General features: G+C 40.6%; 1 protein-coding gene across 1 annotated transcript; it reads right to left on the bottom strand.

Moving 5' to 3' along the window:
• Positions 1 to 74454: 74454 nt before the first annotated feature.
• Positions 74455 to 124560, bottom strand: Zdhhc21 (zDHHC palmitoyltransferase 21). Its single transcript, XM_034503478.2, has 9 exons — positions 124421 to 124560; positions 119406 to 119551; positions 112902 to 113099; positions 108733 to 108831; positions 104757 to 104868; positions 101888 to 102026; positions 88972 to 89088; positions 79379 to 79422; positions 74455 to 78834 (listed from the first exon to the last, which is right to left on the bottom strand). Exons 3-9 carry the CDS (start codon positions 113053 to 113055, stop codon positions 78702 to 78704), a joined length of 798 nt encoding a protein of 265 aa, XP_034359369.1. The 5' UTR covers positions 113056 to 113099; positions 119406 to 119551; positions 124421 to 124560; the 3' UTR covers positions 74455 to 78701.
• Between the last annotated feature and the right edge of the window lie 19619 nt (positions 124561 to 144179).

Here is a 144179-nt window from a genome sequence, read left to right as displayed (position 1 = left end):
TTAGAATAAAAAGACCCCCCCCTTTGTATGTATGGGGGGGGCAGAGGGGAACACATTGGGAAGCAGGTGTAGGCTACTTGCTGGTGCTTGGAATTCTCACCAAGTAGCCTACACCTGCTTCCCAGCTTCCCCAGGTAGCCTCGGCCTCGGCCTTCCCAGCTCCAGGAACATGCCATCACGCCTGGATTAGTATGTGCATTCTGAGACTCTAACTCAAGTCTTGCACTTGTACTTAATAGGCACAAGACAACTCCTGGATATTCTCCCTAGCTCAGAAGAAAAATCTTATTAGGTCAACTCTATTTCAGCAAAAATAAGAAGCTAAAAACCCCACACTAATTCTATAGCCGTTTGCCTGGTCATGTTAGAACACATTAGGCTCTCCCAAAAAATGAGATGTCCCAGTCGTCATGAAGATGGTGGTGTGAGAACATGGGAGTGAGGTGTGCTCTTGGCATGATCTGCCCATCTTCAACCTTCCTCAGCGATGTGTCTCCTAAGTGGACGCGGAATTGGCTGCTTTTGCTTCTGGGTGTCTGCCTGCTCTTTCCTTCAGTTTTCAAACTCATAATTTCATCATAACCCCAGCATACTTCTAACACATGTAGGTTTCACTGTGAGTAGGCCACCTGGGTGGTCTCAGGCTACAGCCTGGCAGCCCATCATAATCCATCAGCTCAGACACTGAGGGCTCAGCAGGACCCTACCAGCAAAGGAGGTGATAACTGTCTTGATGAAACCTAGCCATGATTTATTAGGAACCCTGCGTGTGCAATACTGTTTAGCCTGTTACAGAATTCCTGGTCCCTACCTATTCGCTTAGGATTTCTAAGTTTGTGTCTACACCTAAGCAACCAAACAAGACAAATCTTAACACAGAACCAATGTCGTATATTAATATGTGGCCATTCACATGGAACAATCATACATGCATGTCACTTACAACATAGAAACACACTAATTGTGCTAGTCTTTCATCTCAAATAGTTGCTGGCGATGTTTTTGTTTCTAACGATCCTAAAATTAGTCCAGAGAGCTGTCTTAGATCAGGTTCTCACCCTGTGGGTCCCAACCCCTCTAGCAATCATCTATCTCCAAAAATATTTACATCATGATTCGTAACAGCGGCAAAATTACAGTGATGAAGTAGCAACAAAATAATTTTATGGTCAGGGAATCACCACAACTGTATTAAGAGTCACACAGAATTAGGACGGTTGAGAACCACTGGCTTAGAGGTTAAGGACTAGCTGATCTTGGAGAGGGCCTGGATTCAGTTTTCCGCATCCATATGGCAGCTTACAGACAGCCATAACTCCAGTTCCAGGAGGTTCAATGCCTTCTTTTAATCTCCCTGGACACTAGGCATTCACATTCTACTCAGACATACATGTAGGCAAAAAAAAAAAAAAAAAAAAAAAAAAAAAAAAAAAGAAAAAAAATCTCATGCACATAAAATCTTGGAAAAATTATTTACAGTATCAAGTGCCATCTACTTTGTAACAGGCCAAACCCCCCTGTGTTCATGCACAGGAAGCACAAGCTGGAATAGGAACTGCTGACAAATGATGGCGCTTTTAAGAGTAAAGCTATTCATAGTGATGCCAATGAGTGCAAGGTTGCATTCTGGGAATTTTTTTTCTTTTACTTCCTCCTGTCCTATTAAGCATACAAAAGGCGGCATGGGCCCTGCGATTTCACAGGGTGTTGGTGATTTAGCCTTGTGGTCTGAAAAACTAATGTTTTGAATTCTGGTCACAGAATCTGCAAAGGATGACACGTGATGCTTTAGACACCAAAAGTTTTTCCGTTGTCTGGTGAAAATTTACCCTTCTATACACTCCAGAATATGGGCAAAAGCCTGAGAGCGTCCTACGTGGGTGGAGCAGCAGCAGCCGGCAGGGTGTGTACATTGGGTTTCCTTTTCCTTGAAGCTTTTAGCCTGTTTACTTAGCATTACCTCACAGCAGCTACCCCAGATCGAGCGCTGTGAGGTACAAGTGCTGCAAGGTGCGCATAGAGACCAAATGTAAAAAGCACAAACACTTCACTTGCCAGTGGACTTCCAGAAATTTCCTCCAGATGGCTCGTGACTATAGCGAACCTAATTGTCTCGAGGGAAGATGAATGGGCTCACATTTCCAATGAATTCCTCCACCTCCCTGTCCACAGGCCTACAGTTCTCAGAGGCAAGCTCCCGAGCAAGTGAGCATGCTGACCCACTCCGCTCAACACAAGGAGGAGCGGCGCCTCAAAAAGAGGCTAGAAGTGAAGTTGGAGCTGGCCGAATAAACGCCAGACAACAGCCAAATGCCTCATCATGTTCGCAGACAAAGAGATGGAACCCAGGTCACACAGATGAAGTAACCCTAGACCAGGTTGGGGGCGGGGGCTGCGTGGGGGAAACAAGCTCAGAGCTTTGGGTTTTTAAACCGTGTCTCAGTCCCTCCTCCCTTGGGGTGGAGTGCTCTCTACCAAGTTGCTAAGACTCCGAGTGGAGTGGAGTGGCCTCATCTGTAGCGTAGGGCTGGTAATGCCTGTTTTATTGTGGTGTGCTGAAGTCTGAATGAGATGATTTATATTAATTGCCTCCCCAAGTACCTGGCAGACACCTGGCAAATAAGAGGCCCTCAAAAATCATTGCCTTTTTTTTTTTTTAGCCTTAAAAATCATAGCAGTCAATGTTTAAAATTAAAATTAAGCTAATATATAACATTAGCCAACAGATGATGTTAAGTATTCAAAGAGCCTTTGGGAGGCAGTGCTTTTAAGAAATCTGCAACTATCTGAAATGGAAAATGGTAAATTTTTATAGCTCATTGAATGTAATACAATTTACACAGACACACACCCCAAAAATGTTTATGTAAACTCAAAAAAAAAAAAAAAAAAAAAAAACAAACCCAAAAAACCCCACCATGATTCTAAAAGCCACCTTGAAAATGTTACAGTTCCATTAACTAACCTATCCTGTGAGCACCTACTAAGTGCTTGGACCTGAGCCTGAATAAATAGAGCGTGTGTTAGCCCCCTTGGGTGTGTGAACCTTGCATTCACCAGGTGCCTAGCTGGCTCTGTCTCATTCATCCTCACGACAGGTTGGAGAGACAAGTAATGAGAATGATTATCTGCACTTTACAGCTGGCTCTAGCAGCCGCGGGATGAGCAAATTCATTTGCCAGAGGTCACAGAATCTACATTTCCCAGGATTCAGCCCCGTGCTCATAAACATATCCATTATGTACAAACTTGGAATGGGAACACTCTGTGTGAGAAAAAACAGCCACTCGCCGAACAAAGTCATTTTACGGAGAAGTACAATGTTAAGATTTATTTTAGAACGGTGTGAAGCGAAAAACGGTTATTAAAGCTGCCCCGTACGTGTCCTGTGGCATGTCGGACTCAGTGTCAGTTGACATAATAATAATGACCATAACCACACTCACAGAGCCTTTCTAGTCTTCTGACTCTGCCAAGCACTGCAATTTAAACAACTTACAGGTGACGAAGCACACAGTATAGCTGTGTCCGCCCCTTAGCTCAGCTCCTTGTTTTTACAGTTACAGTTTCTCTGGCTATTTTACACACTGAAATTCGACAAGGGACTACTGTTCTTTCTTCCTGCTCTGGTGTACTTTCCTGTAGCTGAGTCCGAGAGCTCTGCCCTTTAAGAGACTATATATTACAATATCGCAAGATTTTTGGGAAATAGAAAAATGCCTTTTGTGATTGACACCACTCAGCCATGTTAGTGAAATATGCCACCGTCTCAGTGACACTGAAGCATCAGATAGCTGTCGGTTGACCAGCCCCTAAACTGGAAAATCAACACCAGCTTTCCCATAGATGGAAGCGATAGCACCCTTGAGATCACAACACTTTGCTTCCAGAAAAAAAAGAAAAATAAAAGGAGAAAGCTGGAGAGAATAGGCCCTTGTGTTTCCTTACCCTCTGATTAAATTAATAACCATCTAATCATTGCTTATTAAGATAGGATCCAAAGTTTATGTGTAGCAGTGGTCTTGCAAGTGTGTAAGTGAAAACAAGCCATGGAGAACGGCTCAGAAGTGGTTCCCTTATGAGAGGGTGTCTTAGAATATCTACTGACATGCTTCCCCACAGCCCTGCTACCTAAAGATGGTTCCACATATGGAAAACTATTATAAATGACACTATGTCACTAAAGAATAAAGGGATGGAAGATGTAAAGAAAAGGCATATGCCACATGTGGTGGCCTTGAGATATTTAAAAAGCAGTGCATTATTTACAGTGTGAAGCCGTGTTCCTGCAGACACAGTCATCCTCAGTACTTCGGTGGCTTTCAGAACAATTAGAACTGACCATTCCTCTTCACCCAGGCCTCTAACTGAACAGAACATGACTTAGAGGTGACGGCCATGTTAACATTCACCCATGAGTCTAGGGAAGAATATCAGAAAGATCTGTGGCTAGCCTTGTGGGGTGGCAAGACTAGGTCTACGACTCTCCTGTGTCACCCAACATTCGGGGAAAGAGAATCCCTCCAGACGCACATTAATAGGACAGATATCCTCCTTTAACACTGTGATGTGGGTTTGATTCCAGGGAAGGCAGGTAGGCTTGCTGTGCCTGCATCTGGAATAGAGCCTGGCATATAGTGTGGGCCTGACAACGTTGAACACAACAAAGACTTCATGGCTGGGAGCCCTATAACAGTCTGTCCACAGACGCAGTGTCTTGTGGAAACTACTTGGTGAGGTCACTATTTGTATGAAGTCTGCTAATTTCTGCTATACTTCTAGAGATCAAATAGAATTTGACATGAAATAAAGACTGCATTTTGGTTTCCCAGACGCATGTCTGCAGGGCCAGCAGACCACCACAGCAGGCCACACTAGGTCAGCAGTCAGTGGGTCTTGGCCACTCTTATAGCTGGGAATGAGCTTTACTCTCATAAGGTTTTTAACGTATTTATTAAATGGTTTAGAAATTCTTTTGCTGGTATTAAAAGAAATTAAATTTCTAAAAAGCTATTAGTTTTAGAACTGCCAGTGAAAATTAGACAATTATAAACCTAAATGTATTTACCCCTACTTCTCAAGGAGTTTAGAAAGATAGTTTTCTTTGAAGATAGTCTTCTCAATGCAATTATCTGTACACTGACATTTGTTGTCAAACTATAGAGTTGAAATTGACATTGAGAACAGAGTTAAGACCATAAACCAAAAAGTGAATCCTTTAGCAACATTGTTATTTTGCTATCATTGCCTTAAATCAATTAATAAAGTTGTGTAAAGGCACTTGGTTCAACTTCCTAAAACATAGACAAATTATTTTCTTTCAACAAAAATTAAAATTATATTAGAGTTAAGCAGGTTGACATTCAACAAAAATGACTTTGCCAATAGGAGGTCTACTTCAGGTTTTGTAGTTATATATCCTTTTACCGTTTACCTTCATTAATATTTAAAGAATTTCAAGTTGCATAGATAAGTAGTTTGTTTTTTCAAATTAATTTTGTGGATTAATATTTAAATAATTACCCTTAACAATTAAAGTAAACTTGCTAACATTCTGTCCTGGTTCTGATGGGATCTAAGGATTAGACTTAGAAAATTTAGAGGGAAGAAAATTATGTCTGGTGCAGATCTTCCTCCTTGAAGTTCCAAACAGCTACCAAAGAAGTTTTAATAAATCTCTCTCTCAGAGAGCTTTAAATAAACAACGCAGAAAACAATGGGAATTCTGGAAATTGCTCTTGTCAGTTTTCTTTATCAGTGGATTAAAAGAAAACATACAGCATTTTTAATAACCAGTTGTGAAATAGTGCTATTTACAAGATAGATCTTTACTACAGTCTGAGTGGTATTTTCAGCTAGTGGGAAAGGTCACCAACAGAACTCTAAATATAGCTGGCCAACTGTCATTGAGACTGTTCTCGGACTTACTCCCTTGGCACGAGGGAGATCACATAGGAAACCACCTAGAGAAGGAAACCATGAAGTTTATTATTTCAAAAAGTGCACTATGTACATACATTTAATACACACAACACACGTTAGAGTAACTCATACATGGCTGAGTGTTTAAAAGCCTTACTCATGCACATGAGAGTTAACTCAGCCATATACATTCACGAGAGTAAAACATACAAGATTTTAAAACCCCACACATAATAGCTAACACACACTACACACACCCATAAGAAGTAAAACATGCAGGATTCATCGTGCAAGAACTGCACACATGTAGATGACAGCTAACACACACACACACCACACACTCACAAGAGTTTACTCTCCCTACACTTGTTTATTGAGCTGTCTCAATAAGATGTTTTTTCCTCCCTCTGTTTTACCAAAACATGCCTATCTAGGAAGGGAAACAGATGTAGAATTGGACAACCACGTCTTGTTGGGCTTTCCCCCCTGTCAAGTGGAATTTATGATCATTGTCACACAAAAAGAGAACGTAAGTGGGACAGACAATGAGTCAGGAAGCAACTGTCGGGTACGCTGACACTGCGACTCTGGAATTTAGGCTTTGGTTACTAAAATTTCATTTGATTAAACCGAACCAGGATACAATATCCTCTCTTATACAAAACTCTGAAGTAATTATAAAAATGAAAGAATCGGTTTCATGGTAAGAGGAGAGTCATGGTAAAAAGAGATTGTAAGAACTTTAAAGCACCATTAAAAATATTTCTAAGACCTTACAAAAACAAAGCACTGACACTCCGCCAGGCCTGATGCGCTTCCTGTTTCTTCAAGAGCTTTACTAAACATAAACTATAACAGAACTTGATTAATCAGGTGTCCTACAAAGCACCTGTCACCCCAAGTTTCGGATGACATATTAAATAATAATCTCTTAAACACTTTGTTCCCAAATTAACCGAGTCCATTAAAACCGAACACCTTTACACACCATTCATGCGACATAATTAAGTCTAAGTATAAAAATGACTTGTGCGAATATTTTCAACTTGCTCTTTTATCTCCAAACACGTCCTTGTCCATCACCTGCATCTTCTCAGGCAACACAATAACATAATTAAAAAGTAAATGAACAACCACCTGTGCAAGTGTTTAAATCAAGTATTCACAATGTACTTCTTGTGGGACGCGGACTCTGTGGAGCAAGATGACGAAACTTAAGGGCAAATTATCCACTAGATTGCTACGCTCACACCAATACATTTTCCAGTAAAATTTCTTAGCACAAACTTTGACTTTCCCCACCCTCCCATAGTAAATGTTTTGCTTAGTGAAAGTAACAGTTTTAAAGCCCAGTTCTTAGGTTATGTTAATCTGAGTTTCAGGAGACAGGGTCACTAATAAATGTCACTTCAAAGCCTTGGTGTAGGCATGTCTGACAGGTCTTCTACACAGTACTTTGCAACACTGGAGAAGAGTTAGATCAGTTGTAAAGATGAACTTTAATGAGAACAAAAGGCGTGAGAGGGAGAGAGAAGGGGCATATGGAAACAGAGATCATCTTTTCTTTTGACACAGAGAATGCAAAACAGCAACAAGTAGCAGTAGCAGTGGAGTTCAAGTAGCAGCAGTAGCAGCGGGGCTCTGGGCTCCCACCTTTCACAGAGAAAGCTCACAGAGAAGGAAGGCAGCAGGCAGCAAAGTCTCTGCACAGGGACCCTCAGGAGGAGCCCACAAGGCAACGGCATTGTACCCACCGTCTAGAAACTTAAACACATTAGTTAGAACCCCTCTTGCCTAGCAATGCCAGAGCCAGGACTCCTTGGGAAGAGCTGCCTTCTGTCCTAGGACTGCAGATGGACTGACCACCAGGGCAGCCATATCCCTCCTCACCTAGAGAAAATGCCCACGGTCTCCCGGTGCACTAATTGTGAAAATAGGCTTGCAATAAGCGCAATAATTGTGGAAGCAGTTGAGCCGAGGCTATCTAGGCACAATTCGAGGGTCAAAATTGACGGAGGGCAAAAGAAAAAAGGTGACAAAAGAAAAAAAAATTGCTCAGATAAATCAGCCAGTGACAAACTTGATAGTCGCATTAACTGCTGGCTGGGGAAGATTTCCTCATTCATGTCACGGCTACAGCATACAAGAGACCATTGTCCACACACAGGACCCAGCATATTGAAAGTTATCATGTAGCGGCTCTATAGTGGAAAAAGGTTTTCTTTCCCCAAACTCCTCTGGTCCCAGCGACCTGACTGAAGAAGGCTAAAACTTGTCTGTTCCCGGTACTACTTTTAAAGCTGATTTCAGAGTTCATTCATGCTCCGCGCTTATTTTCTCTCCTCCCTACATTTGCAGCTGGACAAATATGAAAGGGGGGAACAGCAACAACAAACCCACACACATTTGCCTGAGCAAAGAAAAATAATGAACTGAATATGCATATCCTCATTAACTAAATTTAATTACGCTGAGTGGCATAGTAATCAGTGGTCGCTCCGGTTACAGTATTCATTGAAAGGGAGGTGGATTCCAAATTAAGGCAAAGCATGGGGGACAGTCGCATACTGATGAGGGAGCTGCACACAACATGCCACAATACACCATCTAAATCAGTATTCGAGACGCCGAAGAAAGAAGTACATTGCTCTGTTTTAAGACCAATGCAAGAACAATTAGGCAGGACGGCTCCAGTCCCCTACAGCCTGACTGCCTGCCCCGCCTCCATAAAGTTCACAGCAGCCAGCCTGTCTGTGGTCCACCAGAATGTTCGCGTTTTTTTTTTTTTTTCTTTTTCTTTTTCTTTCCTAAAAGTGAACGAAAACTCACCCTGCCTTTTCAAAGAGAAGGCCTATGCCCCTGGCCACAGTAGTGGGAAATCCTATCTAGCACACTGGTGTGCAGAGAGCTCCAAGTTCCCACAACTTGAGCTTGAACTTTCAGCGGGCAGCAAACTTTCTAACACGTGCACGGAACAACAAAGGAGGCGCTCAGAGGAAAGAAGGGAGGGGGACATTAGGAGGGAGGGTGGGAAAGGTTTGTCACGCCAAACTTACCATCCACCAGGTCCTGGCTGACATGTCATAGCAAAGCTGCCATTTGATGGAGCTGTCGGATGTTTTCCCGGCCATCCTGTTGTCAGCGACCTTCATCAGAGGCAGCTCAATGGAAGATAAGAGACCTAATCGAGAAAACATCAGCGGTGGCTTGCTGGACTACATGTAGGCCAATCCTTATCACACTGCATCATGGGAAAAGCTCCTTCATTAGCAGGAGGAACTGCAACCTCACAGATAGAAGGACAAGGATCAGTTCTTTTGCCTCTTTTTTTTTTTTCTCCCTCCTGGTCTAAAGGGATTGGTGAAAGTAGCTAGCGTTCTTTGTGTATCATGTGTACAAGAGTTAAGTATCTTGCAAGTGGGCGGCTAACTGCCTTGCTGGGCGATGCAGACTAAAGTTTATTTGCATTCTTCTCTGTTGTATATTGTTTGACATGGTCCATGGTCCTTGCTGAGCAGATGAAGAGAGGGGAGGGGTAGGAGGGAGGGGAGAATGGAAAAGGAGCTGTAATTGCTCAGAATTAATATCTCCCCCAACAAAGACATAACAGTTTCATTGACATAGTTGGAACACGGTTCATATGTCACTGCACACAAGCATGAAGCATGTGGGTGTGCGTGTGAGAACACACACACACACACACACACACACACACACAGTGGAACACACAGGTAGCAGCTGCAGTTGGATTCAGCTAAGGTTGCCGAAGGCTACAAACTCCGTTCTCATGCTGGACATATGGAAACAGTTTAACTCTTTGAAATCACTGTTCAAGAAGAGCCAGGCAGTTTTACAAAGATAAATCAGCTTTGAGAACTGGCTTCCAATCAGGAAGGTACTGAACCTGGTGTTTACTTCCTTCCAAAGGTGACCCAGAAACAGGAAGACCTGATTTAAAAAAAAACAACCAACCAACAAACAGGAGGAAGATGAGGGTCAGGTTTGTGCATGGTCTGACTTTAGATCCAGCTTCTGCTTTAGGTCTTCTCTGGCTCACCCTTCAAAGGGGTCCCTTCTGCCTCTTTCTGGGCTTGGCATTGATTTCCTGGGGTGCACATACAGGGAGTGGGGACTAATTACTAATAAAAGCACTTGCTTCCAATATCTTGCCCTCCTTCCCTGCCTCCCTCCCTCCCTCCCTCCTTCCCTCCCTCTCTCCCTCTCTTCCTTCCCTTCCCTCTATCCTCCCTCCTTCTCCAAGTTCCCCAAAAATTAAAAAAAAAAATAATCTGAATAATTCAGAGAAAATCTTAGAGAATTAGGACACTACAATTAAAAAAACAAGTCAGGACAAGCTGACATAACTCTTTCTTTTGCTAAAATACAGACAAGTAGATCTCTGCAAAGTGGCTGCCACAGAACTCCAGGCCCCTATAGCACCCTACAGCAAGGCCCAGCAAGCTCTCTGTGTTGATGTTTTATCACCCAGCCTCTCACATGCCCTGCCCGTATCTCTGTCAACCCTTTAGGCTTAGGGTTCATGTAGGCTGCACACAGTTTAAAGGGCCAACCTTCTGTTTGATTCGAGCAGAGGGACCAGGGAAGTCACTGCATTACCCGAGTCTTCTGTTCTCTCCATTCAGCGAGTGAGATGCTGTTAAATCAACTTGTTTCAGCTTGGAGTTTCAAGAATGAGAAGCAACTGCTTCCAGGCTGAAGCTCTGTCCCTTGGGTATTTTTATATTCACCTAGAGAGACATATCAGCCACACTCTGGGAGCTTAAGCTGGCCTGACTAGGGCTGTCAGCAGAAGGCCCTGCCTTTTACAGAACCAGCTCGTCCTCAACCTCCAGGGCACAGGGGGCATCTGTGGCTCTCTCCTCCACTAACGTTTCTATTTATTTGTTTTTTAATTAATCATTTTATTTGTTTACATTTCAAATGTTATCCCCCTTCCCGGTCTCCCCTCCATGAACCCTCCTACCCCCTCTCCCTCCCCTCTGTCCCTCCCACCTAGTCCCCCTCTAGCATCCCCTTTCTCTGGGGCATCAGGTCTCCACAGGACCAAGCACCACCCTCTCACTGATGCCAGATAAGTAGGCCTCTGCTACATATGTAGCTGGAGCAGTCCCATGGATACTCTTTGCTTAGTGGTTTCCTCCCTGGGAGCTCTGAGGGAAGAACAACAGTATCAACTAACTGGACTAGAGTTTTTAAATCTCTGGCAAGAGAGGTGTCTGGAGACCTGGATAACCCACTCAAGCTTCTGCCTTTGAAGTACCCCATGATCCTGATGTCTCCTCCCTCTCTCTCCTCTATCCCTTCTTTCTCTCTTCAAGACTTCTTTGTAGATTTTCTTTGAGTAGTGCTTTGGTAATAAGGTCACTAACGGTAACCATAGAGAGTTGTTTTAAATTTCATGGACCCTAGCAACGATGTCCAATGCTTACTATGTACCAAGTGTTGCAGTGGCCACTTGGAGGCTGAGAAGCTAGAGAAATACATTCAGAGTCTCATGCAGCTTCCAGTTGTGTGTACTCAATGGCCTGCTAGCTAGGAGGAGGTGTAGCTGGTTAGCATTGCCCAGAAGGAGAGAGATGTCCAGACAGGGATGTTCTTATTCTGTGCCAGGCCGGCAGCAGCTTGGATCTAGGACCTGACTTGGGTATTTTCAGAGCTCCCTATAGGGATAAATATGTGGCCTGCAGTTGATGGTAGGCATCTTGGCTCCTCCCCTCCAGTCAGCTCTGACATGCCTTCCTCTCTCGGTGTATTCTGAGTGGAAGGCCAACTCCTCCATGCCATCTCTGCCATGCTTCCTTTGAAGGGTTCTTCAGGAGTAGGAACAACAGAGTTGGGCAACAGCTTGAAAGCATTCACCTCTCCGTGGCTTACACACCACCCAGAATCCTTTGATGATCATGGCGTGCTGGGTGGCCATCTGCTGAGAGGGTCCCTTCTCACTGGCTCCTTTAATTAGTTGGTGACATGTGGGAAATGGCGAGATGACAAGAGAAGCCAGGAGAAGGAGAGGCAGCAGGAGAGAGACTGTAGGCACTTACAGATGAATGTGTGAGCTGGGGTGGGGGATCAAAGATGGGGCATGCACAAGAGAACCATGCATCTTTTGCATGTCTTGGGATACAGGAGAACAGGAGATGTGCACTGACTGGAAGAACTCAGACACAGCAAACTTATCATTGGGGCTAGAATCAAGCAGAGCTGTATCCATGGTGGCCATTCTTCATCAGGGTCCTGTGGTGCCTTCCAGGGTCTGGGTTCTCAGGCAGAAGGAAGTTGTGAGTGACTTCTACTTGGACCGCTCATCTGGTGCAGGCCTGAAGGCTGACAGGAAAGTTAAAAACACATTTAAACTCTGAAGGCAGGAGTGAGGAAGGGAACTTCTGGACCACCGGTGTTCCAGAACATGGCAGAATACAGCCTCGGTCGGGCATGCTGCTCCTTCTGCCCAAATCCTGCACTGGTTGTAGCTGAGTTACCTCCTGAAAGTGCCTTGATGCCAGGCGGTGGTGGCGGTGGTGGCGCTGGTGGCGCTGGTGGCGCACGCCTTTAATCCCAGCACTTGGGAGGCAGAGGCAGGTAAGTTCTGAGAGATCTCTGAGTTCGAGGCCAGCCTGGTCTACAGATTGAGTTCCAGGACAGCCAGGGCTACACAGAGAAACCCTGTCTCGAAAAACCAAGGGAAAAAAAAAAAAAAAAAAAAAAAGAAAGTACCTTGATTTCTGTTACTGGAAAACAAAGTAGGGGGTCAGTCTGGAGCCGCATTTAAGGAGATTGAGGCTTTCAGAGAGCCCCTCAACACCCATGTCTACAATACCCTAACTACTACAGCCTCTTGTCTTCTAACAGCTGGGAGTGTGGTGACCAATCATGGACATGGGACCAGGGTCACCGTCCCAGAGTTGTCACACCCTATTGCCCACTGGTTATATAAGGCCTGTCACAGGTTCCTTAATCTCAGCTTCCCCTATCAATAGGGGATAATCATATAGGTGAATGTTCTCAAATCATATAGGTGATAATAAAAATAGGTAAGAATGAAAGGAAGTTAGGGGGAAAATTCCCCTTCATCTACACAAAAGAGTGGGAGATAAGTTACATGCATGCACACACGTTCACATGCATGCCCACACACACACACACACACACACACACACACACACACACGAGTGAGGGGGAGGGAGAAGGGGGAAAAAAGGATGGGGGGGAGTCAGAGGGAGGGAGAGAGCACAGAAACAAGAGAATTGAGATCTGAGAAAACTAATTGAGAAAGGCAGACACTGAGAGAGTGAGAAAGCAATGTCTGCATAGCTCTTTCGGGGGACCCCAAGCTGCTTCTGAGCCCAGGCTTCTGCTGGCTGGCGGCTCGCTCCACTCCGCATACTTTTCTGGTATAGATACCGAAGGCCAGAAGCTCCTTTTATACTCATCAGGTTCGACAAACAAAACCGCCTTTGCTCAGTAACTGGACCCCCGGGGACCACAAGTTTAGATGCTACTTGAAAATCCAGTCAATTAAACTACTTAGCTTATTTGGGGCTTTTAAACCCCCGGTGTCCGTTCTATGTAACTGTACTCAGGAGCCCTAACACATGAATGCAGCAGTAGACTATGACGGAGTGGATGGATAAGTGTTCCTCTTTGGACAGCAGTTCTGGGTTCCTGTTAGTCACTTACTACCTGTGTAAGTTTGAACAATCTACTCAAACTCTGTGAATGAACCTCCAGTTCTCTACCTGTGAAGGAGGGCTGAAGGCAACATCCTGCATCGAGTGTTTGTGAGGATGTCACTGGATCACCGGTGGGTCTGTCTATGGCCTTGGCGGCAGTGATGGATGAATACTAACTCCCAAGCTCATCGTGATATCCAGCTTTTCTTGCCCTCGGGACTCAGGATAGGACATAGGACGTGCAGCTATCCTATGAGTTACTTCCCCTCACCCTCTAAGCTCAGACTGAGCTATTCCCTGAGGCAGAGTCCTCAGGGGTCAGAGCTTAGCAGGGATCTAACATAAAACCTTGCCTTGTCTCAAGTACCTGAGCCCATTGCTTACTATCTCCTTCCAGTGATGCTAGCTGCAGAGGGCAGCGGCTAGGGTCTGGTGCTTTGGAATGAAAGCCTGTCCTGGTCAATGAAAACTGTGGGTAGTGGCTACTCACAGGGGAGGACTCAGCCTCCCACTCCTCCAACAACTGTCTCAGCATTCTTCCTACTGCCTTCCGGAAGGCTTTGTCTTAAACCATTTGCCCTGTCCCTAAGAGCTCCCTTGAGTTTGGTCTCCACAGACTGAACAAAAGGACATTTTGGAGACAAGTAGCAGACTTCTTTTTTTTTTTTTCTTTTACATTCCCAAACAAGATTAAGCGTGCTTGCAGGCATGGAAACAGCTCATTATGCAAGTGGGTTCCTACAGTGATGGTGGGAGCCACCCCTGGTTTCTCCTGGAGGAAGGTGTTTGTTTCCAGAAAGGAATAATTTTAGTAAAAACCAGGAACAGAGGCCTGGCCTGGAATCAAAGAGTGTTCACCCGAGAGCATACCAACTTTTCTCTACTGACTTTCAAAATCAAACGCATGTTTCCTGGAAAATATGTGTTTGAAACATTTTCTCTCTCTATGGCTGCCTATAGAAATGTGTGGTGACTGGAGTAACTGGCACAGGGGATTTTCTCTTTGAGAGTGGGTTAAAATGGTTGACAGGTAGCATGATTCTGTGTGTGTGTGTGTGTGTGTGTGTGTGTGTGTGTGTGTGTATGTGTGTGTGTGTTTGAGACAGGGCTTCTCTATATAGTCATGGCTCTCCTGGAGCTCACTGTGTAGACCAGGCTGGCCTCAGACTCAGAGATCCAAAGTATGTGCCACAAAACCTGGCCCACATGATTCCATTTTGATCAATAGGCCAGGCAGCTCTGTGCATTCATTTATGGTTGAAAATGTCTTAGAAGGAAACAGACTTAATTATAAATAGTTTTTTGTTGTTGTTGTTGTTTCTTTGTTTGCTTTGAGACAGGGACTCACACTGTACCCCTGATTGGCCTAGACCTTCATAGTAGACCAGCCTGGTCTTCATTCTATGGTGATCCTTCTGACTGTGCCTTCCAAGGGCTGGGATTGTAAGCACGCATCACTGCAAGTGATTATAAGTACATTTGTGTTCTTTCTTAAGTATTCTAATGTCCATGCATTGAATTGATAAGCAAAAGCAAACAGTCACATAAAAGGTCCCTGGCCCCAATGCATTTTGCTATGCTCTGTCAATCTATGGTTACAGATGGCCCTTAACAATGGTTGTTTGGATGCTTAGCTTCTCAAGATGGCAGAAGCAATACTCGATTAGTGGAAGCTGCCTCAGTTTTGACATTTGATATTCTTTTATGAGCTACTAAGACATGGTCAATATTTTCAATATAGATGCCACTGAATCAGGAGGGTGACCAACTGGCACCACAGAGCGCCTTACTGCTTTGAAGTTCAGTGGGGAAGCTGTACTCATTCTAACTCATGGTTGACCTTGAGTTTATTAAGATACAACCCCATCAAAAGTTAAGGAGCATCTGTATTCCCAAGCAAAAAGTTGTGTAACATAAATAATCACATTCCCACCTAACGTTTTAGACTTCTGAGCAGTAAAGCCAATAACACACACTACAGGTCTGCCTACAGGACTCTCTAGAGAATCAGGCATTCCCAGGCTGAGAGGCCACAATCCATTTCTCCTGAAAATGTCCATGCTGGGACACAGAAGCAAATGACTGCCATACACAAGACTTCCGGGCCCTGGAGAGAAAACGTAGTAAAGGCAGCTGCAGGCTCCTTGAAGACCATGTAACAGCCAATGATGGAGTTATCTCTCAGGCTATCATTAGGAGTCACATCTCCCCAGCTGCCTAAAAACTCTCCTTATAGCATCCTTTCTCCAGTCTTTCCCTCGTACAGTATAAGACAAGTCAAATTTGATACTAATGAACTCAGGGCACAGACAACGGGAGAAAGGACACACTCAGAGGTAGCCTGGGAGTGGGAAAGGGTAGAACTGAGGAGGGAGGGAAGACTCCACTGAAGTTTACTGCTTCACTTGCCTTCACCAAAGTAAGAGAGGGCTTGATCACAGAACAAATCCCAGCTCATCAACCTGTCATCTTTGCTAGCAAACATTCGTTATATATTTATAGGATACCAGGTGTTATACTAGGTGCTGGTGAGCACTGAGTAAGAAATCTCATGGTCCTTGTCCTGAAGGAACTTAGTCTTTAGCACAGGAAAGAGGCAAAAAAAACCCCGACATTAACTACCTATTCATGCAAGTAAGAACAAGACATCCATGGTGTCTGCTTTAAAAGAACAGTGCCTTGGGCGGTGGTAGCACACGCCCTTAATCCCAGCACTTGGGAGGCAGAGGCGGGCAGATTTCTGAGTTCAAGGCAAGCCTAGTCTACAGAGTGAGTTCCAGGACAGCCAGGGCTACACAGAGAAACCCTGTCTCGAAAAACAAAAAACAAAACAAACAAACAAAAAACAAAACAAAACAAAAAACAAAAACTCAAAAAGAACAGTGTCATGAGAAGGTTGACAAGTTAGAAAAATTGGGGAAAGCTTCATAGAAGAGGCAGGTAAGTGGGGGTTGGGCAGGACTCCACATAGAGCCCTCAAGGCAATTGATTAACTTCCTTTTGCAATTAAGCAATTTACCTCTGAATGAGAACTAGAGCTTGAAATGGAAACCAGAGCTGTCATTTTCTAAACCCCAACGTCTTTCAGGGTACTGACCGTGTTCACCTTAGAAACTAATCATATACCCTGCATCCGATTCTCTTTGGCCAACAACCAGGTAACTGTATTCTACACTGGAAGGCATGGGATGAACACACACCCTCCATTTGCTGGCTCTGCTGCACAGTCTGCCTTAAGGAACCGAGAGACAGGACTGGAAGAAAGTTTTGCTGCAGGTCTTTCACCAAGGCACCCAGAGACAAGTCCGGAAGATGGCACCCTGCTCCGGTTTGTTAGAGTTCACCAAAGGCAGGTTGAAATGTAAGTTACACAGCTATGTAAGTAATGAGATTTTAACAAATGCATATACCTGTCTAACCTATCCCCTGTGAAGACAGAGCAACCTGGATGCTCTGGAAAAATTCCTGTTCTCTCAGGGTATCTGAACCCAACTTTAATCACTATCATATTACTATCATATTCTGTACATTTTTCTAGAAACTCATGTTGGTATAGAGTACTTATTTGTGTCTGAATCTTTGACTCGACATACATTTTTGAGATGTAGCAGCAATACCATAAGTTGTTTATCATGTGCATACGAGTTGCAGATTTCTCCATCATCTCTTGGCACAGCCAGGCTTCTCCAGCTAGCGCTTCGGTGGGTGTGTAAAGGACCTGACTTTCCTCTGCTGTCTCTGGGGATGATGAACCTTCTATGCTACAACTATTTCATTCCTTTTGCCAAAAACTTAGTCAAATGTCCAACTTGATGTTCTTCTTTTGTAATTAAAGTATAAATGTTTTAAAATAAATTCTAGACATGTTATTTTTTGTTTAATTTTTAATTCTGTGTGTATGTGTGTGGCAGAGTGTGGATTTATGCCAAGGGGTGCCGTGCCCACAAAAGCCAGAATAGACTGGAGCCAAAGGTAAAGACCGCCTGCTGTGAGCTCTGGGACCTCAGCACCAGCCTTCTGAAAGAGCACTAGTTTTTAACCAGTGGATCTCTCTGTCTGCTTAGACATAGGTTCGTCATTTCACATCTGTGTTATAGAATTATTTTCACAGCCCATACTTTATGAGTTTTCTCAGTACTGTTTTAACTTTGGGTAGACTCCAGCTTCCTATTGTTTTATGACTTCTATCCTACTGGTGTTTCCCTGCAGATGCTTTGGGACCTCGGTTTTGTTTGTGTCTGTGACCCATTACACATTCATTTTTGTGTAGGATGAAAATTAGGCATTGGTGCTTTCATCTTTTTAGTTTGGGTAATTGTTCCAGAACCATTTGTTGGAAAGAATTTACATTTCTCCTTGCATAGCTTTGGTCCATCTGCAAAAAGTCACTTGGCTGTACACATGCGCATGGCCAGCTCTGGCCTCTACTTGCATATATATATATATATATATATATATATATATATATATATATCCATATATATATCCATATATATATCCATATATATATATGTATGCATATGCATGTATATGTATATATGTGTATATGTATGTATATGTGTATATATATTCTATATATGTGTGTATATGCATATGCATGTATATGTATATATGTGTATGCATGTATATGTATATATATATATATATATATATATATATATATATATATATATATCATTTGCCACCAACACACTTTCTTAAGCACTATAACATTTCAGTATCGCAAGTTACCTGCCTTTTGCTTTTGAAGACTGTTTAGCTGTCTCAGTCCTTTGCATTTCTGTATATGTGATATACTTAGTCTATTGACTTCTCTGGAGTTTCACCAGGATCTCGGTGGCTCTTCTGACTACCTGTGATAGAATTGATCTTGATTACCCTTCCTCCCTTTCTCTCTCCCTCCTCTCTTTCTCAGTCCACCAATGTGGTGTGCATAACCATTTCTTTAGATTTTTATTTTATTCCCCTCTGCAATCTTCTGTTCTTTTCTGTGTAGAGGTTTGAGAATAACTTTAAAGAAAACGTAATTTAGGAATGTTACCACCATAAATTCATTGTGCCGGGGCTATTCCTAATGACGCTGTAGTTTGCAGTTGTTCATTTCCAGACTGAAAAAAATGTAATTGATTTTTCCAAATGATATTAACCCCAAGCCAAAAAGTGATATATTTGTTTTTATATACTGACTTCCTGTTTCCATCAATCTTGCTAAATTCACTCATTTGATAAGAATTTTTGTTTGTTTTGTTTTTTAGTTGATTAGAGGTAACCTTGTCTCCTGTGCTGAGGTGGATACACCTTTCCCAGAATACATGGTACTCTTTCTTTCTTTCTTTCTTTCTTTCTTTCTTTCTTTCTTTCTTTCTTTTTATTTTCTTTTTTTGTTATTCCAATGGGTCACAATCCCCAGGGATAATGTTGCTAACTAACATGGTGAGAACATGTATTCTTATTTTGTTTCTAATCTTTGGTAGAAAGCCTTCAACATTTCATCAGTAAAGAAAATGTTAGACAAAGCCATTTATATTGAATAAATGCTCAATCTCTGACCTTTTTAGTACTACCAATACAATGTTGTTGAAATTTGGAATGTAAACAGAGATCTCAAACAAACAAGATAATCTTATAAAACATATGTCATTATTAAATAAAGTTAATAAAGAAACTCCAAGTGTTGGTAGACATCTCAAGCTCTACTTAGTTGTTAGGTCCCCAATTTTAAAGCATGGCTCTGCCTTTAGAGAGAGGGAACCATCAAAGACTCCCAGATGAAATCAGCTCTACTAAAAAAACAAATAAACAAACAAACAAAAAAGTTCACAAAAATCTCTCTCTTTGCTAAGTGAAGGCATACTGGATTTAAAACTTTGACACTTCCTCTGAGAGTCCCACCCACTGACCCACTGGTGTCACAGGACAGCCTTTCCCACAAGTCTTCTAAGACTTTAAAAGTCCTGGATATAAAATTGAATTCTTCGTCTACTGAGATGATCATGAAATGGTCCCCTTTAATCTCCTAGTGTTACAAATTTTTACTTTTAGAATCCTAAAACTAAGCTTTCAGTCTTTAGAAGGCCATGTTTTTCTACTATTTTTAGACATCGTTGACTTTGATTTGATAATATTTGTTGCTCTTTTGTGTCTATTCATCAGAATTACTCGTCTGTGATATTCTTTTCTTAGCAAAGCGTCAGTTTGGGGGTCCACATATTGCTTGCCCGGTGATGAATAAAGAAATGTCTCTTCCATCCAGGTTTTCTGGAAAAGGCTGTGTAGAAGTGCAACTTCTTCCCGAAGAGCGATGAAAGTTCAGTTCCTGATGGGATGTGGGAACAGAAGCCAGGTCTGGCAGGGAAACCAGATGAAAGCCAAGGTGGTACTGCTGTACAAGCCTACCACCTTCACAAGCTTCGAGCAGGCACAAATTTGAGTAAACTAATGATTTCTCCTGCAGACGGGTCAGAACTGAAAAGAAATCCTTTGTCACCCTATCTGATTTGGACAGTGGTGACTTGACATCATCCTAAGAGAGTGTAATGTTCAAAACTGAGCTCCCCTGAGAGTCTGAGGCCAGGGACCACACGGGTCAGGGAGAGTCAGTTTGGACTGTGACAGGCCATGAAGAGGCAAGACCTAGAGAGGCTAGCTGTGGAAAACAGCAAGGCCAGAAACCAGCAGGCTAAAGGACACAGGTGTCCGGAGGGTGGAGTAGAGTGTAAGGTGCTTAGGGAGAGAGCGCCCCCACCAGGTGGCCAGACCAAGCACAGCAACAGAGGATGTGCATGCAGGTAGATAGCTGAGCCCAAAGCCATGGCTGGGCCACATTCTAGAACATCCCACATGTCGTTCACAGCTCCAGAGCCTAAGAACTCCTTAGTTCCAGGGGTGTACATGGTCCCCACAGCTGTGCCCCTGCAGCAGGTTAAGTAAGTCAAAGCAGGTTTGACAAGCATGAAAACATGTCCTCCCTTTGTACCCACCTCAGTGTGGTGGTGTTTCCCACAACCTCCACACACTAGAGAGACACACACCAGCTGAAACATTAACCACCTGGGGCTACAATTTGGGGAGTCTGGAGAATATGCCCAGCTCACAGAATGCAAAGCTAAGTATAGCAAATAAAGACCCCTGATATACAAAGAGTAAAATTTACCACTGTCCAATACAGATTGAGCAATAGCATGGGTCACAGGAACAACCCAACTGGCCCTTCCCACCTCCACGTGTCTAACTGGCATCTCCAATGTGAAAGACCCAGAAAAAAACTGTTCTAGTGCCTCTTTCATTTCTGTTGTTGTTGTTACCTTTCTGACTCCCCACTTTTCCTGTCTACTAGTTTTGCAGAATTTTTAACTTATTGTATTTTTAAAATGTGTTTTTATTTCTATTTTTTCCTTTTGGGGATGATACTTCAGTGTTTTGTTTGGTTGTTTTTTTTATTTTCTTCCTATGCCCCCCCTTTTATCTATATGTATAGTAATATTTTGAATTTAGTTTTGAAAAATTACATTTGTGTGTGTGTCTGTGTGCCTGTGCTTGTGTATCTGTGCTTGTGTGTGTGTGTTTCTGTGTGAGTCTGTGTGTTTGTGTGTCTGTGTGTATGTCTGTGTGTGTTTGAGTGTCCGTATGTGTCTGTGTCTGTCTGTATGTTTGTTTTGGGGTGGAGGGCAGAGAACAATTTGCCTGACTCCACTCCCTCATTCTACCATGTGGGATCTGGTGATCAAATTCAGGTCTTTAGACTTCCTAACAAGTATTGCTGCCCACTGAGCCATCTTGCCAGACCCAGCTTGTTATATTTGTTTGTTTGAAACAGGGTCTAATATTATCCAGGCTGGCCTCAAATGCATTGCAGAGCCAAGCATGACCTTCAGCATCTGATGCCTGGCCCCCTCCTGAGTGCTGGTGTTACAAATATTTAAGACCACACCTGCTTTGAAACTCAGGACCTCTTACTTGCTGTCCGACAACTAAGCACTGTCTCTAGCCCTATTTTACTTTATAAAATACTCTGTTTGAGGGCCAGAGAAATGAATCAATACTTAGGAACACTTATGGTCTTTCACGAGACCCAAGTTGAGTTCCAAGCACCCATATTAGGCAGCTTACAACATCCTGCAACTTCAGCTCCAGGGAATCCAACACCCTCTTTTGGCCTCTATAGACACCTGCATTCATATACTACACACACACACACACACACACACAATTTTTAAATAAAACAAAAAGATGGTCTTTATTCTCCTTGTTACATTTTATTTGATTTTGGTTTTGAACTTTTTTTTTTAATTGGGGAATCAATTCTTGCTTTTCCTTTGTTTAATTTTGTTCTAAGCTCTTACCCTCCCACAGCATCCTTCTCCAACTCTCTTCCCTTTCCTTTAGATTATTTAACCCCATGTCTCCTCTATCATCCCCCTTTCCTGTCTCCACTTATCCATTTCTGTCTCTCCATTTACCTAAACAATTTCTGGCTTCACAGCATATCCTACAGTACACATGCCATGTTCAGTTTTATGGTCACTGATGATGTGCTAGTGAACCAAGACTGATGTAGGTATATTCTTATATATTAAATAGTTTGTGGTGGCAGTGGCTGCTGCAGTTTGCTCTCTCCTTGCTGAGTGGTACTGGGGACTGAATCTACAAAAGTAGTCTGTTTAGTAAGAGGATTCCTCCAAAACACAGACATGATTGCTAAACAAACAGATACAAAAATCGCAACACAGAAAAAAAATTTAAGTTTTATCTTTGTCAGTATCATTGAATTTAATAGTTGAGGAAAAATGAATAGGCAAAATGTTAAACTTTGTTGTTGTTGTTGTTTTCCTGGTAAAATGGCCAATAAGGGCCAGTGAGATGGCTCAGTAGGAAAAGACACCTGCTGCCAAGCCTGGTGCCCTGATTGTAATCCCAAGAATTTTTGGAGTAGGAGAGAATCAGCTCCCAAAAATTTGTCTTCTGATCTCCACACAGACACTGTGGCATGCACACCACCTCCAAACACAACGTCAGAAAAAAAAATGTAAGAAATTATCAATGAACTGAAAGAGGACACAAGAGGAGAGTCAGCAACACAGAGGGAACACTTAGCAAAATGGATGTAAAAATGGGCATTGTGGATGAGCAAGAAGCACTGGGGGAAATTCAATGAGATCATTGAGAATTTGTAAGGAAAAAAAAAACAAGCTTAACCAAATAGAAATATTGGAAACAAGAAGCACAAGCTAAATAAAGAAACAAACAAACAAACAAACAAACAAACCCACCACCAGCAGCAGCAACATTTGTGAAAAGCACCACCAATAGACTCCATCGAGCAGAAGAGAGAACGTCAGATTGAAAAACTGACTGGATACAGAAAAGACTGTATCCAAATATCAATAAGGACAAAAGTGAGAATTGTCACAGTGTCCCAGACCTCAAAAATATGAACAAGAAATTTACTCCCAGGATCCATGAAGTAGAAAAGGGGCATAGACACTAAAGGCATAGAATGTGTTTGGTAAAATTATACCAGAGAATCCTCAAATGATGAAGACAGAGACATCCAAACACTAGAGGCATTCAAAACCTCAAATAGATATGATCAGAGAAGAAACTCCATTACAATTAAGATGTCAAACTACAAAGCAAAGAGGCAGTAATAAAAGCTGTATGGGAGAAATGTCAACTCTCTTACAAAGACCAAAACATCAAAATGACATCAGATCTCTCAGCAGCAGCCCTCAAAACCAGTGAAGCATATGTTTCATGGTATGAAAGTAAGTAATTGCCAACCCATACTGCGGTGACTAGCAAACCTATCTTTTACAATGAGAAGAGAAATAATGGTATTCAAGACAAACACAAACTAAGTAAGCCAGTTTATGACCACCAATCCAGCACAAGGAGACTTAAAGCAAAAGAGAAAGGGAAGGACAAATGCAATCACAAGGGCACAGAAGAAAGGAGAATACAGGAAGGGATACACCATGCAAAGCACAGTGAAAACTGTAAACCTCCAACAATTATCAGGGAGAACAAGTTATAAGTCAACCAACCAGGAAAAAAAAGGCCATCAAAATTACAGGAGTTAGCAAACTATCCCTCAGTAATAACCTTTAATGCTAATGGCCCAACCAGTATAGGAGCACAGACCAACTGGATTAAAAAAAAAAATCTAGATTTCATTATCTGTTGTCTCCAAAAGAGACACACCTCACTGCCAAATACTCCAACCGACTGAGTTAAAGGATGAAAAGTTTTTAAGCAAGCAGAAATTGAAAACAAGCTGGAATAGTTATTCTGGTAACTGAAAACAGATTCCAAATCCAAGTTAAAAGAGATAACAAAGGCAGTTACATATTAATAAAGGGAACATTTCATCAGAATGTGACAGTTGCAAATATATGTGCAACTAAACGCTGTGACTCACACATTTACCAATACTAATGGACACAAAAAGTAAATAGATCCTGATACAGTAATAGTTTGGTGATTTCAATGAATTATTTCATTTATTTGGTGTGCATACTTGTGTGTGTATGCATGTGTATATGTGCATGGGTGTGTGTATGTGTGTGTAAACACAGGTGACATAATACTAAATTACAAACATTTCACCAGAAAACTCTTAAACCTTATAAACACCGTTAGCAATAGCAGCATTAAAAATCAGTATATAAAATCAAGCATGTTTTCTGTATACTAACAACCATCTTCCCAACAAAAAGATCAAAATGGGAGGGAATCCCATTCACATCAGCCTAAAAAATTTCTCTGAGTACACCTACCAAGTAGCCTAAAACCTACACACTGAAACATTTCATATACTGAATGAAGAAATCAATGAAGACACTAGAAGATAGAAAGACTTCAGTTGTTTATTGGTTGGAAGAATTAATATTGTAAAAAGGCTATACATACAAAAGTGATATAGATTCCATGCAATCCTCATCAAAATCTCAATGACTAGGAAAAAAAAGCAATAAAATATACATGAGAGCACAGACATCTCTAAATAGCCAAAGTAATCCCTTGAACAAAAATGCTGGAAGTATCATAATAGCAATCTCAAATTACATTACAGAACCATAGTGACAGAAGCTGCATAGTACTGGTACGAAACCCAGATGTGTAGCCAGACCAATGGAGAGGAACACTGCTCCTGGCTACTCACGTGGCTACTCAGTGTTTGACAAAGCTCTGGTAAATGAGTATTGGGGAAAAGACAGCACTTTAACAAATGGTGCCAAGAAAACAGTGAGTGCACATGAGACCAGATCCATATTGCTTAACCCGCTCAAAAATCCATTCAAAATGGATCAAAGGCCTCAATGTAAGCACAGAAAGCCTGAAACCACTAGAACACTTCAAGCAACATTTTAAGACAGAGGTGCAGGCAAGGAGGGTTTTTTTTTTTTTAAGGATATTTTAGATTGGTCAGTCTAGTTAAAATGTTTATCAATTTTATTAGTCTTTTCAAATCTCTAACCCATGACTTCTGCTGTTTCTTTTTCTCTATAACCTGTGTGTCATTTCCATGTTTCATGATTTGTTTTTAGAACTTTTTTTGTTAAACCTTGGATTTAATTTTTCATTGACTTAAACTTGGCCAAAAGTTTTGCATGCTACTTAGGAGTTCAGACTCACACTGTTTCCCACTCAGCCTCCATCCAGCTGACTCTCCTCACCCACTGCTGCCCTGAAATCACTTCTGGACATAGCGCTACCCTAGTCCTTCTTCATAAAGCAGTCTCTCAGTTTTTGAGTCTTGCTATTGTAAGATTCCCCACAGCAATCACCTCTTTTTCAGGCTCTCCATGTGGCTTTGAGGAATATAAATTTGAAAAAAGTCAAAATACTCCTTTAAGTCCTAACAAATAATCTTTTAAATTTTAATTTTTTAAAAATATAAACCAAAAGAAGTCTCTTGTATAGTCATAATTTAATGGCTTTACTCACTGATTCCACATTTCAAAAGGCAGGTCATTCTACAACATTTTTTTTAAATGTTCCAACTCTTATTCCAGAATTTCCTAAGCCCAGAAGAGTGCCATGTCAGAAGACTACACCATCCAACACAGCAGTCACTAGCCCAGGTTGTGCCAGGGTTGCCAGATTTTTATTCCAATTCTATAACTTGAGGATGTTCCATACATCTGGAGTCTTAGTTTTCTCTTCTGTAAAGCTGAAATAACAGTAGACCCCATACCCTCTTACCTGTTCCTACGGTGACTCCATATGATAGCATATCTTAAGTGTTGGTGACTCCATATGATAGCATATCTTAAGTGTTGGTGACTCCATATGATAGCATATCTTGTGTTGAATGAAATAAATATATACTTTTGTCAAAGAAAGACTAATAGGGACACACACATTCACACATACATATACATACACATACACGTATACATATACATACATACACACACACACACACACACAAAGTTTGGGCAGAGCATTCAAAACATATGCAGTTTTGTGAGTAAGGCATCCATAAAAGCAATGAATGTTAGAACTGAGTGATACTTTGCTATTTGCAGATGACAAACAGGACTGTAGGTTATCATCTTAGAGACTGACAATACACATGAGGCATTGAGTAGAGATTAGAGCAAGAATACAAGAGATAAAACCGTGAGGTTAGAAGTAGAAATATCAGTCAGAGGCTGCCATGGAGGTGGACATGAGGGTCAGTGCAACCAACATGAAGTAGAAGCCATGCAAGCCTAGGTGAGAGCGCAGGGGTCAGTTCTACTTTGGATCCTCAAAAATACAAATAAAGACTCTGTCAGCAGAACAGGAGGCAAGCTAAACTCTATCCCCTCTCAAGAGTGTCATACAGCTTTCATTTTTCAGTGTCTCTGCACTCGCACAAATCATGTATGACCCCGAACATGATCTACAATGATCCCATCTGAGCAGTGTTCGATAATCACACAGACAGCATGATAGGAGAGCCGGCCAAAGGGGAGAGGAGGAGGAAGACAATCAGAGGACCAGAAATGGGAGTCTCAGCCAGGTGAGGTGGCGCACGCCTTTAGTCACAGCACTAGGGAAGCAAAGGTAGGTAGATCTCTGTGAGTTTGAGACTAGCTTGGTCTATATAGTAAGTTCCAGAATAGCCGGGGCTATATAGGGAGACCCTGTCTCAATAATAATAATAATAATAACAACAACAGTAATAGTAGTATTAGTAGTTATGGTCCCAGCTCTGTGCTTCACAGCATTGTCAATTACACAAAAATTTAAGCCTTTGCCAACTGCAGGGTTCTCACATGCAGAGCGAATCTATCTACCCCCTGCCCTATGTGTACTGTGTGGTACAGATGGAAAAACCAGAGACTGTGTCACACGTGGAAGAGTCCCCCTGGGAGGGTGGTGGCATCTGGAGGAGGTCAGCGTTTGTATCTGACTGGCTGCATCAACACTCCAGCATGGACTTAGAGCAGTGTGTCTTCCTTCACAATGATCTCTCCTGCTCTAGTCAGACAAGCGCAATAACCCACTCCCTCCCAGACCTCTGTCTCCCAGGATATCTGGAGCCTTGGACAGGTGCCGAGGATTTTTACTGAAAACTCAAGTGTTTGGGCCAATGAAGAACAATTGAGTTTAGGATTATGCAGTTAACTATGGATTTTGGAAATAAAACGATATCTAAAAAAACAACCTTCCCTTCGCTAATGACCCCAGGCCAAACCCATTTAGAAAGCCCATTAGTTCTGAACCTTTCTGAACTAACTAGGGCCTTTCTGCATTGACAGTTAAAGAGATGCTCCTGAAGGGTTCCCCTTCTCATCCAATTCTCTCCCCAAGCCAGTGAGACAGAGAGACAGATGGGGAAGAAAGATGGTCCACGCATCTTGGAGACAAGCCAGTTCTATACTGTGCTGATGCCCATTGCTTGAGACTGAAGGCCTCTGCTCCCATTCTTTTGCCCTTCTGCATTCCATCCATCATTCTCTTCCATCTCTTCATCTAGTTTTCCCGCTTGGCTCAGGTGAGACCAGATTCACAGAGGAAGAACTATAACCTCCTACTTTGTCAAACTGACATTATCTCTACAAGTTCAAATCTGACTTTCTTTTGAGCATTGCAGCCCACCCAAGTACAAAGACGTCAGAAGTCTAACTTCTCTGTGGTCTCTGCTTCCCAAGTGTCATTGTGGGATGGAAGAAGCATTTGCCCGAGAGTCTGGAAACATCTCTGACACAGCTTGACTTCTCCACAGGCCTCTACATGGTCTTCTTGTGTATCACATTAAAGGTAGATTTGGTGGAACCATCAATGGCCATTGTCTTCTGAGTCTTTACTATGTGTCAGAGAGTATTCACTCAGATCCTGTCCCATCATGCTTTGCTGGAATCCTTTACATCTCTGATGAGATGCCCGTGGCTGCATGTAGGTGAAGGGACTTACCCAAACCTGCAGATTGAGTGCTCAAAAGAAGTGAGTCTGGGACCTGGCTCTGCCCTGTGCCCACACTGTAAACCCCAGTTAGAGCGATCTGTTCTCTGAGGATGGCTTGTGCCCTCTCCAAGTTAACAGTAATTACAACGCTCACTTTGAAGTTTCTACTTTCCACACTTAGAGATGATGTGTCTGCCACGTTCATCTCTAGCTAGACCCCAGTCATTTCTTCTAAAGTTAGGTACTTGGACATGGATTCCAAGCATCTCATACGGTCATGAACCTATTGCACGTGATAAAGATTTGATGACTGACTGACAGGTTATGCTTATCAAATTGGAAAGTATTAATTGGTTTTTAAACATCCTTTCCGAGTACGACTGCCACCCACCTGTCCCTCAGCGCCTCCTAGCTGGCCTGCCAGGGAGCGGTGGCCTACATGAGCAGTGTGCAAGAGGGGCAACTTTTTTGTGGTTCAGTGTTTTGCTCCAACTGCATTGTCTTAGCATGGCAGTCATAACTGTCTATTCCTTCGCTTAAGCCAAATGTGTTTTCATGCGATTGTACATAGCCCTGAGGAATCCATTTCCTGCCTTGCTCGTGACGTTAAAGAGCCAAAACCAGATAAGTCTCTGGTTCTCCATGACACGCTGCCATTGTAATTATGGCTTAGCACACACCCATAGCTAACAGTTGCGGCAGTTGATGCTGGGACAGCCATCTACTCTGATAATACATTAAACACCACTTTTGTTTGTTTCCTCGGGCACAGTGAGTGACTACCAGGGCAGGATTACCCTCCGCTAAGCAGATTTTGTAGCTTTGAGCTTCTAATCATTTGTAACCGTTAGGGAACACACGGGACTGAACCAATTAAATACCAAAAACCCTGTCCTAAAACTCACAGAACCACAGAAGTACTCTGTACCACCTAGAGTTTTGACCGTGTGTTTGGAAAACCTGATACTAAACCTCCAAAATTTCCCCCAAATGCCCTACAAACACAGTCGTTTCCCAATGCCCTCACTCCAAATAAACGTGTTTCCATCCCCATGTGTGCAGGGGACGCCAGGTGATGAGACTCAAATCGGTAGGAAACTAAACACGGATACTATCATTTTCTCAGTCTAAGCCTACTGATTATGACTAATTTGTTTTTTGCCATTCACTGATTTCAATAGAAAATGCATTTCCCCTTTGCGTGTGTGTGTGTGTGTGTGTGTGTGTGTGTCTGTGTGTGTGTGTGTGTTATAGTTTGTGTATCTTGGTTTTCTTGAGGGACTCCTTACAGTGGGAGTAGAGGCTGTTTCTCACTCTTTTGCCTGCTTTTACAAATCTTTTCCTCATTGCCTCATTCAACCTTAATAGAAAGGGAGGTGCCTAGTCTAATTGTTACGACATGTTTGGTTGATAGCTATTCAAGGCCTGCACTTTTCTGAAGAGAAAGGAGGAGTGGGGGTTGGAGTGAGAGGGGAGGGAGTGGGAGGGGCTGGGTGGAGTAATGCAGAAACTGAGGTTGAGATGTAAAATAAATAAGTAAATAAATAAATGTCATTTTCTTTAGTCTCGTCATAACACCATATTTCTGAAGTGTTATTGGTTGAATCTTCAAGCACATGAGCCATCCTTGGCCCTGGGCATCATTTTCCCCTCAGGTAGACACTGCCTGCTTCTCTCAAGATCACTCTGAAGTTAGGCAACATGGGTGCCATGGCTGCCATCCCTGGAGCCTGGTCACCTCACCCCACCCCAGGCTCTCTCACATTAAGTGGCTCACTGAGAAGACAAAAGCAGGTCTGTAGCCGAGCACTCTCAGGTCTCATTCACAAACGCAGGTCCTTCATGGGAATCCGAGAAGACACAGAAGGGAAAGGGAGGAATAAAATTATACTGAATGTTTCATGGAGGCCACCAAGCACCACTCTTCCGACCCTTATTCCACCCCAATTCCTTCCAACTCCCCAACACTAGGTAACAGAGAAAGGTTACAGGGGAAAGGGGCAGTGTAAGCCTCTTTAGGCTACTTCCTGCTGATTAGGGGCATTGAGTTCCTTGGGGCAAACTATCTGCAGCTAGAAAAAATCAAGCTCCTCCTAGAGCATGAGACAGTCATAGTCAGCTGCTGTGAACAATCTGAATCAGCCCCATTTACCACACCTAGGGTTAAAACAAAACATTCTCATAACATAAGTATGTGTATAAAAACCAAAATTCTCAGTACACAACCGAAATATGAGTGAGTCAATACCCTGCTGCTGTCCTAGGATTTCTAGTGCTGTGATAAAATACCATGGCCAAAGGCGAAGAGTTTATTTCCTCTTACATTTCAAGGTCACAGTTCATCACTGAGAGAAGGCAGGGCAAGAACTCAAGTGGGGCAGGAGCCCGGAGTCAGGAATTGATGCATTCACCATGGAGGAGCACTGCTTTGCTCCTCAAAGCTTCCTCAGTTTGTTTTCTTTATAGCACTCTGGACCACCAGGCAAAGAATGGTACTACCCACAATGGTCCAGGCCCTGGAACACTATCAGCAAATAAGAAAATGCCCTACACCATTGCCCACAGGCCAACCTGGTGGGAACATTTTCTCAATTAAAGTTCCCTTTTCCAAAATGACTCTGGTTTGTGTCAAGTTGACATAAAACTAGGCAGCATGCTGCCCAATATGATGTTGTCGTTCTTAAAATGTTTTTCATGGACAGATATAAATCACCTCTGTGTATTTTTAAAGCCACTAAAAGTAGCTCTGTTTAATAGGCATTAAGACAAAGGACATTGTCAATAGGACAAAATGGCAACCCACAGATTGGGAAAAGATGTTTACCAACCCTACATCCAATGGAAGTCTAATATCCAAAATATACTCAAGAAGTTAGACTCCAGAGAACTAAATAACCCTATTTTTAAAAATGGGGTACAGAGCTAAACAGAGAATTCTCAACTGAGGAGTCTCAAGTGGTCAAGAAGCACTTAAAGAAATGTTCAACATCTTTAGTCATCAGGGAATGCAAATCAAAACAAGCCTGAGATTCTACCTCACACCAGTCAAAATGGCTAAGATCAAAAACTCAGGTGACATCAGATGGATGTGGAAAAAGAGGAGCACTCTTCCATTTCTGGTGGGATTGCAAGCTGGTACAACCACTCTGGAAATCAGACAGGCAGTTCCTCAGAAAGTTAGAAATAATTCTACCTGAGGACTCAGCTATACCACTTCTAGGCATATGCCCAAAAGATGCTCTAACATATAACAAGGGCACATGCTCCACTATGTTCATAGCAGCCTTATTTATAATAGCCAGAAGCTGGAAACAACCCAAATGTCCCTCAATAGCGTAACGGAGTACATTTATACAATGGAGTACTACTCAGCTGTTAAAAACAATGACTTCATGAAACTCCCAGGCAAATGGATGGATCTTGAAAACATCATCCTGAGTGAGGTAACCCATTAACAAAAGAACACACATGGTATGTAATCACTTTTGGGGGGGATATTAGCCCCCCCTAAAAAAAACCTCAGAATACCCATGATACAACCTATAGCCATGCAAAACCCAAGAAGAGGGAAGACCACACTAAAGTGTGGATGCTACAGTCCTAGTCAGAAGGGGGAAGAAAATAATCTTGGAAGATAGAGGGAGAGAGGGATCTGGGAGGAGGGAGAGAGAAGGGGAGCCAGCTCAGATGTGAGAGGAGATGGGGGAGAAATACACAGGGTCAGGATTTTGAAAGGAGCAATGGAGGAGAGGGAGCTGGGGCTAGCCACTAGAAAGTCCCAGATGCCAGGGACCCAAAAGGTTCCCAGGACCCAACAGAGAAGACATTAGCCAAAATACCCAACAAAGGGGAGACAGAACCTGTAGAGACCATATACAGTGGATAGGCATGGCCCCCAGTTGAGGGATGGGGTTATTCACCTATCTCAAAAACATTCATCCAGAATTCCTCCTGTCAAAAGGAAATTCAGGGACAAAGAGTGGAGCAGAGACTGAAGGAAAGGCCATCCAGAGACTGCCCCACCTAGGGATCCATCCCATCTGCAGACAGCAAACCCAGACACTATTGCTGATGCCAAGAAGAGCTTACTGACAGGAGCCTGGTATAGCTGGCCCCCGAGAGGTTTGATAAATACAGAGCCCGATGCTCGCAGCCAAACATTGGACTGAGCATGGGGACCCCAATGGAGGAGTTAGGGCAAGGACCGAAGAAGCTGAAGGAGTTTGCAACCCCATAGGAAGAACAACAATATCAACCAACTAGACATCCAAGCCTCCCAAGGACTAACCACCAATCACAGAATACACATTGGGGAGACCCATGGCTTCAGCTGGATATGTAGCAGAGGATGGCCTTATCTGGCATCAGTGGGAGGAGAGGCCCTTGGTTCTGTGGAGGCGCAATGTCCAAGCATAGAGGAATGCTAGGGTGATGAGGCAGGAGTGGGTGGCCAGGTGGGGGAGCACCCTCATAGAGGCAGGGGTGAGGGAGGGGATAGGGGGTTGTGGAGGGGAAACTGGGAAAGGGGATAACACTTGAAATGTAAATAAATAAAATAACCAATAAAAATATGGAAAAAATAACCATTTCAACAACATATTGTCTCTAGTCTTTTGATAGAAAGACAAAGCTGAAAGGAGTTTTTCTATACATAAAATTTGAGCTCATGAAGGGAATACCTAGAATGAGAACTACTTGATAAGATAGTTCATTTAAAATATTGATATTTGTTGCATTAATGTCTTATTCCACAAAATGGCAACTGCAGTAAGCACTCAGTTTACATTTTGTCTATCAGTGGATGTGTTAATCAGGTTTTCCTCTATGACAAACAAAAAGAAGGAAGATTCTGATTCACAGTGTTAGGACTCATTTCAAGGTCTTCTGGATCTGGTGCTTTGGGTGTAGCCATGATGGCAGAGAAAGCAAAGAAGAGCAGAGCAGTTCATGTCCTCAAGGGTTAGAGAGCTGAAACAGGAACACCCGACCTCAGCTGACTTCCTTCTCTTTCTCCTTCTCTTCAGTCTGGGCCCCTGACCCATGAGATGACACCATTCACATTTATGGTAGGTCTTCCACTGTCAGTCTCCTAGGTGATTCAAAATCCATCAAGTAAGTGGATATTGGTGATGAGGCATCACAGAAATCATCTATGTATGAACTTCTATCTTTAAAACTAAAATTCTCCACCTCTTAAATAATAGTTCCTGGTGCTGCCACACACAAGTAACCACCATTCTTTATGCCTGCAAATTGGACCACAGTAGGCACCTCATGGAAGAAGAGTCTTGCAACACGTGTTATTCTGTGGCTGCCAATGAATTCTCTCTTCAGGAAATACAGGGGTATTGTGAATAAAGAACATTCTAGAACCAGTGGTGTGGTTTAGCACATAAATGTACTTAGAAGAACCTGGAGAACTGAGTTTGATTCCTTGAAACCAAGTAAAGCTAGAAGGATAAAGGACACTATACAAAGTTGCCTTCTCACCTTCACATGTGTGCCGTAGGACACATATACATGCACGACTACAGACATGTGCACGACCACACACACACATGCAGGACCACACATGCACTCACATACACATACATGCAGGATCACACACACATACACACACATGCATGCAGGACCACACATGCACTAACACACACACATACACACACAGGACCACACATACACATACACACAGGACCACACATACACATACACACAGGACCACACATACACATACACACAGGACCACACATACACATACACACAGGACCACACATACACATACACACAGGACCACACATACACATACACACAGGACCACACATACACATACACATGCATGCAGGACCACACATACACTCACACACACACACACATACATGCATGACCACATACACAAAGACACACACACGCAGGACCACACATACAAACACTCTCACACACACACACAAAACTACTAATAACAATAAAATAAAAAAATTAATTAAAAAAGAATAATATTAGCACACTGTGTCTCAATTTAAAATATCACGTTTGTTGTTTCAAAAAGTCAGTGGTTTTGATTTTATAACCCAAACAAGAATAGCCACTGTATAATGTTATCACTTGTTAAATATTTGTGTTTTCCATCCCGGGTGCAGTCTATATATTTTCTTTACATTAAATACACCTTTTCACACTTGTATATAATGTATAGTTGTTCTTAATGTTATCTCTTATATTTCTAGGTCCTTCTCTGGTCTTTGCTTTTAAGATAAAACTGTTGATCCACAGAGAGAATAGGACAATCAGAAAATAAACTCCCAACCCAATGGCACAGACGGGGACAGAGAATATAAAGCCAAAATTGCTGTCAATATGTCTTATCTCTTTGAGAACTCATGGCACTAAATAATGTTCTAGGCCATGAGGAAGATGTGTATCTTTCACTTCTAAATTTATAGAGGGAAGAGGTGATGGTAACGAAAATCATGCTATAAGCTCAAAGTTAACCAGGTTCACTCCTCCTGGGAACTATAGTGTTGGGCAAACCTGTGGTCATGTCCACAAAAGTTCTTCACTTTATTAAATGTCATTTTTTTCAAGTTTAATAAAAAAAACCATAAGAAACATTTAACTGATTAAATAAATATATGCAATACATAATTTTAAACCCAGTTTTGAATTCATCATGGAGTTCAAATTAATTGCAATGTGAGTTTACATACTATTTTAGTTCCTTTTCCATTTGTCTGATATTGAAAATATGTTCACTTATCTACTTAAGCAAGGTAGGTTATGGGCTCTGTGTAACCTAGAGGTGGCTCTATTGAATCAGTAGAAGCAACGCACAGAGTTTGCCAATTCTGGCTGTATTAGTTTTCTCATTGCTCTAACCAAATATCTGAAGCATCTAAGAGGAGGAAGGTTTAATCCTGGCCCATAGTCCATTAAGAAGGGCAAGGTATGGTGACAGGCAGTCCATGGTGGCAGGAAAGTGCAGTAAGGATATTTCGCCTTCTCTTGGCCAGATGAATCAGGAAGGGAAAAGTGGTCAGGATGCCCAGCTTGTCCGTAAAACCCTCCAGGACTCCTTCAAGTGACCCATTTCCTCTAGGGTGGCCCCATGTCATAAAAAGTCCAACAAATTCCTAAACAGTGCATTCCCTGGAAACTAAGCATTCAAATGCCCGAGCCTGTGAGAGACACTTCCCATTCAAGTCCCAATACAGGCCAGTCACACAGACTCCAAAAAGAAAGAAACCAGGCAGGGACAGAAGTCAGGAGCTGGCAGTGTGGCAGCTCTGGTCCCAGCAGTGAATCAAGAACACAGCGGAAGCTCAGGCTGGTGCAGCCCAGGACTCTAGAAAGGCAAACTTGCTTCTGGTTTCCAGTTTCCCAGTTACTGTGACCAAAAAAAGATAAAAGTAGTGGGTACACAGCACTAAGTCAAAGGATTCATCCCAAGAGAACTGTGTAGAGAGACACCAGGCTGAGAGTGCAGGCGCCGCGACAGGGTCTGGTACCTTGTGGCTATAAGGATCCACTAATCTTTACTAATGAAGCTGCTAGGATGAGTGAGGAGGAGGCTGAAGGCTGAAAGCCTTGATTTTAGTAAGCAGTGGTTAGATCCTGTGACTCTACAATGTGGGGGAACAGTCTTGTGATTCATATTTTCATCATTTCCACTTGATTTACCAAATGTTTCCAAAATTTTCATTAATATTTCATTAATAGTAGTATCACTGTGTCTTTGTTGTCTGTTGCAATATATTTAGTAACAATTTTTTAAATAAGAATTTCAGACAAAATCTCCCCAATATATTCCTTTAAAAAGATTTTGACAGATTGTTAATGTTTGACTTAAATTATTTTATTTAGTTATTTGCTTAAATATGAGTACACACAAGCTTAAATGCCAAAAACACATGCTGGAGAAAAGAAAGGGTCTTCAACAAATGGTGCTAGGAAAACGAATGAGTTGGCCACACATGGGAGAATGAAATTAGACCAGTATCTATCACATTGCACAAAAACTAACTCCAAATGGATCAAAGATCTAAACCTGAAACACTGAAACTACCAGAAGAAAACACAGGCAGTTCCCTACGTGATATAGGTTGTAGGAAACAACTTTCTGAATCGTACTCCATTTGCCCAAGTATTAAAGCCAACAATTGACAAGTGGAACTTGATAAAACTGAAAAGCTTCTGCACAGGAAAAAAAAAAAAACAAAAAAAAACAAACAGTCACTCAAGTGAAGAGGAAGCCCACAGAATGGGAGAAAATCTTTGCCAACCATACATCTGGCAGACGATCAATATCCAGAATATATAAAGACCTCAAAAAACAAAGGGAAAAAAAGCCAACAACCCATTGAAACAGTGGGCTTGAGATCTCAACAGAGAGTTCTCAAAAGAAGAAATAAAAACGCCTAAAAATATCCCCAAAGTGTTCATCGTCCCTAGCAATTAGAAAAAAAAATGCAAATCAAAACAGCTTTGAGACTCCATCTTACCCTGGTCTGAATGGTAAAGATCAACAAAACAATCAACAGCAAATGCTGAACGAGGTACAGGAAAAACAAGCTTCACTCAATATCGGTGAGATTATAAACTAACACTCTGGAAACCAGGGTGAAGAGCCCTCAAAGTTTTAAAAACCAATCGACCTCATGGTCAGGTCAGACCATTTGTGGGCATCTGTCCAACGAACTCAGCCTCCTACTCCACAAATACTTACCTGCTTGCTGTGTTGCTGTTCTATGCAACAGAAAATGGAAACGACCTACATATCTTTCAGCTGATGGATAGGTAATGAAAATGTGCATATACACAAATGCTATTCAGCTGTAACGAAGGAGAACATGGTGAAATTACAGGGAAAATGGATGGAACTAGGAAAGATCACATCAAATGACGTAACTCAGAAAGAAAAAATGTTGCAAGTTCTCTCTTCATCAGAGGCTTTCAACTCCAAATCTTCAGATGTGAGAACAGATCCTAAAGCAATGGCCGAAACCAGGAAGTTAAAAGGGAACGGTTGGCACGATGCCGGGATAGGGAGCAACAGAGAGGGGAGTTGCAGTTATCTGAAGAGAGAAATGGGAAAAACAGCAAACGTTAAATAGAGAAGGAGAGAGGAGACAGATACAGCAGGAAGAGGAGGAAGGCAAATAACATTAAAGATTTCTGCAAACTACATAAGGAATCACATACTACAAACTATCTACCTAAAATACCTGTGATACATGTAAGCCTGTGTATAGGTATGTAGCTTAAGTGAGCCATAGAATGTCTAACAAAAAAGCCAACATTGGGTGTGAAGAGCCTTCTTTTGAGTAGTTGGCCTGGGTTGTCTAAGAGACTCCCAAAATACTACAGGCTTTTGCTGCTGCCCTTCATTATCCTGCAAAAGTGAAATACAAGCCCTTATTGCTGAAAACGCTTCAGACATAGGACTCAGAGGACCTGAGCTGGATCTGACATGAAGCCTCCTCCCTGAGGACAAGTTTCATGGTGACAGAAGGCCCCGTGCAAGCTTCCAAAGAAGGGAAACAACCAATAGTCCTTCTCCGCTATGAGGTCTGTGAACCACATCGACCAGCATGGCATAATACCCTTAAAGAGGCAGTTGTAGAGTATATTCTTTGGTGGTAACCAACATCTATCAAATTGAATTTAAGGCCCACTCAACAAGAAGGACAGAGAAGGCTGTACATTCTGTATGTGCCTACACATACAGAACAATTAAAGTAAAAAAGGCCATACCCTTGAAAGTGAGCAAGTCACACACACACACACACACACACACACACACACACACACACACACAATCAAAAACCAAAATGAAAACCTCACAAAAGCCAAGTTAATGGTGTGAAGAGGACAGGGCTGGGGTGAGATGAGTTCACTGGTCTCTCTCAGTTGCCCTTACATTCATGTTTCAGGCACTTTGGACTCTGCATGGCTCTACTTTGAAAGCTATGGTGGTACACGTGTGTTAGCATTCCATGTCTGGCCAGGTCTTAGCCCTCACATCGTTCACACAAGTCACCTACTTTTCTTTTAACCTCCTGTTTCAAGTACAATCCCAAACAACCACCGGGGTCTTGACACACATCCAGGTTAGTCTCAAGGTAACTAAAATATTTTTCTTTTATGTCATCATTGAGAGCAATAATTCTTTCAGATAAAGAAAATAAATTCAGTTCCAAGAAATAATGAGGAAATGAGGATCTGGTAGTCTATATCTACAATATTAGCTACTCAGGAATCTGAGGCAGGAGGATAACAAATTTGAGACGAGGCTGTGTTCCAGGGAATTACAAGAAAGAAAGAGAGAGAGGGAGAGGGAGAGGGAGAGCGAGAGAGAAGGAGGGAGGGAAGGACAGGGAGTCAAGAAAGATAAAGGGAAAGAGAAAGGAGGAAGGAAAGGGGGGAGAGAGGAAGGAAGAAAATTGAAAGAACGGGGACAGAAGGAAAGGAAAGAGTACTGTGACTCCTTCCCAGGCACCAAGCAATGGTGGAGCGCAGATCCGGCAGTGAAGAGGACTGAACACCCTGCCCCAGGAAGAACAGCTTCCCAGCCTTGCAGACATACAAGACTAGGAAAAAGAACAGAGCAATATATGAAAGAGCAGTTGGCTTATAAAGTATGGTTTTTCTTCCTTTCAGTGTTTCAAAACTGCTTAAAGCAACTACATCTTATTTATTTTGAAAAACTTATAGTTCCAGAGTCTCTAAGCTGATGCCTGAAAGCCACCCTCAGCCCCACACTCTGATCCCACACCGCTAACAACCTTCCAGGACTCTCTCTTGGGAAGCATGTTCCACAAGCCGTTCTCACGCAGCCCCTGACATTGTTCACATCACGTCTTGGCCTCTCAAATGTCTTCTTGCGTGAGTGGCTCCTGCATTGCAGCTGTTGGGGGCCCAGGGACTGGGCCGATAAAGCACCTCACATATGACATCTCACCTCACATGTGGTATTTCATGGCCTTAAGCTAGGTATTCCAATGAAACATGCCGCGTGTGAAATGCCTGGCCCACAGCCGCTCCTTGGCAGATAGTGCGCCCTTGAACTGAGGCTGGCCTTCCGAATCATAGCACGCTGGACCCCGATCAGGAAGTGAGGCCAGTTACTTTCCCGTCAAACTGGAAAAGACTGTCTTTTAATGTGGCTGCCCACTAAGGGATATAGCGTTTCATAATCTTTGGAAAACCTGCTCCTCTCTCCCCTGCTTTTAGTATAATAGCCCCCTTGTCCTGGAGGAGATCTGGGGGAAAAGGTAGACACGTGGCTATTTGAAGTGAAACAGGCTGTTAGTGTCAGCGCTGCATTTTCCCTCTCAGCTCTAAAATCTAATTTCCTCGGGACTGCATTTAACAGTTCTACGTTTATGGCCGGAGTTCCTGGTGTCCCACCCATCCTACCTAAGCATCACTTAGGTAATGCTTGGAAAGAACTTTGAAGGAAATGGCCCAGAAGTGCTAAGTAGAATTATATGATATAAGTCAAAGGCAAGACGCCAAGGCAGAGATAGACCCTTCTGTCCGAGCGGAGGTTCATTTTCTTTACTGGGTTTTTACGCAGCTCTTGTGTGTTACGCTGTAAGCCATTCTTTTAGGAGTGATATGCATGCTGAGTTATGATAAGAATAACAAGAGTAGTGGACTCGAATCTGCTAGTTCACTTGGATATAGTGAGAAAAAAAACTGAAGAAATGAAGGGATAGCCACTCCCCCATTATACATTTTAAAATGAATAACAGAAGGGTAGAAAATGGTTAAGTTATGGAAGGGAACTTAGGAGAAATGCATTAGGAGAAGGAAGTGGTTCTGGAGAATTGTAAGGCCCTTTGGCCTTAGAGGAAAATGACACAGAACAGTCCTCCATGTAGTCATCCACCCATTTAGTGGCCTTCACTTAGATAAACTTTAACCAGTCTCTCCGAGCCAAAGCGCAGAGCTCTGCCTCCTTAGTAAGACCCGAGGCTCCCTGCAGCAGAGGCAAGTCAGAGCTTCCTGTGGAAGACTGACAAGACAGTCCTCCAGAAAGTCACGGCACCCTCCCTCAGGAGGTGATGTGGGTAGATGTGGCCAGGGGAAGGGGAGGGAAGAATGTCTCAGCCATGGACAGCAAAGGCAAAACCTATGCTTGAGAGAGTGGCAGGTGTGCTGGCTGTCATAGAACAGGCCTGGAGGGAGATGGGTCTGAGGTGATATGGGGGTCTGAGGTGACATGGAGAGGAGAACTACTTGGATTTCAAGACTGTTGAGCACTGCTGAATCCGTGTGTCCTTTCTGCCTTTATAGAATATGTTCTGGTGCATGCATATGTGCATGTGTGCATGTGTGTGCATGCATGTATGTGTGTAAATAATAAAAGGAGAAGATAAACTGTCATGCTAGGAACTGAAATGAGCATGGAAAGATCCCAATGGTCCGATGGCATCTATCCTTCAGCAAGTCTTTGGTATCTCCTCAATCCATTTTCCACGTCCCTCTCATTTGGCATGGTATATTTCATACCTCACATCTAGGATCAGAAGAAGTCAGCACAGAAGGAAGCATGGGACTCTTGGGAAAGCCTTTCTGAGCTCCGGTTCTGAGTCGGCTCAGTACTAGCCATGACCCATTACAAATGGGAGGGCTAACAATTCCTGTTCAAGAAGTGAAGTGTAGCAATACTGCGTAAAGTGCTCAGGGATGAGAAACAGTCACCTGGGCAGACAACGCACTCTGAGCACATGGCCTTTGTTTGAAATGTATACTGTAACAGACGTGACACGGTGTGGAAAGGGAAATACATTGTAATTAGACCAGAGGGCAAAGTAAGTGTGAAAACACAAGATCTGATCCACAGTGCCCCGCCAGGCCCACACAGCCACGTCAGTGAGCTGTCTTGCCCAGTTGGACCCAGAACACTCACCTCACATTGCCCATGCATGAGACTCCTCCATGCCCAGGTGAGAGACGCATGTGCAGACTCTCGTGGTGTGTCAGTCTCTGGAGTCCCTCACTGCCCACATCCAGATCCAGGCCCAGCTAGGAGAGACACACATTTTCACCCTTTCTGGGTCTGACCCAGACTTCAACCCGATGTTCCCCATTCACACTACCCTTCCAGACCCAGCTGGGAGCCACGCACATGAGCTCTCTTCTCAGGCCTCCGATGGATTTGTATCTGTGTGCTCACTGGCTGACTCCAGCACATGTCCCCAGATCTGTACTGAGCTCCCAGCCATGCCCAGGCTGGAGTCACATTCACTCATATACTTTTTCAGAGAGTCGGTCTAGTCCCTTGTCCTGTGCTGCCTCTTTATATCCATGCACAGCTGATAGTTACAGTAGGTGACTTTCTTGAACTTCAAGTAATGTCACAGTGCTTGAAGACCAATATGTCACACAGGTCAACAGTGAATTAGAATCACCCATTCTCTCTAATCAATGATCAACACTAAGTATCTGAAGCACTGGCCTTTTCATTCTCCTAATGTGACGGGAAACCAGTCAAGTTCAGACAAGAACAAAAGCAGGACCCAAGCTTCCACTCCACATAGGCAAGCTACAATCTCACAACACACACACAAGCCATGAAATAAGGCCACATGCCCAGAACCCAGCACTTCTGGAAGCTGGAGAACATTGATCCAATTTCTTCTGGCATTTTAAGTTTCCATTGAAAAAAAAAAAAGCTGTTATTTTTCTTGGTTTCCATTTATATGTTACTTTTTCTCTTGAAGGTTTTAATATTCTTTCTTTGTTCTGTATATTTTAGTATTTTAATTATACTATGTCATCGATAGTTTTTATTCTGGCACTTCATTCTGATCAAGAGAAAACTTAACCAAGAAGACATTACAATTTTTGACATATATGCATCAAACTTTGGGTCATGCAATTCCATAAAAATCTTTGTACTGAACTTCAAGACATGAATTAACCTGATTCAGTAATACCGGGTGGTTCCCATATCAACTGTCTCCAATAGGGATGTCATCTGGACAAAAATAAGGTGGGAGATATCAGAATTAATAGCATCATAAATAAGATTTACCTAATAGACAACTACAGCATGCCCCACCCACATCAAAAACATATATTTTGCTCAGTGATCCATGGCAATATCTCTAAAATAGATCACGTTCTGATACTCAAATCACGACAAATACAAGAAAAGTAAAGCATCTCCCTGTATCTATCTGACTACAATGCAATAAAATATGTAATCAGTAACAAAAAATAATAATAATAAATGCTAGTAACCACCTAAACCCATAGAGTTCAATGGTTCATGATGAATAGGTTAAAGAAAAGATTACCAAAATCTTTAGGACACATTGAAAGTGGAACTATGAGGGAAATTCATAGCTCTGACTACATTAAGAAAATCAGAGCAAAATGAATGGCTTAATGATCTAACGTAAGAGTTTGAAAAAATGTGTGTGTGTGCGTGTGTGTTTGTGTGTGTGTGTGTGTGCTTAGACAGTAGTAGGTTTCCACATGACCTTTGCAAAAGGTCTCTCAATGTTCCCTCCTTTACCCTCACATTCTTCACCCCAATTTAATCCCGTTTGCTCCATTCTTCTCCTTTAACATTTTATGTTACTTGAGCCCTTTATTCTATCTCCCCTCCCTTGGAAGCCCCCTCCCATGGCCCCTCAGTAATTTCCTCACTTCTATGGGTATTCCAAATGAAACACACATATCTGAGGATTCAAAGCTAACATCCACAAATGAGAGAAAATATACAATGTGTGTTTTTCTGGGTCTAGATTAGCTCACTCAGAATGATTGTTTATAACCCCTTTCATTTACATGTAAGTTTCCTAATTTTGTTCTTCTTAACAACTGAGCAGTATTACATTGTGTATATCCCATTTCATCATAGACTCATCAGCTGATGGACATGGCTGATTCTATGTCCCAGCTGTTGTGAGCAGAGCCAGCATGAACAAGGAAGGATGTTCTCTACAGTAATATATAGATGCCGCTGAGTTTACCCCAGCAGCTGGTACAACTGGATTACACAGTAGCTTCTGAAAACCTTCACACTGATTTCTGTAGCGGTTGTTCCAGTCTGTACTTCCGCCAGCACCAAATGAATGTTCTCCTTTCCCCATGTCCACACCAGCATTTGGTTTTATGTTTTGTTCTTGTTTTTGTTGGTGGTAGTGCTTTTGTTGTGGTAGTGGTGGTGGTTGTTGTTTTTAATTCTTTACTATTCTGACTGGGGTAAGAGGAAATCAGGAAATCTCAAAGTAGTTTTAATTTGTGTTTTTTGAAAGCTTAAGGAGTGGAGAGATGGCTCAGCAATTGAGAGCACTGACTGCTCTTCTAGAGGTCCTGAGTTCAATTCCCAGCAATCACTTGGTGCCTCATAACAATCTGTAATGGACCCCAATGCCCTCTTTTGGTGTGTCTGAAGACAGTGACAGTGCACTTATATACATAAAATAAATCCTAAGACAAAGAAAGAAAGAAAGAAAGAAAGAAGAAAGAAAGAAAGAAAGAAAGAAAGAAAGAAAGAAAGAAGCCCAATGTTGAACATTTAAAGAATGTTCCTCGTCCATCCATATTTCATCTTTCAAGAACTCTTTTTAGTTCTATATTCTGTTTTTTAAATTGGTTTGTTTCCTTGATGTTTACTAGTTTTTTTTCCTCTTTCTGTATTCTAACCCTCTGTCACAAGTATAATTGGTAAAACTTTTTCCCATTCTATCAACTACCTCTTCTTTAGAGTAATAGTATCCTTGCTGTAAAGAAGTATTTTGGTTTTAGGAGGTCCCATTTATTAATTTTTGGCCTTAATGTCTACATCATTGGGACTCTATGTCAATTGGTTCAAGCATATTACCCACTTTCTCCTCTATCAGACTTAAAGTATCATGATTTATGTTGATGTCTTTGACCCATTTAGAGTTAAGTTTGTGCAGGATGAGAGGTGGTATCTATTTATTATTCTATATGCAGCTATCCTTTCTGACCAGCACCATTTATTGAAGCTGCTATCTCTTTTCTAACATGTATTGTTGGTCTCTTTGCCAAAAATCAGGTGAGTATTGAAATGAGGGTTTATGTGTTTTTTTAAATCAATTCTATTTAATTGATCAATGAGTGTGTTTTTGTATCAGTACCATGGTGTTTTTATTATTATAGCTCTATAGTATAACTCTAAGCTACATCATACAAGATGACACTGTTTGTACCAGACACCATAGGCTAATAAAAGCCCAGTGCCAGGAATGGGATACTTCTTTTGGAGTTATTAGCCTGTGATGTACCAGAAACCTACAGATTATATACATGCATTAGTCAATACTTGTGATTACCCTCCAGAACTTGACCATATGTTCTTCAGTACATGGAGAAATTAAGCTAGTGATGACCTGGAAGCTTCAACCCTCCTGTCCATCTTTTATTATGCTAAAAGGTGCCATGCACTCTACCAGGCAAGAAAAACAGCCATTCAACTTACCTAGCAGTGTACCCTGTGAGATAACATAAAGACACTAGTCCAATGGAGGCATGAACATGATGGGAGTAGCCAGTCCCTTTGCTGGATTGAAGTCCCACTCCACAAGATGACTCTCATACCTGGGACCATTATCACACCAAGAACCCAAGACTTAACAGTTTATAGCCCCTAAGGCAGAGCTTAATACTATTCTTTTTGCTAAGTGTAAACCAGCTCCTGATGACTTATTATCATACCCATATATCAATGCATCTCTCAACTCTTCTCTGAGAACCTTTTTTTTTTTTTTTTTTTTTTTTTACTATAGATGTTAATTAGCCCAAAGAATCACAACTGGCCAAAGTGCAGAGAATAAGAGGCTACAGAATTCTTCAACCTACATGGAACTTGTATTCTGCAATGTTCTCCACTCTTCCTCCCAAGGCTCAAGGCTCACTGTAGAAGTGGGGCCAGAAAAAGTGTGAGAGCCAGACATGGTGGATCACTGTACAAACAAAACAAAACAAAACAAAACAAAACAAAACAAACAAAGCCCAATGTCTCTTATATACAACAGGACAACTGTGTATATGAAATCACAGTGATTACACAACCATGCACAACCCCTCTCCAAGCCCAAGCCAGACCAAATCCCAGCATGGAGATGGGAGTTAGGCAAAAAGTTTTACTTCTAGTCATGGAGCAATTGGTAACTGTTAGCTTCAGGGAGAAGGAGAGACAGTTTTTTCACTAAGAGCGTAGTCCCGGTAACTTGACCACACTACAGTATAAGATCGCACGTCTTAGAATATTTGAGCAGCACAGATTTGCCTTGATGTTGGAGGGGTGTGATTCTGGGAAGGTTTAGGGGAGCAACAACATGTTGTATGAAATGAAACTCTCAAATAATAAAAAAAAATATTTAAACAATATGAAGAACATTAATTTAACTGATTTTGTTATTACTATCTGAACAAAAAGTTAGCCACTTTTTCTGGAAAGGCGTGTGTAGGAAATAATGCAGACTCCTAAACCACTGGTCTCTGCCATTTGTAGTATCAAGTGCAACCACATAAAATAAATGAGTGATAAGGTATTCCAAGATAAATTTAGAAGGCAAGCCATTATTACTACCCAGGGAAAAAGTGGGTCAAAGGTTTAACAGACATATCTCAAAAAGAAAGAGAGAGAGAGAGAGAGAGAGAGAGAGAGAGAGAGAGAGAGAGAGAGAGAAACAAAGAAAGAAACAAAGGAAGGAAGGAAGGGGAAAGTAAAGAAAGAAAATGAAATAAAAGAAAAAAGAAAAAGTACAAATGGCCAAAAAGTCCAGGAAAAGAACCTCAGCGTTATGAATAACTGGAGAAACAGCTCAAAACCACAGTGAGATGCTGCCTCATGCTCACCAAGATTGCTAACAACAAAAGCACAGATCAAAGCTTATAAATGAAGACAGACACTGGTGGCACACTCCTTTACTACTATCATGCAGAGGCAGAGGCAGAGAGGCAGAGGCAGAGAGGCAGAGGCAGAGAGGCAGAGACAGAGACAGAGACAGAGAGGCAGAGAGGCAGAGACAGAGAGGCAGAGAGGCAGAGAGGCAGAGAGGCAGAGAGGCAGAGAGGCAGAGAGGCAGAGAGGCAGAGAGGCAGAGAGGCAGAGAGGCAGAGAGGCAGAGAGGCAGAGAGGCAGAGAGGCAGAGAGGCAGAGAGGCAGAGGAGAGGCAGAGAGGCAGAGAGGCAGAGAGGCAGAGAGGCAGAGAGGCAGAGAGGCAGAGAGGCAGAGAGGCAGAGAGGCAGAGAGGCAGAGAGGCAGAGAGGCAGAGAGGCAGAGAGGCAGAGAGGCAGAGAGGCAGAGAGGCAGAGAGGCAGAGGGTCTCTGAGTTCTGAGTCTACACCCAGCCTGGTCTACAGAGTGAGTGCCAGGACAACCAGGACTACACAGAGAAACCCTGTCCCCACTACCTTCAAAAATGATGGCAATGATGAATTGGTTATTCATATTTTAGCTCTCCCCCCAAAATAAGGCCACTTGGCCAAATCTATCTCTCAGGTTATAGTTTCCCAACTCCTGATCTAGAGATCTGAGGTTCTGGATAGTTCATATGAGACAGTAGAAACAATAGAAGTGTCAACACTGAGTGAGCTTCCAGTCTGAGGTGGCCAATCTCTGTGCTCAATGCTCATGGGAACTCCTGCAGAAGGAGCCCGGAGGAGCCAAGGATAAAGGGATGGTCAACACAGGAAAGCTCAGTTCAAAACAACAGGCTCTCCACTGCTCAGGTCACAAGCATCCTGGGGTGGTGTTTACAGGTTAAAATAAGGGAATGGAACTGCCCATGGCCCAGAAGCACACATTCTCTCCAGAGCAGGTTAGCTGGGGCCAGAGGTGAGGTCAAGGACGTTCTAGGTTTTCTATTGTCTGAATACTGGCTGCTCTTTGTCCTGTGGGAGAGCAGCCGTGTCCACTCATGCATGCATGCTTGACTTCTTCTGAGGACAAGCTTAGAAGTTTCACCACATCTAATTCTTTAAAGGGGACACTTGCCCTCAAAGGGAGGATTTGGTTATAGTGGAAAGCAGAGGAGGGCATAAAAGCATTGCTTTTCTGAAACCACGCCCAGTTCCAAATCTTCCTCTCTGAAAACTAAGCCTCAGGTGTGGAGCTGGGGAACTTTTAAATCCACTTTCCAGCTCGAACCCTACTTACATTTGATAAGGTTAAATGTTGAAAATGAGGGTTGTATTGTTGGATCTGTGGAAATAGAAAGGAAGAAAGGGAACAGAGACATGGCTTTCCCCAGCAAGACTTTCATCTAAAGCAGGTGCATTGTTCGACTTCAAGCCCAGTGACAAAGGCAGCCTTGTGTGTCTGCCCTACAGGTCTCTGTCCAGCTGCAAGGGGAGGGAAAGCGGTCAGGGCAGTGCTTTCTGTGTGACTCTCAGGAAGAAAAGGCAATTCATGGGCTGCAGGCAGGGGCCTGTCCCTAGGTGTGCCTGCAGGCCTGCCTCTGCCAGTGGTCGGATTTCACCATAAGCAAAGGAGACTGGAGGCTCAGAGTTCTGTGGACCACTCACCCACAGTGTCTCCCTGCAGAGAAAAAACAAGGCAGGACTCCTCTATCCAGAGCTAGTGGGGCCACAGCACCCTGCCAGGAGGTACAGGTTACAGAAAACTGGCCCCAAAGCTTCAAACTCTGTCACCCAAGGCAAATAGAGCCAAGTACAGAGGCTAGTCCTGTATGGTAGCAGTGCCAAGAGAGCAACTAAGGATCTGAAATAGGGCTGGTCTACAGTGAGGTATTTCAGAGGTTAAAAGATACTTGGGGACCTGGATTCAACCCCAAACATCCAAATAATGATAATAACAAAAAAAATTTGTATTTTTGCATTGCTTGCATGCTAAAATGATAATAATTTTGGTATCTTGGATTAAAAACTTGATTACTTTTAACCGCTGCTTTTTCACTTTTTAAAAACTATTAACTTCTGGAAAGTTTCGACTGTGTCCAAGTTCATGTTATGCTGGCTTTGAACTGTATGCTCTGCCACTTCCAATGGGCCAAGAGAAAGCCTAAGCTTGAGGGGAAAATTCTCACAGCTGGGTGTATGGCTGGCCTTCAAGCCCATAGCTCCTGCTTCCTGTCAGCCTATCGGTGCCCCATGCTCCCCTAACCAAGTCTTGAAGCCCCTAGGGTCTGCCCCCCCCCCAGTGTTTCTGGCAGAGAGGACACCTTCACCTGTCCAAGAAAAATACAGCAGAAGGAAATCGAATATCCATCTTGCAAGAATGTCCCATAAGCTCTTCACCTTCCTGAGTACTGAACAATTTCATGGAGAACATGTGAGGACCAAGCAGCCCCCACAATGGCCTGTAACCACCACCTGTGGAGTTCTGGAAATACGGATGTGGAAGATGGAGCAGGGTCCCACCCCTCTCAGGACTGGCCTGAGTGTCCTGTGTAGATAGTTCTTCTGATTTGGGGTCCAGAGCCCTTGACTTCTACTGCAGTTTCAGCAACAGCAGGGAAATGAGTCTGTGTATAACTTTGGGGCTGTGAGGCCTATTGTCCTGTTCCACCAATGGAGTGTTCTTGCCCCGTTGTATGAGGACCAGATAAGGAAGCATATTCTGATGCTCACTGGGAATATGAACAATTAGTGGTGAAAGGCTTTTTAACTAAAAATAAAGGGTCTCAGTGCCAGGCATGGTAGTGTGTGTCTGATCCCAGTGTTTGGGGGGGGGGGGTGGCTAAGGAAAAAGGAGTGTTAGTTTACCTAGCCTAGGCCACATGACCAGACCTTGTCACAAGCAGAAACAAAAAAAGGTCTGAGTGTTTCTCTCCAAAGTAGAACCTGTTAGGGCTGACTAGGGACAGGTGAAACCCTCCAGCTTTATCAGGTAAGCCCTGTGTGGGTGACTGCACACAGAGCTCACACACTGAGACTTCTCCTGAGGGGGACGGGGCAGAATGTCCATACCACCTGCACTGAAGCCCAAAGCACTACAAGGATCACTTCTGCTGCATTGTAACATGAACAAGAAACTCAAGGGCCGGAAGTATGAACGAACTCAGTTGTGTCTTGCCCAGGGGCACTCAACCCTGGATAAGCTCATTTGTCTAAGACAGACTCATGCTTGCACTGCAGAGACACACATCCATTTAGCTCACAGGAGTCTTGCCCCTGTGAAGCTTTTGGTCATATAAAGAAGACAGAATCCAAAGATCATTCCAGGATGGACATGAGTCTCTGGGAAGGAAAACAATTCGCTCTACCTCCAAGCCAGCTCCTCCGCAAACTGCCAAGACACATCTGCCCAGTTGTGGAGAAGTAACTTAACATGGTTAAACCTAGTCTGTGTTTAGTTCTGCTGTAAGAGTGGAAGAGGTATTTTATTGGGATGGCATTGTGTTTACAGGGAGGAAAGGGTTAATTGTTTTCTCTATGCTGGCTGACCATTGTAGCAGATGGTCAGCATATAATAAATAGGTTGTTCTTGCTTCCTAATGAAAAAGGTTAAATTAGCTTTATTGACCTCTGTGCTTTTTACATATTAAAAGGACTTAACACCTATCTGCAAATTACCCAGAATTCCCCACCCCCACCCTGTGTTAAAGAGAGGAGCCAGCTCCACCAGTATAGAGGGGAATCCAGAGAATCCAGAGACAGGCTTTTTTTTTTCCATACAGGACCAGGTTTTTCAATCACCCAGCAGCAATAAAGGGGCCTCTTTCTCTACTCTTGAGCTAGCCCCAGTTCCAAGCTCTGCCTCTTCCAATCCCCACTCACTGTCGCCAGGCTAGAAGCTACTTAGGTCTGATCAGCTGCTCTGTAGCTTTCATCTGATGTCCAGAAATTCTTCCCCCTACCTTGGGGTGAGGAAAGAAAGGAACACAGATGCAGTCCATGGAATCTCTCAACATCTTTTTGTCTCCTCTGTCTCTGTATCTCTTTCTCTCTATCTCTGTATCTCTCTCTCTCTTACACACACACACACACACACACACACACACACACACACACACACACGGTTTGAGAACAAACAAGAATAAGGCTTTGATGAATGGATGTTTGCTATGTGAGGTGAGAGATGGGGGTCATAGTGATAGTCATAGTGAAGCTGTTAACTGTCACCTAGCAGAAACTCTAGACAGGGCAACCTGGGCCCAAAGGAAGAACATTCCAAAAGGAAGAGGACTGGGCATTCTAGAAATGTTGGCTGGGGGTGGGGGAGGACCTAAGAACTCAGGAGATTGAATGGGGATAACTTCTTATGGGATCACCAAAGAACACCTGAAACCTGTCACTCATTTCTCATCAAACTGCAAACAACACACAGAGATTCGAAGGAAGGAAGCAGGGCCAGTTTCCCTTCCAGATGAAGGGTTATAGAAAGTTGAGATCATTCAAGGCGAGCCTGGTCTACAAAGAGAGTCCAGGATAGCCAGGGCTATTACACAGAGAAATCTTGTCTCAAAACAAGCAAGCAAACAAACAAACAAAAACACAAAAATGAACAAACAAACAAAAAAAGAAAAAAAAAAAGTTCAAATCTATTGGCCCTTTCCATTAACAAGCAAAGGCCTTCTTGAGGGAACTGAAGAGGTAGACTTGGCAATGAGTGTAAAATCACAGGCTGTTGGTGAGATCCAGAGCTAAAGACAAAAATCACAGCTGGAGTCAGCCTGAGCCTTCAGCAGCTGCCTGGGCTGTGGGATTGTGGTGGGTAGAGAAGGGAGGAGGGTGACAAGTAACAGAGCCCAGGAGTTCAAGGCAGGCAGGGAAGGTCATTTTCAGGTAGAAGCACAGGTATGAGGTAGAGTTAGGAACTGCTCACAGATGTTTTAACCTTGAAGGGACTTTGAGAGTCTCATTGCACAGTGCCTTTCAGCGGTCCTGTCTGAAAACACTTGCTGGCCTGACTGCATTAGATTCACTAAGGAACTAAAGAAAAGTAGACATGTTTCCATTTTATAGTACTGGGAACAGAAACGAGGTTTGGTTTTGCTTTGAGTAGTTTTGAAACAAGATTGGGCTGGGGTGGATCCTGGCTGATGTATATACTACATAGTCCAGGATAGACCAAATTTGTGAGACTCCTTCTGCCTCTGTCATCAAAGTGGTAGAATTGGTCTCATCCCACTAAGGAGCTGCTGTTGGTCCCAAGGTTCCTCTTCAGATTTCCACTCAGGGACTACACCAGTTAGCTCTAGTAGGGACTACACTAGTTAGTTAGCTGGCTGAGTGAATAATGATCTAAACCATAGATCAGTCAACTATCATATATTTTCCCATTGTTCTGAGCATCACCAACCAGCTCAGTGCCCAATTAAGATATTTGGTTTTGTTGTCTCAATCACTCAACTATAAGTTGCACAGTTAACTCTAAGTCTGTCAAATAACTTATTCATACCTTAGCCAAACTGCAATCCCTGTTTCCTAAGAACATGGCCAAGGCTTTTTAAAATACCTTTTTTTTTTTTTTTTTTTTTTTTTTTTTTTTTTTTTTTTTAATGGCTATTTCTTTGAATACAAACTCCCTGTTGCTGAGAGATGTGCTGTAGTCTCAGCACTGGGTAGGCAGAGGTAGAGGCATTGTGTTTAAGGCCACTACAAAGCCAGATCCTGTCTCTAAAACCACAGTGAATGAATAGAGAAATGAGTGGATGACCATTCAGGAGCTGCCCCTTAATTCCCCATGTCTTTGGATCCTTCAAGTATCATTTAAAACTTAATTCATAAGTCCAAAACAGGAGGGTACAGATGAAGGTAAACTCTTCTCTATGACAAGTCTGGAGAATAATATTTTAAAAGTCTTTATTAAAATGCATAAATATGCAAGAACCAAGAGAAGAGAAGTGAGAGGCAGTGGTGTGCTTTAATGGAGCTTTGGGGGTGTGTGAAGGAGATGTATGGTACCCAACCCAGCAGATCAGAAAATCTAGCACCAGCCACTGTAGGGATGACAAGTCACCCAATGCATCACACAGGACTAGAGAGCCCAGGATCTGGAGGTCCTTAATGCCAAGGGAGGCAAGACAGGATGCTGACAATAGAGGATTTGCTGAATGCACAAGAGACAGCTGGGTTCAGGATCCCTTCACCCTCCAGTGAATTTGTGAAGATTATTCAACACCATAATCCTGATGCCTTCTACTGGAAAGGTTACACTTGAAGACTCTGAACTTAGAGCAGGCTCAGTTCGTGTTGGGGTTGGGGAGGCACTCTGAAAACAGTGAGACTGAGAGAAACTTACAGCTGGCCTCCCACCTCCATGATGGTTTGGGATCTACAAAAGCTGACATATTAACCTCTGTACAGCTCAGGCTGTGGGATTCTTCTTTAGGGAAATGGACCAGCCCAAGGGAGAAGACTTAAAAATACTGGCCTTTTAGGTGCTGGACTCAGCAGTTAAGGGTATTTACTTCTTTTACAGAGGACCTGATTTGGGTTCACATCCAGTAATCCCAGTTCTAGGGGCTCAAATACATTCTTCTGAACCATTCTGGTACCTGTTCTCACATGCACATACCCATACATAGACACATACATGTATACATAATTTAAAATAATAAAAATAAGTCTTAAAACATATATTGGCCCTTGAAACTAGTCAAGAGGAACCCAGGATATCTGATGGAACCCTGGTAGAGAAGCCTTCACCCAAAAAGCTTGACCCTTCTACACAGAGCTTCCAGACAACCTTAGAAGGGCTGGCTAGCCAAGGGCCAAGTGATCCTGCTTCTACTGTGACAACAAAGAAACCAACACCCAAGGAGAGAGGCAAGAAGTAGGTGCTGGAGGTGGCAGAAGAATGAAGCAAAATCACAACTTCCAGGGAGGGAAGCCAACGCGCAGCATCCAAGATTAGAAACTGTCAAAGGTAGCCAGGAGGTGGTGGCGCACGCCTTTAATCCCAGCACTTGGGAGGCAGAGGCAGGTGGATTTCTGAGTTTGAGGCCAGCCTGGTCTACAGAGTGAGTATCAGGACAGCCAGGACTACACAGAGAAACCCTGTCTCGGGGAAAAAAAAAAAAAAGAAAAGAAAAAAAAAGAAACTGTCAAAGGTAGCACCGGGGCATGTTGTAACAACACTCACAGCTAGAGGAACTAACTCCGAGCAGTGCTGGGAATCCTGCTTCTGAGGAACAGGTCTGTCTTATTTTAACTTACAGAACTCTTAGGCATGCTAGCCTATGCTCACACATCATTGTGAGACCGACTTTCTAGTTAGCAAAGCATGCTTAAACATCCGATCTTCATCAAGGTTTTGTCTCCCGGGCAAGCCCACATCTCTTTTGGGTGTGTTTGTACTGGACTGTATTCCCAGCAATTTGCTGAAATGCTCTTCGGCTCACACACTGGCAGGAAGGCATTCACCCCACAACCTTTGGCCTCAGCTTGTCTGCCATTTGTTTTCCTGTCCGTCTTTTCTGTTAAGCTCAGTTCAGCCCTAAAACTTTTTAAAGCCTATTTTATTTATTAATTATTATTATCATTATTAATTTTACTTATTTACTTTACATCCCGCCCACTGCCCCCTCCCACAATCCTCCCCCCATGCCCCTTTCTCTTCCCCTCTGAGCAGGTGGGGCCCCTTGAGTATCCTCCCACCCTGGCACATCAAGTCTCTGTGATCAGCCCTGAAATCTACATCCATCACACGAACTGAAGGGAGTAGAAATTATGTTACAGCCGATCCAGAAGGCAAATTTTCTCCCTTTAGTCAGTGTCCTCCCAGTGTTAAGTTCGATTTAATTTCACTGTTATAGGCTCAATACCACTGTAATGTGTATCCCAAGAGCAGACTGTAAAAGAGAAAAGGAAAGAATAAAGAGGTGACTGTAGCACCAAAGGAAGCAATCCCTCCTTTTGTGCTGATCTGAAGGGGTAGCCGCTTTGAAATGGAGCATCCATAGTCAGGGGGCTCTGGCTGCTATTTGTCTACGGGATGAGGACCACGTGCAGCCAGGTGCACAGCTAGTTACTTCCAGAAACTCGGTGTCTGGCTTGGCACTGACTTGAGTGCTTCTCCCCAGAGGGTGTAGTTTTTCTCCTCTAATTACTAATGGAATGCGCTCTCCGAGCCAGGGGTGCAGTCTTTTCTTAGGCTGGGGCTTCATTTGCATCTGTGGCACTGAATTTTTCACCCATCCCCTTTAGAGAGCTGCCTTATGTTGACTCCTAATGTGTATTTTTTTTTTTCTTAAAACCTCTGTTTTCTCTAAATCTCCTGAAAAGACAAATTGGTGTATTTAAAGAATTTACTCCCTTGGACTGGAATGCAGTATGCTATTTGACACTGCAAAAATAGGATTGAATTGATCATGTGTCTCGGAGATTTTTTTGCTAACAGATTTTTTGAGTCAGCTGCCCTTTGCTCTGTCGGTCCAGTTCACTCATTTCTTTAACCCCTTGCTCTCTGGGCTCACTACACTGAGTCTACATCTCTCATCTGATTTCATCTCTCTTGCCTACTCCATATTTTTTTCTACTGATAACCTTTTTTTTTTTTTTTTTTTTTTTTTTCCTGGAAACTTCCTTTTAAGATTTTTCTTGATAGTATCTTTTCTTGGTTGGCTCTCTTCCTGTCCCTGCCTTCAATCTGGGCTCTTCATCACCTGCTTGCTTGCTAACTACAAAAAATGGTGTGCCCCTTCTCTTCTCTTCATGCCTGCTTCCTCGGTGACTAGGCATGGCTCATCCAGTCTGTGTCTTTGGTTGATTGTAGATTTCACCCAACTTCACATACTTCAGCTTAATAATGAGATCATTGCCTGTCCTTGATCTTCTTTTTCTAGAGATTCCTATTCTTAACCTTTTATTAAATGTTTGTATAGTATACGTACATGTATGTGTGTGTGTGTGTGTTTGTGTGTTTCCTTTTCTGCCTTTTAGTGGTGCTTGCGTGCTACCTAACGTCTTTCCCAGATCACTAGAAATATGTGGGGTGATTCTTGGTCTGGCTATGGAACCTAGGAAATGTCCACAACTCTTTTCAGCCTGGTATCCACATTCACAAGGGGCAGATGAATGTGATGATTTTGGAATCTAGAAGCAGACCCAGAAGTGAGCTTCAGCACCAGCACCAAGGATGACTTCAGTGGTTTTACCTGTAAAATATGGATGCCAAGAGGACCAACCAGCTACTTTAACAAAACATAATGGATGCATCCCAGCACACTGCCTGGTACCCAATAAATTCATAGTAAGTACTGTTCATCTCTAGTTTATTATTTGTTCCCTCATAAGATTGTTGTGACAAATGTGTGCTAAGACAAATAATTCCCCAGCATCAAAGCTCCATAAGCCCATGATGATCAGCCCTGTAAAAGTAATTCAGAACACAGCTGAGAGCCAGATCCCTGGACTTGAGCCCAGTTCCAATGCAGAAAGAAGACACACATGTGATTGTGTGTCTCTAAATCTTCCAAGGAGCCAGAACATATTAGAAAGAGAAAAGCCTTGGGTTCCCGAGGGAGCTGGACTTGAACTCCAGGAGGACCAGATTCTCTGTTGTGATGCACAACATGGCTAGCCATGGCAGGCATCACATGACATGACTGTAAAGTCTTTAGTGCTGTATTTGTCATAGAGGGCAGCTCAGTTGATGTGCCATCCTTCTCTCTTATTTTCCCACCTTCCTTAAAAGTGCTTCATGTATAATATCCACCTAGTAAGTTTTGGGTCAAGCTCTCTGAACTTCAGCAAATGTTAAAAGATTATGTCTAAAAATCTTTATTTGTTATAGGTGAGCCAGTGGCTCACAAGGGTCTCAGACTGATTATTGCAGAATCCAGAGTAATCCCTTCAGGATAAAAAACAAACAAACCTTTGAAAACCCAGTTTCTACAGGAAAGCTTACTTCTGAAAGTCAGCTATAAATGGATCCAGGCATCAGAGGGCAATCCACTTGGCTGTATTTTAAGAATCTTTCATGTGAGAACTCATCGGATCCTCAAACCCCATAAAGCAGGGCATGTTACCATTCCCCGTCATTATGAAAATAAGGCCTGTTGTTCAAGGTCAGACACTTAGCAAGTAGCCTGTCAGATTAGCATCTTGGTTTTAGAGATCATTCTTATAACCATCATACAAAGGATACATTTCATGTCATATGTGAGATTAAAGATCATTCTTATAACCGTCATACAAAGGGTACATTTCATGTCATACGTGAGAAAGCAGTAAGTATCCATGTCTGAATCACCAGTGAGTGGATTAGTAGGTGCCAATACCCAAGAGTCACCATAGCCTACTGACTACAAAGAGGGTGGCAGGTAGAACCATCTAGAAAGTCTCACTTCTACTGGTGGCCTTAGCAACAAACATCATGACTCTGAAACCTGGGTTAACCCAGCTCATACCCACGGCCCCTCCCACTGCCTACACAGGAAACTTGCGTATGCTTGGTAAAAGGCCACACTGGGCAAGCACTCTTAGGGTGACTACTCACAGTAGCTCTTGGGCTGGGTAGGAAGGCCATGCCAGATTCTTGTTGCAGCCCTACACTTGACTAACTACAGATGTTGAGGTGAGCCTCGAAGAAGAGCTGCCAGCTCACAACTGTCCCAGACTGTCTGCCCAGCTTGACCGCTCTGCATGTTTGTCTGTTGCTTGGAGTTTTTCATTCTGTTATTGGGTTGGGAGAAACACCAGAAAGGGTTTCTATATTGTCAATGCTACAGTGGCTACCAAGGGGCCAAGTTAACGCTAACTGCCATTGGCTTCTCCTTTCTCTCCTCTTTGTTCGCTCCATCTGCTTGCCTAGTGCACAAGGAAAAAAAGAAGACCTGAATGGCCCTCCAAAGCCACACTCCATTTTGAAGCCAATGAAGGATGTGTTTTCCATCACATAGGACAAGTAGACATTATAAAGTGTCTGAGTAATTAAACAAATGGTATTTGCAAACATCTGCCACCCAGCACTGTTGCCTGTGTTCAAACAAAGCCTCACAGTGTCTTTGGCAGAGCAGCGTGAGAAGGGCTGGGTGCCGCCGCTGAATGAACTCTCTCGATTACTGTTCTGTGGCCTGAGGGAATTAATTCAAATCCACACGGAGAATTTAATTCCCAAAGCGACAGCTAGAACCAATGAGGACCGGGAGTAAAGCTGGCAGTAACAGTAATCCCTAAGGGTTCCATTAACCGCTACTAAACCATATTCACAATTCATGGCTGAATGGCAGAATCACCAAGTGAGACTCCAAAGGGACAGTGACCTGCAAAGGCTTCTGTCTGGAAGCTGCAGGGACACACCACAGTCTCTCCCCGAGGTCGGAAATTCTCAGTTGCCTTGATTTCCCTAACATGTGATCTGGAGAAACATGCTACCGGCGGTTAGAGTACAGACTGCTCTAACCTCTGGATCCAGTATTTAATCACTGGGTGATCTTCATTCCCTGAAACTGTGATGAAGGGATGATTACGGTTATGCAGGGCACACAAGTACTAGTTTCCTGTTAACTCCTAGCAGCATGGCTTTCTGGTTCCCATTGTGGAGCTAGACTTTCTTTATGGCCCTGTTATTGTGGCAAATACATAAAATGATGGCCAGGCTGACTGGAAGGTGCTGGTTCACTGTTTCTGTCTCCAGCACTTGTCATCCAACCAAAGATCCGGCAAGGAAGTGTCCTTTCCTCCTCCTGGGGAGCCTTCCACAACAGGCTCACTAAATACCTTCCTTGCCCCTGGGAGAATTCCTGGTTTCTTTTCTCAAACTAAGAGAGGGAGTCCTAAGGGGAATTCCAGTTACCTTTGGACTTTCCAGCATAACCCCCCACCCCCCAATTAAGCAAGAAATTAATGGCCACTTCCTTCCAGGGCTGGTGAGCACAAGGTCAGATGAAATGCTAGTGTGTTCCTCCAGCTGGGAAAAGTCAGTGGGCAAGTGGTGTCGGGTCTGAGGGCAAGGGGGTCGACAAGCCACATACATTTCTGTTGTTTTCCTGAGAGGGCACAAGACTTTTTCATGCTTTGGTGGGTAACAAAGGCTGTGGCAGCTTCCTATTGTAGCAAATGTTCAGGGTTTTGTTGTCGTTGTTGTTGTTTTGTTTTTCAAAATGAACTTAGAAAGAGAAGGCTCATTTAGCTGATTTCGAGGCTCTGTTTCATATGGGCTGGTCCTGTGTTTGTGGGAGATAGCACTTCAGAGTGGAAGTTAGGGATAGGGCAAAACTATCAACTGTATAGTCAGGAAACAAAGAGGAAGAAGGACCTGGAAGGCCCTGACCTATATCAAAATTTGTATTCCTGTGACCTAAAGAGTTCCACTGAAGCTCACTTCCTTAAAGCACCTTCTTGAAGACCAAATCTTTAATCCATCAGCCTTTAGGACAGTGGTTCTCAACCTGTAGGTTGAGGCCCGTGCATACCAGATATTTACAATACAATTCATAATAGTAGCAAAAGTATAGTTATGAAGTAGCAACAAAAATAATTTTATGGTCAGGGGTCACCACAGCATGAGGAACTGTATTAAAGGGTCGCAGCATTAGGAAGGTTGAGAACTACTGCTCTCAGTATTTAGAGAAAAGCATGGAGACAGGCGATAAGCCAAGAAAGGAGAACTGAATACACGTTCTAGACGTACAATCTTTAGTACCTAAAATTCGAACTTCACCATGTGAATTGCCTGCAAAATGGATCTGCACTTGAAACCCAGAACCCATTCATAGGGAGGAAAAAAAAAAATCCGAGGGAAATGAACAGAGCTTCCGTTTTTTAAGTTGGGACAGTAGCATCAGGCTAAATCTTACTCTAACTTACTCCATAATGTGTAAAATGGTGGGGTTTTGTTTAGTTGGTTTAGTTTTGTTGTTTGCTTTTCAGATTTTTTTTTCTTGGCCTGAATGTAAAAGAATATCTACTAAACTTATCCCTGTCTAACTTTAAATGAATGAGGCTCAAACTGTGATATATATGTATTAGGCTTTGCACAATTACTGGGGGATCACCCTTAACCTAACTGTCTCGTTAGTCTGGCTCAACTGTGCTCCTCAAATACTTGCTGTCTGAAACTCTCTGGGTGACATCAGCTCCAACAGTCTAGGACCCAGTGGAGGATATCGCTTATGCTGCTGATCCTTCAGGACTCGTGGAGACCTCCTATTCTCCCATCTTCCCCTATGCCGAGTTCCTGCACTCCTTCCCCTCTTCCCTTGTTGGTGCCTACCTGTGACCCTCAGCCTGGTAACTCAAACTCCACAGCTCTCTATTCCCCCGATAACTGGCTGTTGCCAGTTTTATTTAGCCAATCGTTTTCAATTGGAGAGCATGGTTTACATACCATCGTTTGGTGTACATCAGGATCTGCTCATCAGGGCCAACCAGATCTTGGGAGCCAGTATTTAGCATGCAAGCAGAAACACCAGACCAACTGCCTATACCTGAGAGACTCCAGTTTACAGTCAGGGTCTGACTCGTCTTGAAGGTTGAAGGGTGCCCCTGAGTGGACACTCTAATAGCTCCCGCTGTCCAGAACCACCCACACAGCATAGGTAGATGAATGGCATTGGTGGCAGCAGAAAGGGTGGCATATTACAAATGGATTGGGGGTGAACTGGGACTACTGGGGCACATGGTCACGTTCCATTCATATCATGAAAACAGCTGAAGGACTTATTGGACACACCAACAGAGAGACAGAGAAAGGGGATTAACTCCCTCACCTGGACATAACAAAGTAGACACCTAGCCCTGTGACAGCCCCACAGATCTGTCATCTCACACCCAGGGACTGACAGGCAGGGCCTTCACTCCAGCTTGCTCAGTGCTCTTGAGGAAGCCTAGTCAACCGCTACGCACCTACCAGGCTGTTCACCATGTGGACCTGGAACTACTGTCCCTCTGTCCCTCATCTGGACCCATCCTGTCCTTTCACCTCTGTAGCTGGACTCAGCTCTGCTCCCGAGGCTCCTTGACTTCAGCTTTGGCTTTAATTTGTCATCTGTATCAATACAGACCCTATTCACATTTCTATCTGCCTGATTCTAAGACTTCTCAAAACACCTTGCCTCTTTAACCCTCTGCAGTCACTGTGCAGCCTACACAGACACAGGCATAGGCCTAGACATAGACACATTTATGTATGATGTATGATGTCTAATAAGAGCATTAGTGAGTAAGACTGGAATCAAAGAACTTGGGCAGGCCTCAGCCAGGGTTTCCATGGACAGAAGAACCATTTGGCAAATTCCTACCATGCAAACCACCTTACCTTGTGAGCTTGTTATTCAGTAAATTTTGACATTAGAAAAAGACAAACCCAAACATGTTTTCTATGTTGCTGACACAGCACACTCACAAGCACACAGTGACACGACCTTTTTTTAAAGTGAGGTTGTAGGTAAAATATTTGAAGACATAATGACCAAAGGTCTCCAAATCTAGAGAGAACAGCCTCATAGACTTAGTCCTAAGCAGGGCAAACACAGAGAAGCCCATGGAATCCTCCCATAGGAAAACTGCTAAAGCCTGGACGGAAAAGTGTCATTTTTTTAAACAGTGAAAAAGAACACAGCGAGTAAAAGCAAAGCAAAGAAAAAGGTAGGACAGACTTTATACCAGAAAATAAATACACTACAGAACAACAGAATGAAAGGCGCTAAGTACAGGGAGCCCAGAATTCTATGTTCAGCAGAAACTCGTCAGAAACAAAGGTGAATGAAAACCTTTTTATGCAAACAGAAGCCTCGGGAATTATCAGCAGCAGCCATGGGAATCTCAAAATTGTAAAAAGGAAGTTCTGACAGAAGGAAAAAAGGCGCAAATGTGGAAACAGATCCAGGAGGGGAAAAAAATGAAGACCACAAGAAATGGTAAGTGTGGGCAAACCTAAAGGATGCTTTTCCTATTTCAAAGAGCACTGACTAGTGAAAGCAAATAAACAAGTACGGCTAGGTTTACAACGTGAGCATCAGGGAAACAGGAACAAACAACAGGGAGGGAAGCCAGGCTCCACAGAGGGCAACATGGCGCATTGCAGTCCTAAGCAATCCCAAGGGCAGGGATGAAATCGGGGGCAAACAAATGTTGCAACCCCACCAAGGGAGGGGAAGGGAATGAACACTAGATGGGCTTCTGCAGTTTGAATGTCTGTGACTGTCCAAATCCATACTCACACTTAATCTTTAACACAATGATGTAAAGATGCAGGGCCTTTAGGACATGATCAGGCCAGGAAGATCTGTCTACACAAGGGTTTGGAAGGGGAAATCCAGGCTCCCTGCTCTCCTGTCTTCTGTCATGTGAGGACAGAGTAATTGCCGCCTGGATGTGAGGGTACAGCCTGAAAGCCCTCACCAAACACCAGAACAACCACCACTGCTCATGCGCAGGACTTCTTCTTTCTAAGTTGCCTGGACTGTTTGTTCTATCAACCAAAACTGGCATATGATATGTGAAGAATTGTAAACAATTAGAAAGGTAATACAGTCAAACACAGCCATCCTGACAATTACATTAAATGTGAATGTTGCAACTCAGCAATTCCAAAACTCCTGTCCACAGCTCCAGACTCAAATCACAGACATCAGTATGTACTGTGAACCACGGTCCTAGTTATCATCAGGAAAACTGAAGTAGCAGGAAGTACATTTCCTTTGAGAAAATCCTTTACAACATGTAAAAGTTATAGCCCGCACTATCTCAGCATATACATACCGGTTACATTTCCTGTCTCTGTTTCTTCTTTCTCTTAGTGTAAAACCCGTTTTTTAATGAAGATGCCACCCCATTTGTTAATTACTATCTGTGTATTATTTTAGTTACTATATGTTCATCTTATCTATGACTTTGACTTTTTATCTCTTAAAAGCAGTGTAGAGGGCTAACAGAAAGCTCAATGCTAGAATATTAGCCTGGTGTGAACAAGATCTGCCCTATACAAAACTAACTTAGACTCATTCCCACACTAAAACTTAGCTCATGGGCTGGGTATGTGGCTCAGTGGAACAGTGCTGCCTAGCACGAACCCATGCCTAAGGCACTGGGCTCACTTTCCACTAATAGAAAAAGGAAAGGTCTCAAAATGGGTCATAAACCTGACAGTAAAACCTGAAGCTATAAGATTTTTGTATTTAAAAACAACAACAACAACAACAACAAAAAACCAGTCATGCCCTTAGATAGGTAGACCATAATCACAAAAAAGGAGAATTAACTGAAATTAAAATTCTTGTATTTTTAAGATACCATTAAGAGAATGAAAATATGCCACAGATTAGGAAGATAGTCATGATTCATGTATCTAATATGTATCTTATTCTGGGATTTATAAAGATTTCTTACACTAATCATAGAAAAAAAAGCTCAATTTAATAAATAGACCAAAGATTTGAAGAAACAGTGTTCAAAGACGGTATGCAAAATGGGGCGAGTAAGACACCTTGCAGGAAAAGGTGCCTATCTCCCAGCCGGGCAACTCCATCCTTGGGATTCATGCAGTAGAGGAAAAGAATCAACTCCTGAAAGTTGTCCTCTGCGCCCTGTGTGTGTGCTGTGGCAAACATGTACCCACACACATACACAACACAAATAAATAAACATGCCAATAAGTAAGTGTGTTGCCAGGGCCGGGGTGTAGGCTGATGAGGAGGAGCTTGCCTAGCACAGGTCAGTTTGGAACTGAAAAGAAAGTTCAGGATAATAACTCACGAAAGAACTGAAGGTTAAAACCGTAGGAACACCACCTCTAGGGTCACTAGGATGGCAGTAATAAAGACAGTCCTGGCATTAGTGCAGATACAAAAGTTCTTCAACATTCCTGGTGGGCAGATAAAGTGTTACAACCACTTTAAGAGCTGAACTAGTTGGACAGTTTCTTTAAAATGTAAGTGTAGGATTCAAGCCAGAGTTTCCCTCCTACATCCCTGTTACAGAGGACTAAGACGCACTGCCTACTTGGTACTACTGCTGAGAGCAGCGCTAGCCACAACAGCCCCAAATGAAGGCAACAGAATATCCCTGGACTGCGGGATGGATGGATGGATGGATGGATGGATGGATGGATGGATGGATGGATGGATGAATGGAATAGTATGTCCTGTTGACAGGAAGAGGGCAGGCACATCTGACCCATACATGATGCATTTCATTAGGTGGAAGAAGCCAAGTAGAAAAGCCTAGAGAGCTTATAACTCCATCTACAGTTTCTGCCTAGAAAACCAAGCCTATAGAAAGTCAATAGACCAGAGTTCTAGCCTAGGAGTGAGGAAGCTTTCCAGGCATAAAATGTTCTGAAGCTGTACCTTGATGATGCTTTAACAGCTACACATTTACAACATTTATTTATTTTTATTTTTGATTGCATGCAAGTACAACACAGGGAGTCCACACAGAGCTCAGGAGAAGGTGTCGAATCTCCTGAAATTACAGCTGGTTGTGAAGACTGTGCCAGGGTTGGGTCCCAAACCCAGATCCTCTGCAGCAGCAGCAAGTGCCCTTAACTGCTGAGCCATCTTTCCAGCCCCTACAAAAAAAATGTAACACAAACTGCTATATAAACTGCTAAAAAAAAAAAAACCTGCTAAAGTATAAACTGAAATTATAAACTGCTAAAGCAATGTTATCTAACTAAGATCCACTACCTATACCTTCAATTCAGTAAGAAAACAACTCTAAAAATATAGCCAAAAAAATTGAAAAGACATCTCCAATAATAATAATAATAATAGTCAATATGCATGTAAAAGTCTTTCCACATCATCTGCTATCTTTAAATTCAGGTCTACTGAAATGGCTCAATGGATAAAGGTGCTTGCTGCTAAGCCTGATGACCTGAGTTCAATCCCCAGCACACACATGGTAGGAGAAAACTTACCTTTGAAAGTCATTCTCTGAAACACACACGTGCAGGCTCACATACACACACGCGCACACACACATACACACACACAGAGGCACACCACACAAGACTATAGACATGCACATGTGAACGCACACACAGGAACACATGCACATACACATGAATTTAATAAAATTAAAAAAAAAAATAAGTCCACTCACTAAATTGCCAATATCTTAAAAGACAGAGACACCAAGTTTGGGGAGGATGTTAGACAACTGTAGCTCCCACAAACAGCTGACAGGACTGTAAAAATGACACAATCACTCTGGAAAATTGTGGCAGTTTTTTTTTACAAGGTTAAACACAAACTGTTAATGTGGCATTCCTATTGTAAAGCATTTATCCATATGAATGAAAGGATGCTCTCACACAGCTATCTATGCTCCTGGCAATTTTACTGATAACAGAAAACCTGTACGCAAACGTTTAGAACAAGTGGATAAGAGATTGAGTGTTAGCCTATGATGAAAAACAATGTAATAAGCTCATACTTGGGTGAACTTCAAGAACACAATTCTAACCAGAAGCTACTAAAAATATAAGGGACATGCCATATACTTTTATTTTTGTAAAATTCTAGAAAAAGCCATTTTACCCAAAGTGTCACCAAGCAGGTTAATGTTTCTGGTGTGATTATATGGATATATATCTTTCTAAAGTACACTGAAATGTGGTCTGGAAGTGGACATTTTGTTGCATTTAAACTGTCTCAATAGGTTTCAAGATAGAATACATAAAGCCATAATCTAAATCCCCACTTATATTTATAAAAGTTTGAAAGTGGGATATAATGTGAAATACTTTTTAAAGATGAGAGAGAACTAGTGATATAATTTTAATATAAGGATTATAACTGTAAGGATGTAGATTAAATGCTCCAGAAAAGCCTTAGCAATAATGATGAGAAAGTTAAATATAGGCTATTTTAATGTCAAAGACACAGGTCAAACATAGAAAACTATATTGAGCAAAATTCTGCATATGTGCTGTAGGCACTCATCAGCACACTTATGTGTGTATGTGAACGTGTGTGCAAGTGCACACATGTGAAGGTCAAAGCAGAATATTAAACATCTCCTTTAATTGATCACTTTTTGAGAAAGAGTCATTCACCAAACCTGAAGGTCACCACTTCACTTAGGCCAGCTGGCTAGAAAGCTCCAGGGTTTGTCTGCCTTTGCCCCACCAAAGACATGTCCAGGATTTGAACTCAGGCCCTCTTGCTTTCATATAAAGTACTCTTATTCACTGAGCCATCTTTCCAGCCCCGACAATACTATTTTGGTACCACATTCTCTCCACTGTTATTGTTATATAATCCCTGGTAGCAAGAAAATCTGGACACAAAGCATTTGGATCCAATCCCTTTCATATAGGAAAACCCAGAGCTCATTAGTTTTCCCTCAGGTGAAGTTATATATCTTATCAATCTTATCTTGATTTCCCAGAGAAATAGAACAAGCAAGCCAAGACCTACAAGCAACACTAAACAATTCCTGAGGATTCACAAACTTCAACCCAACAGTGAGACAGGGCTGCTCTGTTCCAGTAAGCTCCGAGACGACAGGATGCTTCACTCCAGTCATCCTCCGATGTCTTGACTTCATCCCCTTTGGTCCTTGACTTTTGTCCTTTAAAGAAAATCTCCACCACAGATCATTCGATTCTTCAAAGTATGCTTGTATTCTCCCTCTCCCTCCCTCCCCCTCCTTCCTCCCTCTCTCTCTCTCCATATATATATATATATATATATATATATATATATATATAATCTTCTTTTTTTAAACAGAAAATGATATCAGATTCCTAGCAAATGACTGGCTTGGCAAATAATTTTGAAAGAGGTGAAAATACAGATAAGAAACCATTGGAAAGATGTTTGCACAAGGACAGGAGTTGGTGAAGGGTGAAAAGAAGCATGAACCTGTTAGCTGAAGTGAGACCTTGTCTGAGCACTTCAAGATAAATTTTCTATGAGATAACTACTCCAGAAAAGCACTCTGCCAAAACCTCAGGGGTAGAGTGGAAATCCTGGCTGTTTTTAAATATTTTGTTCTATAGAGTAGTGTTACGGAGCAAATAATTAAGCGGGAGACTGAGACTGCTTTAAACTGGTGATGCAAATTTTATAAAGTGAATAAACAGAATATTTTTCATCTTTACATTGAAGTATATATACATGTGTGGAAATATTACTTTCCAAATTTAAGACAGTATTTATTTCTAAGGGAAAGGCTTCCTGTGAGAGTCTGAAGGCATAAAGTTGAGTCCTGGGTCTTAGAGTGATGTCACATTACCAGAAATGCCCACATATAGAAAATACACAATGAAATTAAAAGACACACACACACACAAAAGCACATTTCATAGTACCTGAAATGTATGATCATTTTTCCACACCAAGGGGCTTAGTCCATGTTGAGAATATCAGAAATAATTTTGAACACTCAGCAACAAAGTCAGACACCAAGTTATAGCAAACAGTCAACCTCTCACAAAAAGGGGCAGAAGGAAAGCTGTAGTAGCTTCCAAATTGCAGTAAAATATGAAGCTGTTAGACTGAGCGAACTATTTGCTCTACAGCTCCATGGCTTTTCCATTTCGAGAATGTGCCACTAACCTGGTGATCACTGCATACCATAGCATTACACCCTCAGACTTCCCATATGGACTTAAGAGAGCATCCACAGTACAACACACCCAAATATTCTTCCCCCCTCCCCCCAATAATTATCACAATAGATCCAGGGAACACATCTAGCTTAAAAGCCTTAGGAATTTCAGTGCTGTGGACAGATACGTAGGCTACACCAGAGTTGGGTTGACCAGGGAGTCCTGTGCTTAGACAGAATGTGTCTGGGTGTGTATATTCTAACTTCCCTGTCTTGGATGTTTTGGCATTTTCAAATAACAGAAAGCTGTTACTAATTGGGTGTCTGATCTTGAAGAGAAGGCAGGCACTGCTCACTTGTGGACAAGGACTGATTTGAAAAGCACTAGACATGAGAGGCCACACAAAGAATGTGCTGTGACTGAGACAAATATTTTTATAAGTAAGCTTGGATGTCGTTTTTTTCAAGCACATATCCTCTCTCCTTCCTCAGTGCTGTTTGCTCAGCTGGATGTCCACAGGGTCCAATTTTCCCTCCAATTGCCCTTGCACGCTAATATAATTGCTGCTCTATGGGTAATTGGTCAGCCTAGAGCAGCGTTCGACTGCATTGGTTCATCTGTACTGTCTGGCAGTGTCCCGATGACTCTGCAGTCTTAGAGGACTCTCATGAAGCTTGCAGCTCTTGTTTTTATAATAAGGCTAACTATCGTGGGTTTATAAAAGACATTGTATTTTAAGTGCTCAAACACTAGAATATTTTTTCAGTAGCAATGTTTCTTCTCAGAATGTAATATAGAGCAAATGAAATCAAGACTCAAATATATTAATTTTTCTTCCTTCTATGGTCTTCTGATACCCTTCTCCCCAAACGGACAAAAGAATTAGATTTGAAAACTCTAGCTTTAAAAAAGAGAGAGAGAGAGAGAGAGAGAGAGAGAGCAGCGAGTCATTTTCATTTAATAATGCCTTTGATGAACGGACACAACCCATTCACCATATCAAGTCTTGATCTAGAGTACATTCTCAACACCAATGAGATATGCTCGGAAAACACTCTCTTCAGTGAGTCTGGGAACATGGCAGCTTACTCTTGAGGAAAGCACCACTGGTACTGTGAGTTGCAGGCTAAGCTGGCCACCAAACACCCTCACCACTTGAGTAATTGGAGAATTCTGCTTTTCTGTACTTGGGAACTAGGTTTTTTCTCAAACACAAGTGAAAGTGAACTGTCCCTTCAAGAAAAACCAACCTTCTCCAAGGCTGCCAAGGCTAAAGTCAAGCTTCCCGTATGCACTAAATGGGCTCAGCAGCTTCCAGCACCCCTAGATTCTCTAACAAGAACAGTGGTGATAGCAGTGAATTTTATTTTATATGAAGAACATTCCAAAGAGAGTAAAACCAGGGATTTTAATGAATATTAGAAGAAACTACGGTGTGTGGGTTTATTAAATTCATTCTTTGACAATGTCGTGCATACACAATGCATGCTGATCACTCTCAATCCCGACTCTCTCCCCCCTCTGTCTATCATCCTTTCCTACAAATCTTTCTTACATTCAACTTAACTAGCAGCAATCTGTGTGATGGGAGTTTGGAGTCATCTATTTGAGATGGTGTCTTAGTTAGGGCTTTACTGCTGTGAACAGACACCATGACCAAGGCAAGTCTTATAAAGGATAGCATTTAATCAGGACTGTCTTACAAGTTCAGAGGTTCAGTCCATTATCAAGGTGGGAGTATGGCAGCATCTGGGTAGGTATGGTGTAGGCAGAGCTGAGAGTTCTACATCTTCATCTGAAGGCTGCTAGGACTAGGGTATTAAAGTCCACACACACAATGACACACCCAGTCCAACAAGGCCACACCTCCTACTAGTGCTACTCCCTGGCCCAAGCATATACAAACCATCACAGATGGGTAGACTCAGCTTGGGGTACACATTTGAAGACAATGACTCCCCTTCTCTCAGAATCTATCAGCATTGAAGATTAGGGCCCGTGGGCTCCTCTCCCTTCCATGATGGACTGTTAACAAGGCAGTCTTCTGTGGTGCAGGGCAGGTAACCACAATTGTGAATTCATGGTTACAGTGGTTTTATGAATCTAGAAGATGGCATTCTACACTAACTTTGGCTTACATTCTTCCTTCCCTCTCTTCTGTAGAGACCTTAGATAGGGTGATCTTAGCCCTAAACTCTCATGCTCAGAATATTGGGCAGCCTGGAGTCCCTATACTCATTGCTGTTCACTGCAGAGATGTTTCTCTGATTATGGCCAAGAGTAGCTTTGCCTATGGGTATAAACACAGTTGATGCTACATCAACATAGTTAGATAATGGTAGTATGTTTCTTTCTGACTTAATGGCGTCCACAGCCATGATTATTAACTGGGTTTACAGTACAGACGGATTCCCTTTTGTGGAGTGAGCCTTAAATGCAGAGGGCAGTTGGTTACACCCACAGTAGCTGTGCCAATGCTATGCAGGTAAGCTCATCTTGCCTAGTATACTGCTTTAATGGTTCACAGCTGGGTAAGACCTTCTAACCCCCACCCCTCCACACCAACCCTCTCCAGCAGCCTATGTATCACCTGGCACTATGGAAACTAGCCAGCAGGAAGGAAGCTTCCAGCTTGGTTCCAGCTTGCTTTCTCTGCTTCCTGAGATACACAGTGCCTACAGCACTAGGATCTTAGCCTCTAGTTCTAGTGAACAATCAAGAGGGCTGACAAGAGCTTCCTGGTTTTGGGAGCCACTGGGGCCTACTTGACCAACTTCTGTGAAGTTGTCTCTGGTCATTTGTTTAATAACCCACTGCTTCTAGACAGTTTTATCCAGTTATGTGAGGCAACTTGATTCACCTTCTCTTTATTTATTTGAATTCTAAAACATTATGTTTCCACATGGCTTTTTCTATATACTGTTCGTTTTGGTTAACCGTCCTCACTGCCTCATCAATCTAACCCTCACCTCTCCTGCTTAAACCTTTCTACCCTCCATGTTTCCATTCACCACTTTCCTTTGTTGTGTTTCAATACTTCCCTAGTCAGACCCGCCCCACCACATTCCATTTCCTAGCTTCTTGGTTTCTACATGTACTCCAGTTAGAACTACTTCACATGAGAATTTCTGTTTGTCCTTCTGGGACCCTCCCTCCCTTCCTTCCTTCCTTCCTCCCTTCCTTCCTTTCTTCTTTCCTCTTTTGAGAAACTTCCAGGCTGATTTCCAAAGTGGCTACACTAAGTTTACATTCCCACCGACAGTTTATAAGGATTCTTTCCCTGCACATTCATGCCAACATTAATTGTCATCTGTATTCTTGATGACAGCCATGACCAGAACACACTTGTGGATTTGTGTCATATAAAAAAAATATTCAATTACTTGAAGAGGCTAATAAAATAACCCTTCCTTTTCCAACTACATTCTCTGCACAAGACCAAATTTCTTCAGACTTCAATAAAATACCAATGTATCTGATTAAATCATAAAATAATGTGAAACCAACTTTCTTCTCTGAAGGCAGCTGTTCCATGAAATAATTTGTTAAATCAAAGTGAGCTTATGTTTAAATATATACACATCTAATTCCCCTCTTACACTTTTATTTCCTTTTTTAAAAGATTTCATTTTCTGTCTGTTTGTCTGTCTGTCCCATATGCAGGTACCTGCAGAGTGCAGAAGACAGGTTTCAGATCCTCAGGAGATGTAGTTACCCAGTTGTTAGTTGTCCAGTATGGGTGCTGGGAACCAAACTTGTATCCCTTGCAAGAGCAACAAACACTCTTAACTGCAGATCCATCTCCCTAGCCCCTCCCTTTTAAGCTAGAATCCAGTAAGTATCAATAAAGATAACACATACAAATACTAATAGCTGCAATAATTTTTATGAATATTAAGGAGACCGGAAGCTAAAACATGAAGTGCTTAGAGTTAGAAAAAAGAAAGCATGACCATAACCAGGTAAGAGTTTTATAGTCTTTGAAAGTGTCAGAGAACAACAAGTGCTTTGGTTCACCAAACACGACAAAATTTATAGTCTTATCTATAAGCCATATCAATGCAAAATATTTGTCAAAATTGCTTTCTGTTAAAAAAAAAAAGTTACCTGTGTAACTCGACATGTTCGTGCTCAGCTCACTCTCTCCCATATACTGTCTGTTCACAGCAAGCAGCTCCTAGAGGCTTGGAGACCTGTCCTGCCCTAAGAGCGAAGGCTTCTAGTAATTCCAAACGCAAGATTTAAAGATTGGGTGGAAGAACCCAAGGCCACTAATTTTTTGTTGTTGTTGTTTTTTTGGTTTTTTCGAGACAGGGTTTCTCTGTGTAGCCCTGGCTGTCCTGGAACTCACTCTGTAGACCAGGCTGGCCTTGAACTCAGAAATCCGCCTGCCTCTGCCTCCCAAGTGCTGGGACTAAAGGCGTGCGCCACCACCGCCCGGCAAGGCCACTAATTTTTAAATATTTATCCAAATGGCACAAAGTTTGGGGTGGAGAGAGTCTTACAACATTGTAGTTCTAAAACTCAGAATCAGTAGATTTTAATAATTAAGGAGGTAAGAGGATAAAAACACTCCTATGGTTTTCAGAAATATTTATTCAAAAATAAGATTTCTAAAAATACAGTACATAGTACATTTCAAGAAGTAAAAATTCCACAATTTAAATTAAAAGCAATTTGCAAAGAAAATAGAATATTACATGAATAAAACAAAATCACTAAAATAAATTAAAAGCAATGTTGTTTTTAAGGTAGATACATAGTCCGTTTTCACTAGAAGAACCAGTGTAGATGTCTCATCTAAACAATTAAGTACACCTCACAGTTCCAGCCCACCTGTCATCTCCCTCCCTCTCTTCAAAGGACTCATAATCCTCTTACCCATTCTCTTCCTTATTGCCACTAGCACTGGAAATGTTAGTGAAGGTTTTCCTAAGGTAAGAGACAAAACAAAACAGCAGATGAGGCAGGCAAATGCCCCTAGACTCACACACAGTATGGCTGAATGAAAGCACACCCAGTAAGTTCTAAGACAGGATCTTCCTAGGCACCTACAGTACAAACCATTATTAAAACTCAAGCCGTTGGTTCTCAATTAGAGCTCTGTGAGAACGGGAGCCGACAGCAAATTTGGGGAGCATCAGAATGACACAGGTGTGGCGTAGTGATTAAACTTGCCAGACTGACTCCATGCACCCTGTTTTCCTCTGTCTGTCCTTGGGCTTACAACCCACTCATCCAAACACCTCTGATCGGGATGAATTTCTTCCTTCTGTATCTTTAGCTGCCTTTATTCTATGTATGTTGATTTTTTTCTTTGCTTTTTAATAATCACACAAAGAGACAGCAAGCAGTAGCAAATTCTCTCCTATCTTTTCCTACTTGAGGAAAAATGACTATGCTCTGGCCTCAGACAAGCAGTGGGATTATTAAGAAACAATCTAGTGGCAACACACTCACAAGAGCCACAGCGCTGCCCCCTCCCCTGCTTTCTCTCTTATTTGCCCATCTACACACACTCCATGCCCACGAGCTCATCACCTTTCAAGTTTTAGACTTGATTCCTTTTTCCATTCAGAATTCACTCCAAACCCATATATTGATTGCATCAACATTCCAGGAGACACAGACTGCGGCAGATGCAAACGACACAAGCAGGTTCAGTGACTGTCTACTTCCCCAGCCACCCACATGCTCACTTGCTTGGCTGAGCGCTCAGGCGAGGCAGCTTCTGTTTTAAGGAAACACTGATAAGTGTGTGTAGAGCTTCCGAGGAAGAACAGAGAAGCCAGTCATAGCAGCAGTATTGCACCTTGACAAGTCTATCCAGAGGACTGCAGTCTGCCAGTTACGTGAAGTAAATCACTGAAAAATCAGTTTGTAAAACAATCTGACTCTAATTTTCACGTATGGTGACCAACAGCACCCAAACTGCTTTTGATGCAGAGTTCAACTGTCAGGGTGTTTGCTTAAATCAATGTACCTTTGGACTTCCTATTGGGAAAGCGTTTGTATATGCATGTGTTCGTGATTTTTATGTTTTTAAAAGTGTCCTTTAATTTCATTCTCATTTTCAAATTAGGCAAATACCTGTATCATTATTTAAAGCCATTGAGGTTTATGGCCCACCCCACACACAGATACTAAATTCTTGACTTTTAATTAAAAATGGACCCATTATTTGCCCTTTATTTTAGCATTTGGTTGAGCAGTCGTTAAAAGTGTCCAATAGAATACTTTGCTTATAGAAATAATTTTTTCTTCACTGCTGAAGTAAGACCAAGGTGGGGAAACTTCTGAAAAGTGATCCAATAATCTTTAGTAGCTTCAGCCTATTAAAATACCTTATAAAGTAGCCACATTACATTAAAGTACAAAATTAAAGCCCACACTAATCTGCATAACAGAATAAAATAAGTCTAAATGAGATTCATTTTCAATTGACTCTGCTGAAAGTAGGCTGTCAACAGACTGTTCACTTCTTCAGACACAGACGTGAGAATCTCTCACTCAACCAAAAAGAAAACTAACTCTTTGGTTCAGGAATTACAAATGTAACTCAATGGTAAAGTGAGTAGCACCAGGATGTTTTAATTGTTCAGGTTGTAAAACACTAATTTCAGGCACAAGTAGGTTAAAATATCATCCATCCACACTAACTTGGACACAGAGCTATCAGTATGCAGACATGTTGTCTTCCCTCTACCTGACAGCCTACAAACAACCAGACCCTGTGCTGAGTGAAGCAGGCAAGCAAAGCACAGAGGAGGCATGCCTGCAGTTCTAGCGGCTCAGGCTACATCTTTCTGTATAAAGCTATTGAGATGAAAACTATGTTTTATATGTGCAATTAGTTAACTACACAGTTGAGCAGCTATGGGAAGCACTACCTGTACACAGGAGGGAATAAATCAGAAAGGGCTTCAGAAACGAAGTCCTCCAGAGTCTCATGAACACCAACAGACTCCTTCCTACCTTCCTTCCTTTATAACTAAGCTGCTGATTTTCTCTGGTGACTGAGTATTCCTTCTTTGCCATATGACCATAAGACTCCTCAGACAGGTTCCAGATCTTTTCAAACTTTGGGCAAGCTATCATTTCTCCTTTGTATTACAACTACACTTCCATGTTCTTTTTTTACATGTGCATGCTAAAAATGCTTTAACTTATCTTACACAATTATCTGAAATTAAAAATAATCTCTCAAGAGCATCTGGCCAGCTAAGGAGAAAGAACAGCAAGTGGAGATCAAACAGCTTAAACCAAATGCTTCCCAGAATGACTGTGCAGGTATCTACACATGGGTCGTAGGGCTCTACAGTGACATGTGTCCGCGGGGATGAGGGGGTGGCAACGACAGTGTTGGCTATCACAGCCCAGTCTCTAGTCAGCTCTTTTCAGACGCTGACTACTCATGATCACTTAGCCTGTGCTCCATCTAATTAATGTCCCCGCCATTCTTCATCTCCTTTTGGATATTCATTACTCATTGGTACCTGAACTCTGGGGTAGACACAGGGGAAAAGCTGTAATATAGTAAAAGATATGATAATGAAAAATCAGTATTACCAATGACTTAAGAGTTTGAAGCACTGAGCCAGGAAGAGCAGCATATGCCTATAATCCCAGCACGTGGGAGGCAAAGGTAGGAGGACTCTGAGTACAAAGCCAGTAAAACCCTGTCTCCAAATAATAATAATAATAATAATAATAATAATAATAATAATAATAATAATAATTTGCTTCAAATTATCACTAGCAAATAATATTGCCACATCTAAAGAACTGATAAAATATTGTTGGTTTTAACAAAATGGCTTTTAAAAAATAAATTTTGTTTAAAAATGCATAAAGATAATGAAAGAAGTGAGAAAAGTCACTTCTTGAAGTTAAGTCATCACCATTACAAAGGTAGCAGAAATGCTAATTATTGGTTCATATAGTCAGTGACAATACTGGTACAAAGTACGTCATATAAACAGCTCCTAATACTTTCCCATGTTCTACTACAAAATTTTATAGAATCTAAGAACAGCTAACCATAAATTATACTAAAATTTTTATTTGTAAGTCAGCTCCAAGCATGGCACCTACAACAGAAGGCAGTAACAGATGTGGGTACTGAATCATACGCTCACTCATTAGCTAGTTACATGGTCAATCATGCTAGCAAGGAGAACACACTAAGTTCACAGAATTTACTAATTACATTTGCCAATATTTGTGATTTTTCAAAGCATTAATAGAGGTGGATGAAAGTCTAATGTTTTAACTATTCATAAATTACATAATGTTTGTAATAACGTCCCAATATATGTATGTATAGTAGAGGTCATGTCAAATTTTACATAATAAAGTACTATAGCTTAGTGAACTGTAGCTAGGCTATCTACTTACTCATGTATGTCAGACAAGAGAACTACCCAGAGAACAGACAGTCTAGACAGAAATTAGCATAATGCTAATGAAAATTAGTGCCATATTAAGCCACTGCAAGACAAATTGTGATTTTTTTTTTTAGTAATAAATATAAGAACATTTAAACATGAACTAACACACAAAAACCTATGTGACTTTCATCTAAATTAATCTGTATCTACCATTTGGAAGTGTGTTCTTATTTGAGTCTTTGTGAATACTGTTTAGAATTAATACATCTTTTGAGCAAAAACAGTTATTCGTACGGAAATAATCCAAAGTCTCATTAAGAGCAGCTAAAGTGAGCCACCATTCTTAATGAAACCACTTGTACACATTAATGAAACGCTCTGAGATGGTCACTCAGTTCTTCTGCATCTAGTGTAGAGCTACTGTCTATGTCCTCTTCCGGGCTTTTCCTGGTTCTTGGGATTAACTTCCAGGCATCTTGTGCAGTCTATTGTTGAGGTACACAGCCCCTACTTTATTACTATTAAAAGTAAACTGTCTTCTGAAAAACAGGTTCCTATGTTAGCTACAATTTAAATGGCTTTTATGTCAACTAAAACATTTTAAATATGAATTGTAAAACAGTAAGTTTTTATTTTCATGTAACATCAGTTACTAATTTGAAGTGGAAGCCTGGTAACAAAGACTCCTTAGAAGATCGTTTAGTGTTGAGAAGATTCTGAACTCCTTCGTTACCTACATCAACTTTATCCAATTAGATATCAAAACCTTTGTGTGTGGTGTGTATGAGACAATGAATGAATGGATGGATGGATGGTGATGGGGGAGAGGGCATGAGAACCTAGGCATGTTTGTGGAGGTCAGTGGACAATTCTATGGAGTCAGGTGCTTTTTTCTTCTTCTTCACCTAAGTGTGTCCGAGTATAGCCAATATGTTTATATATGAAGCCACCATGCAGGCTCAACTCTAATTATTTACCAAGTATCTGCAGCTTGGTCTTAACATTTTAACTGCAGAATCCCAAGAGGTGACTTTGCTAATGGAAAAATATCACTTAACATACATTTTGCTAAAATTAAATAGGAAGTTTATAAATATTTCAATGAAATATAAAGATGAAGGGGCAATCTCCTTGCTCCATTGCTTTCTAAGACTCCACATGTGCAATTATTACCATGGTTACTCAGAGGGACAAATAAAGGCGCTATTGAATCTACAGGGTTAACTCTCACTGAGAAGGTTTTTGAAAAAGCAAAAAAAAAAAGTATTATTAACCAATTCCTATTTATTTTAAGGCAATTGAGCCTGTGTGTGTGAGGAAGGGGACCATCCCAAAATTGAATTGAAAAAAATTAAATGTACTTTTTAAAATATTCGTAAATCATACCGGATAACACAGTTACCACAGCAACTGTAATAAATGTTTTGTTTTGTAATAAAATAGTATTTTAAGTAAGTTTTTATAATGCTAACAAAAAAGTTGCCAAAATAAGGTTTAAAATAAAATACATGAAATAGCTTATCCCAGTCAAAATTTGTGACTGACAGTAAAAAGTGTACAAGAATATACATACATGAAGCCAAGCAGTTTACCTAGAAGGAACATCACCAACAGTAACACATTCATTTTCAATTTTTATAAAACTTTACACTTTTATACAAATGTTCCTGTAAGTGTATACTTCTGGCATGTTCACAGACTGGCCATACAACCCACTAACAGGACAGTAAAAGCTTCAAGAGCCAGAATAATTACATCAATTAGCCAAAAGAGGGCGCAGAAAGAACAGAGGAGCTTAATCCCTAAGAAAGAAATGGCCAACAGGCTTTTCTCTAGGAATCTAAAGAGTGATTACAAACCCCTCCGTGAGGTTAGACATATACATTTGACAATACTATGTAAGTATATATAGATATACTGCAATATAGATTCCTATGTAAATACATCAATAACAGCATTTCTGTAGATCAAACTAGTGCATTAAGTCCAATGACTACTTAGGAAACTGCAAAGAGGAGTCAGGACCAGGGACAGTAAAGAGAAGATAATGTGCCCAGAAGTGGTAAATGTAAGCAGACCAAATACATAGATCTCCAGCACGGGGAAGTGATCATCCCCAATACCTGTGTCAGAGCCACTACTGCTCCAGAAGTATAAAGCAATCTACAAAGCTCTATACTGGGCCTTCATTTGGCTCTGCCATGGATGCTCCAGGTCTTGAGTGAACTGTATATCTGCAGCTGAAGGTATTCAACTTCTATCTCCTGACATTATATATACACCACTTCCTTTAGTAACTGTCACTGGCCAATTTAGTCAATCAGCCTACAGAAAATCCAACCCCTTTGCCTATACTAAAACATACAAATTTTGTTTCCTAACCTTTATAAATGTTTCTTATATTAAACTTACTATATGTCTTAGCACCAATAAATATTTTCATCTGCCACTTCTAAGTTTTTAAATAATAAACATAATTAGAACATGAAAATATGGTATTAATATTTCTGCAAAGAGATTATTCTATTCAGAATATTTTATAAGACATATACAGTATCTGAAAAAACTAGCCACAGTATTTCCCAGCTACGATTCCTTACTTTACAACTACTTATAAGAAAAGTATGTATATAGTTCAAGAATGGTAGATTTGTTCAATATTCTTTTTCAGGGAGAAGATCACTAAGCACACAAACATATGGATTTGCAGTATTCTAAATGAAAACAAATCATACAAACTGTTTTTGTATACAAAAGGCTCATGTTTGTTAAGGGACCATCACTACCATAGATCATTCTATTTTATGATAATTTCCTGACATTAATAAAAGGTCTCTAGAGTGATGCAAATTATAACTGGCCAATGGAAATTCAATTTCAACTTGGGTGATTACTGGTATATAAATTTAGTGACCTACTTTTAAACTTTGATATGAGTTGACCAGTATCTATTCTATAATATATAAAACTTCAATGTGTACAGTGAAATCTACTGGCAGATACATAAAAGTATACATACTTTAAAAGCACAGTTTTCCTCTTTACACTGTATATTACACACCATCCAGTTTAGCATTTTAAAACATCTGCTTTCTAATATAACTGCACTTGAAGAAGTAACTGGAATTATTGCAAACTTCCTACCCTCTTCAGTCATTAAAATCTTAGGGTAAAACAGGAATATATGCCTGACTGGTCACACGTTTCTCCTGGGAGCAAATATTTTAATAGCAATCAGTGATTGCAGCAGAAGGGAAAGGTAATTTCTCCTTTATGATAAGGTAGGAGTTGGTGCACTACACTCGTGGTGTCGTCTGTGGCTTTGATGAGGAGTAAAGAAGAGCATCAGAGAGCTGCTCCTAGGCAGGCACTGCCCTTGTTGTTCACTGCATTGTAAAAACCCTGCAGCACATATAAAAGCAGGTAGTCATAGCATTTTAACCTATATTCAAAACAGAAAATTTGCACATAACAAAGTGTATCCAGTTTTGTAAACTTGAAGAATTAAATTCAAATTTGGTTAGTACTGCTTAAAGGTAAACATAAAACATCTCAAATTTCCTATAAATTAAAATTTAAAATATTTCGAGTCCTGAAGAAAATTTATGTACAACTGTTTCATCCCAATCACTGCCTTTTGAGTTTAGTAACAGATGCATTTAAAGAAATCCTGGTGGAAAGCTAATTTAAAAGTAAACATGCTTTTAAAACTTAAATATAGATCTTCTATTAGTCCCACAACAGGATCAAGATCACTATTAAAATGAAGCCTGGGGCACATTATGATGCCTAAGATTGGTGGGTGGATTTTAATTGACTTGAAGACTGTCATAGTTCTATTCTCATAAAACCTGTAACGCATTTCCAGCATGGAGGACCCATCTGTGCCCACCATCCATCTGTTTAGACGTGATTGGCAAAGTGGTAGGGAACTCGCAGTGGTTGCCTCTGCCTGAAAGGAATGAACCACAGGATCTTCCAACGAGTGCCAAAAACTTCTGAGAAGGTCTGCTGCCATGGCTTTCGGGGCCGCGATCTACAGAAGACAGCATTATTAGTGAAAGACAGCACTCCCATGGTGCACTTCAGTCAGCTAAAACAATGCAGGTTGGCTGGGGAGCCATTACTGGACTCTGATGCATTGTGTCTCAGCATCACAAATACAGCTTTCCTTTCAATGTGGCATGCAGCTGAGCTTCAGCTCTGGATAGCAGATATTGTATCTGCATCATCAATCAACCTAGGGTAACTCTGGAAGCAGAGGAGAAGCTCAGCATAACAGAATGTGTGTCAACAACACAGTAGCAAATCTCTTTTGATGTACTTGCAGGACAAATAATTTAGCTTACTTCTGTGAGACAGGGAACAAGAGTGATCAGTACTTATTTTGTTTAAAAGCTCTCATGGCTGAAAGGCCCCTACTGTAAGATGGGGATATGCCTGTCTAGCTTGGGCCTCAGACAGGACACCAAGAAAAAAAATCAATATATTAGTTTTCCACTATTAATGTAGGCACATAATTCTCAAAGGTGGTCAATTGTTTCTATTTTTAAATAAGATCACTATAACTTAATACTTACATTTCTTCACAACAGTTTGACATTTTTTCAATAGATGTTGTATCCTATTAAAAACAAAGAAATATATTCAGATGTAACAAATTTATTAATACTTCTATTTAATGGGATATGTAAGCCTAGCCAGAAAATATTACACAGATTTAACAAGTTTGTATATCTATATACACCCTGAAGTCCTCCTAGAAAAATATTACATCATGTCAAAAAACTAGTGAACTACAAAAATGTCAAACACCTCTCCAAGAACTATTTCATTTGATTATAATCTCTGAGGACAACTGGTTCCTTGGTAATTAAGCCTACTTGTTTCTGTTTAACTCAACTTTCTGTAAATATACATAAAAATAAATATCAAAATGACACATAAAAGCCATCAATGAATATAGAACTACCAAGAAACTTAGAATACTACTAGTTCTGGGTTTTACAGACTTCTATAAAAAAACAAAGTCGATAAGGCAAATTTATAAACTGATCATGTTACAATATGTTTAAATAAGAAAATTAAAGTTAGGTAATTAATATTCCTTAATACAAAGAAAACAAAACATTTCTTAGTTCCCCGACAAACAAACTGAACCTTTTCAACAATACGATTTCTTCTGTGTGTTTTTACCATGCAGTAATGCAGATATAAAAGGGAAGTTCCTCAGCAGACAGTTTCTGAAAGTATTGATGCAAATTCTAATAACAAAGAATCTATCAATCACATTGACAAACTGTTATGCTATCCAAATGTCCACTATATAAATTGTTCAACTTTATATATAGGTAAAATTTAAAGTGTAAGCACATCTTAAAGCAATGCAAAGGAAACAATTTTCCAACATGCAAAAACTTTAGCTAAATCTTCATCATCTCCTGTGATCCTTACTAACTTGTTCACTTATAACAGATGGTGAGTAAAGCAATAGTAATCAGAACTATTCATGGAATATTTGTCACTGCAAAAATCACTTGGCTCCAGAACTTTCCCTTTCTGGTGCTAACCTTTTACAGTCAGTGATGTTAGATAAGTACTTGTGATAAAAAACAGTCAGATATACTGAGCGAGCAGCTAGCCTCTACAAGGGAGAAGTAAATCTGCTTTTTAATGGGACTAGGAACAAACAGTAGTTTCCTTTGCAGCATTTTCTGAAGATCTGCAGAAAGATGGCAGATTTACTACATATTCCACATATATTAGGTCATGACCCCTTTGGGGGCGGTGTAAAATGGCCCTTTAACAGGGTCATTCAAAATGACCTAAATGACCTAAAACCAACAGAAAACACAGATATTAACATTATGATTGAAACAGTAGGAAATTATTTATGAAGTCGCAATGAAAATAATTTTATGGTTGGGGGTCACCACAACATGAGGAACTGTATTAAAGGGCGCAGCATTGGGAAGTCTGAGAAGCAGAAATTTAGAGGAAAACTAGGCTTCAGGTTAACATCTATAAAGGAAGTGGAAAAGGCCATTTGGACAATGTCTTAGGGTGCCGGGCAGACAGCAAAGGCCATTGCAAAGGAACAAACACTAAAGTGCAGAGGGAAAGAGCAGACAATCACCACATGCTATCTCTAGAGCAGTAGTTCCCCGCCTTCCCAATGCTGTGACCCTTTGATACAGTTCCTCATGTTGTAGTGACTTTTCAACCATAAAATTATTTTTGTTACTACTTCATAACTGTAATTTTGGTACTGTTATGAATCGTAGTGTAAATATCTAATAAGCAAGATATCTGATATGTGACCCCAGTGAAAGGGTCTTTCAACCCCAAAGGAGTCTTGACCTGAAACAGCATAGACAACACCTTCTTTATACCGAAAAGCTACATGAGGACAGGCAAGACAGGGTTGGTCTACTGTCACCTTTATATTGGGACAAGTTTACTACATAGAATCTACACTATAGATTTAGTTGTTGTCCTGAAAAAAAAAAAAGAAGAAGAAGAAGAACTTTCTTTAAATCCTCTCCAGATTTAGCTTTCATATATAGAAACCCTTTGAAGTCTTGGACATCAAAATGAAAACATTTAAATTCTCGTGAGTAGACAGCTACAGTTTCAAAGGGCAAGATCTTTCCTCTCTGTAAACAGGAGTTGAGAAGCTGCCTAAATCAATCTACTGGTTTCTCTAGAATGGCAAATGTTCACCTCTTTCCACCTCTGTCGTCCAGGATGCTGTTACCACAGAAACAGCATAAGGTCTGTAGCTAAGCGCTAGCACACAGTAAGCACTCAGGCTGGGAGACAAGGAGCCCAGGAGAGCCAAGCCTACCATTCATAAGCAGGCTGCAGTGCGCCGGACAGAGACTGTCACTGAAGGAAAAGGAAACACCACAGTATGCATACGTACTAAGTTAGGCTTATTGATTTTGTTTTGTAAGGTGGACAAACATGGGGTTTTTAAAAGCATACTGAAAATACTCAAACCTTCTAGTGGCACGAGGGAAGGACTGACAAGACAAATGCTACAAAAGGAATATAGATACAAGATACTGTCTCAGCTAGCTAGCAAGTAAACCATTCTTTTAGAAATGTGAAAGTCCCATATTTACTGAATGCTGCGATAATTAGTTCTGAGAAATGTTTATGCCTGCAATGATCTTGATCAAAATATCCAAAACTTCAATCAGCTTAAATATCTAAACAAGAGAATGCCTCATTATTTTAAAAACTGGAATTTTACATTTTTTTTTTTTTTAAAAAAGACTTTCAGAAACAGGTCTATTCTCTCTTTTAATACCTTGTCTTCTCCTAACGGCTAATCCTGGCATAAAAACAGATCCTTCAGAATCAGTATAAAATGTTTGACTATAAGAGAAAACTATACTCTAAATGCTGGATTATGGATGGAATGGATTAAAAAAGGATTTTTGGCAGAAGGAAGAGATGAATTTATTAGAAAATTGGAATGGGATGTAGTATGAAAAGCAAAAATTTATCACCATAGGTTTCTTGATTACCAGGTTAACAGGGCTATAAACGCAGCCCTTGAGCCAGGTTGATAACTGCTCCTGCCTTCAGTTGACTCACCAAGTACCACAACCTGGCCACATACGTTGTCCGCTGGGGAAAGAATGTGCAGGAGAAAGGCCTCAGACATACTGAGCAACGCATAAAGGATAACGAGTCCATTTGATTCCAACAACTGTCTTCAGAGTGTGGAAGAGTACTTGCCTTTGGGCCTGTTTAACTCTGGAAATAGTTTCCAACAGGGTTTCTTAGCATACCTAACTTAAGACCTGATGAAAGTAAAGGTGGCCATCAGAGAGAAGCCCTTTAACACACCTACACATAGCCTTCAGTCACCTGAAATCTGTCCTCGAAGGTCTCACTGACCAGGATGCCTCTATGTTGCACGTGGGTGGTTAACTGGCTAATGCTACGCTGACTTACTGTATGTAGGCTTGGAAACACTGTTCAGGAAAGTTTTTCGTAGTTTGAGGTCATATACATAGTCTGTCTTTGAGTTCTCCTAATTGTAAGAGCTTCATTTGACTGCTTACTAGTATATAAAGAGTAGCACAATTAAGTTTTTAAAAAATTATATGTATGTGTGTGTGGTGTGAATGAATGAAGGCACTAATGTAGGCCAGAAGAGGGTGTCAGATCCCCCACGGCTAGAGTTACCACCGAAACAGAGGTTCTCGGGATCTCTGCAACAGCAGTACATCTTCTGAGCCAACTTTCTAATCCCCATTTAACTTTAAACTCCAAAGCACCTAGAAGAACAAGACTGCACAAACTGGGAACCTTTAGTATATATCTGCAGGAAAGAACTAACCAGGCAAACCAGAAATAGTGTAATTCTTTATTTTTAAGTTTGTTCAGTGGGAAGGCAAAGAGTCTTGTGAATCTTTATTCTCTCTCCTTCCAGCTTCCTCCTTGGAAACTGGCAGTTCCTTAGTGACCATCGCAACAGAGGACCAGCTGTGTCTTTTATTTGAAATGTGAAGCTCACATAAACATTTCATCAACTGCAGGACAATGGTAGAGATACTGAAAGTTTTATATTTGTAGCCACTGAAAATCTCTTTCTAAGATAATTTCTCTGCTTTTTTTCATCAAACCATCATCTGGCTATACAAAATAGGTAAGAAATTAAAGCTTCACACCTCAATTTCCAAGTAGGAATGCTTACCTTCTAAGTCTTGTGAAACTAAATGGATCAATGTGCATTAAAACTTCTAATAACTCCTCAATGACTAAAAATCCTTATTTTTATTAACTGTTCTTATTAAGTACTTCCTGATGCTTAGAAGAAAACAATATCTCAAATTATGTTTAAGCAAAAATTTATAATAAAAAAACAAAATGACAGAGAATATATATGCAACCCTACAATCACAAGGGACTTAAAATCTAGTCATAAAGTAAAACCTCCAAATTATATAAACTGGTGTTCATTCCCTCATCTATTTATGTAGAGTAACTACAAGCTACATGGCAAAGTCTTTATACAAAGAAAGATGATGGTCAGCAAAGGTGCCCCCCCACACACACACACAGAAACTACAGATGTACACATGCAGGCCACAGAGGGTGACTGTGGACAAGTATTTTATTAAGTAACCTAATGGTCACCAAAACAGCTGAAGACTGAAATATCTATGCTTAGAGTCAAGACCCAGACCCAACTATTTTGCATTTTAACACCAAAATTATACTTCTGATGAGGTTTCTGATTATTAACAGAAGACAGAGAGTTAGAGAACTCAATGTGCCTTTAGACTAGGTTTTGGGAGATCCTGAACAAATAGGATGCTAGAGACACCTAGCAAAGATCAAAAGTGAAAAAATGCTTCTTCTAATCTTACGGTGCTTTAAATTCAGGTTAAATATCCACATGTGTTCAGATCATGAGATGGTAAGAATGATTTCTGGGAAAAACACCAAGTAACAGTAACACCCAAAATGCTTAACAACACAGCAACATAAAGTATCTCTCCATTCGGGCAGTCTATCACACTGAGTATAGAGAAACAAGGTAGAGAAACACTTCTGCTCAGGAACACATGTATACAAGTCATTCAATTACACACATAAGTAAAAGGAAAAATAGTCTCTATAAGATTCTTTATTATATCTACATATAAACAAATATGTTCATGAGCATGAAAAGCATCTAAGAAACATAATAAATTTAGATGACATTTTTAGTATTGTAAAGAAGGCAGTGAGAAGATATGTCATACAATTGGAAATACTGTACTAGAAATACATTTATTTTACTTAAACACACACACACACACACACACACACACACACACACACACTTTAGGAAGGAAAGCAAAACTGCCAGAGATCTCCCTTTAAAGAAGTGAGCTACAATGATCTGTATGTGTGCAATGCTGGCTGCAAGAGAAGTGTGTCAGGCATGATTTATATAGAGACTGTACTAACTTACCTCACTGATTCACTGATATTTGGCAAAACTCAATTATAAAGTTTGATGATTTTGGGTCTACATTTCTGGCTATAGATTTATAAAGCAAAAAAATCCATTAATTGATTAATAAAATGTTATTTAATAGCAAATCTACTTTAATCTGATTTCAAATATAAGATTTTTTTTTTTACTGCATAAGATTAGTCCCAGTTAAAATTATTCTACTGCTGTGAAGAGATCCTGTGACCAAGGATCTCTTAAAAAAACAGCATTTAATTGGGGCTTGCTTCCTTTTACAGAGGAACATGGTAGGGACATGCCTAAAAGCACACAAGCATTCATGGTGCCGGAGAAGTAGCTGAGACTCTACATCCTGACCAGAAGCTCAAAGCCCACCCCTAGTGACACACTTCCTCCAAGGCCATACTTCCTAACCCTTCTATTCCTGTCACAGAGTCCTATGGTGAGTAAGTATTCAAGTCTATGTGCCTCTAGTGGCCATTCTTAGTCAAACACCACATTCTCTCCGCCACTAATGATCCTCTCTATATTTAGACAAGTCTTGACTACAAATCAAACATGAGCCAGCGGGTATAAGGAGAAATATTTCCTATGCAACAATTTTCAAATTTATCTTTCATATTCAGCTAGAACCCAATGGCATCTGTGAGACCAAAGGCAACACACTTATAAAATTTAAGCTTCTACAAAGCTGTAGCTCAATACATCTCCTCACCCTATCCCTAACTTCAGCACACTGAGCAATGCACTGAGCTCCAAAGAAGACATCAGAAGCTCACAGTAGCACTCAAACTGCTGTGCCCAGCAAACAGAAATGCTTGTATACAAAATTTACACAAACTGTCAAAAGAGTGTCATGGCAGATAACAGCTCCCTGTCAGAACCTCCCTAGGGAGCTGAGCAGCTGTTAGGCTTCTTGATTACACCTCCTGTCACTGGAAACCGGACTGGTCTTGCTACCCTGTACTGTTAACACCAGCGGGAATTTTCCTCTTGCTGCCTGGGACTATTGCTCCTTAATTCTGATGTCAATTACATTAATAACAACATCACTGTCTACTTCATTCAGATCCAAGAGCCAAGAAGGACTCTTCAGAAAGGGCTGCTAAAATAACTTTTTTCCTAAATAAAAAATGCATCAAAGCCAACTGCTTTTCAAACATGACTTCCAGTATTAATTCCACTGGAGCACACAACACAACATGACTCCTACCTTTAAATCCTAATTTAAATCAAATCTGAAAAGAAAGTAAACCCTTAAAATTTTGCTTTAGATTAGTCGATTTACTAGAAATACGTGATATGTATTGTTTGTTGCCCTTTAATAGAGTTTATTCAATCCAGGTTAAAGAAAACAATGAAAAAATAATTATTAAAAATGAGAGCCCTGCTTCTCTGACCCCTCTGGCTAAGCACACGAGCAGGCATTTATTCTGCTCACTTGTTTAGTGGACCTACATTCAAGCTAGGAAAGTCTAGCTCTCTATAAGGAAATGATGTCCTTTCTTCCCAAAGAGATGACGGGACAAGTGTAGGGAGAGTGGCTTGGTCCACTGTGACTCCTCCATGGTTCTGATGCTATCTTCAAACTCACCTCTGGCTCACCTGTGCTAGACCTGTGTGTTCAGATATGATGAGGCCTATAAGCAAGCTTAGTTTAATAAAAGATAGAACAGAACAAGTATTTATGAAGAAGGTATGCATAGTCTATATTTTCAATGTTTTACATGTTATTTTGTAGGGATGGCAATAGTTTAAATAGATTTAAAAATACCACACACTGAAAATATGACAACTATTGAACCTCAAAATGAATTGTGAATCAGCAAAGAGAGGAGTAAATTCTGAAACCACTATTCACTTAATCCAAAAAAGAACAGTGCTTGCCAGTCACCACAGCAATCCAATGACATGTAATTACAATTTACGCTAACTTCTTTATCTGTGTGCATGCACACACGCACACACACACACACACACACACACACACACACATGTATGCACATGTATGCACATTCATGTGGAGGCCAGAGATGGATACCAGGTGCCTTCTTCAGTCACTCTTCATTTTATGACATGAGGGTCATAGGACAGGGTCTCTCAGTGGACCTGGAGCTCACTGATTCAGCTACTAGCTGGCCATTGAAGAGGGAAAGCTGCACTTGCTTCCCTCTTTCAATGCAGGGTTACAGATGTGTCCTGCTACACCTGGCTTTTATTTGTGGGTTCTGAATCCAAACTCCAGGTCCTCATATTTGTGCTACCGAAATAAGCTGTCTCCTCAATTCAATATAGAGCAATTTCCCTTATGAGCATCTGTATTTGAGGGCAAGAACAGTGGCTAAAGATCAGACTGACAGAGTATATTCCTCCCTCTCAGTGCTTGATCTTTTCCTGAATGTCTCACACATGTACCATTTTGTGTGATTTCTACTCAGTTTAGAAGTAACATGAAAGCCCAATTTCCCTGCTTAGTACAACAAACTGCTACTCAATATTAAAAAAAAGAGAAATGTACAATATGAAAATAATTACTAGCATGTTGTATTGTGAGAGTGTCAGGTTAGGAATAAGCAAGTAACAAATAACTTACTTATTATGTACAACTCAGGATGCTCAAACTTTACAGTAGAGACCCTTTAAAAAGTGTGAAATAGTTGCCATCCCAGTACAATCTTAGAAGCTAATGGGTTTTGCGGTGGGAAGGAAGCTGTGACTCAGCCACAAGCCTCTGCCAGCCCTCCGTAGTGATGTCCACTCCTAACCATTAACAATAACAACAGGGGAATCTGAGAAATTCTGCTTGAGGGACTTAAATACCCAATAGGGATTCTGACAGATTCAAAGTTGGAAATTAAACAATGAGCATAACCTGTTGATTCTGGCATGACTGTGTATTAGAGCTTGTTCTGATTAACTATTCACACTTGTGCATTAGAGCTTGTTCTGATTAACTGTTCATGAATGAGCTGAACAGTAAAGAGCATGGTCTCAGGAAACAATCTCTATCTTCAGCACTGTTACTCATAACCATGTCACTTGTTATCATTGCTACCAAGAGGTATTAGAAACAATTTACACTCGATGGTTAAAAAATAAAAAAGATTTAAATGGACACTTCACAAAGCTCCATGAAGTCCCAATAAGCATATAAAAAAGTGTTCAACATCAGAGAAATGAAAATAGAAAAAAGTACTATTTCCAACAGAAAAACTACAATTAACAAGATTGTTGTCAAGAGACAACAAGATGACAAAGACGTGGAGCAACCGAAATTCTCATACATTGTTGGAGGACAGTGCCTCATTGGATAACAGGTCCAACGGTGGGGGAGATGGCTCCATGTGACCCAGTAATTTCACTTCTAGAACTTGTTTATTATTACAGAAAGACACTCTAGACCTCTAAACAGTCGTCCTTAGCCTTCCATCCCTATGCAAACAGAATGCCATTTTCTTCTTCTAAGTATCTACTCTACACATTTCATATAAACTGCCTTGTTGAAGTATGTGGTCTTTAAGTTAGCATGTCTTCAAGGTTACTATATAGTATCATGTATCAGCACTTCATTCTTTTCATATTCTCACAGGCAAATCACACATCCTTGCATCTACATAATGGACAGGCACTGGACTGCTTCCAGTCTGGGGCCCCTAAGAAGTAGCTGGTGTGTATATACATGCCCCTCTTTGGGGCTGGATGTAGAAAAGGAACTGGTAAGTCTAGCAGGAACTCTGTGACTCAGTGTTATTAAAGAACTCTGCAACACTGCACTATGTCACACATACAACAGTGTGTGAAGACCAACTGAGCTCTATGGTCTTCTCACATTGTCTTAAATAGAGCCCCTTGAAAATAAAAGTCATTTTGATAAAGTCCAACTTATTTTTCTCTGGTAGTTTTCACTTGTGTGCTCTAAGATACCAACATTGTCAATCATGTTTTCTTCTGAGAGTTGCTGCTCTAGGTCCTCCATCTAGGCACTACAATCCATTCTAGGTTAACTTTTTGCATATATCATGAAGCAGAGAGACAATCTTATTGAGAATATCTATCTGTTCCAGAACCATTTGTAGAAGACTGTTCTTTTCCACTCTTTAATTTGTAAACTTCCTGTAACATTTTAGAATGAAGTCTACAACTACATCATCTGTTCATACACGGCAGTTTTTACATTAAAAACATACTTACTGTGATAATGCCGATGAGTTGTGTATAGAAGAGTCCAGTTATTCCGACTAACATAGTAATGCCCATGAAGGCAGCTAGTCTCATGATAGCCAGTTCATGCCGAACAACAAAGAGGTCCTACAAAGAAAAAGAAAGTCTTTTAAATGACTTGCAGTATTGTTAACTATTGAAACCAGAGCCAATACACTGTGCATAAGTATTCCCCTTACTGTTTCCTTCTTTTGTTCCATGTCATCAACACATAAATATTTGGAAATGTAAAAATTAACTTTAGAACTTACAACAGAAAGTTAAAAGCTATAGAATTTCACTACTGTATTGTATCTTGAAATAATAATCTCTCTCAATCCCAGAGTTACAAGTTACCTTTCTAACACACACATACATACACACACACACACAATTTGTGGAAGAAAACAAAAATCAGAAACACTATAGGGTGTTTGGTCCACAAAGGAAAGTTTGTTATTACACTGCTAAAAATTTGGAAAGTAGAGGCATGATTTAGAATACTAAAATACCTACTAACTATCTAATTTAGTACCATTGAGGAGAACCCTTCACAACAGGACTACAAGAACAACCTTCTCCATTTGTTCTCCCATTCAGTTAGCTCTGTGCTGTACACACACATTATAAACAACAATGCCATGCTCTACACATTCTCACATGTCCCATGCTGTAACAGTGGAGATGCAGGCACACAGTGCTGCCAAGATGGAAAAGAGCATGACAGGAAATGGGAACTGTAATAAGGCAAATGTCATTTTCTGGCCATTTTCAGGGAATGGAACTGAGCAATCTGAACATGAACTATGCTCTAAGGACAGAAAGACAAAGAACAATCCATTTGGCATCATGGTTACTGAAAATACCAAGGGAGAGTGTCAAACAATTAGTATTTCTCCAGGAGTCAGTTGCTATTAAACTTGGAAGTAAAACAGCCAGTGTTAGATACAATGGATGGACTGGAAGGATGCCCCAAACACAACCATTGCATGCTTCCTGACAAAGGTTAAGAATTACAAGTGTTGTGATTATTCCAAAAGGTAGGCCCAGGAGTGAAGGGTACAAAGCAAGCATCCTAGAACTTGGGAGTTGAAGGCAGCAGGACCTCCAGGTCTAAGCCTCCATCAGAGCCTCAATGTCTAACCTCTGTCACTGGGCCTCCAGGGCTAACCCTCCAGCACTGGGCCTCCAGGGCTAACCCTCCAGCACTGGGCCTCCAGGGCTAACCCTCCAGCACTGGGCCTCCAGGGCTAACCCTCCAGCACTGGGCCTCCAGGGCTAACCCTCTAACACAAGGCAAAAAGTCAGCATTTCATTAGCACACTTGGCAGTGCTGAGAAATTTGTTTGCCCAGGTTTTGGAAAACTTCTGACTAAGGAAGTTATCTACTTCTAGTCTGATAACATGGAAATTCCAAATTTTATCTTTGTCCTTATATTGAGATACTCATTTATCTGACCTATTAATGTGATGAACTTTGCAGACTAACTTTCTAGTGGGAAATATACCCTGTTCTCCTAGAATAAACTAAGCTTGATTTTGCCTTGGATCAACTAGTTACGTGTGCTTAGCAGTCAGTCATCTTTGTCCAGGCTCATGCAACTACGTTTCTCCTCAATGTTCCTTGATAGGTCATATATGCAAGAGACTATATGGAAATGATCATCCTGCTCGCACCTGACAGCCACTCACTGAGTGGCCTCTAGAACATTCATTCCAGGAAAGATGTTATTCACTATTTATTAGATGACTATCAAAGTTTCCCATTTTTAAAAAAGCTCTATTTATTAACTTTGTGGATCAAGAAATTCAAAACACATAAAAGTGTCCATTCACACTGTTCTACATAACTAATACAATATAAAACCAAAATCATCGGAGTGGAAGAGAATGTGCTCGGCTGGCAGACTGCACCCTGTTCTCACATGTGTGTGAACATTGTTAATTTTCATAGGAAAAAAGTTCAAACCTAAAGAACAGCAAACACTCTTATATGAAAGAGCATGGCAGAAGTGTCTGCTCTACTGCACCCATGTTCAACAGAACAATGCCACCAAAGAGGGATATCAAAAAGGAAGAAATCATGGCTGTAACAACTGCTTCAGGTACCATACAAACCAAGCCTACCTGACAAAACTCTATTTCTTAAAATTTAAACTCATTTGGGAGATAGAAGAGAATATACCAAATCACTCCTGGGGACAATGATGGGGGGTGGGTGGGGGAAACAAAAGTATCAATTCACCATGTAACAGGATTATTTCTGTAACTATCACAAGGTTTGACCTCCACGGAGGGTGGTCCAACCATAAGGATGAGACAGCAGACTAGAGAAGCAATCCCAAGTATAATGCTCTGCTCACCTGAACCACAGACCCACAGCTAGACCCTTAATGCAGCCCAAGAAACTATTAGCAGCTTCAACCTGTATCATCTACTGGAACATGTTTAAATGGATTCAACTGTATTGGAGAATTCCATTAGGAAGTTCACATATGTGACATACATTTGTAAAAGGTGCTTTTGGACAGCAGTACTTCTAGCTACACAACCAAGTGAACCACAGGCACCAAAAAGAAAGAGATACAAGCAAGGCTGCCTGGTGGGTATATTACTGGGAACAACGTATCTATCTATCAAAAGAAAAAAAATACATTATTTTAAATGAGATATTATGAATATTTATAGCAAAAGTCACACAGTGGATCTTAACTATACTTAAAAACTGTCTTTCAAATGCTGCCCATACAGCCCTCAATAGTTCACTAGCCTGTATATGTATACTTTAATATTTGTGTACTCTTCTACAGACATACTGTACATGACAATGTAAAAAAGAAAAACATAATCATAAAATTTAGACTATATATTATATATTATTATATAGAGACTCTATAATATAGATTTTAAAATAGAAACAGAATTATTTAAAAATGACTGCCCCAACCCACATTTGGGTTGTCTGGTTTTCCAAGAAACAAAATAAATTGGATCATATCTGACACATCTAACATAAAGATTTTAGTTTTTAAAAATATTTCATATGCAGAGATTAATGCTGATATGGAAATTCATTTTATAATACATTTTATTTTAGTCTGAAAATCCTCATAGCTGTATGATTTGTCTACATATTTGGGCCTTTGTTTATTAATTCCAAAATATAGGTAGGTAATATATATATTTATTGTTTTTCTTCCTACATTTTCTGAAGGAACACAAACTATTCTATCATTACATCCTAATGGAAATTAATATCTAAAGGAAAACTCACTATTACACCTCCCTAGTGACTATCACTGAGTGTCCAGAATCAAACCTTACATTTTGTATATATGTGCATACAACTTTGCTATTATAAAGCAAATGTGTTCCAGGCAGACAGTGAATACTTCAGAAAAATTATCTTGTTTGCCTTATAATATTTTGGCAGTACAATCTCTAGAAAAGCTGGACAAATTCATAAGAAACTGGGTAACATTCTTGCTAAACTCACCACTAACTGAAGAACTACAGTGTCTAATAGAATTAAGGAAGTGACAACACTGCTCCCAGTTCTAACCAGTTAACTCAAAGACACTGACTGTTTCAGGGGCAGAGGCTGCTGTGTCTCCCATGTTAAATACTCCTCCATTTAGAACTAGACCACCACAGAAACAGTCTCATAAAGACATACATTCAGCCAACCTGTTTTCATAGCACATGCTCAGGGCTTGTTACAAAGTTTCTATGTTCCATCTGTCAGAAATACACTGACAAAAGAACGGACAATTATTAGATTAGATGGGTTTTGTCTACCAGTATCTGTAAATGTTACAGAGAGAGAATATTCCTAGCAGTGAAGTCAGTACACATGAACAAAGAAGCTAGATTACCTTCATACTAGCATTAATAGTTTTTTTTTCATATTGACCTTAATCCCACACTCTTCTTGGATATACTTAACAAAAAGTCATAAAATTAAATATGTATTTCATAAATATTCTCTATTCTTCAATGACCATATAAATAAGTGACTTTATACATGATAAAATAATGACCATTAAGGCCTAAAGTATTTTAACAGCAATAAACAATGATATACTAATTATCTTTAAGGCTGATTATATAGAAATATTTTTTAACTATAATGAGATTTAGAAGTATTCAAAGGTACCTGCAATCAAGTCTTCTGGCTATTTCTATGCTTTATTAGTCAAATGTATAATTGTGTGGTACAATTCTATATGACAATATATCCCTAGCAACACTATTAGCTAGCAGCCAGTTGGAATAGCAGTAATGTATCTTGCTAGCAGAAAAGTCTGCTGGCCATTGCACGTTATTTATTTATTCCCTTCTTATGAATATTGGCAGCGAGCCCTTTGTTTAAACTCTCTCTCCTCTCTTCTCCTTCTGGCAACCCTGCTCTCAGATCATTAAGTGTAGTTTGTAGGATTTTGCCCTTCACATAAAAATAACTATAAAAGAATCAATCAGAAGTTAATTTGAATCTAATTCATCTAAAAATAATTTTAAAAGCATAACTTTAGAACCGAAGTGGTATTCCACAAATGATTAGCTGCTAACAAATGATAACCCTTACTTTAACACTACAAATTATTTACTTAAAAATATTTTTCATTCATAGATAGTAATTACTGTCTACAATAGCTAGTTGCCAGTTGATATACATTATAAAATATTACACTACTATGATGTCTTTATAAAACAGAATGAACAGCCTTTATGTTTAATAAAAATATTAAATTCATGCTGCCTCAGTAAAAAAGATAAAAACATCAGTGCATGAATTTATCAACTTGTCATTCTCTGAGGGGCAAATTTTGAAACATGTTAGTGTATTTTAAATCTGTACTTAAAATTTTTAAATGCTAGTATAAATAGCCTAAAGATTCTTCAGGTATACCAAGCATGGTGGCACATCCTACAATCCTTGCACTTGAAGATGGAGACAGGAAGATTGGAAATTTAAGGTCAGCTTGGGCTACTCAGCAAGTTTGAGGCCAGCTCAAGGTGACGTGAGACGCTGTTCCCTCCCTCTTCCTTGGGGAAAAAAATTCCTCAGGAAAAAATAGAAGCAGTGTTTGCAGGCTGATTCTTGCTACACCAAAAAGCACCACCCCGTCAGTGGCTGCTCCGTGAACGGATGAGGTACAGAATGTCTCTGAGTCTCAGTCATCTTACAATTCTCAGGGATACTCCAAATGTGATGTTTCCCAACGTTCCTAGTAATATCAAGTTTACAATTATCTAACCTATGAGAAAAATTGTAAGATGCAGGACTGATGAAGGGTTCACGCCCCATATACAACTTAAAATAGTTCACTCTAAAATCTGCAGTTTTGTCTCTTATACTTCAGTTAAACAATAAGTAACTAAAATTTGCTTATGAAGCCCTTAAAATAAGCATATAAAACAAACATAGATGTTGGTCAATGATTAAGGTTCATTTCCTTCAATATCCATTTAATTTATTTAATTACAATAGTAAATTATCCCACAGGCAATAGGTTTTTAGGTCTTCCAATAATTTTTATCTCAATAATTAAAGACATCAGTTTCAAGAGCTTTAAGGAAAACCCAACATTATACTATCATGAAAACAAACAAATTTATGCTTAACATTTTAAAGACTTCCAAACTCAAAGCTTATACATCTTACAAATTTTCCAAAACTGATTATTTTTAAAAACTGAGCCTGCTACTCAAGTTTCTGAAAATTTCTAGACACCTATTTATTATTTTCTTACATTAGTTGAGACCTTCAGATTTTTAGATTTATTTATTCATTATCATGTATATGAGGCTTTTGCCTGAATTCTTGTATGTATGCCACAGGCATACATGGTGCCCAGAAGGCCAAAGGAGGGTGTCAGACCCCCGCAACAGCAGCTACAGATAATTGTGAGCCACTACACAAGAGCTGGGAATTGAACCTGGATCCTCTGCAAGAGCAGCAAGTACTTTTAAATACTAAGCCATATATCTGGTCCCTGAAATTTTTAAATTGCTATTTTCAATGAGAATAGGTCATATAAACTGTTTTAAGTTCACAGGCTTTCTGTAACAGAAGACCTGCAATATAAATAAGTTTAAGAAATAAAACCTATTCGGAATTCACAGTAAGAGAGAGAGAGAGAGAGAGAGAGAGAGAGAGAGAGAGAGAGCCATTACACTTTCTATACCTTCCTTCCCTCAACAAAGCACATTTTTGAGTACTTCCCACAAGCCTGACAAGTAGGCAGGAAAGGTCCTGTTGTGAAGGTGCAGGGAGTGTAACCCAGTGCTGCGGTGTCTGCTAACTATGCTTTCCCTAGCACTACAGGGGAAAATTTAAAAAAAAAAAAAAAAAAAAAAAAAAAAAAAAAAATTTTAAGCATGAAATTACTGTAAGAAAAAAAAAAAAAAAACAGGAGCCAGGTAACTGCAAAGAAACTAAAGTTATCTATCTCAGAAAAAAGTCTTCTAAAAACAGAAAATTAAAAAAAAAAAATGGAAAATCAGATTCACAAATGGTTTATCTCCCAGAATTTGAGAATAGCCTGCTTTCTTTCCATTCTTGTTTCCAAGATGTATTTATAACCTACCAGCTTCTCATAAACACTGGCAAGTACCATTCACAGGCAATTCTATTCTTCTAGAAGAGTAAACACTTTCATCAGAGAAACTAACACATACCTAGGAGTTGATAACATCTCTTTCCCAACCTAGAAGCATTCAGCTTTGGCATTTAAAGACAGGAGAAAGATGTTTTACTGCCATCTCTCTACCTGAAAGGGTATAAATGAAAAGCAGGCAACGCCTCACATTTCCCTCAGGACAAAAGTGTAGGATCAAAGTCAATCACATACTTACTGCTCAAGAGACCCACAGTAACCATAACTCCCAATGAATCCAGGGACTCTGGGGTCTTTACTGTACATCTCAAGTAGTAACAGAGTAGATGAGGCCGAGATGACACTCTCTGGACAGCTGTACACACAACTCAAGAGTAGCATACAAGTTTTTATTGTTCATAGGAATAATGGAAGGGTATACAAAGAAGGACCTACAAAATACATATGGCCTATAACCACCACTAATGTCAATGTGATAATGTGGACTTCCCTACTGAAATTAGTGGTAACTCTTTACAGTGTCATCTTCAGAAGAACTTCTATAAAAAGAACAGTGTGCTATTATTAGTCCAACAACATTCACTGTGGTGTTTTACAGAAGATCTAATCTCAGATCTGACACCAAGCCTCTTGCAGTTTTCTTGATTCACACTGACTTTTGACTTCTGTTTTGATAATCTCTACCTCACCATCAAGTCTGTCCAGAAGCCAACAGTACTCAAACCTTAGAGACACACACGTTTTGAAACTGAACACTCTACAGAACTTTACTTACATAAGTGAGAACATCAACAGTGATTAGAACCACCTGAGAAGAAACCGTTACAAAAGCATTATTGCCACCAACACCTGTAAGAGATGTCTGAGACTAAGCTTGCTAAGGACACTGTAAAAAGTCAGACAAAGCCAATCCATGACCAGCTACTGCAAGGTAGTAATCAGCAGTCAACCTAGTAACCTAGTGAGAACTTAGGCTGAGACCCCAGAGCACAGAGATGCCTTAAGAGGAGCAGGACACTGCTTGTCATCATCCCAGGAAGGACACCAGAAAACACAATCCACAAGAGACACCTCAGCTCTTCAGCTGAAACCCTGGAAAAATACAAATGAGGAGTAAGAACAAAATGAAACTAGTCCTTCATAAAGCTTAGCTACCAAACATCCTATAAAATACAAGCGCAGTGAGTATGATCTTCTAAAAAGAGTCATCATACTAAGCCCAGTTCAGGATGAGAAAAACAAGACTGGGTCTAACCCGATTGGGTCAAGGTGAGGATTCTTTTATCCTATACAGAAACAAATTCAAGAATAAATCAAACACATCAACTACATCTTCCACAACTGGCCATACAATTTACCCAGTATTTGATTTAAAAAAAAAAACCAGCCATATCAGGGTGAAGATTATTATCTGGTATGGGCATCAAAATAACTTTAATTAAAATGTTTAAGAAGGGACTAAAGAGATGGCTCAGTAGTTGAGAACATTAGCTGCTCCTGCAGAGAACCTGGGTGTACCTTCCCAATACCTATCCAGTGGCATATAACCACCCCTAACTCCATTTCCAGGACCCTTCACCTTCTTTCCTCCATGGGCACCAGACATGCATGGTCAGTCCAAACACTGATGCACATAAAATAAATAAATCTTTAAAATATTAAGAAATGATATTTTAAAATGTTCAAGAAAAATGGCAAAATGCAGAATTTCCCTTAAAAACTAATCTATGAGAAACAGTATCAAGTGTAAATTCTAAAAGTGCAAGGTACCATGTAATAGAATTAAAAACTCAAGAGAGTAGAGTAGAAAAGCTACCATTAATAAATCAGAAGAGAGATCAGTAGAAAAATAGATTAAACTGTGGGGAATGCAAAAAAAAAAAATGCAAAGACAGGAAGTGCAGAAACCTCACACATACATAATTATATCCTAAACTATACAAAAAGGATCACAGCATATTTAAAGTGGGAGAGAAATTTTATAATTTAAGAATTTCATCACACAGGTTGAAGAAGTTACACTAAATTTTCAACAGAAAAATGCAAAGAAAACAATACTGGAGCACATTACAGAATTATAGAATAATAACTAAGAATGAAAATTTTAAAAATCATAAAAGTGGCCATTAAAAAACACATTATGTTGATGAAATAAACCAACAACTGACCTTACAGTGAAACTATAGAAACCAAAAGACAAAGAAAATATTTTTTTAACTGAAAGCAAATGTTCATCTATAATCCTGGGCTAACCAATAAATTCTTCAAAATTGAAGAAATGACAATACTTTAAGGTTTATAACTGGGATAACTTCTCCCAGGAGAGTTGAACTGAACTAGTTCATACTGAGATTCACTATGTCAGATTCATGACAGTCCTCCTGTCTCAGACTCTCAAGTTTGGGATCAAGGAATGAACTGCCACCCCTAACTCAAAAAAACATGTTCTAAATAGGAACATGCCAAGAGATTCTTCAATGGCAAATGACATGATCTTGGAAAAGACATTTTTAAGTGTCCATTTCATCACTTCTAAAATAAAGGTGAGCACAGAAAAAGAAAAGGGTACACTATGAAGTCATCCACTTACTACCAACACACTTGAAAGCTTAGGCTAAAAGAACAATGCCTGCTCAACACTGCTAGGTATAAACTACAGTTATATTCCTATCCCAAAAAATTACTAATACCACAATATCTTTAATATAGTTAATATTATCTGATCACTTGATTGACATTTATTAATACTAAGATATTATTACTATTTTTAAAAGTCTGCATTACTCTTGTCTGAGTTTCCAAAACATAGCTTTGCATATTTTCTCCCCAGGATTTTTAATCTTTTGATATACTTTTAACTGTTAATGTTCTAACATTTAGTATATATGTAAAAAAAATAGTACATGTATGAAAATACATTCAAATACCACCTATAATCAGTTTCTCTACTTTAAAGTGTAACTCTTCCTCTAACTGGCATTGATTTACCTGGAGTTCCTATCTTTCACATTATGTGTGTATGCCGGTTAATGTGTGTGCAGGCTCCTGTGCATGTTGGGTAGTATAGAGGACAACCTCAGGTATCAATGGGAAAGCCATACACCTACTTTGAGGTAGGGTCCCTCACTGGCCTGAAGCCTACCAATTAGGCTAGAGCACTAGTCTTCAATCCAGGGCTCCCCCTGTCCAACTCCCTGGCACCAGGATTACAAGTACATATCACCACCATGGGCCATGAATACTTTGCTGCTCACTAAGCCATCTCCCCATCTCTCTAACTTTAAAGCAAAATGTTCTCATAATTTCAAATTTCTAAATCTTCCATGTAAGTATGATTGTGTCATTCTTATTTGTTATTGGAATTTCTTTTGAATGTCACCAAACTTTCTGCAATACTGTTCAATGGCTTATAATTTTTTCATAAAAATAGACTAAAGAAAATATTTTCTGCTTCTGAGAGTTTTCATGAAATCAAATGTAATATAAGATAAACATATGCTATTTGCCAGGTATTTCTGCATTTATTATCCCTTTTTCTCAGTTGATTTAGCTTTTTGAGATGAGGTCTTATATAACCCAGACTAGCTTCAAACTTGCTATGTAGCTGAGGCTGACCCTGAACTGCTGATGCTCCTGAAATCAGCCAGCTTCCAAAGTTCTAGGATTACAGACAAAACTACCATGCCAGGCTAAATATATTAACTATTTAGTTTCATTATTATTCACACCTTTCAGAAAATGAAATTACACAGCAGAGGGGTTAAACAACCTATCGAGGGTTATTTATACGCATAATAAAAGAAAGTAAGAATTTGAATCTAGAGTGCCTGCTTTCAAAATGACCTCTCAACTACCATGGTGAATTTACTACTGACAGCCAGGTACTTAGTATTGTTTGAGTTTTGCTAGCCATACAGTTTGTCACCACCACTCAACTTCGTTGGAGCACAAAAGTAGTCACAGACTATGTGGAAAAATGAGAATAGCTTTTTGTTCCCTCCCCCCATAAAACTAATTAACAAAACCTAAATATGGAGGTCCATTAGCCCCTTAGAGGTAGAAGCTGCTGATCCCGCCCTGAAAGAGGTCCCTCTTCATGATCCTTTTCTCTCCAATGACACCTCTCACATCTTTTTTCCTCACACTTTGAAAAACTACGACCTTAACCCCATGGAACAATTTTAAAACACTTCTTCTGAGGTTCAATTTTCACACAGTTTTCTTGGATGATTCACGTGTTCTAATTAACACCAATTATGCCACAAATTAACCTTAAGCAAAATGAAACCTTTCTAAAACTCTAATAGAAACAGGTACTGCATTTTCAGTGTGAAAATGACAAAGACATTTGAAACCTTTTCTGACGGCTGAGACAGGAAGGCTACAAATTCAAGGCTTGTCTTGGCAATAGAGTAAGAGGGGGCTCAAGATCAGCCTGGCCAATGTGAGACCCTGTCTGAAAACTAAGGAGTGGGCTAGGGACACAGCTCAGCTGCACGGCTGCCTTCCATGAGGCTGGACGGTTAATGATCAGCACCAATAAGCAGCAAAATTGTCTTTTGAATTTTACTCAGTTATTGGATACAATTTTAATACCATACACCATATTTTAAAATCACAATCCAATCACTAGTAAGACACAGCTTCACTGAGGTTTGTAGTCACCAGGAACAGCCAGATTTCAGACCAATCATCCACACCAAAGCAATCACGCACAGAACTAAGACTCCCAACTCTTGCATTTTATACCTTACATACCCATCACCATGGCATTTTATATGCAAAGGCATAAACAGTGTAATTGTAAAGAAAAAGTACCCACCTCCATCAGTTCTCTCCCCGCCCCCCCCACACACAGGATATTCTTTAAAAATATAACCAAGGCCCAAATAAAATGGAAAAATAGCATAGATTGTGTTTAAACCAGCTCTGTAACTAAAGCCAGTTGGGAAATCACCCTCTCTGCACACTTTCTATGTGCAGTACCTCACTCATTCCACTATCCTTGATTTTCTCTTGTGAATATTAGAAACTCGACAGTGAGAAGGCCATAGTATAGTGTTAACAGAGTCAGGAACCAAAGGCTCTGGAGCTGCCAGCATCAACACCATTTAGACAAGTCTGAGCATTGCTCAAATGATCTATACCTAAAAATAACAGGTTCCCAACCTGTGAGTTATGACCCCATGGGGGGCATCAAACAATCCTTCCATGAGGGCCATCAAAGACCATCATAAAACACAGATATTTACATTATGATTCATAAGAGTAGCAAAGTTAGAGTTATGAAGTAGCAACAAAAACAAATTTATACTTGGGGGTCACCACAACATGAGAAAATATATTAAAGGATGACAGCATTAGGAAGTTGAGAACCACTGCTCTAGAACATTCTACAAACTCATCTTACTGCTAGGGAGAGCTGGAGGCAGAAGGCCAGATATGGTGGCACATACCTATGTGCCAATGAAATGAATGGGGAGGCAAAGAGATAATGGCTACCTTAGGCTAGATCTAGGCTTAAAACACAAAAACAAAAAGAAAGAATCCTCTTCTCAAATGTTAACTATTCTTTGAGAACCTTAAGAAATGTGACCAATTTCCCACACTCCAGGACAGACCTAATGCGCAGCATAGCTGACCAATACAAACACACTCCATGTTTTATGTCTTCTTTTTGGTTATGGTTTGGTGTTCTTTGACTTTGGATTTTGTTGACTTGGTGTTTTGCTTTTGTTTTTGGAGAGAGAGAGAGAGAAAGAGAGAGAGAAAAAAATACATATATATATATAGAGAGAAACAGAGAGACAGAGAGAGAGAGACAGAGAGAGAGAGAGGAGGGGAGGGTAGAGGAGGGGAGGGGATGAGAGGATAAATTTTGGTGGGAAGATTCTGGGAGAAGTAGGAGAAGAAAGAATATGCAAAATAAATTATATAAATTTTTTTAATAATAAAATAAACAAATAAACCTGTCTGATTTTATTTTAAAAAGAAAAACCCAAGATCTTTTATACTTTTCCTTTGTTTTCCTTATTTTATGTTACTTTTAAACCAAGAATCCTATACTGAAAGAGCTCCTGTTTTGTCTTCTGAAGAAATCTACTCAACACATATAGTCACAAAGAGATTTGTCTAAGGAACAACAGAGCACTTTCTCAAACCCAGTGCAGTGTAAAGCTCGCTGCTCTGAAGCTGTCACTGCTACTGTTGCCTGCACTCAAGGAACTACCATGTCCATGGCATACGTCACAGCTGCGCTAACATTAGTGAATATAAACATGTCTTACCAAATTACGCTGTTTTAGTGGAAGAAAATAATAATAATGGCAGAAAGAAAACATCAGTGCATAACAAGTAAGCAGCTCAGTGTAGAAACACAACTGCAGAAAGAGCCAATGGTTGTCTTCACCCACACAATTGTTTATCCTAAAGGGAAAATGAAAAGGAAACATTTAAGTTTTAGTAAGATGCTCACATCAAGATCATGAAGGTAAGTCGCACCTAAAGCTAAAATCCAACTATTTAAAGATACACATTTTAACATGCCTTCTCCTTTCCCAAGGAGGCTAGCCAGAGACCATGCTCCTCTAGCTCACAGCAGCCCAGGGCCCTGTGTCAGCTGACACAGGAAGGCGCATAATGGATTTAGGCCTCAGTTAGAAGAAGAGCCTTCTCTGGACCCTGCCCTTCCTTGTAGCACTCTAGCAGAGGACAGCAATCTGAATACTTTAGAAGAAGACAGCTCAGACTTGCCACTTGGACAGAACTGTTAGGCTCACCATTTTATTTTCCTATGTTTACTTTATGAAATATCTATCCCTGGCTGCTGAAACTAAAAATGTATCCAAAACCACTTACATGTATTCTCTGTCAAAACAACAGTGAAGTCTAACTATAAAAATGAAAATCTATAATCATAAATTATCAAGGTTCATTTAAAATGCATATCCTATTTTACAAAATGGGTATATTTTTAAGGTTTTATATCATTAAAAATCTAATTTAAAATTTCAATATAAAATTATTTTTCTCAAAATTATATGAATGTTTTCCTTCAAAACAGGACTACATTATCACCAAAGGAGGAAATGCATATATATACATGGCAAGCTGAATTTGTAGCTTAAATTGTTGCTTTTAAGATATGTTGTTTTACATTTTTTTAAAAAAATCAAAAATAGAACTGAGCTGGAATGCTTGTGGAGGTTTGTCTGAGATGACAGAGCACACACTTGATAAACAGGACAATTCTAAGCCCTGTTACCTGCAATAGAGACTCTAAGAGAAGTGGCTCACTCAAGCCTCAAAACTCTGCTCAGTTGTTGCCACCCAGCCTCCTCAGCTGGCTCTAGAACAACACAGCACATGTCCTTGCTCAGAAACAGCATCTAACCCTGAAAGGCCAAGAGCCCTCACTAAGCATTCGGATGCCTGAGTTTAAACTACTTAGAACAGTCAGAGACAAAAACAAAGACCTGAGGCAGCCGAGAGCTGCAGGCCATCAGATCAGATCTGAAGCTGAGATCATTAAAATGCTGCAGTTTGTTAAAACATAAGAATCCTCTGATTCAAATTAATATCATGTACTGCCCTCGCTTGGACCTCAGTAGCACACTGCTAGAAAATTCAATCACAGAAATCCCCAAATCTAGACCAGGCCACCTTCCTCACTAATCTCCCATCAATACCCTGAAACAGACACTGAAGCCTAAGAACAGAAATATCTCAACATTACACTTCAAGTTAAAGGGAGCTTCATTTCCTCACCAATGACCTAGTCTTTACCTCTTAAACATATATTACTAGTACTGACACATTCCCCAGATGACTGTTTTTAATTATGGCATCCTTTTGTAAGGAAGCAGCACTACCCAGCTGTACCATAAAGCTGTTTATCTTTTTAGTTGATTAGGAAAACTAATACCAAAAAAAGTGCTATGAATTTTCAGTGTGAGAACTAATTACCTGCAGATTTCATATAGTATTTTTCATATGCTATTATTGTAACTGTAAGTACCACTGAGGTTTAAAAATTTACTTGAAAAATTATCTATTTAAAATGTAAGGTACATTTTTTAACACTGTATGGCATAGTATACAATATCTCATACTAAATTTAGACAATTAAAAAACCTGAAGTACTTTTATTTAAAATGCTATTCTGTTCTTTTAGTCTCTGGAAATCTATGTAAATAAACAGTTTATAGTTAAAAAAACAATTTCAACTAAAAGTTTGTTAATTAGCAATGCTTTCAAAATGAGTTATCATACATAAGGGAAATGAAATTGACTAGCATCATTAGACGAAGGTAAACTGTCTTCTTTGGCCAACTGCAGGTAAATGGATGAAAGCTAAAGAAGGCTTTCTTCAGTTAACTTCATATACACATGCATACATACACAAATATATATATATATGCATATATATTTATAAAGCTCTATCTTATACCAATGTCAGATAAGCAGAATTAAATATAATATCTTGCTCAAAGTTTTTTGTGACAGCTTTGAAGTGAAATACAATAGATTCTTAGAGCATTTTTTAAATCTACTTTTTAACAGAATGACTTTAAATATTACAACAGAGCCCCCTATTGACCAAAAATATTGGCAGTTCTACAGAAAGCTAATTAGCACTTACATATATCCAACATGTACAAAATGTTACTATCCAACAGAAAACACTGTAAAAGGTATAATGAGCAGAAGAGCGTTAGCAGTGAATCTGAAGTGTTTTCTTCACCTGAGTAAGGGAGAGGACTCTAAGCAGTGCACAGCGTGGTTTCCTCCCCGACAAGAGAAACAGCTGTGAGGTAAGTAAGGGCTTCCACACATCTGACTGTACCAAACACTAGGCCTCCAAGCCTCATTTGATAGAAGAAGCACCTTAGTCCTTTTGTGTACTTGGGTATGTGTTAATTCTGCTCAATTTTTTCTGCTCAAAGTTTTATAGTTTACTCTGAAATTTGCAAGAATCATTTTTATTGAAAGAATGTTTAACGGAGTAACTTTAATGTAATTTTTGCTTATCACTGACAGGTTCTCAGACTGTCTTTTCCTTAGTTAATCCTCCTGCCATAGCTCCTGAGTGCTGGGATTAGAGATGCACCAACACACTCACACGCTGTGTGCAAGCGGTGACAAGTGTCTCCTTACCAAGGACAGTGGTGGTCCATCCTCCTCACACAGTGGCCGCAGCGGCTGCAGTGGTGGGAGCGCTTCGGCCTCATCAGGTTACACTTGCTGCACAGCTCCCACAGCTCCCGCTCTGCGAGGAGAGCAGATCCACTTAGAAGGCACGTGAGTGACGCTGAGAATTAGCAACTGCTACTAAATTCCACGGGGCATCTTCAACTTCTTTCACCAAGACATTTCTCTTTTTGCCGAGTCTCCAACATTAGCCAACACCTTTGCCATAAATGCTGCTGTATATGCTTTTATGTATATTTTATGTATATGTTTTATACGCTTCTATCTTAACACTACAAAAATAAGATACCACTGTTTCAAAGTAAATGACAGAAAGCACAGTTCTAAAAAACTCATGAGAATGTAAGTGATATCTTATAAAACTCTAAGCCTAGCCAAAATATTAGAATTTTATATAAATCAATTAATTAATTCATACAAGTTATATTATCTAAAAGAACTAAAAAAGAAAGAATACTGAGTCTTAGTTTTAGTCGATAAATAAGTTGAAACCAATCATATTTTCCTAGAACAGTTTAATATTAATGAATTACTTTGGGCATGTGTTTTAGAAGAAGGCTAGAGGTCAGATTGGGTTTAGAAGGTATCCATCCAATAAAGAAGCAAAGGTTAGAAAAATCACTAGTATTTAATGAAAATAAACAGATGAGTTTTGTTTTGATAAGACAGGGTCTGGATACTATGTCACCTAGGTTGGCTTTGAACTGCCACTACTTGTGCCACAGCCAACCCAGGGCTAGAATCAGCTTCAGCCTATTACCCAGTCAGCAACTGCCTGTGGGCTGTAAGAAAACAGTCTACAATTAAAGGTTTGCAGAAGAAAAAAGGTATGTTTTCATCACAAATTGTTCTAATTACATCCATAAGAACTATTAATTTATCTTCCAAGATAAAATAACTGCTTCCTTATATGAGATGCACAATCTTTGCAGTTACTAAAATGAAGTTTTACCACTATAAAAGCCTTAAAATGTCAGCACTTATGCTTCTGCTACCCTTATAATCTCACAGTAGATGAGACAGACATAGCAGCTTCACAATGAACATTATTATATATAGTGTGGTCCTTGCACAATGTGGTACTAAATGACTGCATAAATATGAAAGTTAAATTTTTCAAAAATATTCTAAATTTTTTTAAAAGAAGATGATAATAATATTCAGTTTTCTGAAAAAAAATCCCCTTTTTAAATCCTACCTCTTTAGTCTAATGGCTATAGATCAGCAAACTCCAATCTTACATAGGAAAATGTGAAGAAAACATTCTGTTGTAAGTATTTTGAAGGAAAATAAAATCTGTATCAAATTAACTGTTGTTTAAAACATCATCTCTTATAGTTCTTTTTATAATGGAAACATATCATGAGAGAAACAATATTGAAATCCAGTTTAAACAACTCAAGCTAGCCTTACTACTGTAAGCAAGACAGAAACTGTATAATGGCACCAGAAAGCATCATTTTGATGAATCAGCATGTAACAGTCTAGAGATAATCAATGCTTTCTTCCATGCCTAACATCCTGTGTTTTGGGGGAAGAGAATGCCTGGTTATAGAGAAAGAGACTCTAACTCTGCTGTCCGAACAGGGCTTTTAACTTGTTGCACTCATCATCTTTTTACCAGAGAAGTTTTCATATGATCCAGCTATATAGGTAAGTAAGTTTACAAATCAAACATTATTGATGAGCCATAATTGTTTTAAAACAATTATTTCATTTACACATAACTTTGACACTTAAAGAACTTTATACCATAATACTAGTGTTTGTTTTACATAAAGAAATCTTTGATGAATATTTGATAATGCAAAAGAGAATGCTTTAAAATGTTTTACAGAGTTGATTGATGTTTTGATTTTAAATCTTCAGGGCTGAGAACAGTGGATATAAATACAGAGGACAAAATAGCAGCAAAACATCTTCAGTCATTTCAGAAATTATTGAAGATTCTGCCATTATCCTGAGGCAAATAGCATTTAACAAGTTTTTAAATAAAACTCTAGACAAAATTTAAGCAAAAATTTTTTTTCTTGAGACCCTGGTTTGCCCAAAACTCACAATGTAGATCAGGCTGGTCTGAAACTCACTATGCAGACCAGACTGGCCTTGAATTTGTGGCTAGTGCTTCTGCTTCTGCCTCCTGAGTGCTAAGATTACAGACATGCACCATCTCATCCAGCTCTTCAAACAGCATGTTAAAATCTAACATTCCAGTAAGAGAAATATGGTAGAAAAATATTGTCTTTGTTTTCTTTATTGTTTCCTCAGAAGAAAACTTTGTATATATAATTTAAAAACCTAAAATTCATACATACAATAATATGTCATGATTATGAGTTATGAGCCAGGGTGTTTCAGGTGGCATTTATCACACACACACACACACACACACACACACACACACACACACACACACACACGGGAAGGAACTGCATTCAGAACTCAATGATGTCACCCACAGCTCAGTAGATCCAAGTGCTACAAGAGGTGCAGACTGATCATTCATTTAATTTAGAATTACGTTTTACATTTCAGAAGTCTTTTACTGTACTTTGAGTTTTCATGACCCCCACATTCAGTTACAGGACCCATAGTTTAAGATGCTGGGGCCCAGGCAAGTAGATTAGCAAACTCAAGCATGCAGGGCAGTTAAGTCCACCCCTTTTCTGCAGGCAGTGTTCCTCAGACACAGGTCTGGAATTAGAAAAGGCCATTTCTTTGTTGTGCAGCTACTGCACTTCAGTGCTCAGGCAGCAGCATGTGGATAGGATATATACAGCTTTCAGCTATACTGCCCAGAAGAAGAGGGAGTCTACAGGGAAGGAGCGCTCTCACTCCACAACAGATGCACAGTAACACTAAGAGCTGTGTGACAACTAACACAAGTGAACAGAACTACATATTAAATGCAGTGCTGCAGCTACACAAACAGCACTATTTAATCTCTGAGCCTGTGAGCCAAGTAAGGCCCTGAATGACAAGTCTTAAAAACCAAGAATTAATATTTCTGGAGGACTCTGTATGGTGACGAGTCATCGCATTTCATATGGAGTTACTACTTTGGTTCCAAACTCTGCTACACACTGGAGCCACAGGTAATCTTTCAGGAAACTCAAACCTGTGCCTTGGCCCAGGTATTCTGATTTAACCTGGGCACTGAGGTTTTTTTGTTTGTTTGTTTGTTTTTTGTTTTTTTGTTTTTGTTTTTTAAAGCTTCCCAGAAAATTTGAAAGTAAAAATTTAAAGGCCACTAAATTATTATAGAAAATACTCTAGCTCTAAAATGCACTACAAAAACATATAGAAAAGTACAGATCTGTCAAAGCTAATACAGAAATAATCAAAGATGAGCTAAAGAGAGATTAAAAGTGAGCTTCTATTGTATCTGGTATATTAAACAATCCATTTTTCATAGTTTGAATGATCATCTGTCAAGAGAATAAAATTACTTCAATTGTATCAGAAACAAAAGTTTTCAATTTTTCATTAAGTTGCTAAAACCTTCAGAAAAATAGGAAATAATGTTTATAACACTAAAATTATTTGTTCTAAGCAACTTATCAATATCACAAGGTGAAAATCCTGTTCTTAAATAAACCAGAATCTCTCAGGTAATTTTTGTTTCATCCAACAAATACTTATTTGTTGTAAGTGGTGGCAGATTCTTCTGGAGACTTAGAGACAGACCACACACACACACACACAGAGGTTAAAGGAACCCACGTGTTCAGAATGGATGGGGGTCTAAAAGGAATGAAAAGGGCAGGCACAGAATGGGAGGAAATGCTTGCAACTGAACACAGACATGTAAGCAAAGATTGAGAGTGGTTTCAAATGACTTACATAAGCATATCCTGGACGTAATGTGTCAATAAATGAATTTCAACATCAGAAAAATGGATGAACCTAAAGAACACCATACCTGCATGTGGGATCTTGGGATTTTCCGGGAGTCTTCCAGGATCAGTTAAGGAGGCCCTCACTAAGGCAACCAGACAAAATATGGAAATGCCATAGAATACTGTAATATGAAATTAAACACAGAAATTAGTCATTTGCCATTTAAAACATTTATCAACAAACTTAAAATTTGAAAACTGCATTTTAGTCAACACCTATCAGGATAACTTTACCAACAGAATATATGTAAAAACAAAATGTGGATTTATTTTACTATTTCAAATAGTCCTGTCAAGATGATGCCTGCACTAAATGTATCAATTTTAAATATGATTTTCCAAAATAACTGATAAACATATACTAAATAAATTCTTTCATACAGTGACCCTAGTAATGATAAATAAATGAATGGACTCATTTTAAAGGATCAAAACAGCATTTTAAAAAATTCAACTTTTAATCTTATATCAACTCTATCTTCAAAATTATTCTAAATTAAGTGCTTTCCAATTGCCTCTTTCAATGAATCCTAAGAGATGTACTTCAAAAGTGAAGAATTAAAACCTTTTGAATGTTAAAAGTAATCATAAAAATAATATTAACAATTGAGATTCAGTCACCATAATTACATGTTAAAATTAATACATAGGAAAAAATAATAAACACATCCTATAATTCTCTGTTGCTCAAAAAAAGGCACTTTATAGGGGAAAAAAACCCAATACATTGAACGCATAAAAAGGAAACAGTGCTCACTGATGTGTACCTGACTGCAATGTCTGTCTGTCTGATGTACATCTGACTACGGAGCTCAGGCTGGCCTAGGCATCACCATTTTCCTGCTTCAGTCTTCTGAGGACTACAGGATAATGGCCACACCTCACAATATGTATGATAGGGATTATATTTCTTTTAGCTGCTATGAGATCTAAATGAGGGAAGGACACAAAAGCTGTAAACTCTGTGTAGATGTGTGGTTGCGAGTCACTTTGGACAGGGAGGAAGCTAGAAAGCTTAGAGTCAGGGGTTTCTACCTTCCTGTTCTCTTCTCTACCCTTCCTTCTTAAGCAAAGGAGCAGGGGTTGGAAAGAAAAGGGAGGTATAGTAATATTATAGAAATTATAGAAATAGACAAATACAGATAAGATATTAAATTTACTCTTAAACAAAGCATTGTATAGGCATAATCTTACATTGTAGAAACCCTTATATTGATGCAAAATTAAAGTTTTAATTTCTTTTTTTTTTGGGGGGGGGGTTTCGAGACAGGGTTTCTCTGTGTAGTCCTGGCTGTCCTGGAACTCACTCTGTAGACCAGGCTGGCCTTGAACTCAGAAATCCGCCTGCCTCTGCCTCCCAAGTGCTGGGATTAGAGGCATGCGCCACTACCGTCTGGCAAGTTTTAATTTCTTACACTGGAATAAAATTTATGTATATTGATACAGGTTTAAGGTTTTCATTGGTATAAATCTTTGTATATTGATATAAAATTTGAAATTAACGTTGTTACTCTTAAGATAGGCATTGTGCCCATGTAACTCATTTAAGAATACAAGGCCTTGACCCAGTCCTTCTATAGCTGCTATTACAAACTGTTTAGGATGATTATGTAACACAAGTTAAGGGACAGATAGTAAATTCATAGTTATATTAGATTCTGATTTAATTATAATAAAGTATCTTCAATATTATTCAAATAGAAATAGCTAAGAGTAGTTAAGGCTAAACAGTTCAGATATACTTTACATAGATAGTCTTCAAAAACTTCAAAAAAAATTACAAAATATGACATTTAACAATTAAATTAAATTTAATTAATTTAACAATTAAATTAAACTTCAAAAAAAATTACAAAATATGACATTTAACAATATTTCATTACTAAAGATCATTTGACTACAAGCCAGGTCTGCTCCTAACAGTACCCACTTCATGGTTCAAAGAAGATACTGAGCATCAAAACCTCCATATGGAGTTGCTTCAGTTGTGGCCAGGTGGCCACTGGGCAAGAATTGCCCTAATCCATCTACAGACAAAAAATACTATTCAGGAAAGGACATATGCAAGATGGTTGACAGTATAGCTCTGCCAAGATAGAGTAGGCTAGTCTTTCATAGTTCCTGCTTCACTTAAGGTCTGTCAGATGATCCTGGCCCAGAAGGCTGAAGACAAATGCTCCAACGTTTTGAGGAATGGGGGACTGTCCAGGTAGTCAGTTGTCTCTGCAAATCTGATTAAGTTTTGGAAGCCTTGTTTTTGTGCTTCCTATATATTCAGGTAATATTTAATTCATTCTCGGATTTCTGATAGGGTTGAAAACTAGTTATAGTCTCATAAGCAAACTTAATCTGTTTAGGATTGAGAAAGATGATATAGATTTGAAAGAATGGTTTTCAGATGATAATACAAGTTAACATCAAAACATAACTCAGGTATAGAACTGTAGACTCTTTAAGCTAGGATAGATGGTAACTTTATCTAAATTGACAAATATGATGGATTGGATGTTAAGAATATATCATATTTTATATTTATATTTGAATAATTGTTATGGTTATGCTCAGTTTATATATGGGGAGGGAAAGGAGTCTTTTTATTGGACAAAAAGGGGAAATGTAGATTGTGGTTTGCACTGGTGCTGTTCATATTCTGATGTTAATTCTGCTTCCTCAAGAGGGGCTGCCCCTGGGGATCCATCCCATATACAGTCACCAAACCCAGACACTATTGTGGATGCCAAGAAGTACATGCTCACGGGATCCTGACACAGCAGTCTCCTGAGAGACTCTGCCAGAGCCTGACAAATACAGAGGCAGATACAGCCAACTATTGGACTGAGCACAGGTCCCCAATGGAGGAGTTAGAGAAAGGACTGAAGGAGCTGAAGGGGTTTGCAACCTCATAGAAAGAACAATGTCAACCAACCAGATCCCCCAGAGCTCCCATGGACTAAACCACAAGCCAATGAGTACACATGGAGGGACCCATGGCTGCATATGTAGCAGAGGATGGCCTTGTCGGGCAGCAATGGGAGGAGAGGCCCTTGGTTCTGTGAAGGCTTGATGCCCCAGTGTAGGGGAATGCCATGGCGTGGAGGCAGGGGTGGGTGGATGGAGGAACACCCTCATAGAAGCAGGGGAGTGAGGATGGGATAGAGGGTTTCTGGGGGTGGGGGGACCTGGAAAGAAGATAACATTTGAAATGTAAATAAAGAAAATATTTAATTTAAAAAAAAAAGAGAGAGAGAGAGAGAGGCTGCCCAGGACAAAGAGGAGTTGATTGCATACTCAGGTGATCTCATGTGAACCTTGTTCCCATTTAACTGGTCAAATAAAGGCTAGAGCCTGTGATTGGTCAATGAAAAGGAAAGATGGGACTAGAGGCCTTATAGAGTGGGGGCAGAAGGAGAGAGGGCAGAGGAAGAGGAGGTGGAAGCCAATATAGAGCAGAACCACATGACCTAGAGAAGCTGCAAGTAGCAAGGGGTTTCATAGCTGGGGTCTAAAATAGTATAGTGATACATTTGCCCAAACTAGGCATATAGCTTATAAATATAATAACAGGGTTATGTGTTTTTAATATGGGCTTATTAACTTAAGAAACTACCCCAACAATGTGTCCTTGTGACCTGACTGTCAGTAACATAAGCAAGCCATAATTTTTGGGATGCAGCAGATAATAATGATCTTGGAGATCCAGTGGCATCACAATCAAGTCATTTTTAGAATCATGAAATTCTCATCTCCCAGTAATATATCCCATCCCTTTCCTGATAATGCCTCCATCTTCAAGCCAGGCACAGAGATGCTGGGTCCCAGCCATGCATAAGGGATGCAGAAAGATTGCTAAGTCTGAAGTCACCCTGGGCTACAGAGAGAAGAAGTCCTATCTCAAAATAGTATTCAATCAATCAATAACCTCCCATGTTTGCAATTAAATAAAAATCTGTTGTCAGGCTTTTCTCTTGAACAAAATGGCCTTCCTACACTTTTCAGAGTGAACTAAACATAGAGTTAGTACCTTCTCTCTCCCAGGACAAAAAGCTGTTGTTCTGTACAACTGTAATTTAATTAAAGGGTTAGTAGGACTACTGAACTAGCATAGTCAAAGGAAGTCATGGAGACGCTGTACTTTAAAACATTCACAGTTAGAAAAAATCTTTATAGCAGGCAATAATACTTAGAAACTTACTTATTATTAAAATGCCAGGAATATGTCCTTCTTCATAGTGAGGAAAGAGGACAATTTTGGGAATTATAACAATATTGTATAACCAGACAAAGACAATCAAACCCATGCAGCACCAACCATGGGGGTCAACAACAAAGTGAATCCGAAGACCCATTCTGCAGTCCTGTAATTGCCTGCCAGCCCACAGGCAAGACAATCCTGGAGAGAAAAGCAAGAGTTACTAACATGGAAAAATTACTCAATGAAAAACTACATCTCTGGAAACTTCATGACATTTACTGAGTTTCCTGTGCATATTTGAGTTTTGTCTCAATAACAATCACTTAGCAAAACACATACAAAATTCACTAAAATCTTCAAACAATTTAATTTTAATTGCTCAAAATAAATCACAGAAATACTTGTTTATCCTTATCTACAAATTTCATATGTAGACCAAAAGAAATGAATGAGTATGTCCACCAAAAGACATGTGCAACGAGCATGCATACACACATGCATACATGAAAGGAAGATGAAGGAGAAATGGCAATGTTAGCAGTTCACATGAAAGGTACTATTTCTATACTGTTATTTCTTTAAAAAAAAAATAAAGTTATGTTCAAATAGTGGTTAAAAAAAAAAGACATGTGCAAATGTCTTAGCACTTTAACCAGGAGGCTAACATCACAGGCTGTAATTCTGGTTATCTTGTATTCTAGCTGAAAATGAATTTGATCAAAACTTCTAAAGGACCAAAAATATTCTATACCTCGATCTGGGCGGGACTTTGTGGTTATATGCAAATATAAACATAAAGACTGTATATGTACTTAAAAACACAGTAAAATATTTAAAAAATCATTTTGAAATACTAAAATTAAGTGAAAATTATAAATAACTAAAATCTGTGGGATGAAACCCAACTAATCTCCTTACTATCAACTCAGGAAAACTCCTGTTGAAGTGAGACTATCATTCAGCTGAAAATTCACAATCAGCAGCACATCCCTAAATGAGAAAGTCTCCAACTGAGCTCAAATTTCAGAGAGAAGTGATAGCCATCAAGTGACCTAAAACATATCCATACTGTAGTAGGCATACCTTACTAAGCTTAAACAACTACTTACTGTACATGGTTTAGGGGCATCTCTGACACAAACTATAATGGTACAACAATTAATTAGGTCAGTCATTTTCAAACTTGCAACAAACCAGAATCAACTAGGGAACTTAAAAAAAAAAAAAAGACACATTCCCAGACCCCATTCCATGTCCCCTGAATTCCTCACAAGACTCAAAACCAGGTGTATCATCCAGATGAATGTTGGCTCAGAAGAACTAACCTCTGCCTTCACCAAGATGTCAGCAGTACAGTAGTAAGTTTAGTAAATTCTTATAAGAGTCACTTCCTAGACATCGTAGATACAACCATAAATAAGGCATAGCCTTTGCTTAAATAAACCAAGTCCATTTGGAAAATGTCATTCAAAAAGGGTTTAATTTACTATGGTAAACTCCAGATCTGTGAACAAGTTGTCAGTAAATGCATAGAAGATGGACCTAGTGACACTGGGATTCAAGCAGGACTTCCTGGAACAGATACAAATTGAACTCAATCTTGAAAGATGAGTAAAAGTTATCTAAGGCAAAAACAGGGCAACAGTACAGCAAAAAGAGGCCAGAACAGGGTGACTAAGCTGAGCGTCACAGGAAGTATCACAACCTGCCAGCAGAAGTCATAAAGCCCCCCACGGACTGACTCAGAAACAAGGACAGCGCTCTATCATGAGGGAAACATGTCATTTAGAGTACTGGAACTTCATTTGTACGCACAGGAAAGCTATTAAAGTGGGGGGTTAAGATCTGTACTTTAAATAAAATATTAACACTCTCCTGTGGAAAATAAAGTTAAAGACAAATTAGTTAGATTAAAAGACTACAAAAGTCAAAATTAACTTTAGAGAAGGGACCTACTGAAGTGAAAGCCAATCAGTGAGCCTTACTAATTGGTTCAGTGCTGGGAGTGAACAAGTCAAGGCCGACTCCCAGATCTGCAGCAGACATGACAGCTCCACTACTTCATTCTATGAATAACTGGGCTCCCACTGAAGGGCCTTGCAGGTGCTCAGCAGGGCCCCAGGCTACCAAAACAGCTATTAAAGGCCACTTAGTTCAAAAGAATACCTCTCCTCTCATCCTTACAAACTCCTAACTCTTGAAGCAACAGAAAAAAAAAAAAAAAAAGAATACAGCACCAAGCAACAATAAGCTACTTGGCAAGCATCAATCCCCAGCAAGACCAAGAAAGTAAATTAATTTAAATATATATATATATATATATATATATATATATATATATATATAATTTAAAAGGTACTAGTTTCCCATTGAAAAACAGAACTCAAATGCAATACATACAACCCCAATTTAAATGAAATAAAGTCCAAATCAGTGTTTTTATAAGAATTCTAAAATAAGACTAGAGCCAGGTCTTTAAGAGACAGTTCATTAGAGTAAAGAAAATCAGAAAGAGTAAAGCATATTGTGTAATTTGCTAGGAATCACTGTTCTAAAACTAAAGGAGCACGAGAATACCTGCATAGCTAAAAAGAGAGCCACTGCAAAGAATAATCTGGGAGGATGGGAAGTTAGAAAAGGGCTTTGCTATGTAGCCCAGGCTGGCCTGAGATTTACTGTTAATATGTTTACAGCCTTGCTGAACTATCAAGAGATACAAGAAAAGACAGAGTCTCTGCTTGCCAACATACCCAACAGTAGGAACTTCATTTACCTTTCTGATGTTCAATGCTTCAATTCTATACAAGACCAAAGACTAAGTTCACATGCAACAACACTCTGTGGCTTACTCCTAACATTAACATTAGAAACAGATACATAAATCTGTTAAGTAGGAATATCAACAAGTAGTCATCTTTTGAATCTGTCTCTAATTCCTTTAATTTTTAAATAACAAATTTTTCTTATTATGGAAAGATCAATCCCTCACAACAAAAACTACTACAGTGACAAAATCACTTAAGATGGGTCGCTCCCTGACTGAAAACATATGTAGATAGCAAACTCTAAAACAACAGCATCCCAACGAAGAATGAGCCCAGAGGAATTAAACAAGGAACACACCATTAAATATTGAAAACAAATACCTGATTAGTAAAAATTAACACCATATAGTCCTTATAGGAAGCTGGGGAGAGCAGTGGTCTTCCAGAAGCCCGCAAATGGTTACAGGCAAGAGCCTGTCACTGGCAGAATGGCAGGATCACTCCAGCGAGGAGAGCTACCAGGTGTGGCTGATGGCTGGACAGAAACTATTACACACCCTGAGCAACAACCAAACTGAACAGTGCTGCTCAGGTTTAAGGATGGCATTTCCCAAATACTTTCATTAGCTGGAGATCCCCACATGCTAATTTGTATATTAGATGGTGAGCTCATAATCAAACTTTGAAGTGACTAGTTGATGAACTGGTTCCTCAACACTGGAGATTGCTATCTGGTGACTACACTCGAGTATAGTGACTAGCTTCATATTGATGTAAATTACTACAGCACAAACTGCTTTTAAAGAAATTATAATTCAAGTGTAATAAACTACCCTGAGGAAATAGTTACAATGTTCAATTTATTCTGAAGGTAAACAATCTTTTCTTTCTTGCCATTTTAGGCACCTTAATTTCACTACCACAGAAGAAAAATTTGAGTCACTGAGAAAAGAAATATAACAAAAAATGACAATATGACAGAAAATTGGAATGTCAGAATGAAAATTTTACAGGAAAATAAGGACTAGTCAAAATAATTAATAAGAAACAAAGTCAAACATATATTCGTAAACTTCAGTTTCCTATAACTCTCCACCTTAGCTAAAACTGGTTTTATTACTATTCCATAAGTATGAAAAATAGCATTTGCTGCTCATGTCTGAAGACTCTCCAGCATTGGGCTTACTCTCTGAATTTAACTCAGGGTTTAAAGCTAATACACTTCCCTAGCACTTTAGTCATAACTATCTCTGTTTCCTTATAAAGGTCAATAAAAAACGACCCTGAAGAAAAGAGCAAGTGATTTTAAATGCTTGGTGTTAGGATGGCCTTCACAATCAAGACCTGCAAACACTGAGTGACCACAAAAAAATTTAAATTTCTGAGCTCAAAACACTTCAAAAACAAAATTACAGACAAAGCATTCCCAAAAAGAATATTATAATGCATAACGGATAAGAGGCACACAAAGTAAATATATGAAAAGACGGCTTACAAATAGAAAAGTAAAATCTAATGGGTAATCACTGCCGATGAGATGTGGAGTGAGTAGGTAGTGTTTCATTTGTAGAGAGGATACAGGGGAGAGAGCACTCCCATACATTGCTATATTGCTGACCTGCATGTAAATAGATAAAGTCCTCTTAAGAGGGTGATTTAGCATACCCATCAAAATGTGAAAGCCTTTAGCCCAGCAGTTTTATTTATAACACCTGCAAAAGCACACTTGCAAGTGTACAAAGTAGACAGACAAAAATTTACAGAGAAATACCACTTTTTGTAAACATAAAAATACAGTATTATCTAAAACCTTACTGTATCTTTATCAAACATTCATCAAACTCAGGAAAAGTACACTTAAGATTGAAGCACTGCGTGCTATGTATGTAAAGCTTTACAAAGACAAAACTATAAGCCACGTCTGAATTCTACTTAATGAGAACAATCCTGAACAATCCTGTAAGTATGCAATGGAATTCAGTGCATCTATTACACAATGTGGCTGGCCTTTGCTACTTTGTGGGTCTTTCTACTTTTTACCACCCTTTACTCCACACCAATTCCACACCTAATCACTAGATAGGAGAGAAAGAACGATAGAGGGGGAAGAGAGAGAGATCCTTGAACCTCTTTTGTTTCTCCTTGTTTCTTCTTTGCTTGTAGCTAGTGTTGGCTATTTTGTGGCTTCTTTTTCCTACCCTTCATTTCCCACACCCCACCTTCACCCCATATCATTAGATAGGAAAGAGAGAGACAGAGAGAGAAAGAGAGAGAGAGAGAGAGAGAGAGAGAGAGAGAGAGAGAGAGAGAGAGAGATCCATGAATCTAAAGTCTTTCTTCTTGTTTCTCCTCTGAGCACAAGTGCTAACAAACCACAACCACCCCACCTCATCTGTGGGGTAGGGGGTTAGCATTTTTATACCATCTGAAAATTTCCAAGGATTACAAACATCACACAATTACAAAAACTATCTACAGCTGGCAAAACCATGCCTCTGCTAGAGCATGAGGCAAATCATAGTCAGCTGCTGTAGACAGTCTGAAGCAGCTCCATAGCCCAACATCTGGGATTAAAATGAAAATACATTTTTATAATAATTCTATGAGAAACCAAAGTTCCAGAATTGTCACTACAACACAATCTAACCTCCAAATTTATTTCCATGCTTCTGTTTGGATTGTTTAAGACAAAAATCCAGGGGTCCAAGTTATAGTATAATAATTTTTTATTTAAAAGAAAGTGATTTGCACACAGAGAAGATGTCAGCCTGAAGAAAACAGTAACCAAACTGCTAACAATGGTCATCCATAATACAGTGTACAAGATACATATCAACTTTCAAATGCTATTTGAGCACACTGGGAAGCTGGCTCTTGACGCTGGGTTACACCCCATTTCAGGCACAAGCATGTTTATGTCACATGTCCTCCAAGACCCCCTTGTATGAGAATGGACTGGGCTGCCTAAGTCTGTGAAAAGGAGGAAAGAAAACTGAACAGCAAAAACACTGTGTCCTTGAAAATAGTTAAAAAGCGAACCATCTCCAACAGAGGTTACTACTGTGCATCACATGGTTAAACATACCTAACTTGGAATGGGACAGTTAGCCACACGAAGACCATCACTGGAGAGAAAGCTTACTTGGGAAGTACAGCTGAGCCTCAACTTCCCCAGTTGACTTTTGCTCAATGTGCCAAGCCCATGACTTGACGTCACCTGTATTTGCTATCTCAGTCAGGCTATTTCAAGACTGAGCAGATGGCCATCACAGATCATCCCTTAGACCACACATAACACACAGCTGACAGAGCAGTAAGAAGGATGGATGGCTTTTAGGTTTTATGTACAAGTTATGTTTTCTTCTAAGTCTATTAATGAGGACATGAAACTCTAAATTCTTTTCAACCAACTGAAAAATAGAAATAGCCTAAAGCACAGACACCAATGGTCTTACAAACAAAAATGTTTGAGCTCCCCTTTCTCACTTCAGACTAGTTTTTAAAATGTGGTGTAGAAAGACCTGCATAAAGCCATTAAGATTTATCATTTTAAAAGATGTTTCTGAGGTTTTTAATGGAAAAAGTCTTAAGAAAATACATTGTTAAAATTTAATATGAAAAAGTCTAAACTATCTTTAATTCTTCATTAGCAAATGAATTTGCTAAACACTAAACTGCAAGGACACAATATGTCACAAAAAGCAAACACATTCCTATGTAAAATCAAATGCCCACTTACCACTTGCAAATTCACTGAGAGGAGCTGTGATTTTTCTGGCACTTGCATTTAGAAGTGCTATCTTCTTGAGTCATTCTTTCATTTTTTCTTTATATTTTGTATTCCATCATATGGGCCTCCCTTCAATAACAGTTCTCTGTAAGTACCTACAAAGAGTTTAACAAAAATTTCTTACAGAGATAGAAACAGTGAGTAGGGAGACATTCTGTTAAAGAGTCAATAACCAAAGGTGTTAAGATCAGAAATAAGATGATCCCAGTCCAGTGACCTGTGAATTCATATTGCACCCACCCCACCCCCAACCCCCAGGAGCACCACGGTCATGATTACTGGAAGTTCTCTCTTTTGAAATCACCCAGTTCCCATAAAACCAAATATTTATGTGTCCCGCATTTGGGCTCCGTGAACTGCCTTAGCCACAAAGCAAAGAGTCACAATGCATTCTGAGCTCACTTGTGAGAGTCAGGGCAATGATGATCAAACATACAGCTCCAAGTCTTTAAACATGACAGACAAATCAGAGGAAATGTGAAATGCATGTTTTCATTCAAACTGCTAGCAAAAAATTTATCTTCCGGTAACAAAACCACTGAGAGTAAACCACAAAAGTGAATTCCTACAGTCTAAATTTTAAAGGATAAAGACTTCTACATATGCTATACCAATTCACTTCTAGTGAATACACTTCTTCTTCAACTTATTACATATTATCTGCTAGGGTACTAATGTTAAAGAAATTCAGGTCCTCCAGACGAGCAGCAGGTGCTCCTAGCCACTGAGCCATCTCTCAGCCTCCACTAACTAACCAAGCTCAAGGTGTTCTCCTTCACTTTGTCTTGGTCTTAGGGGCCAAGTATGTATGACACACTTGGGGAGCTGCTACACCACTACTGATAAGTAAATGAATTCTTTAATCCAGGTAAACAAACAAGCAAGCCTAAGAATTATGTGCAGTACATTCTGATCATGGCCAAAGTCAGTAGTGCTGCTAAGAATGGGAGCTCTCGGCGGTTTCCTCACAGTACCTTCTGTCAGGCACAGTCCTGGGAAACAGCACATAGCAGTTAACTCTGAGATACCAGGCTCTAGTTGACTTTAGGAATCAGCCAATGAGCTAACATAATTTTAAAAATACCATCAATACTCAGTTTATTATCAACAAAGTAGACCTAAGTTTTATATGAGCATTAAAAATAGGGGGCTATGGTCAAACCGTGCATCCCTCTCTTCCTTCCCAAGCCTCATTGTAACATGGCAAACGGGTAATCATGCCAACTTAGAGGACAGCTGTCCCTTCAGTGGGAAGCTGCCTAGCAAGGAAGCACCACTGCCCAATGATAGCTTGAAAGGGAAGTGAATTAAAGATAAGTATGACTTTAGCAATTCCTAGATGAACATTTCCCTGCACCCCATCACTAAAAGTGGTACTAACATGTAGCCATCCATCTACTTTCTACTTTGTTTAAAACCAAAGCCAGGGAATTATTTATTAAAATAATCTGAAGGGTGAGTGAGAAGCTTCCATGGGCACCTTCCATCGAGCCTGCAGACCTGAGTTCAGTTCCTGGGACTCATATGGTGGAAGGAGAGAACGAACTCCTATACATGGTCCTCTAACTTTTACAAATGTGCCATGGCAAATATGTACCCACACACATGCATACACACATTCACACAAAATAAATAAATGGTCAGGAAAATTCCTTTCAGTTACTGCAGTCTTACCACTGGCATTGTATTGTATTATAAGTATGCAGGAAAGAGGCATGTCACATGCTGTCTGCCCTGTTTTTAAGCAAAAAAAGAAGACTACAGGTTTGATCTGAAACAAAGCTCCTATTCCCAGGAGAAAGCCAGATGTCAAACCAGGGAGTGGGGCATGGATGGAAATCAGCACTTGATTGCAGAAGCTAATGAACAAGTCCAGCCAAGGCATTCTGAGACACAGTTCTCCAAGAAGAGTTCCAAAGAAACATGGGTGCTGTGGTGTCCGAGCGTATTACCCTGACCCTTCCAATGGTTTCGATGCACCCTGCGGAAGGCTCTCCAACACTGCACTCTGCACAAAACTGAACATAAGCTGTTGGCCCTTCACATGCATTTGTTGTACTGTATACTGACTTCATATAATCCCAAATAATGTACTTCCATTAACAACACTGAGCTAGTGTTACATACTTCTGTACTCTCCTGACACAAAAATAACTTGGAAGATGTAGAATGACACCAACTAAAGACGGACTACCAAATATTGTTTCCATGTATGAAAAGCTCTGTGGGAATTTTCACAGAAGAACACAGGAGTACAAAAACACAAAAAGCAGCATTAATGTAGGGTGGAGACAGGTTCAGTAAGTACCTTCCTCCAAAGATAACACCAAGGAAGAATCCAAAGCCAGAAATGAAGAGGCCAAATCAGGTTTTTCCTGGGTGTTAACCAGGCATGTTCTTCCAAGTGGGCAAATGAGCACGCTATTGCCCTTCCAGTAGTCACTGGGCCAAGACACCCTGGGAGAAGAAAAAAAGGCTAGATTGGCCTGCCTACACATAGCAAAGTTTACCAATGCAGGAATTAAGCACACTAACATTAAGTGCTTCTAGTAATGAAATCCTGCAGGCTGTGAACAACTTAGTAACTCTCTAACCACCGATAAAGGGCTTAAAACCAGATTCTGTGAGTTCACAATCGCTTGATTTGTACTTAATCTGATCTATCTCTAACTCACACGTTCCTCTCTGTCTCTCTGTCTCTCTGTCTCTGTCTGTCTCTCTCTCTCTCTCTCTCTCTCTCTCTCTCTCTCTCTCTCTCTCTCTCTCTGTGTGTGTGTGTGTGTGTGTGTGTGTGTGATGACTACAGGAGAAAAGCAGGCCTATGATACAAAAGACATGGCCAGAGAATGTCACCATTTACCCCAGGGAGATATAAACCAGTAAACCAGTAAACAAACTGACACTAGAGAAAGGTGTTCAGGGCTAGCTAGCAGCCTCACATAGGAAAAATGTGACTACCAAACTAGCTGATAGAGCTTCCTGGGGATTCTTAACCAACAAATCATAACCCAAACCAGACAGGAGGCTTGTTTCTTTCTTTTATTTTTCACCATCCTTCCTCCTCCCAGTGCCAGTGAATCCAACCCAGGGCCTTGCTCATCCCAGGCAAGAACTCTACTACTGACTGACATATATACACAGACATATATATGGAGACAGCTCAGGGAGATCATGGGAGACCTCCACTTTTTGCTCATTCTATATACGTCAAACATTTTCTATTTCAGTAATAGTGTATAATAAATGTATACTCTGTTGTACTAGAATGATCTTTTATTTCTGGAACATTTGAAAAGCCGAATCTAATATTTTTTGCTAAATAAGAACGTCTACATTCCTTTGCTTTCCCAGTTATGCCTGATAAATTTATATTGCTGCAACATAGAACATCATACGCTGAAATGTTTTCATAGACTTCATGTGGACATCCCCAGAGTTCTTAGTCTCTTTACTAATATCTGTGCTTTCCCAATAGGATTCTGAATCACACATTATGAATTTGAGAAATCAGGCAGTGGACAAGTAAGTAAAAATGTTATGATCAACTGATTTCTTTTTGTCTGGATCATAACTGTCATATGAATGTGTAGGTACTTGGGTATTTAAATTTTCTTAAGTAAACAAAGCATGCTTAGACATCAATTTCTCTTAAACGTGTACATTTTGTTTATTCTAGCTACAGCTCCTAAACTATTAACAGAAATCTCCAGTTTGAAGACATCTAATATAATTGTGCTGTTTTACATCCAAATTGAATTCTGGAGTTCTGGTACTACAAACATTTTCTCTCTCTCTCTTCCTCTTTCTCACTTGTCATGAGGTAAATGCTTACCATGTACTCTTACCATGACAAAAAGGTGTTACATTAAAAGCAGACATTTTCCAGATAAACATGGAAAAGCTTTAAAGATCACCTCTTGGAAAAATTTAGCCTGGCTGTGTAGTTGTATAGATGAGAAAATAAACTAGATCCCTGGCCTACCCATGACCCCATAGCTGGATAGTACAGAAACCAAAAGCGAATCTGGTTTTTCTTCTGTCTTCAACTCCAAATCGTATTTAGTGTTTTTTCCCCCCAAATGACTTCACATCTCTTCTCCTCTTCAAAAGCCTTACTATTGAGAGGGCACAGCTAGGGTGGAAACAGAGTACCCCTCTGAACTTTATCCGTGGGTCTCAAGCTCTGTTAGAACTTAATAAGATATTGCACCAAACCCTTTCATCTAGGAATGGCACACACTAAGCAGTCATCAAATGGTAACTGCTATCATTATCTTTTACCACAAAGTAGGTAGTGAATTGGGGGGAGGGGTGCACATATTAGCAGTGGGTGGAGGACCCATTTGACAAGTCTTCTAAACTTATACTTAATTACCCTTATTTGCCCTTATTTGGGGCTGAAACTTTACACTGCTTTATGACCCACCCACAATGACCTTGATTTTTTTTTCCCCTCCTGTACTTTTATGAACTGCTATACTGCAGTTATTTTCAAGTAATAATCGGCCAGGTCCTCTTGGCCCTGAAGATACAAACATCTTCCACTGACTCATAAGGTATCTTAAAATGTGACCCAAATACAGCTCGAGAAAGACCATAAATTTTAAACGACCAGCGCAGGTTAAGTCCAGCAAGCGATTACAGGGAATGGTAACAAGTGCAAAGTGCTGCCATGCGGAAAGCCATTTTCTCAAAACAACCGGTGCGGGCCGAGGGAGAGGAAGGAGGGAGAAGGTCAATGGAGGTGCGCGGTTTTTCCAGAGGGTCCTCTGCAGCTCCGCACCAGCAACCTCGAAATGAATGAAACTGAAACGCTCGGTCACACCGACAGCCCGGGCCCCGGGGGTGCAGGGACGCCAGAGTCCCGGGGAGACTTCTCCCACCACCCCAGTCAATTCAGGGCCGCGGTCTCCGGGAGGGATGCTCCACGGCAGGTGCTGGACCGCCCGCCGGCCCACACTCACCGCCGCCCGCTCCGCCGCTCTCCACTCGGCCCCGCGCCTCCGCCGCCCAGGCCGGGCCGCGCTCCCCTTCCGCTTCCGGGAGCCGAGGCGCCGGGACCGGCCGAGTGGGTGTCGGCATGCCCGCGCGCCCGCGCGGAGGCACGGCCGCCGTCGCTGTCTCCGCTTCGCGCCCCGGAGCTGCGATGGGAGCCGCCGAGGGCCGAAAGACCTGAAAGCTCGCAGCCCAGAGCTGCGCCCGGCCTACCTTCGTCTAACCTACCTGTGCCTCCCCGCCCTGCCTGCAGCCCGGTCCCACCCAGGCGGCCGCACACGCGTGTCCCCACACCCTCCCTACATAGGACCAGCCTTAGCCTTAAGCAGTGCTCGCTTCCTCCTTCTGTCGGGGAACAGGCCTCTCTCCGCAGTGACAAGCAAAGGATTTTCCAGGTTACCTTGCTTCAAAATTTAGTCGGCAACATTGACATCCTCTGGGATCTTGGAGAGAATGCAGTCTCAGGCCTGCTCATTCCGTACCTGAATTTTAATAGGATCTGGAAGTGACACTTATCAGTGCACCCCAAAAGCAGCAGTGTACATTCTTAGGGCCTTCAGACCCTCTTTTGGGAATCCCCAGCCATCCGATGCTTTTCCAATTCTTGTTGACAATCTAAATCCACATAAATAATCTTTATATGTATTTCAGAAAATCTCTATAAGTTGCCAGCGTTCCAATCAGTGAAACCTAGGAAAAATGAATGGACTCAACAATTCAAATAACCCATCTCTCACTCTAAGCTGTTACCCTCACAAACACTTGAGATACAGGAACTAAAACTTTTTGCGCTTCACTCCTAAAAAGTGCTGTGGGAAGCTTACACTGTTCAGAGTATGGAATAGCGGGTTGTGTCTACACGTCCCAGAAGGAGATAACGTGTGGATGAGAGAGAAATCCCCTGCTGTAGGAAGTCTGTACTTCTTGTTAAATGACATTGAAAGAAAGCCTTCCAGAACAAATTGTTCCTGGTGGTACCTGTTACTCAGGTCCTGGGATGACAGCTGTACTAACTCTAAAGTTAACTTCGACTAGCTTGCTCCATTTCCTGTCAAATCGCCTTAATTCCATTACCCTTAAAAAATCTTCTACCTCCCCTCTGAAAGGGGCAGGATAGGAAGACAGAGAAAACATCTCACCCCGAGACATCTCACCCTGAGATCTAGCTTTCCTCTTGGTTGTGTCGAGAAACTTCAACACAACCACTTACAGCCAAGGTTGCCTCCAGAGAGAATGCACATTTTTCCTTAGACGTCTCAAACAACAATGTCAAAGTCCCTGTGGTGGCTATTTAGGGCCAGGATGGCTGTGGCCTTGCCTTTAACCCTGTTAGCAGTGCTCTCTCAACTCTAAATCTAAACAATAAACCTCATAAAACCACCTTACAATCTAATTTACAAAAGGGGCATTCTTTAAGATAAAAGAAATAAGTAAATCATGGCTTTCCTTTATTTTTAAACTGTTATTAGCTTTTAAACTTTAAACTTTGCTTAATCTTTAAACTTTGTAAATTACATCTTTTGATTAAGTTAACTTAGAAAGCTGTAGAAATATATGTGTATATACACATACATATGTACATATACATATATATACACATGTATATACGCATATACGTGATATATACCATAAAGACTCCTAGCATAACTTCAACTTTCTCTCTCTCTCTCTTTCTTTCTCTCTCTCTCTCTCCTTCGTTCTCTCTCTCTGTCTCTCTCTCACACACACACACACATACACACACAAAATCACATCTCAGATGTGTACAATTGTCCTTTCCTCAAGGCAGACTGGCTTACTCTCTTGTGCGTGTGTGTGTGTGTGTGTGTGTGTGTGTGTGTCCTCGGTCCCACAGTCTTACCCTTGGACTTAAATCTGAAGTTTGTGTTGTCCCTTATCGATACTTAATAAACTCTCTTTGCTCTTAAGTTCTTCTCTGAATGTATTTCAAGATCTAGCTTTGCCTTCGTGGAGGTCCTAGAATGACAATGTTAGGTTGCATCTCAAACTCAAGGCCATCCTCCTGTCTCAGACTCTCTAGTGGAGGGATAAGAGTGTAGTTCTGTGTCTACCTTTTGGACATGATTTGACGGCTCATTGGGAACTCTGCCAACACAGAGTTCTGTGTCGTCGCTGCACTCGTAGAACATTTATGGCACTTGTTTGGACCCTCGTGTTATCATGAACTGCTAGGGATTTGGAAAATATTTTCTTTCCTGACTGCAAATACTTCATGACCTTGTAAGTCATAGATACGTTTGTTTTCATGGTGTGATCCCCAGACACATAGCATCTGTGTCACCTGGAAAACTGTGAAAAGTCATATTTTCAACCATACCCCAATCCACAGTACTAGAAATTTTGGAGGAGAAGCCCACAAACCTGTGTTCTAACCATCTTTCAAGTGATTCAGAACACATACTCAAATCCTAGAATTGTTCATCTAAACCATGGTACCCTAAAACAACCCAATGGTAGAGACTGACCTAACTGTATGCAAGTTTTGTTCTGTTTCAAGTTAGCAAGTCCCCCTTTCACACATAGCTATGGGGCTTAAAGACTTGTCACACTGCTTTTGGAATAAGCAGCATTCATTATCATTATTCATTTGCTATAGTGACATTTTTGTTCCTTGGTTTCTTTGAATAAGCCAAAATAATACAGGTAAAGAGTAACTTTGAAGAAAAACACTGTCCTTCAAACCAAGTGACCTGGATTCTGTATTGTTTTGATGTCTTGTCAAGCATCTCTATGAAGGGGAATAATTTATATCAAATGGCCACAGCACCAAAAAAAATTAAAAAATTTAAAAATTAGTTAAGCGGTGTATGGGTGAACACAAATACACAATGTATACTTCCAATGTATACATTTCAATGTATACATTGGAAGTATACATGTTTATGCCTGTTTTCATAAATTAAGCCTTTTTTAATAGGTCAAACCAATTCCACAGAAAACTTTCTAGGAAAATCATGGAGGGAGGGCAGTAACCAGAAAACTATCCCCACCACCCTGACCTGTTTTAGCATAGGAAGTTAAAGGACATAGACAAAGTCTCGACTCTCCGACTAGGTTTGTCTTCTCAGAGACTCATGGTAAGCACTAACTGTATAGACAGACACGTGTCACGGTGACTACACAGGAGAAATCTGGCATCAGTAGTAGATGCTTGCCGGAAGAGTTTTTGGTTGTTACCATTGTTGCTTTTCTATTGTTTTGTGTCTGTCATGGTGGAGCTCAAACCTCAAAAACGCTAGGCAAGAACTTGACCAGTGAACAACATCCCCCGCCCGAGAGCCTTTCTACTTAATTTAAGCATGGAAACAAGTCACACATGATGTTTCCCTCCTGACTCCCACTCTACTTCATGGACCTGTGATGCCGAAGCATGATTACTAATCAAACTGATTGTATGTGGGAATTAAAAAAAAAATTGACAAGGACAAGTAACAGTGCTACCACTGCCAACACAGTGTCTGACAAAGGCACAGGCAGAGCACTTGTGTAGCTAAACCCAGCCAACCACTGTGCTCCTGTGCCAATACTAGGGAGGACTGGATTTTACCGCAATTTCCAAAAGTCAGTGCAGTCCAGAGCTTAATCAGCACTGGCTAATAGCCCTTGGCAGCTCTGGGTGGATGGCGTTCTCCACCTGCCCAGCTGGGTCCCATACCCTAAGCACCCACATTTGATGCACATTCATGATTTCTTGGTTGCCCTAGGCATCACCTCCATCTGTTTGAGTGGCAGAGTGCCCATTCCAGAATAGACTAATAATCTAAAACTTGTCCTTCACCTTCTGGGGGGTAGCACATCTCTTTGAACATGTGATGTAAGTTGTAGGTCCATTCCTCAGAAAAAAATACACACACACACAAGTGTGTACACTTATTTTATATGTGTGTGTGTGTGTGTAAAATTCTACACACCATCCCACCTTCCCACATTTTAAGAGGATCACAAGGAAATTATGAACATCAGGTTAAAAATTTGCCCCAGGATGTTAAAAATAGGTAAAGTAAGCTTTTTAATTTCAAATAGCAAGGGGAACTCTGAAGAACCACTGTGTTCTTAGAAGACAAAGTGAGAGCAATGCTGAACAGACAGACACAAGCTAAAGTGCCATTGTTGCCGAGAAGCTAGTAGTCTCAGTAGGGTGGATCACAGTTGGCCCATAGAGAAGCAGAAGAGTAGGACTTGTGGTTCAAGTTTCCAGAGGGGGGAAGTGTGACAGGGTAAATACATGAAGATACCGAAACACAGGGGTCCTGTGTGGGTCAAGTATGTATTAGGTGGAAAGGCAGAGAAGAGAGTGGAATGAAATAAAGTCGAACTATGATGAGCCACAAAACCAAAGCTACATCTAAAGAAGAGCCATTAGCTTTTAGGCAGCGGTGATTACCTGCTTTCAGCTGGAAAAGTCTGTTATTGGGGGCATCGTTGTCCAAAAGCAGAGAGGAAGCATGTTTGGAAAGATTCAAAAATTCTAAATCGAAACTGGTATTTGTTTCTTGCTTGCTCTGGATGTTTTGACCAAGTTAAATAAAGATCAACTTGAGTTTATTAACATTTTGATAAATGTCAGTAGGGAAATATATTCTGGTAGGTATTCCTATGAATTTTAAATCCAGGACATTAAACAAGTTAAAACCTGTTTGAGATTAAAACAATAAAAATTAAATTGAACTAAAATAAAAAGTAAAGAACTCACAGTGCTGAGAAAACAGACAGACAGACAGACAGACAGACAGACAGCAAAGCTACAAAGAGTAGAAGTCAGCACCATCACTGCCAAGGTCACACGGCAGTTAATGCCAAAATGAGCCCCTCTGATGGTAACTGATTTCTTATCAGTGAAACCTGGCGATTCTCATGCACTATTTCTGATACTCAATTGCACGACCATCTTTACCTAGGTCACCACTTGATATCTAGTTAATTCCCTCCTCCTAATCCTACCTCCAAATGCCAGTCAATCCCAAATCCCTCAGACTCCACTACAAATTCCCGAGTAGAATTTACAAACCTGTGACCCTCATCCCTCTGACCTAGGAGTGTCTCCCCTCCCTGAGACACTGTAAATCTGATTGTGTCAGTCTACAAGACACTTTCTGTTCCTCATTGGCTGATTAGGTCCTAACAGACCATTTAATGATGAAATCTTCCTATTGCTACAACTCAAAGTCAATGTTCTTCGTGTTCATAGTCTCCATTCTGTGTCAACGGCACAATAAAGTAGCAGCTACTGCCAGTAATGAGACTCAGCAGTTCACAATGAGACTCTTCCAAGGTTGGAAAAACCAATGCTTTGAGCTTCTCATCATTTGAAGAAATGTGGATCAAAGTAGAGGCAAAGAGAAAATCACCTTGTCTGGGTGGGTACTGGTGATTGAACACAGGCCTTTGTGTGTGCTAAGAAAGAGTTACATTGAGCCTCTGAGTTACATTGTAGCCCTTGGTTTGTTGTAAATAAGTTTTGGCCATGTAGCCCAGGCTGGCCTCAAACTCTTGACCCCCCTCTTTCTACCATCCAAGTGTTGGGATTGGTTATGTGCTACCATATCTCACTGGAAAATGCTTTATTAATACATCTTACTTATATATAGTTTCAGTGATCATATCTGAGTAAATATGATTAGCAGAGTCCCAAAAGAGTAAGAAGGTAAATGAGCCTAGAAAGATGATAAACATCCCTGCTGTGGTAAAAATGCAAAGACTATATAAAAGCAGAGAAGGGTACAAGACACTGCACAGTAGTGGAGCATTTGTCTAGCATGCACCGGGTAATGGGGGTCATCCTCAAATAAGTAAATAAATTAAAATCTTTAAAGGATAATTTTGATGGTGACAACCATCAAAGATGAAAATTTGAATGAGATTTTACATTACGGAAATAGAGAAGTGCCACAACACTAGATGGGTGATGCTCTAGGATTGGTTGGCAAAAGGCTATTATGTGCGTTCTGGGGAGCTCTGGGTCTCCAGGAAAGAGAATGTAGTAAAAGCAGAGAGAAGAAGACTTAATGTTGGGAACCAGCTAAAGTAAATTAAAAATCAGGAAGAAATGATTCAATAATTCCCTATGCTACAATTATTTACAACTCGATATCCAGCCCTGTTTTCTGTTGAGCTTCAGATCCATATGTGCACTCACATATGCAGTTTCAGGGAGTGGCTATGAAAGTCAAGGGAAGGCACCAACGTTCTTACCAAGGCAGGCCAAGCCTCCCTACCTCATTTCCTCTTCCTGTTAGCCTATCGGTGGCTTAGTGAAGCAGTGTGGAAAAACAAGTTACAAGCCTCAGAGAGACAGACCACCACTCCAACTGAAGGGTTTCTGTAAGACTAAACTCTACTCTTGATCAAAAATGGCATTCTCACAAAAGCAGAAGAGTGAGCTTGCCAGGACAGGAAGTGCTCTTGGCTGCAATTCTAACACCAGTGACGATTGTGCCTTTCCCCCATTGACTGGGGTAGAATCTCAGTCTTTCACAACTGGCTAGCTTAAAGGAATTGAAATAAAGCAGACAGGGGGGAAGCCACTTTAGACACTTAAGTTCCCAGAATATAGCAAGGCCTTTGTATAAATAAAGGTGTTGTCACTGGAAAGGAGAGATTAAAACTTTCACATAAAGATTTTACAACGTGGGTTGGATAAACAGACTTGTAGGAAAATCTTAAAGGGTGAGGGAGATAAAAAAGATTTGAATTTCTGGCCATACACAGACTTTTATAGTGTTTGATAGAAAAGACTAAATTTTAATGATTCTTGGAACAGGTAACTTTAAAGTGTCTATTTCTTCTGTTTTGTTGAAAACGTTTTAGAAGAAAATGGAGCATGCTCAGAAGCATCCCTGCATGTCTTCTTGTCTTTATGTTTATGTCATCTTTATGATGCCAACTAACCATGCCTAGATGTGGGGCTGGAAAGGCGTTCAGAGGCAATAGTGAGGGAGGTCAAGATGTATCCAAACCCCCCAAATCTCTCCCTAAGACCCACAGGAATAGGATTGTTTCCTCTCTGCTCTGGATGTGCATGCCACCTTTTGACCCCTCACCTCTGACATCTTGAGGTAGTCACATGGACTGGTGGTCAGGTTACAGGATAAACTTCCTCTCTCCTTCTAAGGACATGTCCAGCAAGCACCTGGAATTCCTCTTCAGATAAATGAAAAATTTCTTATCACTCAGGCCCCAGCCAATAATGTACACTCATCCTGAAACCCCCTACCCACTCCCCAAGGTTTATATAGCCCTTATGCTCCCCCCTCTACACCTAATAAAAAGAACTGTTTCACTGAAAATTGTCTCTAGAGAAGGCTATTTTTTCCAACCTTATGCCGAGATACTAACTGTTCACCCAACTAACCTTCATTCATTCCTTCCAATCTTGGCTGGTGCTCAATGGTGCCTGGATATCCCGCTGAGAAAAGGAGACCTGCAGGGTCACAAAGACAGATTCTTGACCACAATCTTAGACTTTGAACACTTGCTTCATGGCTTTGAACTGAGGATGCTCAGAAATATGACTTCCCTTCCTAAACTATGTCTTTGAGTATGTTCAGGAAAGTGCCTGGTCTCAGAGAGCTTTCCCACATGAATATATACGAACTTACTAGGTTTCATCTCTTGGTAATGCTGGTTTGGGCTTTGCACTCACCAAGATACAAAACCATTTGATTTAATAACAAATTAAATGTACATGCAAAACAAAAACAAACTAACTCAATAGCCTCTTGACTTATGAATGCTCTACTTATTTTAAATTTCTTTTCCTTTTGAATATGTTTATCTCCATCGATAGCTCAGGTAAAGACGCTTGTCACATTTTGCTTTTGGTAAGTAAGGCAAAGGTGTTTGTGAGTGTTTTAACCTTTGCCTGTTTCTGTAGCAGGAAACTTAAACGGTAAATGACTTGGAAGAAGAGGAGCAAGGGAGGAGGAGTAGGTCAGTTTCCAATGTGGTTGTTTGACAGAGGTTCAGCTGTAAGGCCAAAGGCCGTATGTCGGTCCTTCCCTACCACCACATATACAGAAGGGAAAATGTCAATTTGAGTGACTAGAACCCTCAGGATGGGCTCAGGAAAACATTCTACAAAGAGATAGAAATAGTTTTGAATCTTGAGCCTAATAGTTTTTGTTGCAACCATTCAGCTGTAGCATTGTACTGTAAAGCAGCTGACTGGATACCAATACATTTATAATTTGAATAATGAGTGCAGCGTCTATCTGGCCCAGTCCATCAGTATCTATGGACCCTGGCCTTGTAGATGATTGGAAACTCTTAATTTCAAAGAAAATTTAATGAAGAAGGAAGGGATCCCTGACTTTGCCCCAACTCTGGCACTACTAAGTAGATATTGCTTAATTACCCAGTGCCTCAGTTTCCTCTCCTGTAAAAGAAACTTAATAACTTAATAGCCATCATAAATTGCTCGGGACTTATGAATGAATCGATGTATCTGGTGAAGAAGAGATGCAATGACTGTTAATAATTTCATTTCAAGGAGAAGGCTAAGACGGTGTGGTAACAGGTGCCTGCCATTTTAACATTGTTTGGATAAAGAATAAGAACATACAAAGTCCCACTTGTTTTTGTTGTCCTCAAATTTCTACCTCATTGGAACTTTTCAAATCAAGAGCCTTACTCTGGAACAAGAAGAAGATCCTAGGTTTTTAGGTCCTAAAAGAATGTTCCTCACACTCCTCAAGCTCAACGTTTTCAAACACCAATATTTCACCACCACTTTAAACCTGTTCTTCCCATGTCATCAAAGTTGTTAAGGCAAGAGCATCGTCCCTGGCCACCCTGGCTAAGTTAGGTTCAGCCCCCCTGACCTCAACGGGTCAAAATTAAAATTAAAGCCAAAATTAAAGAAACAAGTAAAGATGGAAAGCAGAGAAGGGAGACTTAAATTAAAATTAAAGAAACAAGTAAAGATGGAAAGCAGAGAAGGGAGACCACATTGCAAAAAGGAACAAAGAGGCCCAGTGACTCAGAATCCATCTCAGGGTCCTGATACAAGGGTTAACTTTAAAGAGAGGGCACACAGTATGCATAAACTAAGAGTCCTCATTGAGGTGTGGTTCTTCCCCATCACTGACCAACCCATCATTATATCCTTCAGTGTCTCCTGCAAGGTGGTCTGGCAAGTTGTCAGAACCCTGTGAAATCTTTCCCTGAGAGCCAGTTTCTCCTCTGGCTGCCACCTGGCTCCAGCCTCCTTCCTCTGGTCATAAGGCCTGTAAGAAAATTCCAATTTCTTTAGAGTCCATCATCTCAATAGTTGAATGATAAGCAAAGAGAGATATAGCTGTCTCTTTAGGATATCTTCCTTCGTCCAGGACAATGGCAGCCAGTACTGAACCCCAGAAAGTTTGTCCAAGATTGGAAATCTCAGATTGCCTCCTCTGATGCACTCATACCCAGTTCCCAAACCCTTATTTTTATACTTCTATAATATATCTTGAATCCATTTGATCCTTCTTAATTCCTGTGGTAGCACCCATGTTCACAAAGTCATTAGTTTTTGCTCTAAACTACAGTGGTACCTTTCTGACTTCTAGATGCACCTCTCTACCCAGCCATTCTCCATATTGCTCTTCACAGACTTTTCCATAAAGGCAAATCTGTTTTCATTATTCCTTGCTTCAAGTCTTTACCATGAAATGAGACCTTCTACCACAGTATGTAATGATTCTATAATCTGGCCTCTTCAGCCTCATTCCTGTCCCATGTCTTAGCTCTTCCTTCTGCTCTCCCTTCCAATATATGTCTAAACAGCACTAACGTGACCCTGAACCATGGCTTCCTCTGGTATCTCAGCTGCTAACTCCATACTCATCCTGGAGAAATCTGCAAATCTATTCATTTAGAACCACAGTCTATATTAGACATCTTCCTTTGGTTATGGGGTACTTGAAGACAAAAAAGTCCCAAGTGACCTGAAATGAGTTGAATGGAATCTTTATTCACTGCTGGTGGAATTGTCCCAGATAGATTCATGGTAAACAGCCCTGACCCTGTTCATTTGAGTTTTAAGGGCAAAAACCACAATTGTGATGTATATAGAAAGGCAGTTCTGGACTTTTTAACAAGCAAGCATTGTTTACAGAAGTAAAAAGATAGCAATTAAATGGCCAGACAGATAACTTTTAGCTCACGGTCACATTGTATAGGAGTTTATGGCTGGTCCAGATACGAGTTTTGCCCAAGATAATCTTAGCACTTAAAGTATTCTTAGGACTACTTTCCTGAGACGGCAGAGCTACAGTTCAGTGCCCACTAGACTTTGAGCTCCTATTTGATATCCCCACTTGAACACAGAATGAACCACTTGCTTGTACATTTTCTTCACAAGACAGCATCACGAAGGCACAGATTCCATCTTAGATGTGTTTGTCTTTCCATTACTTCCCTCCATGTCAGATCCATCCTGGGAGTTCAGTGGGATAGGGGCATTCAAAATAGGAGTCCGAATGGCCATCAGACAGTTGGAGATGGGTCTGAATCTGGTCTTGATTCACTGCAGATACTGAAGGGTTTTAGACATTCAAGAGGTGAGAGAAGAAATGGGGTTAGGATTGGCAATAGGCAAAAATAGAAAAGCATAAAAAAAAAAAAAAAAAAGGATGATTGTGGCACTGAGCAACGACCATTGGATTTGGTGACTAGAATTTTCCTGAAGAACTAAAAATACATTTTAACAACTAGATGATTTAGTAGGTAGATTATTTGGAAATGGAGGCATTGATTATTGCTGCAAGAAGCTAATAAAGGAATCATTTATTATTAGTGTTTTGGAATAGAGACATCTGGATTTAGAATTGGGAATTTACACAAAGTGAGGACAGGGATGCCAGTGGGTTCTATAGACCCAGCAGGAAGGTTAGCTTGGCCAGATGAATGTTTAGTTATTCAATTTGCAAAATCAAAAGACAAGCAAGAGGCAGGGTGGGGGATTGGGAGTGTTTAAGCAGAGAAGAACAGCTGAGTGTTTACATTCTAATGGCTTCCACCTTGGTTAGGGCAGCAGAACAAAAGTGCTGTGTTCTCAAAGGGGGTGGAAAAAAGGACTCAGCCCTAAAAGGGACTAGGAGGCTAAGGAGACAGATCACACCTCTCAGTGGAGGTCTGTCAACTACAGGATAAATCTATTGAGTCCTTTAAGGAAAATTAGGTACCAGGGTGTGGGGGTGGGGGGGAGTAGTACTTTCTGTTGTATCTTACAGCTGCAAACACTGAAGAGATTTTCCAAATATATAAGTTCAACAGACCATCTTTGAGTTCATGATACCACCTCTAATAGCTGGAAATTTTAAGTCACTGGCATGTCCCTTTTCAACACTACACACTGCCAAGAAGGAAGGCTCATACTTTGCTGGTTAAACACACATAAGCTCACAAACACACACACACACACGCGCGCACACACACACACACACACACACACACACATGCATGCACATATACACACATATATAAACAGACACATGTACACATGCATGCACTCACACACACGCACACACACAGAGCGGTTGACATGAGTGGAATAGCAAATACACTTGAGAAAATTCGTTAAGAAATACAGGATAAAGTCATGAGGGAGAAAAGCCTGCAGCAACTAGGGATCTAGGAATTCAGTAGAAACAACAGTGAAAGGCTAGCCGGCTGCCCTGAAGCTGTTTCTTAGGCTTAACAGTGGCCTGTGCCATCCACAAAGCTCACAGATGCACACAATATTCAGCACACACTGCACTTCTGACAGTCTTGTCTTTTTGTACTCTCCGGCAAATGGAAACTTTTAAACTATAACAGAATTACAAAAGTCTTTTCTAGTTAGTGTTTTCCTAGCAAGTATCAGTTCACTCCTTCGCCTCTCTGACTTTTGCTGCTTAGGAAGAGTCTGGGGTGTGGCTGTACAGACAGACACATAGGCAAACAGTAGAACATGACTTTAGGTTTAGAAAGTCCTGAGCCCAGGGACCTTCTCAGGCCTGATTTGTAAAAGCCTGCATTCTCAGACTCTTTCCTGGATCTGCTGTTGTTCATTAATTGCTACAGGCGCTACCAGGCTGTCATTACGAAGCCTTGTGAAGGTGCTCTATAACTATTAAAAAATGTATTAAAATTATAGCATTGCAGTAGCAGCTGAGGCTGTTCTGTCAAGACAATTTCAGCATGAAGACACCACACTATGGCTCCCATAATCTTCCCTTCTTACAGCTGACCCAAAGCACCCAACAGACTACAATTTAACTCTTTAATCACACCAGGAACCACACAACCGGTAGCAACATTTTGGCTAGCCTCTTTTCTTAAACCAGCATACCTGACTAATGATGCAGATGCCTGTGGTATACTCACTTGTAAAAATGAGGGCAAGTGGATCTTCTTTGATGTTTCTTGGGACAAAGAAAAAGCCTTTCCCCTCTCTTCCTGTTGAGATGGGTGAGTGGAGATGCATCTGAGTGCTGGCTGAGCAACCAAGCTTAGCGTAGGTTGCCTGTGCGCGGTGGAATGCACATTTTGGCAAGTTGAGACATTTGTCTGACCTGCTCCTGATTTCTACTCAGAATAGACAAAACCTCACTGATTCTTATTTATTCCCCAAAGATTTCCACTGCTCTACTATGGCACCATGCTGGAAAGAAAGCCTTAGGTTGCAGAGGGTGTCTCTCATAATGCAAATAACTGGATGATATGTTGGAAATGTTAATATTTTTAGGAATAATGACATTATTGTATTTGCATATGATAATATCCATAATTCTTAGAAAGTGCATACAATGTCTTAAAGGGGAAGTGTCAGAATACTGGAAATTCACCTTCTTTTTTTAAAAAAAAAAATTATTTTTATTCCTGCATTTGTGTGTTTGTGTGTGCACATGTGTGTGTGTACATGCATGCATGCAGCCAGAAGAGGACATAGGGCTGGAGTTCCATGTGGTTAGGATCTGCGGGATAGCATGGGTGGTTATCTAGACGAGCTGTAAGAGATCCATCCCATTGAGCCCTCTCTCCAGACCCTGATGTATACTTTTCACATTATCCAACAAAATACCAATATGTATCAAATATAAATCACACATCCATATAAAATGAGAGACAAGGAAACTGTGGCTAAATGTCAAAGCTTTTGAGCTAAGGTAGAGAGTTTGAAACTATTCCTGTCACTTTTAATTTTTCAACTATTTTGCATATTAAAATATTTGTATAGAAAATTCAGATTCCTGAGATTCCCTCAAATCCACTGAATCAGACTCCCAGAAATAGACATCGCTACTGATTATCTGAAGCAAGTTTTAGCCCATAATAGTTGAAGTTATTAATCACAATCTTGAACTCTGATAAAAAAAAATAAATGTAATTTAAAAAGTGGTTTGTTTGTTTTATTTTTTTAAGTGATATTTGAGGAAAGTAAATCACCCTAGTTAAAGACCCAAGTTTCTCTGGATAAGACAAAATGAAAACAAAACCCACAGAGCAAAACTCTTGCTACAGGAATGTGAGATCCTGAAGCCAGCCCCTCAGCAGCAGCAACAACTACAGCAAAGGCAATGGAGTAAATCAGAAGGGAGAAGTGTGGCTCCTTGGCCTCCACACCCTAAACATGAAGAAATCTGTAGAGTCCAAGTAGAAAACCAGGGAACTACTCTTTCTCGGAGACTAAGCAAGTGATCAGAATTCCTGCGCCACAAAGTCCATAGTTCCTAGGGGGAGGGGGAGGAGGAGGGATTGTTATGTTGGATGTTGTTTGTTTTCCAGTGCTGGGTTTGAACCCAGGACTTTGCTAGGTGCGATCAGAGATTTTTCAGTCACCCTGTATCTCCTGTTATCTGACAAAATCACCTGTTCAGCTTAAAATTTATGGACCCAATGTGCTAGCCCCAGGTCTCACCTCCAGACCTTCAGGCAGAGAGTTTCTATATTTGAAAACCACATGTAAACTAGAATTCTAGTGTAGAGACAGGGTTAAAAAGCAGGTATTTACAGAATAAAACTCAAATGCCTCAAACAAGGCACATTCTGTCTTCTTGAACAAGGGAGCCTGAAATGGCCATTAAAAGTGCCCCAGGAGACAGCCCAATACCTGAGGCTTCCTAGATTCGAAATGTATCTCTTCTGAATTGATACATCTGTGGGCTAGATATATTAACAGGCTTTAATTGGGAGCTTTAGGAAACTGTAGATAACCGAATATTTAGAAAAAGTGAGCAAAGGATCAGTGGGGAAAAGCAGATTATTATGATACCAGAGAAAAGCCTGTCTACTTTACAATTTTCATTACAGTTTTGCCATCACTTTTAAGTAAGAACAAACAGGGGAACAAGGCGTGCAGTCTACTTTTGCTTATTTGAGAGTCCCTGTAATGTTCCCCACTACCGCTCAGGGTCCTGACAAAGCTCCCTGACTGTGTTGTAAGACACTAAGCTAGGTGGAGGCTTCTCAAAGAGAGCATCCTTTGCCTGAGGTAAGTACTCACTTCCTTTGCTGAACAGGAATCCAGGCTCCTTGCATTGTCGTCATTGCTCACTGGAAATTCTTGTTCTTGGGGAATTGGTCATGAGAGAGGTGTGTTTCTCTTACTTGGTAGACAAGAGGAAGCTGTAATAATTTCTTTGGAAAGTATTTATCTAAACCTCACCCAGGTGGGTCACTCATGATTGTTTTTTGTTTTGTTCTGTTTTTGCTTGTAGTTGGTTTTTTTTTTTTTTTTCCTTTTCATTTCTTTTCTTTCCTTTTTTTCAGAGAAGGAGAAGGATAAGTGAGAAGAGGAAGAAAGGAAGCAATAAAATAAAAATCTGAGCTGGAATCTGGGTGGAGGAGACAGGAGGCCTGCCTTTAGGAAACTAGCATTACAGGAGAGTGTCCTTTACTCGGTGAGGTTACTCACTGTTACTCACTGTGTCACCACTGCAAACTTCACAGAGCAGATCTCTGGGTAAACAGTAAACTGAAATCATTGGCTGTACTTCCAGCTCCCCTACCCCTCCAGGAGGAAGAAGCCTAGGCAGCGCAGCATTGTAAGGTTTCTTCAGCACCTCAGGCTTCTGTTCTTCCTCTCTATTCCAATTTATTCTTTTACGCTTCAATCTCTGACTCTGGGAAACCTTTAAGAAGCTCATGAAAATGCAAAACTGCCGGGCAGTGGTGACTGCATGCCTTTAATCCCAGCACTTGGGAGGCAGAGGCAGGCGGATTTCTGAGTTCAGGGTGAGCCTGGTCTACAGATGGAGTTCCAGGATAGCCAAGGGCTACACAAAGAAACCCTGTCTCGAAAAACCAAAAAAAAAAAAAAGAAAGAAAGAAAGAAAATGCAAAACTTTCTGCCCTGAAATCTTCCAATATTTGTGTGCATTTCCGTGGTTCGTGCACACCTTTTACTGTATTCTATTCAAAAACTCCGTGTTGCTTACCAAATCCATGTGTCATAAGCCTCAAACATGTAGCTACCTTTCCAAGAGTAGTTCACATATTTCTTTAAAACATTAAAATTATACATTGTGTATCTGTGTGATCACAATAATATGTGATAACATACCAGAGGCAGACGTACAACAAAGCCATATACTACACAGGACTTTTTTAAGTGGTTTATAAAACTAGATAGAAATTGATGACAACCAGATATCAAGAGGAATGGCTTTGGGTGGCACAGTTTTAGACTGCCCAAGAGCCACATGTTCCTTATTCCTCATTTCCTTATCCAATTATCTTGGCCATTCCTGCTTGTACTTGGCTCTTTACAAGGGGAGCAAAGTAGGAGAGAACTGTTTCTAGAACTGGGGCTCAACCCCCCACACTCTTGTGCATTACAACATCCCTGGACATCCTCTTTTTCTTTTCTCATATAGATCCTGACGTGTGGATGGTGCAGCAACCATCACGTTGTCAGTGCAAAGGCTTGTGGGAATCAGCAGTGACAGGCAAAGAGGAAGGAGCCCATCTCCCCAGGGGAGTGTGGAGATGCTGGCTGGGCCAGGTTCCATCACAGTGAAAGAAGTCCAGCATAGTTTATTACCTTCTGAGCTGGGTTTTCTGGTACTGGAATTGAGAGCACTTTATTGCTACTACTACATTAGAAAAAAGGGGATTTGGGACCTAAAGAAGGGATAGACCATTAAAGGAACTACAGGCTTAATTAAGTTTGTGTGCTATAGGTACCTGTATACCTATGTACATATAAGTCCATGTATGTGTAAAATTTATATATTTACCCACATACACGTATTTTTTTTTAATCTTGGTGTTAGTATTCTGTCTAAACTCCACATCCACAGTTACCTGGCAACAGCCAGGTATGCTCCTCCCCACAATTACCTGGCAACAGCCAAGTAGGCCTGGTCCACTATAAAAGGGGCTGCTTGCCCCTTCCTCTCTCTCTTACCCTCTTAATCTCTTACCCTTTTACCCTCTTGCCTCTAGCTTCTCTGTCCCCTCCCCCTCCCCCTTCTCCTCCTCTCTCTCCACATGGTCATGGCTGGCCTCTACTTCTCTTCTTCCTCTCTTCTTCTTCCATCTTATTCCCCCCACCTTTGCCCTGTCTCTTGAATAAACCTCCCTTCCCCCCTGGAACAGTGTGGTCTGGAGTGGTCTGTTCTGAAATGCAGTTGGACATCTATGTTGGGTTCCTCCTGCCATGCTGTGGGTAGTCGGCTGGGAACGCTCCGGGTTCCTCCTGCTGGAAATTGGGCCTGGCTGTTCATTAACTAAAAGCCTCTCCCTGGCTCCTCACGGTTCCTTATAGCGGCGCGGCCCCAACACACGAGGAAGCCCTTGGGTTTCCAAAACTGGTTTTTCACATGGCGGATGGTGGATGGATCTGGATGCATACCCCATAAACCCAGGATCGACCTGAGTTAAAAGGGGAGGGGAGAAGGGGGGAGGGGCTGGGGAGGAATGTTTAATGGCTCCACCTCTGGCCTTCAGGTACCTCATACCTGTGTACGTGACTGAAGGGTGAAGGTGGAATGGAGATTAGACCTCGTGTTAGGCCCAACACATCTAATAACAACTAACACTTGTAACATTGTGATATAGGAAGGAACTCAAGTTTGGGAGTCAGTCATTCACCTTCTACCACTTCCTAGCAGTGACATTTTAGCAAGGTTACCATCATGGAGCTTGAACATCACCATCTATGAAACAGCACTGAATTCTCTACTCCATACATTTTCATGCAGATGCAAGGAAGATACATGAGTATATCTTGCTTCCTATATCTTATATATGAATGAGAGAGAGAGAAGAGAGAGAGAAGAGAGAGAGAGAGAGAGAGAGAGAGAGAGAGAGAAACACTTGGCCACTTGGCACTGTCCTGGATATATTATATATGTTAAGCATGTAACATATATTAATATTGCACATTTTGTACCTACAAACCTCTGTTTATGAAGCTCCCACTTACTCTGTGCTAGACTCTCCCAGACACTGATCACAATGAGAAAGTACCTATTTATAATCTCTTCTCTCATGGAGCTGAGGATTTGGTTACTACTGCAAACAAAAGTATAATTATGATCTGAGGTGAAGCATGAAGTAAAGAAACGCAGCAGCATAAGTCATGTAAGCGGTGAACCCAAGCTTGACCGGGGTTATGGAAGCTTCCTTGGGAAGGCAGTTCTTGAGCTTGGGGGTGAGATTTTGTAGGGATCAGCACAGTATACTTTATAAAAGAATGAATGGGAAGCAACAGCATGCATTTACTTGTTCCTGTGCTGCAGACATTAGAGGACTGGGACTATGTCCAGATAAACCTGTGTCTATTCATGTTCTTTATGCTGGGTTTATGTAGATGGGCCTATTGTTTGTGTGCATCTCTGTATACCATTTGTCTTCAGTACCCTAGGAGGCCAGAGGAAGACACTGGAGCTCTTGGGACCGGAGTTACAAACAACTGTGAGCCCCCACACAAGTGCTGGGAATCAAACCCTGATCCGCCGGAAGAGTACCCAATGCTGTTCACCTCTGAGCATCCTCCCCAGCCAGATAGACAAATAAAGCCTTTAATTCCTTGTTAAAAACAAAAAAGTTGTTGGGTAGAAAACTGTCCTGCCATGCATGAGGCTATAGATTCTGTTCTCAACAACACACACGTAACACATGCTCACATAACCGGGAAATGCTTTCTCCTACAAGGATTTAAGACATCCAAACACATAGTAAAAGTCTCAGTGATTAGATGCTCTTCCTGTGTCTGCCTGCAATAGTCTTTGCCTCATCTGTTGCACACGTCCACTTTGCTGCATACTGAAAGGCTTGAAGTGAAAGGAACTGTGTCCAGTTTATCTTTAAATAGCCTGTGGTTTTTAATGTAGTGTCTTGCATAGAATAAATTCTCTAAAAATGCAGGGATCAAATGACATCCTTAATTATGGATTCAGTGGATAGGTAAGAGAAAACCATTGACCTCACTTTGGTGGAAGATTATAACTCCAAACACCAGACACTTGCTGTGATGGCAAACACCTGTAGCCATGGCACTTGGGAGGCAGAGAGAAGGGGATTAGTAGGTCATCCTCAGCGGCACAGTGAGTTCTGGGCCAGTCTGGGCTAGATAAAATCCTTTATTAAAAACCAATAATATCAATAATGTTAAGAGTCTCAAACAACACATTGGAATCATTGGAATCAGGATTGCCAGGTGGCTCGCATGACCTAACCATGGGATAAGGGAAATTTGTGTTACTTCTAGAACAATCCTCAAGAATAAGTACACTATCTTTTCCTTTCTTTGTCTCGGACAAGATGCTTATTCCAGAAACTGTCTGTTCCTGTCAAATGTGTAAGTCCTGGAAGAATGTGAAGCAAAGGCAAAGCCAATCGGTGACAAATGTGTGTGTAAAAAACAAAATAGACCCGTGACAACAAATGCCCAATATTAAGTGCACACTGGAAAGATAAAATCTTAAGGCTCACTCAGTTACTCTCTGTAGGGAATACTGAATGTCTGCTGTCTATAATATACAGAAACATTTAGGGAAAAAAATAAATCTCTAAAAGGCACTGGAGAGACAAGGCAGGGTGCTGTGCAGAGAATGAACCACCATAGACCACTGAAGGGGACCATCGTACGACCATTAAAAGGGCATCACTTTCACATCCCAGCTTCCAGAGACCAGTGGGTTGAAAGCCATCTATCTGCCTCTAGCATGCTGCTCTGCCTAAGGCTTAGAGCCAGCTCATTCTCCCTTCTCAGTAGTTTGATTTTCGAGTTCCTTGCCCATCCCACCCCAGGAGCCGGGGATTCTGTTTAACTTGCACTCAAGCTAGTGCAGGGCATATGTGAACCTGGGGAGCCTCTGCTGAATAAAGCACACGCCTGGAAACAGTCCCATGTGCTACTGAGCAGTGTGTGTGCGAGACTGCAAAAAATACCAGAGGATATCCAAGTTAAAATACATGTTCATGTGAAGGAGTGTGTGTGGAGAGGGAGGGCAGAGGTCAGTGTTGGGTGTCCTCAGTATTTTTCCTACAGATCTCTCAGGGAACCTGGAGCTCATGGGTTTTTCTAGGCTGCCTGGCCCATCAGCTCTAGAAATCTGAATACACAGAAACACACACAGACATACACAGAGACACACAAAGATGTACACACAGATACACACACAGAGAGACACACAGATACACAAGCACAGACAAATACAGAGTAAGAGAGAGAGAGAATAGGGCTGGGGCTTCAGATGTATGCTTTCACATGGATACTGGGGACATTGGGGACAT

The sequence above is a fragment of the Arvicanthis niloticus genome, chromosome 5 (genome assembly GCF_011762505.2).
Source record: "Arvicanthis niloticus isolate mArvNil1 chromosome 5, mArvNil1.pat.X, whole genome shotgun sequence".
NCBI classification, from domain to species: Eukaryota; Metazoa; Chordata; class Mammalia; order Rodentia; family Muridae; genus Arvicanthis; species Arvicanthis niloticus.
The sequence above is the reverse complement of the archived record's forward strand: the minus strand, read 5'-3'. Positions and strand labels throughout refer to the sequence as shown.

Bases quoted from the DNA above. Each gene is read 5' to 3' on its own strand.
- Zdhhc21 (XM_034503478.2), bottom strand. From the start codon at position 113,055: ATGGGTCTTCGGATTCACTTTGTTGTTGACCCCCATGGTTGGTGCTGC. The intron at 108,832-112,901 runs GTAAGTTTCTAA...TTCATATTACAG, and splicing joins TCCTGGCATTTTAATAATAA to TATTCTATGGCATTTCCATA. The intron at 79,423-88,971 runs GTAAGTATGTTT...TGTTTTTAATAG, and splicing joins AACTCATCGGCATTATCACA to GATACAACATCTATTGAAAA.